Source organism: Melopsittacus undulatus, chromosome 12 (genome assembly GCF_012275295.1).
Source record: "Melopsittacus undulatus isolate bMelUnd1 chromosome 12, bMelUnd1.mat.Z, whole genome shotgun sequence".
In the NCBI taxonomy this organism is placed as follows: Eukaryota; Metazoa; Chordata; class Aves; order Psittaciformes; family Psittaculidae; genus Melopsittacus; species Melopsittacus undulatus.
In genome coordinates, this window is record NC_047538.1 from 19,240,655 (window position 1) to 19,352,635 (window position 111,981).

The 111,981-nt window shown below is 52.1% G+C and overlaps 6 protein-coding genes across 7 annotated transcripts; 4 read left to right on the forward strand and 2 right to left on the reverse strand.

Moving 5' to 3' along the window:
• The first annotated feature begins 10,798 nt into the window (after positions 1 to 10,798).
• CORO1C (coronin 1C) lies at positions 10,799 to 53,658 on the forward strand. The gene is made up of 11 exons (XM_034068158.1): positions 10,799 to 10,905; positions 27,377 to 27,576; positions 37,136 to 37,258; positions 44,495 to 44,624; positions 46,491 to 46,672; positions 47,271 to 47,390; positions 48,000 to 48,104; positions 49,052 to 49,197; positions 49,785 to 49,842; positions 49,933 to 50,178; positions 50,784 to 53,658. The coding sequence occupies exons 2-11, from the start codon at positions 27,382 to 27,384 to the stop codon at positions 50,901 to 50,903; spliced, it is 1,425 nt and encodes a 474-aa protein (XP_033924049.1). The 5' UTR covers positions 10,799 to 10,905; positions 27,377 to 27,381; the 3' UTR covers positions 50,904 to 53,658.
• Positions 53,659 to 55,838: 2,180 nt separating this feature from the next.
• On the forward strand, positions 55,839 to 56,990 carry SELPLG (selectin P ligand). Its single transcript, XM_034068437.1, has one exon. It carries the CDS (start codon positions 55,839 to 55,841, stop codon positions 56,988 to 56,990), a length of 1,152 nt encoding a protein of 383 aa, XP_033924328.1.
• A 3,873-nt stretch (positions 56,991 to 60,863) lies between these two features.
• TMEM119 (transmembrane protein 119) lies at positions 60,864 to 63,895 on the forward strand. The gene is made up of 2 exons (XM_034068662.1): positions 60,864 to 60,988; positions 62,551 to 63,895. The coding sequence occupies exon 2, from the start codon at positions 62,574 to 62,576 to the stop codon at positions 63,291 to 63,293; it is 720 nt and encodes a 239-aa protein (XP_033924553.1). The 5' UTR covers positions 60,864 to 60,988; positions 62,551 to 62,573; the 3' UTR covers positions 63,294 to 63,895.
• A 1,200-nt stretch (positions 63,896 to 65,095) lies between these two features.
• Positions 65,096 to 67,559, reverse strand: ISCU (iron-sulfur cluster assembly enzyme). Its single transcript, XM_005145216.4, has 5 exons — positions 67,087 to 67,559; positions 66,882 to 66,995; positions 66,552 to 66,662; positions 65,907 to 65,985; positions 65,096 to 65,618 (listed from the first exon to the last, which is right to left on the reverse strand). Exons 1-5 carry the CDS (start codon positions 67,171 to 67,173, stop codon positions 65,521 to 65,523), a joined length of 489 nt encoding a protein of 162 aa, XP_005145273.2. The 5' UTR covers positions 67,174 to 67,559; the 3' UTR covers positions 65,096 to 65,520.
• Positions 67,560 to 67,743: 184 nt separating this feature from the next.
• Positions 67,744 to 82,167, forward strand: SART3 (spliceosome associated factor 3, U4/U6 recycling protein). 2 transcript variants are annotated; one of them, XM_034068660.1, is made up of 19 exons: positions 67,744 to 67,938; positions 68,735 to 68,861; positions 69,663 to 69,767; positions 70,987 to 71,171; positions 71,850 to 71,955; positions 72,662 to 72,786; positions 73,091 to 73,246; positions 74,263 to 74,401; positions 74,810 to 74,917; positions 75,297 to 75,374; positions 75,584 to 75,642; positions 76,348 to 76,457; positions 76,714 to 76,826; positions 77,219 to 77,295; positions 77,669 to 77,837; positions 78,538 to 78,980; positions 79,214 to 79,366; positions 80,070 to 80,257; positions 80,783 to 82,167. In XM_034068660.1, the coding sequence occupies exons 1-19, from the start codon at positions 67,759 to 67,761 to the stop codon at positions 80,961 to 80,963; spliced, it is 2,802 nt and encodes a 933-aa protein (XP_033924551.1). In that variant the 5' UTR covers positions 67,744 to 67,758; the 3' UTR covers positions 80,964 to 82,167. The 2 variants fall into 2 exon arrangements, with proteins under 2 accessions (XP_033924551.1, XP_033924552.1); XM_034068661.1 differs by having other exon boundaries at positions 78,541 to 78,980.
• A 411-nt stretch (positions 82,168 to 82,578) lies between these two features.
• Positions 82,579 to 86,437, reverse strand: FICD (FIC domain protein adenylyltransferase). Its single transcript, XM_031045490.2, has 3 exons — positions 86,410 to 86,437; positions 85,707 to 86,042; positions 82,579 to 84,907 (listed from the first exon to the last, which is right to left on the reverse strand). The coding sequence occupies exons 2-3, from the start codon at positions 85,990 to 85,992 to the stop codon at positions 83,832 to 83,834; spliced, it is 1,362 nt and encodes a 453-aa protein (XP_030901350.2). The 5' UTR covers positions 85,993 to 86,042; positions 86,410 to 86,437; the 3' UTR covers positions 82,579 to 83,831.
• Positions 86,438 to 111,981: the final 25,544 nt, after the last annotated feature.

Consider the following 111,981-nt stretch of genomic DNA (forward strand, 5'->3'; position numbering starts at 1 on the left):
GGCACCGTCACTTGAGCTGTCACCCTCACTGGGGCAGGAGCTGGTGCTTGCCACCAACGTCCTGATGCTTCTTTGCCAGCTCCTTCACTGGGGTGAATGAGGTGATGTTTAAGTGGGAGCAGGGACTGGGTTTGCTGCTGGATGCACTATGTGAGAGCGGGGGCCTGGGGACCCCCCTGTGCTGCACAGCTGCAGGTCCCCCTGCACCATAGGTGCCTGATGGTGCCTCCTGTCCCCAGCACCTCTCTGGCTGCACCCAGGGACCCAGCTGGGAAAACAGCCTGGAGAGGATGGGGATGGAGCCCTGGGCTGGTCTGTGAAGGGTTTGGTGGTTTTACACCCAACAGCATCCCTGGTGTGACTGCGGCTCTGCCCCCAATGTGGGAGCAGGGTCTGGAGCCGCAGGGGCAGGCACCTGCTGCGGGAGCTGGAGCTGGTGTCTGATGCTCCCCTGGGCAAGGATGGAGACCCCGGGTTGAGCTGGAGCTCTCAGCTCCATGTCAGGGCCTTCCAGAGCTGCCCGGACATGCATCGAGGCTGGGATGTGAAGGGGAGCAGCAGGAGGGGTGCGAGCTCCCAGCCTTACACCGTGGGGGTTCACTGCAGCTCAGGCAGATGGCACCATCCCGGCTGCAGCGTGGTCCCGAGGCCCTTGGATCAGTCCAGGAGCCAGCATCACTTCGGGCTCAGCCCCTTGCTGAGCTCCTTCCATTCCCACTTCTCCCATGTGATGCTCAGGCCGATGCTCTCTCTGTGTGCCCAGAGCTGCAGGAGGTCACACACTGAGGATCACCAGGACCACGCGATGGCCGGAGGGTGCTGGTGGCTGCTGGTGAGTTCACGTCCTCTCTCCTTGTTATGGCTGAGGCTGGTTCTTGGTGGAGCAGTTCTTGGGTGTCACATCCTCTTGCCTGGCTTTGCCATAGCAACATCACAACAGCAGGAGCAACACGAGGTCTCTCCAGTGATGCTCCGAGGGGTTATTTATAGCCTCGGGGGTGGAGGGAGATGCTGGAGCCTGACGCTTCCATGGGCATCTGGTGCTGGGGCAGCCGGCACTGGGGGCTCTCCCACTGGGCCATGGGGTGATGGGAAGATGTGAGATCCAGCCCAGCCCCTTGCCTTGCCTGCCCCACAGAGGAGCTGCAAGGGGTGATCCCCTCAGTGAGCCTCCAAGTGTGTTCTGTGTCCCCGATGGGAGCAGGATGGTTTCCTGGCTTCACATTGGGATCGGATGAGTGCAGGGATGGGCAGGGGTTGTGATGGTGTCACTGGGGGGAACAGATGGGGTTTGGCTGGTTTGGGTGAACAAAGTGATGTGCCCAGAGCAGCTGTGGCTGCCCCATCCCTGGCAGTGCTCAAGGCCAGGTTGGACACAGGGGCTTGGAGCAGCTGCTCCAGTGGAAGGGGTCCCTGCCCATGGCAGGGGATGGGGCTGGAGGAGCTTTAAGGTCCCTTCTGTGGCTCTATGAAGGGTGCAAAGGGCGGGTGCTGCACTTCAGTGCCTGCAGCGGCACCGGGAGCATCCGGATGTGTGCCAGCCTCAGCCCTTGCCCTCCTATTCCCTAAAAGTCTCTTCCTGTCTGCTGTGAGGGATGTGGCACCAGTGACTGCAGCAGCTGCCATTGCCTTTTATGCCGCGGGCGCCGGAGCTGCTGGGCCCTGTTGGGCTGTCCTGAGGGTTAAATAAGCAGCTCCCAGGGAAGCAGAGCTCGGCAGGGCCAAACCGCAGCTCCATGCAGCGCTGGGACCCTCAAGGGCAAGCCACGAGGCACGAGGTGATGTCCCCAAACCACGAACCCCAGACTGGATTTGGTGCTGGCTCAATGGGAAGGGTCTGGAATCCTTGGTCAGATCCTGGAGCCAGGCAGGTTCACCCCATGGGGTCTGTGTTAGCTGGGGGCAGCTCTGCAGGGGTAACAAAAGGTGTTTTGTCGCCCTGGAGCAGCTCTGCAATGTGCATCCATGAACCGCATCCCAGCCAGGGTCTTGCCTGGCTCTCGAGCTGGGATAACCATCACCCCTTGCTCCTTCCCATTGGCCCAGCTCTTGGAGCAGGGATGAGGTGATGGTGTCATGAGACACCATGATCCAGGATCAACCCCTGCAGCCATGTGAGTGTTGGCTGTGATCCGTGTGATGCTGCATCCCTGGGGGCTCCAGATGAGGGTTTTCCAGCCCCAAGTGTCAGCGGGATGCTTGGAACCATGGGCAGCTCCTGGGGCTGTTTGGGCTGACACTGGGGTGAAGCAGCCTCCGGCCTCTCCATAGGGCCCGTGTAGGTGCTTCCCTGTATTCCCGGCCTGGGATGCTGCCCCGGATCGGGCTCGGCACCTCGTGCACCATAAAAGGCAAAGCACTGGGAAGAGCTGCCGGGTGGGAGCCGCTCGGCTCGTGCAATTCCAGGCATCCCGCTGTGTATAAACGGATTAGAGCCCTCGGCTCCCCCCCCCCCCCCTCCCCCCCCCCCCCCCCCCCGCCGCCTCCTGCCGGTTTTCCAGGAGCGGAACACCCCGAGCACCCACTGGGATGCGGGAGAAGTTCCGGAGCCTCCGCAGGGAACTTTGCGGGCTCGGCTGCTCCCGTTGGTCTCCTTTGTGCCCGTGCAATTCCCTAAGCAGGGCTACATCCCCAGGGCCCATCCCGGCCCATCCCCGCAGCCTCGCTCCACGCTCTCCCCGTCTCTTCCCCCAAAGCCCTGGGACGCAGCCCAAGGCTGCGGCTGCTTCCAAAGGCAGGAGCGGCCGCGGCCGCCGGGCAGGGAGGGGTGCGAGGGGCACGGGTGCGGGTTCCAGGCTCCGCTCCCAGGAGCTGACGGACGTGATCCTGGCACGGAACCGCTCGGAGCGCAGGGAAGCCGGGGCAGGAGCGTGGGGAGTCATTGCTGGAGCAGGTTGGGGACCAGAGGAGCGTCCCTGCGGAGGCAGAGCCAGATCCTGCCTGTGAAGTGCCCGGAGCAGCAGGTTAGGAGCTGGAAGGGGCTTTTCAAGGTGGGATCTATTGGATAGGGACCAGCGCAGCATCAGCTCCGGAAGCCTCCCCCAGGGGATGGGCTCCATGGCCCCAATGTGCGCATCCATCCCTGCTGGGCATGAGGCTGAGAGGCGCCGCTTCCCATGACCCAGGCACGGAGGCTTCCAAGCTGCCTCCGTCTCTCCCAGTAGTGGAGCACAGAGGAGAAGGAAGGCGGTGCTGAGAGCCAAGGTGGGAAGGGATCCGGGCTGGAAGGCTCCAGTGCGCTGGGAGCAGGGATTGAGGGCACTGAGCTCCCGGCCATGGAAGCCTCCACCTGGCAGCACTATGGATGCTTGCGGGATGACACACGTCAGGAGAGGGGCAGATCCCGGGAAGCCTCCGCAGGGACACGTGAGGGCTGTAACCTGCAGCAGGGCCTGGGGCACAGGGACCTTCCCGACCCCCGGAGCCAGGCACCAGCCGAGATGAGCAGGAGAGAACAGTGGGAACCGAGCTTGGATAACCCCGTGTCGGGAGGGCGCTGGAGAGGAGAGGAAGGAGAAGCCCCTCCGAAGGTTTATGAGCTGGAGGTCGGGCACAGGCACATGGGCAGGACGGTGAAGCCGGTGGTGTACAGGCTGGAGGAGAGCGAATACAGGCGCCTGATGGAGGAGGCAGAAGCAGAACCTGAGGAGGAATGGGAAGCGATGGAGCACTGGGGACCCGTGATGCAGGAGGGGTACCCGGAGGATGGGAACGTGGTGAGCCCGAACCTAAGCAGGCTCCAAGCTTCCCAAGTTGCCCCGAGGAGGGAGAGGAGCCGCTCGGACTCGGAGAGCAGCGCGGAGAGCAGGCAAGTGAACCAAGTGGGCCTGAACTGTCCCTCGGGGGGGCACAAGCCGAGTGTCCCCATCAGGTCAGACAGCTTCGAGCGGAACGCCTTGCTCATGGATTACATCCTGCAGAGCAAGCAGGAGGCAACCGCCTCTCTTCCCTACATCCCCAGAGAGAGCAGCAAAGCGGCTGAAAGCCTGAGGCAGGTGATGAGCTTCGGTGCTCCCGACCCTTTCCAGAACGGGGAGGATGATCCAGCCTGGAAGCAGGTGGAGAGGAGCCTGGAGGGGATGCTCCCGACTGCTGCAGACTGTGCACCAGTGGCTGTCGACAGCGCGAGGCTCTCGAGGCAGAGCAGCCTCCAGCTCCTGGAGCAGCTCACAGGGGAAGCCGATGCTGTGGTACCCGATGCTCACAGCCCCAGGAAGACCCCCCCGGCCCCTCCTGTGCGGTCACACAGCAGGGACAGCCTGGCCCTGAGCATGAGCAGGGCCCTGGCGATGACGGAGGCGCTGCTGGAGCCCCATAGTGCTGCTGTGGGGCCGGAGCCTGCCCAGGGGCAGGGGGCAGCAGGGGGCCTGGAGCAGCCGCAGCCGGGCAGGAGGGGGCAGGAGGATGAGAACGTGCTGAAAGTTGCTGATGCCAAGAAGGCCTTTGAGAAGCCCAAGGGGAAGGCACCGGCACCTGGAGTGGCCAGGAAAGGTGAGGGGTGAGGGCTCGGCTCTCATTGGGGACCATGGGGACTGGGGCAGGGCTGCGGGCAAGGGGTGCATGGTGGTTGGAGGGTTCTCAGAACGGAGCTGCCTTGTGGAACTGATGGGATGTGCATGTTCAGCAATGTGTGATTGGGATGAGGCCGGAGGAGAATCAGGAGTTAATTCACATTTACTGCTGCTTGGTGAAGGTGTTTTGTGCAGGGGCACTGTGCTATGAGAAAGATTTGCTTTTTAAGCCTCTTCTGTATCTATCAGTTCAGTATTCACAACACCTGCACCGCTTGTCATCAATAGGTGCAGTGCCAAAGTGCCCTTATGATGCTTTCTCCCAGTGTCCTGCTGTTTGCCTCTCCAGGCATTGGGGGGGCCAATAGGACTGCCTGCAGCTCTGGCATGAGCAGGAGGCATCATTTCCTTTATGTTCCCCTTCCCTGAGCTGACCAAACCCTCCAGGAGAACAACACCGGCTCTAAAGCCCTTTCAGTGCCTGACCCTTGCTGATGTTCCCTGGTCAGACAGGGGTTATGCGGAAACAGGGAGCGATGGGAAGCAGTCGGTTGGAGTTTGGCCCCTTCCGGCACAGCTCAGCCCCACGTTGGTCAATGCTCATCTTCAGCTCATTGGCAATCTGCAACTGTGCTTTTCCTTATAAGGGAAAATAGATGTTTTAAGGCACAGGAAATCAGTGCTGGTTTGGGGCTCAATAGTGTGTTCAGTTCAGCGCTGGGTGCGATCATGCCCCAGTGCTCGGTCCCTGATGCTCTCGATTGCTCTCATTCACAGCAGGCACGAAACCGGGTCGGAAAATGAGCATTGCCACAGAGTTTGTGTGATAACAGAAAGCCCACAGCGATGCAAAGCAGACCCCATCCGCTCAGGAAGCACCTGAAGAGGCGTTGCCATTCTGGTGCTGCAGAGATAAGGCTGTGCATGGTGTCAGGGCAGGCTGTGCCACAAGGCAGGCTCAGGGGGCTGGAAGGGAAGCTTGCACTGGTGCTCTCAGGGTGTCTGCGTGCAGGCAGCCTCTCTGCTCCTCCTCCAGTAGAGATGGCATTAAGTGGTGCAGCTGATGTGGCTTCAGCAGCAGCAGCAGGCAGGGATGCCCTCATCAGCATCCAGCAGGTGGATGCAGGAGGTGGTCTTAGCCAAGAAGAGAAGGCACTAAGGCAATAGCAGTTATAGTTACATCACTCCTGAGTGATGTTCACCTCCTTGGCCTTCAGCAGAAACAGGGAGGGAGGGTCAAGACAATCGGTTGCAATACTGAACTGTGAGGACATTGCTGTAAGGAGCAGGAACAGCTCCTCATCTGTGGCATAGCCTGTTCTTTTCACCCTATTCCTAACCCACCTTCCCAGTCCTCGTCCTGCCTAAGTGAACACTAACACCTCGCAGTCATTTACCAATATGTGATTCCTTTCTTATACCTCTGATTTTTCCAGCACCTTTGGTCCAACTTGATCAGGGAGAGAAGCAGAACAAGATGGCAAAAGGCTTCAAAACGGGTTGAATAATGAGGACGAGACTAGGATAATGGGATAAGTGTAACATGGACTGCCACAGGGATCACAGCGCCAAGCCTCACGCTGCTGCTCGCTGCTCAAAGCTCCCACTCACTGTGTGGGGCCTGGCTGGGTGTTTCTGCTATGCAGAGGGATAGGAAGCATCCATCCAGGATGCTCATGGTGGAAATAAAATTCAGCTTGCTTTCGTCATTCTTTATCTTCTTGTGTTTGCTTTCTTGTCTCTCTCTTCCTCCTTAATCATTGGGTGTAGTGGAGATAGCAACAAAGAGGATCCCATCTGTTGCGATGAAGTGCTTGGGGTTTATTTGGGGCCTCAGTGTTTTAATGATGCATTGGGACCACCTCCCCTTCACTGCAAGGGAATGAATTTATATTTCATGGTCCTGCATGATGATGGGGAAGAAAAATACATGAGGGAATCAACTTCCATTTCCTTTTGCTGTGCATTTCTATGTCTTTCCTAGAGCAGGGTGGTAGGGATGTGTGTGACTTCTATTACTGCATGTGACACGCATAAGAGTGTGTGCGTGCAGTAATAAATGTGCTTTATAAGCTCTGTTGTGAATCATTAATAACAATGGCATAAATTATTGATACTCACCATGACCTAATGTTCACTTACTGTTATCTACCAATCCCCAGCATCCTCCACCCATTCCAAGCAGTGCACAGACTGTGTCATCATCTGTGCCTGCCCACTGCAGCACATCCCCATCACCCTTTGGGGTGAGGGCTGTTGCTCTGACCCCCGTTTACCAGGTCTGGAAGTAGCCCAGGGCTTTGTTCTATGCCATGCAGAAAGGATGGGCACACCTGGGGATAAAACCATGGGATGCTGTGTCCTAACCTGCTGCTTTAATTCACATTTCCCACATGCTGATGCACCCTCACACACGTCCCCTTCCTGCCTCTTGTGTTAAAACCTGATTGAACACATTGCTCCCCTTATCTTCATTCCATAATTCTACAGCTCCCCTTTCTGGCCAAGGGCTGAATGAGGCCAAAGCAAATGGGTTTTGTTCTCCCTCCCTCTCCATAGGAGCACTGTGCTGGAGCTGGGAACAGAGCAGACAGCGCAATCCTGCCTAAGAGACAGAGCTGATTCACCACAGTCAGGAGCTGTTAGGTGGTGGCTGTTGATACAGTTTTGTCTTGGCATTTGATCACTGAAATGTCCCTTAAATCCCAGGCTTGTCAGCAGTTTAATAAAGCTGCCCTTGCTGGTCCATGGGTGCCCAATGGAGATGAAGGAGACAAGGCAGAAAGAGTAACCCCAATGCTGTTCCACACAGAGAATGGTTTGGGTTTGTTTCCTTTCTTGGCATTGCAATCAGTTCAGGTTTCCCTGCATAACAAAAGCACCATTGCAGTAATGTAAAGTGAAATGTAAGGACACATTCCTAATTGTGATGGGAGCAGCTCTTCATCATTGCAGGGTCTGGCCTTGTGCATCCAAATCACAAGAGCCATAAGAAGGTAGATACATAGTGGGCATAAATGTCCTTTAAAAGCTGTATAATTTGAGGTCTGCAAACCCAATGTCCAAAACAGAACCTGTCACATCTGGCATATTTGGCATGCCTTACATGTTAAGCTGCAAAAGAACAGGACTTTAAACTGCTGATCTCTCTAAACCCTCCGTAAGCCTTTTCCCTTCATTCAGAATATATTTAGCAATGAGGATTTAAAGCAAAGTGAAATGTTGGAGGTGAATTCATCCCTCAAGTGACTTGACTGGTTTTGAGTGAGTGGCTTTGCCGTCTGGCTAAGACGGCTCGGGGACCACAAGCCAAATTGCATCATCTCAGCTGAAGGCCAGGGAAACCATCACCATTCCATGTAGAAAGAGGTGCCTCAGGTGTCTGCAGCCTTTCTAACCAATAACTCCATGCTGGCAAGGAAGGCTTGGGGCCCTATCGAGTGTATTACTCATAAGGTATGTCATGATCATCGCAGGAGCAAACCAGAGCTCTTCATTGCAGCAATGGAAGCGATGCAAGGCAGCTAAATTTAGCTGCTGACATAAGTTTCAGAGGTGGAGCCTGCAGGCACGGTGCTGTTTCCGTATAAAGGCTGGGAGATGGATGCTTCACAGCAGTCGTGCGTCGATGGAGCGGAGGGGAAAATATGTGGGATGGCTGAAAGCAGCAAAACGTGCTCTTGAATTGGTGTTTTCCTCTAAGTGGCACAATGGGGCTGAGCAAAGAGAAGGCCAAACTTTGCCATGTGGCTCTTGTGGCTGCAAGGATTCAGGAGCAGGGTGTTTTCCTTCACCAGGATTAGAGTTTGTGATGGGTTTTGACAAGCTGCTAAGCTTGCCTCCCGCTGGCTGTCATTGAAGTCCTGTTTGGTAGGATCTGATTTGGCTGAAGCGAGGAAGATTAGTGTTGGGACCAAAGAGCAGGTGGAAAACAGTGCCCATTCCTTCTGCTGCTCAAGATTGCAGCCTGAAACTCATGCCTTTTGGTCCTCACCTTGCATGGTGAGCTGTTGTGATCTAAATGGCTCATTGATCCAGGTCATGAGCTGTTGTGACTTGATGACTCATTGATCCAGGTCGGGATCTGAGGGATCTTTGGAGCATTTCCATCCATATGTTGAAGGAAGCGATAGTGAATACTCTAAAGATACCATTTCCTTCTGAGCCCATCCTTGCTGGTTCTTCCGGTGCCATATGGAGCAAGCTGTGCCGCAGGAGCATCATCCCTGCAGTGATGATGTGAAGCAGGGACCAGCCTCTCCGGTGGCCGTTGTTGAATGAGGCTTCAATCAGATTGCTGAGGACAAATTTCGTGTCCTACGTGCATCACCCTATTTAGAGGGATGCCAAAATCCTCCTCTAGTTTCTCTTCCAAGCTGTTGGGTAGCACCAGATACTGCTGCTTTCACTGCTGTTTTTCAGTCCATGGTAAAACATCACTTCATGCCCGCCCGCTGCTTTGAGCTAGAAGGAGCTACACATACACATATTTTTAGGTACCATTTGCTATGCTCACGTTAATAGCCTTTCACAAAGTTTGCAGCCACATGCACAGGATCTCCTCTAAATCAGCGGCTGTGGGGTTGGCAATCGAGCCAGCTCAGCTCTGTCACTGACTCATTGTGTGACCTTCAGCAAGCCATGTACCTACATGGAAAGTCTGAATCACAATCTAACCCCCCTACACTGCAGGCTGCCTGCTCCAGGCAGCCCCTCTGCTGCTGGCTTTCTGCTTCCTTAGCCTTAAGGAGATGGTTTGAGGGAGGAAGGTGGGGAGGAAGTCGCTGGCTGGTGGAAGGAAGGTGTTAATGTCACAGTCATTGGCGGTGCCGGGCAGGGATGCAGATTGCAGCTCTAATCTTTGGGTGTAGAATACTCCTTTATCAAGGTGTTGTTCAGCACATAAGAGACTTTCCTGCTTGTTGAATGGGGGGTTAAAGTGGTGCCAAAGTTTAAGCAGCCTGGATGACATTGGTTTGTTTAATTGGTGCCCGCCTGATGTTCCCATCAGCTGGAATGTGGGATCAGGACAAGGGTATCTCCAGGAGGGTTTAACACCCAGCTCTCACTTAACAGGGGGCAGGTCACACTCCCTGGGGGAAGAGGAGGGGTTTGCAGCTCCACGCATCACAACAGCCCTGTATCCCCCAGCCCTGAGCACTGTAAGGGGGGTTCCGGCTGTGTGGCTGCCCTGAAGAACCAGACACCCCCCACCCCACCCAAGCACCCAACCGCATGCAAACGAGCTCCCAAACGTTGGCCTAAACGTATGAGGAAGCCGCAGCAGCGTTTGGTTTTGGCCATGTATGGTAAACACTGAGCGAGCACCGCTCCGCTCCTTGAGGAACTGAAACACACAGCCTGCGGGGGGCATTGCCCCGACACTGCCATTGCCTTGTTACTGCCATTACCTTGCCACTGCCATTGCCCTGCCACTGCCACTGCCCTATCACTGCCATTGCCTTGTCTCTGCCATTACCCTGCAGGTGCCATTGCCTTGCCACTGCCATTGCCTTGTCTCTGCCATTGCCCTGCAAATGGCATCGCCCTGTGACACTGTCCTGTATGCCTCAAGGCACCCAATGCAGAGGTGCTCATCTTACTGCATCTCTAACCGTTACCCTCTTCAATCGAACAGCAGAGGCAAACCCCCTCCCTACAACCACATTATCCGGCATCCCCAAAGCGGTTTTGCTGCTGCTGCTGTTGCAATGGGGGGATCTTTGGTTTCAAGCTCGTGTCCCGCGGGTTAAACCTTAAGCCACGACATCCATTGCAGTGTGGTTTAGCAGGGGCTCGTCCTCCCCTCCTGTCACCATCTCGCTGCCAAGCGGCACCGACCGGCACAGCCCGAGCCGTGCGCTCTGCGGTGCTCGGCTCCCGGTGAGGCTGTGCCTCCATCGGCGCCCGCAGGTGTCAGGACCCCCCCCACCATCACCCGGGTGTGCACAGCGGGACTGCACCATCCCTGCTGGGAGGGAGGAGGCTGAGCCAGGCTGGGGGCACCGCGGGCGGCCCCCACGGCAAGGAGCTGAGCGCAGGAGGGGAACCGGATAACGGGAACCGGGGAACAGGAGCCGGGAACCGGCTGCGGAGGGGACGGGGACCGGTTCCGGTACCCCGGGCTGAGAGACGGGGAACGGTGGTGTAACCGGGTGAGAGCGGCGAACCACGCATGTGCGATTGCCGCGCCGCCATTGGCTGGACGAGCAGCCACTCACCGGGCGGCCCCGCCTCCAAAGCGGGAGGCGTGGCCAACGAGAGGCGTGGTCAACGGGAGGCGTGGCTTTGCGTCAGCCCCGCCCCGCGGCGCTCAGTCGGGCGGCGGCGGCTGGCGGCGGAGGCGGCTCCGCCGGGCTGAGGAGCGGACGCGGGGACGCGGCTCGGGATCGCGGTGCGCGGTGGGGCAGCGGTGGGGCAGCGGTGGGGCAGCGGTGGGGCATGGGAGGGCAGCGGGAGGGCAGCGGGAGGCGGCGGTGCCCGTCGGAGGGCTCCGGGCCGGGCCGAACCGAGCGTTACTGTGGGCGCTTCCTGCGCGGCTGTGCCCGCCGAGCGCTCTCTGAGGCGGCGGCCGCTGTCAGCGCCCGGGCCTGCGGGAGGAACCGCGCTCCCCGCCGCGGTTGGGCACCGAGCTCCTCCCGGGGCTCCTTCCGCCCGCTCCGCTCCGGGGCCGGCATCCGGGCGGGGGGCGGCGGTGGGGCACGGCCGGGGCGCGGCTCCCCGGCGGCGGGGCCGCCCCTGCGCGCCCGCACCTGATGCCCGCCGCAGCCCCGCGCCCGCCTTTGTTCCGCTTGGGGCTCGCTGGGCTCTTCCCCCTGTCGTTCCTCGCAGCGGCGGCTCCGTGGCCCCGGTGTGTGTGTGTGCCCCGGAGCCTGCTGCCACCGTGGGGAGCGCTGCGGAGGACAAAAGATGACCGGAGGGTTGAGCTTTGGGGTTTGTCTTCAGGCTGCCATTGACCGTGTGCGTGTCACACCGTTACCGGTGCCTGCTCGGGAGGTGTGTGGGAAGTCCTGGGCTCTCTGACGTGTGCCCAGGCTTTGTTTTTCCCCGCAGAAAGACACGTTGTTTTAATAGCGATGTGTCAAAGGCCGGGATGGGAAGGTTTGTACTTGTCTGAGCGCTGTGAAATGAGCCGCTTCCTCGCTCGGGGTATGTGGAGAAGCATCTGATGTGCAGCGTTCAGCTGTAGTACCCGGTACTAGACAATGTGATAGTGTGACTGCACAGGAGATGGGTCTAAAAAAGCCCCAAAAGGGCTAGAAAGCGGCTGAGACAAAAGTAAAACTGATGGGTGCAGTTTTATTGTCCAAGTGATAGCGTTAGTGCTGTGGGGGTTTTGCTAGCTGTAGTTTGAGGCACGTATGTGTGTGTTTGAGCGTATCTGTTCGTGCAGGTGTGGAGTGGTCCAGGCAAGACCAAAGGATGCTGGCAAAATGGAAGCAGGATGTGTTGAACATTCCAGGTTGTGGCTGGGTTTTCAGTTTGCTGATACAGATTCGGGTCTAATTTTAGGCTAGGCTGTATCCTGATTACCTGACTCTTGCCTCTGTAAGCATGTGCGGGAGGGGAGCTCAGTGCCTGCTGTGAGTGTGGGAAAATGGTGTGAACTGGCACAGTGAGAAGCGTGTTCCTATGTGTGATGGTTACAGAAAGCAGCAGGTACCTCATGTGTGAGGCAGGCGGAGTTATATTTGATTTTCATTTGAATACCAAGCCTTGCATCCTCCTTTCTGCTCAAGGAGGGGGAGAAACCAGATGGCTGTGAGCTCCCCGAGATGTGGTATTGCAGCTAATACTCCTGTTTGCTAAAACTGTGTACACAAAGGTAGAAGATCAAACACTGTTGCGATAAAGTCGACCTGTGTTTATTTTGCATATATGTTTGGAGTGTTTTCAGTAGCCAGAGGAAGACCGGACGCACCGGGGTGCCTGTCAGGGAGCATTTACTTGGTGTTTGTTTTAATATAGCACTTCATAACAGTGACTTTTCAATGGTCACTTGTATACAGATTGCTTTAATCAGCGTTTGTGTGGCTCTGCTCTCTGTTGGCATGGCTCTGCCTTGGAGTGAGCTGCCTTTTCAAACATCATTGGCTTTTTTCAAGTGAAATCTTCGTGCTTATTGCATCTGTCACTTCTGGGATGCACTCCAAGCACAAGGCAGAGATTCAGTGTAATGGCAATGAGGAGGAATGCACAGAAGGGTAAAATAGCAGCTTTCTGGAGCGATGCAGTGAAGGCCGCTGAGAGCTCTGCCCTCAGTAACCACTCCCTGCATCATGTTCAACTTTACTATTGGGCTTTAATGGTGGCTTCATAAAATGGCTCATTAAAGCACCACGTTGCGTTTTGATTAGAAGAGAATTGGTGTTCTTAGTCTGAGTTTGGTTACTGATGCTGAGGACTATGGCTTGGATGCCAGCTTCCTATTTTGAAGACATGAGCAAAACACTTCCTGGCCTGAGTCTGCAGCTGGGTGAGGTCATCAGTGCACCACTCCCAGGGCCAGGAATGTCCTTTCAGGCAAACACAGGCACATTTTCACTTGACTTTTCAAGGATGGGTTTGTTTGTTTTGATTTTTTTTGTCTGGCTTGAGGCTTTGGTGATCACCTCAGTCTTTCCCTAAGGATGTGTTGGGACACAAACTCGCTGAGGATTTGAAGTGCCCCAGTTTCAGCATTCACAGGGCGTATGAACAAGAATTAAGTGTCTGCTCTTCTAGCTCTTTCCCTTCTGTCTCCCCTACCTAATATATTTGGTCTGCTTCTGTCCTGGTGGTTCATTCTGAAATGAATCTGACTGGAAGCTTGGTTATTCCGGATGTGTTGAGTGTACTGCTATGGTTGGGGATCAGTTACTGGGCCCTTTCATTCTGTTTGTTAATCGGATTGCTTTGTTCTGTTCTTCCTCAAGGGAGTAACTCCACTAAAAATGGATGATTTGTTTCATTTTGAGGTTATAATTGCTCAGCACATGACTTTTAGATTATGATATTTTAGGTTATAGCGTTAGGCATGTAAAATACCAGGGTGACACCAGAATTACTCAGCTTCTCAATGCAGTAGTGATGGGTTTTAGGGGCCCCACCAGCAGGTCTGGATTTGCACTGTAGGCCTCTCCAACGCAGAGTCTGGCACTGATGGTCCTCAGAGGAGCAAACTGACTGGAGAGGTTCCTAATGGACTACACCATTAGTTGCATTACAACCATTAGTTGTGTATGTGCTTGTATGGGTTTGTTTAGTGAACACAGGTCTGATCAGAATTAATGGCTGGATGTGGATGTAATGATGGAGCTTCAAAGTAGGTGACTGTTGCGCAAATAAGTTTAGTTCACACCTCTCCCATGTGATTCTTCCTGACAGTAAGAGAGGTCATCTCTTTACAGCAGATATCTTGGTAACAAGTCACTGTGCAGCTCTGGGATGGAAGAGGCTTTTGTGGTGGAATACCATAAAAGCCGTAAAATCCTGCTCTCTAGGTCATGAACTTGTCAGAAATGATGACAATGGTGTCTGCTGCTGCCTCCTGTGGGGGACAAAACACTGTGTTCAAGGGCTGCCTGCCTGCTGATGTCCACAGGGTGCCCATCAATAGGTTTCCTTGGGTTAGAGGAAAACATGGGCTCTTTGGCCATGTCTCCTCTTCACCTTTCTTTGTTAGTGAGTCCGATACCAAGGCAGAACCACCTGCACTGTTGAAAGGACAATAGTATTTCTTCAGCATTACCACTGTGATATGTCAGCATTATTTGTTTCGTCTTGATCCAAATTTTGTTGATGAAAACAACAGGTTTTTGTATCATATGCTTTTTGCTACGAGCATATAATGACTCTTGAGGTCTGGCTCTCAGCGGGAGAAGCTGGATGAGGTTGGATCAGCCATAGTGACTCTGACATTGAGCTGGGCCTCTCAAGCCATCCTAATTAGGTTTTTCTTGTTTACTCTTTTAATAATTGAATTTGAAAAATGGCTGGAAATGAAATTAAAGCAGTGGTGGGGCCTGATTTAAAGCCATTAAGGTTCAGGCTGATGTGGTCAGTGTGCTGAGATGAGCTGGCAGCGCTGGGCTGGAGCATGGCTGAGCTATGCCTAAGGCCATGTGCTGTTCAGGAGGGATTGTGGTGTCTCTGGGGCTCTCCATCCAAATCTTGACTGGCCAGAGCACCTTTGTGTGTCATCTCTGTCTGTACAAGCATACATGTAATCTATGTACAGTTCTTCTTAGCTCAGTAGTAAGGCAACCATTTCTGCAGCCTTACCAAATATACCTGGAGCAGGATTTCATACAACTGGATGGGGATGCTGTGCTTAAAACTACACTTTGTTTGCATCCATGTGTGAACATAGGCAGAACATTTCACCTGCAGTCCCTGCTATAGGTAGTCCCTGGAAAATTGACTTCAAATCACTCTGGTTGGGGTATTTAGAAATGTAGGAGCTTCCCCTCCCTTCCTTCTCCATCCCCTTAGTTCTGCATATAGTTGCCATAGAGACTGTGTCCTGGAGTCCTTGAAAATCCATTGTTTATCTCACATAAATGTATAAACCTGCTGTATTAAAGCATCACGCTTTGAAGCATCCTATTCCCGTGCAGATCTGATAGGGGCTTGACATCCTATGGTGCTGCAGGTTTGGGTACTGGACATGTGTCAGGCACAGTCGGACAAGCTGATAATGGGTGTAATTAGCACCACCAGGGATTAGCAGGCAGCAGCAAATTCAAGCTGGAGTAAGCACTGCATCCCTTGGGAGCCAGGCAGACTGGCAGTGCTGGGCAGATGATCACTTGATAAGGAAGATAGTCATCAGGAGAGGCTCAACAGGGAGGGACTGGGCTTGGTGCTGATGTTACCTCTTAGAGTTGCCTTTTCTTGATCCTCTTTCACTTTAAATCCTTAAAACCCTCACAGTTTGTTAGTTCATGCTGGAATCTTGAACACCTGAATGACTGGGGGTAAAAGCCTGGCATTTATTTGATGTTTTTCATTATAGAATGGCCACCAGTGTTACAGTTGTTTCTTGCAGTTTCCTGTGTGATGAGGATCACTACCCTTGTTTCCATGTTGGAAATGTGAGGTTCAGTGTATTCTTCAGGGTCCTGCAGGTATCAGGCTGGGAATACTAGTAGTATGTAATACTAGGTGTACTTGTTGTTTTACAGGTGGTTCATCTGTTTGCACCAGCATACATGGTGGGATGTGTGTGTGGATAAATGGCCATTCTTACACTTAGTTTTTCAACTGCTCCTTTTTACTCAGTACTTAAATGAATTACACCGTATCTTGGAGGTTGGAGTAAATAGACTCAAAACTGTCTTGTTCAGAACAGGAGGTGGATTAAAGTGATTTTAAGGTTTATTTCCATTTTTGGACCTGCAAAGATCTGTTTATAAGGCAGGAAGAAAATCCAGAGCCTGCTTAGGCAAACAGGGGTAGCCAGATGTACTTCAGCACTGTGTACCTCTACTTTAGCACAGTGTCAAGTGCAGCACAAAACACTTCTAGCTAATTGTCATTGTGCCTTCCAGCATCTTTTTCCTGCTTTCTGGAGCAATTGAAAGCTTTTCATGGTCTTGTTTAGATGTGGGCTACTGTGGCTTGGCCTCCCATTCTGCCATGCTTTGGATGACTGGGTTATCTATCCTCTTCACTTTGCTCCCTGGTGTCTCTTTGGGGGTAAAGGTTATCTTTTTCTTCTTTATATGCGGTGTTTGCCACATTGATCTTCTGGTCTGCTAAGGGAATTCTTAAGCACTATGAAAGATCACATAAAAACCAGCTGGGGCTTATCTCGGTGTAATACTGCCTGTTGTTTTGGCTGCTCTCCTCCAGAACTGCTGTAAATGGCACAGGGACTCTCAAAGGGCTGGAAGTGTGGCTTGCACGTGCAGTAATGTGATTGTCAAGCCAACAGGTAAGTAAAGCTTAGAGGTCACCAAGCACAGGCTGTAATTCGTCATGCCTCTTGGTGAAAACAAGTTCCCCAGCTGAAGAGCAGCCAACTGCAGGTGCCTTCCCCAGGGAATCAGCCTTCATGCAGTGCTATCAGGGGTGATTCTCCCTGTCAGGTAGGCAGAGAGCTGCTGTGGGAGTGCTGGGGACAGCGGGTACATCCCTTGTCCTTGGCACAGGGAACCTGTGGGTGTAGGAAGATGTTTTTCCTTCTTGCATCTGAAATCTTCCTCTGCAGTGTAGCAGGAGTGTTTATTAAAGCTGCTGCTGAACTAAAGATGCTTTTCCTAAGCGAATGTGTCTGTTCTTACCTGTTTAGAGAGGTGAGAAAGATGCTCTATGTTGCATTCACGGTGTGACACCAGCTCTGCCCTCTTAGCACAGCATGTGATGGCCTCTGCTGCAGTGTAGAACAGCAGCCTGAAGCGGATCAGCGACAAAGAGCATCTGTAGGACAGAAGAAATGTGTTTGAACTTGGAACCCTTTGCTCAGACAGATGTTTGAGGAGCTGTAATTGGTACCACAAGATAGGGATTTAAAATCAAGTTAGCAGATTGAGCTATCTGGGTTTGAGTTTTAGCCTCCTCCAGTCTCTTCCTCCCTCCCCCAGCCCTGATTTCAAATTGCATGTTACAGAAACAGGACAGAATGACAATGGTGCTCTTTGAATTATAGGCTACTTGGCCAGAGGAGCTGGCAGGACAGCAAATGGAAATCTGGAGCAATGCACACCACTTCCAACTGGGAGAACTGAGATGCGTTTTGCAGCTTATTTGTACAGCATGAAAATCTCAGATGTTTGTATTGTCCAGTCTGAACCTTCTGCATTGAGGATATTGCTTTCTCTCTGAGAAGTAATCATTATTGGGTTTATTTTGAGACATCAAAAGCAGTTCAGTGTGACTGTCTCACCTTCTGAGTGGGTGTTATTGTGTAGCTTGAGACGTGAAAGTCTCTAACTTGGGCTCCAATTTGGATGAAGGTGTTTCTCAGGGTGTGCTGACCAAGCCCGTTCCTACTTTCTGGAGTAGAGCATCTCCATTCAGAATTGCAGTGTGATGGACCATGCTGCTCCGAGCTCTGACTCCAGCCGAACCATGATGTTGTCCAGGTCTCTGGTCCATCGCAGGGCTGGAATCAAACTTGAAACACCACAACAGAGGTGTGGTCCAAGAGGTGCCACCATTACACTTGGCCATCCTTCTCCTCTCTGATGGCATCCCCCAAGGCAGCACTGTCCTCTCAATGGGCTCCCAGCAGGTCTGGGTGCTGTGTTCCATCCAGCAGGCCAGTGGAGCATTTGTGGTCAGGCAGGGCCATCTGGAGAATGCTGCATCCTTGCTTGGTCAGTCTGACTCACACTTGGCTGCCCTGTTTGTGAGCCTCGGTTGTGCTGATGTGTTGTTTCTGCTTTATTTCTGAGTTGGGAGGAATTTGTGTCCCAGCTCACTGTGTGTCGAGAGCAGAGGCCTTTCTGCAGGCCTTGGTCTCCTCATGGGGGCTCTTGGTGCTCCTGAAGAACTGGGACCTGAGACTTTATCTCCTTAAAACATCTTTAATGTTAGTAGTTTGTTCCTGTGGATAATACATGTTGTAATGGAGGAATGAAAACCAGTTTAAGTCCTTTGAAGATTTCTCCTTTCAATAAACCTGTCCTTTCTTTTTCTTAAGGAAAGATCCCATTAGCTGTAAGCAAGGAGAATCTGTGAAATATTTCTAGCAATACCTTAAAACCACTGGAGTTTGAAGAGGAAATGTGCTTACCTTAGAAAATACCATGTAATCAGGTTACCTTCACTCCTGCACCCCTTCTAGACTTGTGCAGAATGCAAAATCCTGCATGTGTTGGTGGTATTCCCTTCTTTAGGCTCCCAGCTCCTGGGTGCTGCTGTCTGCTTGGCATCTAGCCTAAGTTCACCATCAAAGAGGGCAGGCTGCATCCTCTATACAGCATTGAATTGAAGGTTTAGCGGCACCAGTGAGCTCCTCTGTCACACACATAGAAGGACTTGGTGTTTGCTGTTTATTTCCTTTGGGCATGTTTGATCAATTCATGTTTCAGGAGGTAATGCAGTTGGTTTCTGCTGTTGGCACTCTGTCATGTTAGGAGTAAGGTGTTTGCTCGTTAGGCCTTAGCTCGTTAGTTGGGAAAGATGGGACCTGGTGGTGATTTGGTGAGGAGTTAATGAAGCTCCGGTGGGGAAGAGCTCTTTCTCCATTTGGAGCCACCATCCTTAGCTGGGACTCGGCTTTCACCCAAAACCACGTTAGAAGAAAAGCTTGTGATGTCTCAGGAATATGGTCTGGAAGAAGCTTGCATATAACCTTCAAGAGAGCAGAAGAATGCAGTAAATTGGGGTAGCAGCTCTGAACAGATTGATGCTTCCTTGTTAGCTCTGTTGCACTGATAAGAGAACTAGGTCAGCTCTATGGAGAAGGCATTTTATCTGCATACTTCTCACTGGAATCCTGGTGCTTGGCTGTGGTAACAGCCCTGCTGACTTGCAGCTCTGCTCAGGGGGCTGTGCTCTCCCTCTCATGTCTTTCACGGGGTTAGAGTGTGGTTTGAAGCCCTGTTGCTTCTGTCTCTGTGGCATGTGCTGCTCTTACTGGGGGGTGATGCAGTCAGTCCCCAGGGGTGTAAGTAGCATCTTCCACCCTGCTGGTGTAATGTCTCTGGCTGAAGTTCATAGGGCTGTTGTTCAGCTCTGGAAGCATGTTGCTCTGTGTCTTGGCAGTGGATGAGGATTCAGTGTGTGAAGAAGCATCTCTGGTGTTTATTCCAGTGGAGAAAGTGGAGAATGAAGGCTCTTGGAGCCATCATCCAGATATTCCCCAATACATCACCCATCACCGTGATGAACTCCTTGGTGTGATGATTCTTGTGTGCATTCATTGCTCTCTCTTTACGGTGGATGACACAAATTAAATGAAGCCAGACAATACTCTCTGTTCTGGGTGATGACTTTCACCTGCAGTGTCCTTTTGCCACTGTAAATGAGGTAATGTTGGACTGTAAAGATACAAGCTACAGAAGGGTATGAGTAGTAAGATCCCCAAGAAGGTGAATTGCATGCCTGAAAACCTTTAAGATACCCATTGAGTCCATGTGTGCATGTGAAAGGAGTGTCAGCCACCGCGTGAGAGACATGCACAGGGTAAACACTTAGGAAATAGCACATACCTCTTGATGCCTGCAAGATTTAACCTTAGTAGGCACGTCTGACTTAGAGTTTTTTATGTTACAACAGTCTTAGTGCGATTGTTTCAGGCTAGAGCTGTGAAAACCCAATCGTATCAAGTATTTCACAGGTTAGAACCAACACCTTGCACTTTGTCCAGAACAGCAATTTCAGCTTAGTTTAAGTTTGGGTTGTGTTACATTTTTGAACGTGGTGGGCTCCCCAGTTGAGATGTAATCAAATTCCCTGGTAGTTTGTGGTTTAGGTTCCCATCCCAGAATAGAATCTCGCCAGTGGTAGAACAGCTGGAAATTTCAGTGTTACGTTCATATTCCAGCTTTTTGTCTTTCAAATGAAGTGAAATCAGATGGCAGGCTCTTGCTCAACCTAGCCTAAAGTAACCAGAGACTGAAAATCATCTGTGCACAAGTCTGTGTTTTGGAATTGTGACCATCTGTAAGTGGTGTTCACCTTTGGTTTAAATAACTCTGAACATCTGATAACAAAAGTGCTGTCAGCAATAGACTTTCATATGAATTGATTTGAAAGGGTATACCAGAGAGGGGATAGCATTAGGTTTGAAAGCAGAGGACTGCATCAAGGTCTTTGTGGCTGTTCCTTTTAGCTGCCAGAGGTTTCATGTGAAGTTTTAGGGCAAGCTGAAATTCTTGTGGCCATGTGATTTATTTTCCTCCCCGTTCCATCCTTGCCCAAATATTGCAAGACTTAATATCATGAGACTGAGTTCACTGGCTCCTTTGATGCTTGGAGAGGGAGATGAAGCCCTTCTCTAGCCTTGCTGGTGGTACGATGCTCATGCTCAGTGGGTTCAAGGAAGGATGGTCTCCACTGTCCTTGCTCTCTGTGGCTCCACTGATGGAGCTGGCAGCAAACACTTGCCTCTTGCTTCCCCCATGGATGTGTCTCACTTCCCTTCCTCTGCCAGAGGTGTGCTCAGAAGTGCTGTCCTTGAAATGATCTGGCAGGCTTCTCTTCTGGATGAGTGAGTCTTCTGAGGTGTCCTTAACACACTGCAGCATGGTGAGGCTGTGAAGTGTTTATGTGCAGTACGCATGCAGCTGGACTAAGCAGGAGGCAGCCCGTGTCCACAGGCACACACACACGTGTGTGTATGCTGGTGTACAACATGCCATGCACATGCAGGGGTTACAGAACCCACAGAGGTTGCACAACCAAGTGCTGTGAAGTTAAGAAATGCCACAAGTGAGTGATTAGGAAATAACCTGGGTGATACTTGTTCCCTTTTTCACATGCCGTGGGGTAGGGCTGTCAGCTCAGGCCTTGCTCTGCTGGGCAGGCAGTGATGCTTGCAGTGGTGGGATGGAGCAGGAAGTGCAATGGGGTGGTGGTCTCTTTGTGGTTTAAAACCTGAATGCTTATATCCCCCGTTCCATATGTGCCTGTACCTTATCTACCAGATGATGTTCAAAGTGCTCTGAAGAGTGAATTACTAGATTCCTTGTAGTGCTTATCTCCATGATGGCCAACTGCTCTGCAGATGTGGCTCATGCCTGCTGTGAGGGAGGGTGTTTTTGCCATGATGGGGGGGCCTTTAGGCCTCAGGTTGATACATCCCTGGCCTTATTATTGGCTCAGGATTATAACATTCTTCAAGGTTTCGTCTCTGAGCACTCACTGCTCTTACAGATGAGGCTCAAGCGTCTCAGCCCAGGTGTTCAGAAAGACCTTGGGCTGTCCGCATTGCTTTGTCCCTAGCACCCTGTCCAACTTATAGCAAACGAGGCAGGTGCCCCCTGGTATTAACCATCATTGCTACTTGGTGCTGGTGGCACTGCCTGTTTTGTACCTTGGTTTATTTTATTTCCCTCCTTACCTGCTTCTCATTTGTTCAGTTATCTGAGACTACATTTATTCCAAAGCTGCCACTAAAGTGGGTGCAACCTCTTTGATAAGGCTCTGAGTTTGGGGGTTCACCATCAACAGCTTATCTTGACATGTTCCATTTGGAAAAGAACCTTTCCAGTCCCAAGTACCCACTGCTTATAAGGGATGTTCTCCCTATCCAGTGGATCTCTATCTCTTCACCTCCCTCAGCAGTAGCCTCCGGCTGCCAGTTACTTAAACCAGCCTTTCATTCCCCATGCCTCCCTTTCCAGAAGCGATCACAATCACATGGGCTGAGCAGGATTTTGCCATTAGTGGGGGGTTTTCCTGTAAGTGTTCCCTAGCAGGATGCATTTCCTCTTGCATAAGCAGGCTGAAAACCCTCCGAAGCCACAGAAATACATCTGTTGGCTTCTTGAGACAGATAAATCCTTTATAAACAGGAAAATGGGCAAACTCATGGTAACTCTTGTGACACATCATGATGGGAGATCAGAAAGGAACGGAATGAAAAGTATCACTGTGCGAGCGTGGCTGATGGCATCCTGCCTTTCTAAGGTCCTTTTAAACACTGACACAAAGGCCAGTGGCTGAGCTGTGCAGTGGGAGACCAAGTGAAAAGGTTGGTAAGATTCAGCTGGAAGGCACTTGACATTTGGGGCAAGGGGGGGAGAGAGGAGTTCTGAAGGCTCTTTGCTGTGTCCCCAGCAGGACGTGTAAGATGCTGTGTGTCCCGGAGTGGGATCCAGGAGATCAGTGTGGTCGTAGATCTGTCAGCACTTCTATTGTAGTGGTCTTTGCAGGGTGTCTAGCGCTTCTGTTTGGATTTGCTGAGGGCTGTAACTCTGGCAGTATCAAAACTCCTTTCAGCTCCCAGTTGGGAGGGTTTAAATCCTCCAAATTTGTACTTTACCCAAAAAAGAGAAAATATTTCCTGTCTAGCAAGTGTATGGAGACGGTTCCAGCTCCTTAGTGAAGATTCAGCAGCACAGACAATGATCTAATTAACTTCCTTGTTAAAGCTCCAGCTCCAAGTCCATTTCCTAAGAGTGAATGCTTGGCACAGCCCCATTAGCCAGGGATACACTTTCTTGCCCACTCAGGTATTTCCATAGTCACTTCCCAAGGGTTGCTCAGCCAGCCAGGTTATACTCTTTGTGTCATAGGGGCTGAATCAGTCTTTCCTTATGGTGAATCATCTCAGATATTGGGGTCTCATCTGATCATCCTACCAGGGGCCAAACAGGATGCTCCTGCCCACATTGAGCCTGCACAGGCTCTGCTATAGGAACCTGTGGCAACAAAACTGAGCTGGTTTGCTTGCAGATGATGAAAGGGGGAATGCTCTGCAGTATTGAGAAACAAATGAGATTCTAAATGCTCCTCACGTATTCACAAGAGGCTGGGGTAGGGAGAAGATGACTTTTGGTGCTGGGCACTGAGCTAACCCCGCTTTGTTTTTCACCTGCTCACTGTCTGCACTGAGATCTGCAGCCCCTACTCTTTTCTAAGTGCAGCCTGCACATCTCCCCCCTTCCTTCCCTCTGGAGAGCAGCCAGATCAAAATGGCTGTGATCCAACGCCAAGAATCACTCCCTTTGCTATGGAAATGAGGACTCGGAGGCTGCTCACCATGTGTTCATCAGAGAGATCCTGCTGAGAATGATGAGCCGTAGGTGGGAAGAGGGCAGCGAAGGTGCGCTTGAACAAATCCGTTCGGAACAAATAAGGGTATTTTTGGGTACATTTGATTCTTTGCATTTTTTAAAGTCATTATAGAAAACAAACAAAAAACTCCTTTCCATCAAATGGTAAAACTGAGGGGAATAAAGCAGTAGAATTTCACCATAGGATAGAGTGTTTCTCTTCTATTAGTGGAAGGGGTGGCAGATCACTTGGTATCTGGTATTTGAGATAGGTGTATTTTTTTTGGGTGATGTTCTGGTATTGATCAAATGAAGGAAAGGTGTCATTATCCAAACTATCCAAATAATCCTTCTTAACTACCATATCCACATTCCCTGCATTAAAGCAGCCAAATCACAAACCCCTGGGTGCACGGTGCATTGACACTGGGCAATTTACCGTGTTCTAGCTCAGCATGGCAAGTTTAAGCCTTCACTTTACCTTCCTAAACCATCAGATTCTAATCTTGATGCACAGTGGGATAGGAACATTGCCATGAAAACTGACTGTGCACAAAGCAGGGCTTTTTCCCTGCCCCTGTTTGAGCTGCACACCCTGAATGAGCAGGGTTTTGCTGCAAGGTGTGTTCTCGAGGAGGAAAGGGCAGAGTTGGCCGCAAGCTTCCTGCAGTGTTGCAGCACATTGAGGCCCTGTGAGAACATCCCTGTGTGTTCAGGGTGCCCTGGTGTCACCGTGAGCGCTGGCGGGTGGAAGGGGTGATGCTGCTCTTGCTGGAAGCAATGGATGCAGAGGCGCCACAGCAGCACCCTTCCTGCACCCAGCACCCAAACAGCTCACAGCAGGGAGGAGCCCTCTTGGGATGAGGTCCCTGAATGAGTCTGCACAATCCATTAATAACTGGGTGTGGAACTGCGTGTTTTTATGGTGTCTCTTAACTGGGCCTCGGGCAGCTTGATAGTAAAGTGCATTTCTTGTCTTGCAGGGGGGTTTGAGTTGAATTTCACCTTTTCTTTGTGAGTGATTCAGTGAGGAATCAGCAGGGCTTGGCTGGGATCATGAGTTCCTTTCCCTCTGGGAATATGGCCCTACCTCATCTTCCATCCCTGCATCCCTCCCTGCTGGGATGGCCACGCGTGCATCCTTGGGGAGCCCACCAGCCCCTGTGCTGGCAGCGCTCCACCTCCAGGCACGATGCACCATCTGCTTCGGCAGCTTCTCCCATCCATTTTGGCTGTCCTGGTCTCTTCCTTTGCCTGGAAACAAAACAAAACCCCACATCACTCATGAGCACTTGTATTTATATCCCCAAAATGCGTGTGCTTCACTGCCAGGTGCTTGACTATAGCCCATCTGTAGAATGGTTTGCTCCTGGTATTTCACCATCCCACTGGTTCTGCCTGTCCTAACGCTCCATCCAGCTGGAGGGCTGAACAGGAACACTCCTGGGGAGCTGTGCATTACCAGCATAGAAAGAGACTGGTGTCTGGATTCCATGTTCCTGCCTGGAGCTGGGGCTGGGAGCAGCTCCTGGTTTATGACTTCCCGTGGCACTTTGGTGTCACTGGGTGTGCCCTGCATGGAGCAGGCCTTTTATTTGTGAAATAGTTGGCAGAAAGCACATTATGCAATTCTGTAAGTGCAGAGGAAGCCTCAGATCATCTATAATGTGATAGCAATCATTAATATTTTATACATAGCTTCTTTTTAACGTGGATGTCTTGAATACCCCGATCATTCACAAAATTGTGCATTTAAAGATTACATTTGTGGGGTTTTTCTTCTTAAAACTGTGTGAGTTTGCAATACAGGGATGTGCATTTCACTTCTGTAGCTTTAAAATGGGGAGATTTAAGAGGACACTGGTGTAGAAATGGTACCATGAGAAATGCTGCAGGGAGGAACCCATCTATTCCCAGTGGCTGGAAATAAAGGCAGAGCCCTTCATGCTGTGTCACCAGCCCTTGGTGGCTGAAGGCCATCACTAGTGGTGTGGCTTTCACCCCATGCCTGGGGACAGCTGTCCCCACCATAAAACCAGCCCCATAGTGGTTGTATGTATTTACGAAGCTGGTGTTTCCCCCAGCGGGTCACTCACTGCCTGGGCTGTGATCCTCTGTGCACTGGTGGCTGTGATGGCTCTGGCATCTGGGTAGCAGGTCCCCAGAGTGGAGATGGAGCCTCTGTGGAGGTGGCCAGCGCCATTCCCAAATGCTTCAGCTGGATGTGGTCAGGGTGAGCTACTGGGAAACAAATACTCTGCTTATTTTCCCCTCTCTGTGCAGACACTGGAGTGTTTGGCTCCATAGCTGTCTGTTATGTTAATTGTAACGTTTTTCTCCCCTTCAAACGTATTATGTGACTGCTTGTTTCCCTGCTCTGATGAGTGTTTTTCCTCTTGTGCAGCTCCTTGTTGTTGTTAGTTTATTTTGTTGAACAGGGATCATTCTGAAGTCTCTTTCTCAAGGCTTTTCATGCAAAGCCTTTGCAGTCAGCGACAGCCCCACAACCTTTTATCACTCGTGCTGCAGACGGGCTGTGTGTGCACAGGGAGCCGTGCTGGAGCTGTCGTGTTCCCAGTCTCTCACTTGAGAGCTTCAGGCTGGTGGGTCTGGAGCGAGAGGCTCCATGAATCCAAGTTTTTCCCAGCCTCCGCGTGTGCTTGGGGACCGGCTGGGAGGAGAGATAGGAGGTGGCTCTGCTTATTTTTATGGTTTAAGTTCTCTTTTGCCTTCCCTAGAGAATAGGGCAGAAATACTTTTCTCATATGTAAAAGCAAGACTCTATATGGAGGCTCTGCTTTCTCCTGCGAGCGCTGATGGAGGGAGGAAACCTTGTATGATGGGAAAAGCCTGTCCCAGATGTGAGGGGTCTGTAGGTCACATACATGGAGGGCAGGACACTCACTTTCCTCCAGGGTTGGTGTTCCCATGTGGTGTTGTGTCCATGTCTTCTTCCAGAGTTCAGGTGCTGGCGTTTTACATGCAGGAAGGTTGTAGTGAGGTGGGGTTGGGTCTCTTCTCCCAAGGAACAAGGGATGGGACAAAAGGAAACAGCCTCAAACTGCACCAGGGAGGTTTAGATGGAGATGAGGAACAATTCCTTCCCCAAAGGATGCTCGGGCATTGGAACAGGCTGCCCAGGGCAGGGCTGCAGTCACCGGCCCTGCAAGTGCTCAAAAAACCCATACAGACAAGGCCCTCGATGGCACAGTTTAATGGTGGCCTTGATGATTTTAAAGGTCTTTTCCAACCTGGTTGATTACATGATTTTCCACCGGTCCCCTTCCCTCTATTCTAGCTTAATCCTTCGTGAAGATGGTTTTTCTCAGGAGCAGGAGTGCTGCAGCCACACGAGGTTCATTTGAGTCATTAGCTTGTTTCCATTACTCCTTTCCTTAGGAAACCTAATTTGATGATTTTCTTAGTGAGATTTTGGAGTCAGAAAAAAGAACTGGGAGCTGGTGAGCATGTGGAACCACTTCACAGGAACACCGGATTTGGAGAGCTTGCCTTTTTATTTACATGTTCTGGACCCTGTCTGACTTGAAAGTAAACAAGTTCCAATCCGAGACCAGATTTAGCCCTGAAAATATGTGGAGACTTGTGTAAAAACTCCTTTTAGGATTAGGAGCTTCCTTTGCTGCAGCAAGAGAATACATTTACAATGGGAAAAGTGATGCTACCCCAGCAAATTCTTTCTGTAAAAGGACTTGGAAGTGCAGTTCAGTTGTGTTTTGGTACAAAACAACCTGAATATTTAAGAATAACTAAAGAAAAAGGCAAAACTGGCTGAGAACTTTGCAGATCTAAAGCAAGGTGCTGGGACAGCAAGTGAAATAGGGATTGTAGTGATAGGACAAGGGGCAATGGGATGGATATAAGAAGTTCTTTATTGTGAGGGTGGTGAGATGCTGGAATAGGTTGCCCAAATAAGTGGTAAATGCTCCATCCGTGGCAATGTTCAAGGCCAGCTTGGACAGAGCCTTTGGCAACATGGTCTAGTGTGCGGTGTCCCTGCCCATGGCAGCAGGTTAGACCCGGATGATCTTAAGCTCCTTTCCAACCCAACCCATTCCATGATTCCATGAAGCGGTGTTTCTGTGTTACTGTCTCGGGGTGATGGCACAGACCAGAGGCTCCCTTTGCCACCTCTGGGCAAGCAGGAGGCCCCTGCACGTGTAACTGATCTCCTTTTGCCGTTCCTCTTCTCCGCAGACACAATGAGGCGAGTGGTACGACAGAGCAAATTCCGGCACGTGTTTGGCCAGGCGGTGAAAAACGACCAGTGTTACGACGACATCCGCGTGTCCCGTGTCACTTGGGATAGCTCCTTTTGTGCAGTAAACCCCCGATTTGTTGCAATAATAGTAGATGCTAGCGGTGGCGGAGCCTTCCTCGTGCTGCCTTTGCACAAGGTAAGTGCTATTTGCAAGTTTCTCGCTAGCACTTGCACAGTGTTGTTGTTGTTTCGGTGCTCGTTTGTGGATGACATTCAGGCTGTGAAGTCTCTGCTGTGTGGTGACAAATGTTGCTCCATAGTGCTGGGTAAGGATCCGTTTAATGTCTGTAATCAGTCTGATGCTTCCTGTACATTAAACACAGCAAATAAGCAGTTTGCTTGACTAATATGAGCCAGTTCTTCATGGCAGAAGCTTCTGTGTAGAATCACGCTCCTAAAGGAAGCCTCTTTATGATAGCTGTGGCCAGGTATTTCCACTGTCAGGGGCTCAGCTTTTTGAGCTCTGTCACTTAGTTCAGGAATGTACCTGAGCCTAAATATGCCCTGCAGCCCTGTATTGGAACCAGCTTGTTCCTTTGCATCTGTCCAAGATGGGCATTTCATCATGGCCCTGGCCTCGGAGCTGCCCTAGACTGCTGTCAGCCCTGTCAGTTATTCTTTGTCCACACAGTGTAAGAATAATCTTAGTATAAAAATAATCTCAGTGAGAAAACAGCCAAACACCATGGGATTTGTACTGCAGTTCTCCCAGATCACAGGGCTGCATCCAGGCTTTATTATACTTCAGTTAGATCAAGTACCTGATAAGAGTGAGGAGTTTCATCTTATCTTGAGCAGGGAAACACCTCTTATGTTTGCTACTGTTCAGAATGCTGCTAAGTCTCCAATAAATAACCTTCCAGTGAGCCCCTATGCGCACTCTGCTTTCCCTTCTGCTCTGAATTTATTTGTAGAGCTCCAGGGGTGTGCTTTATAAACCACCCAGGGAGGTCAGGCTCCTGTCCATCAGCTCTGAGAACTGGGGAGGCTGAAAAGATGGGCACAAGGCAGCCTCTTACAGTTGTGTGTTATAGAAGTGGTACACCAATGAGCAGGAGCAGTGCCCGAGATAAATTCCTATTGCCCCCGATACTGCATACAGAGCATCTTACGAGTGGTGTTCTCATCTCCCTTTCTGATGCTTAACCAGGAAATTCTTGTGCTGAAAGTCTTTTTCTGTCTCATTTTCTTTGTGACTTAACTATACACTTAAGATGTCCTCAGTCTGTCATCAGCCCTGTCCTTTTTTCAGAGCTCCATCTGCAGATCTGCCCTGTTTATATATAGAAATAGTGACCAGAATTGAATATAGCATCCCACATGGCGAGCGTGCTGCAGGAACAGAGGCAGCGCGTTCTCACTTGTGCTAAGCGAACCCATCCAAACCCCTCAGCCTCCTCAAATAGCTCCATTTTGCTCATGAACATCCCCTTCCTTGCATCCTTCTTCTGCTCTGGACTCACCTTTGGGCCGTGTGTTCTGCTCTGGGCCAAGATGGGATAGATCTCCATTAAGGCTTTACTCACCACCACAAGCAGTTGCACCACGGTGCAGTCAGATGCTGGGGGCAGAGGATGTGCATCCCTCTTTTTCTCTTCCCGATGTTTTATTAGTCCCTAGCACAAATTCCTGCTTGTTTTGACTTCTTTCCCCCCCTCACATTTCTAAACACCATCTCTTAGTTTGCTGTGGGTTGATGCTGATTTCGTTATTCCTCCCCTGTATTTGTGCCCTCAGTGTTCCTGTCCCCGTACACCTATTTAATGCTCACATATGAGCAGGTTTCATGCCAAGCCGGAGGAGCTCCCTCCCTAATCCCCATCCTGACACGTTCTTTTGCAATGCTTTGCTCTAACCAGTTCCTGCGTTCCTCATTTACAGCCTTGGCTGATGAAATCCTTTAGTTCCTTCAACACCCTGACAGTGATTCCTGTTCAGCAGAGGTATTCACTGAATCCCCACTGCGAGATCCTTGCTGTTGGACTCGGCTGGCAGGGAAAGGGTCCATTTTAAACCTTGGGTTTGGGGTTGATTTCAAAGCAGAGCCATAAAACTGCACTTGCTGCATTGCCCAGGCTTTGGGCTGCCAATGAGCCCTTCTAGAACCTAATTGCACTGTGTCCACTCCAATCCAGTCCCCCCGAGTCCCTTCCGATGTGGCTGACCCTCCGCAGAGGGCTCTGCAATCCCAGCGGAGGGAGTTCTTACCCACTTTAAATGGGTTTTTCCTTTCCCAGTCCCACCGACCTTCTGCTTTTCGGGGGTTTTATTTACAGCGGTGGCTTTTTGCTGCCTGGCGGGTCGGTCCCTGCGCCCGCCGGGTCATGGGGAGGGGATCAGGGGCTGATTTTGGGGTCTATCTGGCTGATTTTGGGTCTATCTGGATGATTTTGGGGCTGTGTTGATTCCGGGTGTCTGTGGTGAACCGGCCGCTTCCGCCATTCCCACCTCCGCCTCTTTACCCCCCCTCCCCACCCTGCGCATGCGCGCACCCGCTCCCTCCGCAGCGGCACTGCGGCGGCCGCGGCTTTTTACCTTACATGGTCATGGCAGCGCTCGGGGCCGCGCGCTGATTGGCGGGGGCGGAGGCGCGGCGCGCGCGCTCCCGTTAACCCCTGCGTGCCCGCGCAGCCGCCGTGAGGGGAGGCTCCGCCGTGCCCCGGTGCGGAGCGGCCGGGGCCGCCGGTGCAGCCTGGGCCGGGTTTGGAGCCGGTGGAAGGGCTTTGTGCGAGCTCCCTGTTGTCGTCCGTGCCCGTGTGCAGGGGCTCTGCCCGGAGCTCGGCGTTCCCAGGCTCCGGGGCCACCGGCGCTGTCCCGGCGGCTGAGAATGGCGGTGCCCGCAGGGTGCTGGGGCTGCGGAGTGGCCGCTGTCGGAGTGAAACGTGCTGTAATTTGTATCAGTTGATGGTGTGTGGATGATCGTAACCGGCAGTAGCTGAACACACCGGGGGGAAACAGGGAAGACTTTGCTTATTCTGGAGTACAGGAAAGCTGGAGAGGGGCTTGGGACAAGGGCCTGTAGGGAAGGCCAAGAGGAATGGCTTTAACCTGCCCGAGGGGAGACTGAGCTGAGCTCTTAGGCAGAAGCCGTTCCCTGTGAGGGTGCTGAGGCGCTGGCACAGGGTACCCAGAGAAGCTGTGGCTGCCCCATCCCTGGCAGTGCTCAAGGCCAGGTTGGACACAGGGGCTTGGAGCAGCTGCTCCAGTGGAAGGGGTTGGGGCTAGAGGAGCTTGGACCAGGTTGCTCCAAGCCCCTGTCCAGCGTGGCCTTGAACACTGCCAAGGATGGGGCAGCCACAAAGCAGAGGTGATGTTGGGGATATACTCACCCAACTCCAAATGTGATCCCTGTTCTGCAGCCCAAATGAGTACTTTGTGGATTTCTTGATGCGCTGGGGAAAGTGACTTGACATACCTGGGTTTAGCCCATGATTCTGGGTCTGTTTTACAGCAGAACTGGAGGCAGGGTTTTTTCTCCTCAAAAAAAACCTGCAGTTTGTGTCTGCAAAGAAAAACTGCTGCAGAAGGGGTTTGTTTCAGTTCCTGTAGGAAGATGCCTTCAGCTGCAAGGATGTTATATAAAGCCTTCAGAGGAGCTCATTCAGTCCCTTTGGATATACCTTTTATTAGCTCTTCCATTTGTGTGCCTGCCTTTTTTCTGCACCCAGGCGGCAGGATGCTGAGGCTGTGATCAGATGGGTGCCCTGAGAGGCAATTAGCATGTGTGTGGGTGAGAGCACACCTCAGGAATGACCTTCTCCAAGGAATATGTTGTTCTGCAAGGGACATGCCTTAATGTTCAACCATGGCATATGTAACTTGTTAATCAGCTCTTCCACACTCTCATCCCTCCAGGAAGGAGTGGGAAAATACCATCCTTTTCCGGATTGTGTATAAAACAGAGGAGGAACTGCTGTGAAGGGCTCATTGAGTCCTTCCAGCAATTTTAGGTGGAGTGTGGATGGAAGGATATGAAGTAAAATGACTTACTGGCATCTTGGCTTTGGCTGCCATGGGGCCCATCAGCTCCTTGCAGGTTTTTCCTACATCCACTCAGCATCAAGTGAATGTGCCCAATTCCATTCCAGGTCCTTTCTCTCTTCGCCCCCTCCCAGCAGTGGTTCTGGTGTACTTGAGTGCAGGCAGTGTGGCTGATACATCTCCTTTCTCCAGGAAAGCAAGCAGCACATACTGTCCCCTGGTTTACAGTCAGCCAAGGGTTTGTACAGTTTTAAGGCCTTGTCCTACAATGAAAATGGTTCTTGTGCTTGACAGTGCTGTCTGCAAGCAGGTTTGAGGGAGTGCTGCATGGGGAGAGGACTGCATGAGCCACATCTGCCTTCGTGCCTGTGTGCAGAGGTTAAAACTGAACTCTTGGAAGCCCAGAGACAAAATGAGTTCAACAGAAACAGCTTCTTTCCTGGGATCTGTCCAGACTTTCTTTTCTCTCTTCCTTCTCCATATATATATGCATTTGTACTGGTCCCAGTTTGTTTCACCATGGCTGATGCTGGAGTCCTGGATCATCTGTTCCATCTTGAGGATGGGTGTGTCGGGGTGATGTGAAGCTGGTTTTCCCCGTGGATCCTTTCTGGGCACTGCTGCTTAGCAGCTCTGCTTTCTCTGGATGGGTCCTTGTCTTCCACCACTCCCTGAGCTGCAGCCAGGTTTTACCAGAACCCTAAACCTGAGGTCACTGCTTGTATGTCCTCCAATTGGGAAAGTGATGCTCCTGGTTTATTAATGGGAATTAACAGCTTTTGGAATCATATTTTAGGGGTGGGACAAAAGAGTAACTCTATATCAATTGTAATGTAATTTCTGGGCAACAGGTCTCTGTTTTGAATCTCTGCATCTTCTGCCCAGAGGGCTTCCTCAGCTAGAAGGTACCTGAGGCTGAAGTGTAATTCTGAAGCACATTTAGAGCTTCCCTCTAGAAACTGGGACAGGCAGGAGCTGAACTGCTGGAGCCATGCTGTGTACCCAGCTCTGAGTGATGGGAGTTAGCAGCTTGGGTGGGTTTGGAGGCTTGTTTGTGTTCTTTTCCCTGTTTAAAAGCCAGCATGTGAGTAGCTGATTGCCACGACGAACCCTCTGTGAAGGATTCTGCAGCATACATAGCCTTCTGCAGCATGAAGCACCCTGCAGTTGAAAACAGCTCCTGCCTCCTCAATTCTCCATTCAGCTGCAAGCACCATGGAGTCCCCCAGCTGCTGCAGCTCCTCTCCCAGCAGGGCAAGATGAACTTCACCATCTCTGCCTGCTCCCCAGCGCTGCCCTCATGCCTGGAACCCTCCACACTTTGCTTTGTGATGCCCGATCGACCGGAGCCATACAGTGCCATGGTTTTTATAGCTCCCTGCTTGGGCAGGGTTGGCTTTGGGCAGGATTCCTGACACCACGTTGTTCTTTGCCCCCCGCCCCCCTCCCAGCTTTGTGTATCCAGTTAGATCTGAGCACTCCAGAACAAGGACCTTTGTTTCCATCTGTAGCCTGTAATGGCACAGCCCTGCAGCTGTCAAGGTGCTAAAACCAGAACATGAGCACTGCCGAGGAATTCTTGAAGGGCACAGTCTGATTTGGAAGAGATGTGTAGTTATGAATGCCTCAAAGTCTCTCATTGCATGACATTACAGTAGACCTTTTGGCAGCAACACTTTTCCTAATCTTCCCAATTAGTTTTGGATGCTTTGATTGGTTTGCTGGTGACTAATATCTGTTTGCCATGGTCATGAGAGAATCACTGCATCCCAACTGCGTCCTGTGTGAGCAGCTGCTACAGCCAGAGGTGGAGGCTCAGTGGCCAGAGCACATTAAACTCCACTCAGCTGCACTTGGTGAAGTAGGAGGTTGTTGTAAAGACACAATTTAGCTAAGTTAAAGGGGTATTTTCTCCAACAGAGACAAGGCAGCAGCCACTTTGTATTTCAGACTTGCAGTTGTGACCTGATTTCCTTCCTCAAACTTCTGTACTGTCCGGGGTGTGTGTGAGGGAATTGCTTTTGCTTGTGCAACTCGATGCCACTTCCCTATTTTAAATGGAGATCTTCATGAGCACAACCAGGGGTTGGGGAAGCAGCTGTGCTCTGGGATATTTTTACTATAATCCGTGAGCTGCTTCCTGCAACCAGTTGCCCTTTTGTGGCAGAGAAGCCATGCTAAAATAGATTAAAACCACCACTTTTAGGAGCAGTTTTCCAGTGCCCTTTTGTATTTAATAACAGATTATTTCCTTTTCATCTGTAATTGTCTTCTGCTCTGGGATGCAGGAAGGTGCTAAATGGATTCACTTGGCTTATCTGCTGAAGGACCTCAGTATTGTGTGCTTCTAGACACAGCATACTCCTACTAATCCTCATAGTCACCTTTTTGGCTAACTTCTAACATCCACCTCTGAGGTTGAGGAGCTGTTCTGTGATGTGTTGCCCAGCCGCAGTCGCAATGGATTATGAGCAGGAGTTAATTTCTTCGAGTCGTACCGAGTTAATTTTAAGCTGTGTATCAGCACTTGAGATTTATTGTAAATCCTGAACTCATTAAGAGATTACATTGTAAAAATAAATAAATAAAGCCCCAAACCTGGGGCTATTAAGGTAGGGTGAAAACACATCTCTTTGGCAGCCAAGCTGCAAACCTGGTGGTGTTCTTGTGGCAAAGGTGTCTCTTTTAAATGGAATTGCGTTTAAAACCGTGGCATTTGGTAACTTTATGGGCTGCCATGTTTTTATAATACCCAATTAAAGGCTTCCCGGTCTTTCCCTTTTGGCAAAGCCCCCCAAATACTGTTTTTAAAGCTCCTCTGTGAACAGCTTAATCCCACACAGTGCCAGGAATAGGGATCCCTGCTCCAGAGAGGGGAGCGCTGCTGGGAGGAGGAAGCCTGCGTGGACCCTATGTGCAAAGCTCACTTAGGGAGGTGGTGATTTAACACATGTGAGTTAAAACCTGCTCCTTTCCCACCCGCTGGGGGGAAGGTGTGTGCGGGACCAGGCCCAGGGGGATCGATGCTGTGGGTTGTGCTTTGCCAGCCGTGGGCCCTGTGTGAGGGTCATGCTTTCTAATGTAAGTGTTTTTGGGTTTGGTTTGTTCAAGTGAAGCAGCTGAAGCACATTTGTAAGTGTTGCTGAGGAGAGCTCTTGTTCTTTGTTATGTCTTCAGGAAAGCACGGTGGTTTCCTCTCCCCTGTGAAAACAGTTTTGTCTCTGACCACAAGTCAGTAGTTCTCTGAAAGCGGTTAGACTCCTGCCAAGCTGCAGCTTCCAGCAGCACAGCAGCGTTTGGGCCCTTCTGTCATTCACATCCTTCATTTATTCTCATGTTACTGTTCCAACACTGTTATTTGTGCACCCTGGAGAGCAGCCGAGTTGGTCCTTTGGTGCTGTAGTGCCATGCTCAAGTGTAGGGGTTGATCCAATACCTGAACATGGAAGAAACATGGAGAGGGGCTTTGGTCAAGGGCCTGTAGGGACAGGCCAAGGGGAATGGCTTGAACCTGCCCGAGGGGAGACTGAGCTGAGCTCTTAGGCAGAAGCTGTTCCCTGTGAGGGTGCTGAGGTGCTGGCACAGGGTGCCCAGAGAAGCTGTGGCTGCCCCATCCCTGGCAGTGCTCAAGGCCAGGTTGGACACAGGGGCTTGGAGCAGCTGCTCCAGTGGAAGGTGTCCCTGCCCGTGGCAGGGGTCGGAGCTGGAGGAGCTTTAAGGTCCCTTCCAAACCCAAACCAGGCTGGGATTCTATGCTGCTGTGCTGCACATGTCCCCTTGTGTAGTCTTCCTCAGCCAGACCCTGAAGAGCTGTTGTGTTTGCAGGCACCGTGACCTTCTGCTTTCAAGCATCAGGAGCTCCCTCTTGCTATGGGCTCACACGGAGCCTGCATCCTTGTTTCCCTCGCTGCCCTGGGAGCACTGCAGTTCAATGAGCTAATGGAAGTACAAGATAGCTGCTGGCAGAGTGAGCTGTGGGTGATCAAAAGCAGGCGGTGGGTTGCCTGGTCCCTGCGGTCAGCTGCCTGTCACAGCCAGTTGGCTGCTGCTGCTGCTGCTCAGGTTCATCCTGATCAGAACTGAAAGGTGAAGTTTGCGCTTTAATTTGTTCAAATTGATCGGGTTTTTTTTCCCCTTTCATCCCTGCAGTAATAAATTCCTGTAAAAACTCTAAACTAAACTGACAAGCACTCGTGCTGCCTGCAAATAATTACCATAGGCTCCTCATAGAGGATTACTGAGCCCTGCCTGAAACCAGGAGCAGGTAGTCACTGACATCATGTAGCATTAGTTGTATTTTTACTCTTGCTTTAGGTCTGTATTTGTGTTTGTCCTGTGAAGTGATTGCTGAAATGCATCCATTAGCATATGCTCTGCATGGTTTCCTCTTCATTCAATCAATGAAGATGGAAGGACTCTACATGGCAGTTGGAGGTGTTAATTTTCAAATCCTATTTCACGTTATGACATCCAACAGGGATTACACAGGCTTTAATTTTGGTATGTCTGGCTCATGGGTTTTCATCTGCACCACTCGCTTCGAATGATTCCAGAAGCATTAAATCACTGAGGCAATCTCGTCTTGAAACCTAAATTTGGCCATTTAGGAAGCATGGATCGTTTGGTTGCTGTAACTTCGGCTCTGTGTTTTGTTTTGTTGCTAGTAGAGGTCTTCAGGTCAGTGGTCTTCAACAGCCAATAGCCAGCATTATTCTGGTCCTTTGTACATGAGGCAGTGTTGAATAGGAGCAGCCTTCCTCATGGAGATGGGGAGGAGGCATGTATTAAGAGATGTCACCTCAAAGGTTGGGGAATGTTGACAAGGAATGGCACAAGTGAAATGCCAGCTATTTCTTCTGCATGTTTACACATGAAAGAAGATGACCCCAGCCCAGACCTCTCCCTCCTGTCTCTCCTCTCCCATCGCTCATGAAAAGGCCATCACAGCATTCCCTGGAAATAAACCCCCCTGGAATAGGACCCATATTCTGGAACTGCTTCTCACGTGCACACAAGTTGACCAAGAGAAATAGCAATGGTTAGCTGCAGTGACTTATTCCCAGAGGAAGCTGGGGTATTCTGTGCATCAGCAGTTTGGGGGGGACATGCTTCAGGATATCAAGGGGTTCCGTCAGTAAAACACAGACTCAGTTGGCAGAGTTGGTGTCTTTGCAACAACTGTGTTGGCATCATCAGACCTGTCTCAGCCCAGATGGGAGCACCTCACTGGCTTGTGCTCTTGCAAAGCTCATCTGTGTAATGAGCTTGGTGCTGGCAGCATGCTGGTCACCTTGGTCCTCTGGCCATAGAGGGGCAGGTAGGGATGAGGGCTGGGGGGCTGTGGCAGTCTGTGAGCAGTATTGATTCCTGAAAACAGTGGGTTTACTCTGCAAAACTGTCCTAAAACCTTCCCAAGACACTGGACATGGACAGAGGGGATGGAGTCAGCTCAAATGCTGTGATATGGGCAGCAAAGCCCTCCTGTGCTGACCCCTGAACCCTTTTCTTGCACCATCAGGAGTCTCCAGCTGGCTGGTGCTGCAGAAGAGCATTGATGGTTTGTTTCCTCTATCGATCCATGAGATGATTAAATCTTCATGAAGTTCTGAACACTGAAAGAGTTAATGGACAATTCAGAAGCATCTCCCTCCACTCTGGGATGTGGTTTGTGCTGTCTGTATATTACAGCTCTTTTTCTTGTTTCCCCCTTCCAGACAGGCAGAATTGACAAGTCCTACCCCACAGTGTGTGGCCACACAGGACCGGTGCTGGACATCGACTGGTGTCCTCATAATGACCAGGTCATCGCCAGCGGCTCTGAGGACTGCACTGTCATGGTAAGAGTATTGAATTGGTCTTGTGAGGTTTGTTTTGTGCTAAAACTGCTGCTGCAAAGGACACTTGTGTTTCTGAAGACATCTCCTGTTCTGCTGCTGAGGGCAGAGTCCTTGCTGATGTGAGAGTGGTCATGGGCATTGTGCATGTTTTATCTTGGCTTAAGAAATGATGCTGTCTTGGCTGCAGGACATAGCTAAAGGTGGAGTAAAGAAGCAGAGTGAGCTTTATTACCTGTGTAACAGCAGAGTTTGGACTCACAAGTGATGTTTTCTTCTCACTTACTGTTTGAGAAGGTGCGACCTCACTTAGGAGATGAATCTCTTTAGCACTGAGATAGCTGGGGATTTGTCTGGTGTTTAGGAATAGAAAGCAGAAGAAAGAATGCCCATCAGTGGTGGGGTGTCTTGATCTGTAGTGCTTTGCAGAATACAGAGGTGGTTCCTTACCTCAAATATCCTAATGGATGCTGTGTTGGGTGTTGGGAAGAGGTGGGGATCAAAGAGGAGCAAGGCCGTTGGGTTTCAGAATCGCTTCAGCTCTTGATTTAAGGGTGATGCTCTAAGTTTTTCCTGCATCTATAGGTTGTAAATAGATATGAAAAGAGCTTTTTTAATAAATAAGCAATGAAACTCCTGCACCTGCCAGCCTTGGGCCTGAGACCTGTTGTACCTCAGGGCCCACTGGAAAATAAGACGACCTTGCTCCAGGATGGATGTGGAATCCTGTGCACGCAAACACAACAGAATAAGTGAAAGAAAATCCTTGTGAGATGAAATAATGCCAAATAACTTCAGTGATCTTTGGCCATATTTAGAAATGCTGTAGGCTGAACGTTATATTGGAATCTTATTATAGATCATGTCAGATAAATTCCTTTGCTTCTGTTCGTCGTTAGAATGTTTGGGAGGGGATTCATCCCAAGAGGCTTATCCTGGGACAGCTCTTGCCTGTGATCTCTTAGTCTTGGAAGCTGAAGCATGTTAACAAAATGTACTATATTTAATATTAAACAAAACAACAAACTTCTATGATTGTAATGGTCACTACTGGGCTAGAACTCGGCTTTGAAGGATGCAGGAATATTCCTCCAGAAACCAGGATCCAGAAGGAATGGTTTCTGAAACATGAGCATCAACAGGAGCTCAGGCAAAGCTGAGTTCCATGGCTGCCGCCTCGGAGGCAAAATAAGTCTCTAATCCAAGTGCAATGAGAAGTATGTTGTGAGGCTCCAGAGGGACTGAATTGTGTAGAAGAACCAACAGCGTTGAGTTACAAACTGCTCCTAATGTAGACACAAACTGTCTGCAAGAATGGGAGCCTGCACTGCTCAGACAAGCTCTGTGGGGTCATGGGGGGTTGTCTGCTCTATGGCTGCTGCTTATCTCCACACACTGAGGCAGGGGGTGAGCTTCCCTCCATCGCTGGAGGCAACAGGCATGTGGACAGACACTGTGGTATAGCTGACTGCGAGTCTGCACACTGGTGTTAGTGTGGGGTACCTGGTGGTGTGGCTCTCATGAGTGGTGGAAGGGAGCAAGCAGCTGGGAAGGTGAAATGAGTGAATCCTCGCAGTGTTAGAAAGAACAAGCATGTGCAGCTTAGGATTTGGATGATCTTAGGTGCATGTTAGCTGGAGGTTTAAAGTGCAGTGAAGGTGAGTGCCAGCAGTAGTGATGGAAGCAGAGAGGTCTGAAGACTGAAGCTGAGTCTCCCCTTAAGTATTGCATAACTTCTGATGGGAAATGATGTATCCCAAATCATTTGGGACAGTTGTTAACTAGGCTGTACACAGCTAGAGTGTGCAAAGACCAGCCCTGGCCTGGACTATTTGGAAGCAAAACTGGATGAGCTAATGAGCCTTCCCATTCTTAATTGCTTTTCTGTCCTGGCACGGGTAATTCAGCATCCTGTTTTCTTTGTTAGTCTTCAATAAAGGTTTTGGAGTCCTGCTTCCTGGACAGCTTGTCACTGAATAAACTCATCTTACTCTAAAGGATATGTGGTTGTTCGTCAGCTCTGAACTCTTCATCAGCCAATGTGAAATGAGAAAACGCAGTGTGGTAGAGGAGATCATGGGGCTTTCTGCAGAGGTGGCAGCTGCCTTAAAGAGAGAAAAAACCTTATGTTTTTAAAGACCATCTGTGCCTTGGTTACTTGAGGATTTAGGATCTTACCCTCTGCCACAATAGATCTCGGCAGCATCAGCTAGACATGTACTGAGGGAGAGGTTGGCCTTGAGATGCTATCTAACCAGTGTCTCTGAGGTCAAGAGGGCTGATTCCCTGCAGCCATAAGTTTGAACTATCTGTTGCACAAGGAAGCTTAACCTGGCCCTTTCAAAAGCTGGAAGCATTTTCATGTTGATAAAACCTCAGATTCGTGGAAGGTGGAAATACCCTCTGAGCTGCAGATAAACCTTGAACAGGTATCTGAGATCATGAGACTGGGGGTTGCAGTAAAGAAGGCATCAAGGCATCTTTTTTTTTGCTGCTGCTTAGCTTTGTAGCTTGGACAGCTTCAGAGGTTTAACTGTTTGCAGCTGCATCAAGATGAATCTAATGAAAGGCTCTTGATCAGTGTGATCTGATGGTTTCAGGTGGTGCTTCCGCTGTCACATCTGATGCATTCATGAATCTTTTGGAGGCAGAGAAGAAAAAGATGGTGGGGTCAGTGCTTAGGACAGCCCAGCCTTGCAGGACCACCTATGTGGAAGTCGTGGTGCTGGTGGGTGTAAGAACATCACTGTCAGATCCCAGCAGAGGAACAAGTAGAATGGAGCTCTTCAAATCACCACCTGCTTTCTCTGCTGGAGCGTAGGCTCGTGGAGGGACAAATGCTCTTCCTTTATCCTGGGTGTTCCTCGGGACACACTTTGGCCTCTCCTGCCCTTGCCAGTTGGAATGTGAAGCCAACAGATTCCTTTTGAGTTGGCAAATACAACTCACCTGAAGTGGTTTGAGAGATAATGAAATCCTCGTAGTCTCCAAGTGTTCAGGTATTTCCTCTTCATGCCTTGTTCTCAGACCAGACCATTGCCCATGTCATGTCCAGTGTAACACAAGAGCCCTCATCAGACAAGTGATGTGATGGTGGGAGCAGCAGCAGCCTCTGTCCCATTCACTGGTTTCTTGTTGAATTTCTCTCATCTGCATAAGAGCAGGATGGAGAGTCCCCATCTCCCCTGCCTGAATTGCTCTCAGACAGACTTCCTTTAAGACACTGTGGCATGCAGATACCTTCTGCGGCCTCTTCTGGTGTTCTCTTTGAAGGCTTGTTTTCTTGTGCCAGCAAATAAGGAATTACTTAAATAGTAATGCTTGATATTCTGCTGAATGCCTGTAATGTACTGCAGGTTTCTTAATTCAGCTGGAAAATGTCTGATTCCATAAAGGCTTCTAGATAGTATCAGAAGGGCTGTTCCCAGATATGGAAAATTGGCTTCATCACAAGGTGGATACTCAGAGTTTGCATGTACTGGCCAGAGAAGAGCTCATTTGGTTGAGCAAGTTGTTTTAAAGCTTAACCCAGAGCCCTTGTTCTTGTCCTTAACCTGGGACACTGACCTGGCAGCAGAGTTCAGAGGTGGTACCAGGACCAGCTCGAAGGTCTTACAGCTACAGAAAGTGGATGCACAAAGTGCCTTTCCTGCAGCTATACAAGAGCAGGGATAGAGATAAACCCCAGGGCAAAGCCTCCTTTGTTTCCTTAGATAATGTGAATATAGGATTGATATTGTTTCTGGAGACTGACTTAATGTGCTGTGCAGGCTGATGTAGAGCCAGAAGGGACAGGTTTTGGTTCTCTTTAAAGGCTACAAAATAGTGCAGCAAAACTTGGCTGTGTTTTCTCTCTCACATGCTGTTTGTGCTAGACCTTTCCCTGCAGCTCTTCCTCTGAGCCCCAGCCTCTGCAAGCACCATGGCGTGACTTCACTTCCTCCATCACAAACAGACCAACCACGTTAACAAAACAACAACCTCCCCAAACCCCACTGCTGCTGATGTCCCATTCATCTTGCAGTGTTTTAAGGTTTCCTTTGTGTATTCATCCTGTGTTCTCACCTTCACAGGCCAGGTTCTGCATCCAAAGGGAACGCTCCTCCATTTGCCCTCTGAACCCAGTTTCATCCCACACTGAAGCCAGGCTCCCACCCTGTACAGGAATGAGTGGGCCAGGCCACTTGGGAGCCTTCCCTGACCTTTCACACTCCTGGCTTTTGGGGTTTTCTTGCAATACCAGGCAGGATTATTAGGTCAATAGTTGGTGTAATCTGCAGAGGATTACACTGGCCTGCAGCTGCTGTGAACTACAGGGGCTTTCCCTTAGAAAAACTATCTGTGTGTCCTCCAGGGGCTTTTAAAACATCCTTTTCTTTGTTAATTTGCCTCCTATCCAAGCCCTGCACTCGCTGGCTCACCTTTAAACTTGGCCCTGGAGTTTTCTGGCACACAAGTTGCTTTGCTATGAAGCTCCACTTGCACAGAAGGATCCCAGCATCATTCCCAGCTGTGACAGTGCAAAACAGAAATGGGAATCTCTGGTCCCTTTGCTCTGGCTGCCTCTTGTCTGGGAGGAAGGTTGGCTGCAGCTGCAGGTATAGAAGCTGCTCTGACCCTGTGTGACTTGTGTGCAAGACACATGTGGCCCAAGTGTGCTCCTGGGTCTTTTTGTGGGTAAATCCAGTTTACAAAGCACCCCCCAGAAAGAGAGCAAGGCTGAGTTGGGGCAGGCCACTTGATCACACCATTTCTCCTGGGGGAAGAGAAAGCTGTGTTCATCAAGGCATGCTATTTTTAAGAGCTCCTCAAGACCCTGGAGTAACCAGATGTCTGGCTCCTTGCTTAATCTTCAGTGTAACATCAGCCTGCGTGGGTCAGTCTCAGCTGTTGTGGCCTTTTCACCTGATGAAGAAGTGGGTTTAGTGGTTTTTTTCTGTATCCTATCCCCATGTCAGCTCTGCCCCAGCATCTGCTGCCAGGTAAAGGGATCAGACCAGAACTGTTCATATGGAACATCTTCTGCCCCTGCTCTCTTGTCACCTAATGCTGTGCTGGGCACCTCCTGTACCTCAGATTGGAGCCCTGCCTCTCCTGTGTTGCCTTTTTTGCAGGCAACTCCCAGCTCTCCTGTTCTCTTTCCAGCTTTCTTACTAGTTTAGGTAATACCTGGAGAGGGGCTTTGGACAAGGGCCTGTAGGGACAGGCCAAGGGGAATGGCTTGAACCTGCCCGAGGGGAGACTGAGCTGAGCTCTCAGGCAGAAGCTCTTCCCTGTGAGGGTGCTGAGGCGCTGGCACAGGGTGCCCAGAGAAGCTGTGGCTGCCCCATCCCTGGCAGTGCTCAAGGCCAGGTTGGACACAGGGGCTTGGAGCAGCTGCTCCAGTGGAAGGGGTCCCTGCCTGTGGCAGGGGTTGGGGCTGGAGGAGCTTTAAGGTCCCTTCCAACCCAAACCAGTCTCTGATTCTGTGATATCTGTGTTCTGCAGCATTGCATCAGTGCTTACAATACTGAGCCTTGGAGGTGGTTTATCTGAGAGATCTGCATACAGTTACAGCATCAAGTGTGGGTACCAGTTTTAGCAGACTGACATTAAAGTTCTGTCAGCAGACACGTTTTAAACTGTTGCTGCTGTCAGGTTGTTATTTCCTGACTGGCAAGAAGAAAGCTGCCTCTGGAAGAACTGACAGCTTTGCAGCCCCGTTTTGTCGTGTAACAGGCAGGTGAAATGATTTGTTGCAGTTCCCAAGGCAGGTTGTGTTTCAGCCCAGTCCTCAGCCTGCTGTGCCTGCAGTCACTGGTAAGGCTGGTGTTGAATTCCAAGCGAGCAGGATGACATCCTGCTTCTCCAGGCTGAACAGCTCCAGTCTGCAACCCAGTTGTTGTTAAAACCTGATTGCTGGTTAAAAGCTTTGGTTTGTGTCATCTTTTTGCTAGCACTGTTCATCAGGCAGGAAGAGAAAGAGGGAATTGTACCCTTGCAGAGGAATTCTCTGCTGAGGCTGTGTGCCTGTCGTTGTCATTCCTCCTGGGATGCTGAGGGTGCTGAGGGCTGCACTGGTGAGAAATGGAATCGGTTTAGGGTTATTTAGAGGGGAGCTGGTATGTGCTGGGAATTTTTGCATCCTGGTGGGTTTTATTTAAGCAGCAGCCACTCCTGTGAGAAGGGAGGAACCGGGATTAGCACAGAAATCCATGTCACCCTCATGCATGTCTGTCTGCCTCACTTCCGAAATCCTCCTGCTCACATCTGCCGGCTCTGACAGCTTGGCTGGGCATCGTGGGCAGGGTCTGGCAGCCCTGCTCTCTAGCTGCAGATAAAGCAAACAATGGAAGGCGAAGCAAATGTGCTCTGATGCTGCCACCTACCTATAGGTAGCTATAACTGCTCACTAGTGGGGTTTCAGTTTTTTAATGCACTACACGCAGGTCAAATTCAGTTCAAAGATGATTGTCCAGTGCTGAATTGCAGGAATAGTTCTGGTCGGACTGATCCTGCCCTGGGGCAAGGGGTGATGGGTTTTGTCTCTCCCATCCCTGGTGCTGGCCGGTTGCAGAAGCCGCCTCCCTCAGTGCATGAACCTGCTCTGACTCCACAGCTGGAATTCCAGTGGCCTGCAATCCTTGGAGGTCTGTTCCTCCTCCTGACGGCACTTTCCTGGAGAGGTTTGCAACACAAGGGTTGTGTAACCGAGGAGGCAGGAAGTGAACAGGCACTTTGCTACAGTCAAAGGTGGTTTTTTCAGTGCTAACTTGGGCTGCTTTAACCTTTGCCAGAACCAACGTCCTCTTCTCCAGTTAAAGGAGGCTCTAGACAGAAGGAAACTAATAAACAAGAAGGCACCAGTGTAGCTGCACTATTATGCCCTGAGGGACAAGCATGATTTGATCAGACAGCAGCTTGTTCAGATGGAGTTTGAGCTGCTGCAAGGCAAATTAGTTTGAATCCCTGTCAGGTGGAATCTGAGATGGATGGATCTCTGGACACAGGGATAAGGGTGTTTGCAGGGTAAGTAGCCAGTGGTTATGTGCTGGCATAAGAAGGACGTTGCACACAGATGAGCTGAAGCTTCACTGGTGGCTGGGAACAATTCCCTCCCCAATTCTCTCTTCCTGTTAGTATGGAGAAGTGACAACTCAGACTCCTGCCATGGCCTGGTGCAGGGCACAGGAAGCAAATGAGTACAGCACCCTTCAGAGGGCTTGGCCCTCGGCTAACCAGCTTTCCTTTCCTTTCCAGGTGTGGCAGATTCCCGAGAACGGGCTCACCCTGTCCCTGACAGAGCCAGTGGTGGTGTTAGAAGGTCATTCCAAGAGAGTCGGCATTGTGGCTTGGCACCCGACAGCGCGCAATGTGCTGCTCAGTGCAGGTACGGCGTGTGATGCACTCCATGAGCAGCTCATCCCATCCATCCCTCACGGTTTTCTTGCACACGGGGTATTTTGGGGAAGAGCTTCTTGACTCCTTTTGCTTCTTTCCAAGTTGCTTAGGGATGGTGAATCACAAGACTCTTAATGGCAGTGCCTGGAATACTGGGACACGTGGCTCACAGCCCCCTCCTTATCTTGGCTTCAGTTATATTAGCTTCAGTTCACAGGGATAAGAACCAGGAAATTGGCTGGAGGCATGAATTACAGTATTAAAATTGTTCCAGACTTCACTTGATCTGCAAGTTTCATCCACTGATAAATGTTCACATCTGCACTCTTCTCACCCTGTTTCCACATACTTCTATAAAAGGCCCAACTGTGCCTCCTTTTCCACTGATCCCTGCAAGGTATCCCAGAATTCCTTCCACAAGGTTTCCTTTGCAGCATTTCCCAACTTGTCTCCTTGATGGATATGGTCTGTGCAAGGACCACTGAGAAACAGTCACATCATTATGGAAATAAAATAGAGAAGTCATTAACCATTAGCATGATCCGAGGCTCTCATAGTGTAACCTTTAGGTTGGCACCCCGTAAAGGAAGCCAGTCCTTTCAGCTGGGCTGTCAGATGAGCTGTGTGATTCCTGTTGATAGAAATGCTTTTTGAGGCACCAGGTTGGTTTTGATCTGCTTTCCCCAAAAACAGTTGGAGTTGCAGACCTTGTAGCAGTTAATGCGGTGAAATTCAGTGTGAGAACATACAAAAGGAGGTGATTTTTCTTAAGTAGCTTGCTCAGACTCACAGGCAGCAAGGTGTTTGTGTCCAGGTTTGCTCCCAAGGAACAGAGAAGGGAGCCTGTCTGGTCTTTGTAGTCTCCAGGATTCTGGTGACAACAGACAGGTTCTGGATGTCTTTCATGCCCTTTGGGAGTTCAGGAGGCTTGTTACCTTTTGCCCTGTTATATGTTTTCACCCCTCTGGAGCGTTAGGAGGAATTGTTCAGTCCACACATTGAGCTTCCCTTACCTGGTCCTCCAGACCTGCTCTTTATTTTGCTGTCATCTCAGTCTTAGGCTTTATTCTTTGTGTTCTTGAACAAAACCACCCTCCTGATGGCTGCAGTCCTTGTGAAGCTGCTGACCTTGGCTTTGCTGCCTGACTTTGGTTTTCCTCTTTGTTCTGCTCTTTCTCCTGCTGTCACTTGCCTGGTTTACATCTGTGCCACTTTGACTCTTTGTACCACAAATCTCTCTGCCCTGAGAAGGCAGTGATTGGCTGCCAGCCAGTATCCTCACCTACAGAGAGCAGTGACTGGCTCCCAGCCAGTATCCTCACCTACACACTTGTAAGAACATTGCCTCTTTGCTCTGGGCATCTCTTGCTCTGTCATCCTGCAATGGAGCTAAGACCTAAGAGCTCTTGCACACAACTCCTGCAGTAGTGGTGGCCAGGACAGGCTTTCGCAGACCTCCCTCAGCTCCACCAGCATCTCCTGCTGTCGCCTCCAGCTTCTTCTCTGCCAGGGACCTCTCCTGCCTTCCCCATGCAGGCAGGCAGCACGTTGATGGAGGAGGTGGCCATCTGTGGGAGCAGTGCCCAAACCCTCCTGCATAAACTGCCTTCGTCTGAAAAGGTGATGGACACTTTCAGAGGAGTTTGATGCCTGCTCTGGCTTCTTGGTCCATTCTCTGAGCCTGTATTTGAGTGAGGATGTGCTGCCTGGAGTTCGATGCACATGAAAGTGGATGGAGTGTGTTTAAGAGACCACCTGAGGCTTGGGAGCTGCAGCAGGTTTATTCCTTGTTCCCTGCTGCTGGCTTATCTGTATACACCAGTATTGTGACTTTAGCTGTTGCTTTCTGGTTTAGGCTGTGATAATGCAATCATCATCTGGAATGTGGGAACAGGTGAAGCTCTCATAAACTTGGATGACATGCATGTGGATATGATTTACAATGTGAGCTGGAATCGCAATGGCAGCCTCATCTGTACAGCTTCCAAAGACAAGAAAGTTCGAGTTATTGACCCCAGGAAACAAGAAATCGTTGCTGTAAGTTTGCATGGGGATTGGTAAGGTGCAGCTTGGGTTTCCCTCCAGCAGAGAGTTAGCAGAAGCATGTAGAGAAAGAACCTTCTTGCTTGGTATCTCTCCACCATGTTTAGTCAAAGTGAGGACAAAACTACGGAAGGGCTAGCAATGGTCAAAGGATTTGTCTGGGTTTACTGGGATTAGTGTTTGAACAAGGATTTTAGGGCTCAGTTTTAAAACCTGCAGCAGTGTAATTCCACTTCTAATCCTTTTGTATAATTACAGTTCCAAAGTTACATACGCAAAGCAGTGATTCAGCAGCCTGCATGTGTGTTGTAGCTTGCAAAGAAGTCTGCCTTCCGCCTTGCAAGAGCCTGACAGGCAAAGCTGAAACAAGCCAGGAATGACCACTTCTTGCATAGCTTAGTAACTGGTTTCTTCTCTCCAGCATCAGGCAAAGACAGGTGGATGTTGCTCCATGTGGCTAGCATCCTGTGTGGAGGAGCAGTGTGTCCTGCCAGTGAATCCATGCAGCTAGGAGAAAAGCCACCACTGGATGGGCTTTCCTGTTCATTGCTGTAAATGAACATGATGTTGATAACCTGTCAATCTCTTCCAGGAGAAGGAGAAAACCCATGAGGGAGCCCGGCCCATGCGAGCCATTTTCCTTGCTGATGGAAACATCTTCACAACTGGCTTCAGCCGCATGAGCGAACGGCAGCTTGCCCTTTGGAATCCAGTAGGTTCCTGTCCTGTTACCCTTTGCTGTTGGAATGTCTGTTGAGCTTCTAGCCCACGCCTGCAGTCACTCACTATATTCACACTTCATATACTTGAGCATATTCCCTCTTCCATCCATTGCCTGCTCCTTCTTCCCATGCCAGAAGGCATTAGGCTGGATGTTCACTCAGTAAAGGAAATGAGTTCTCATGTACCAGTTGCTGCCTCACCAAGAGCAGCACTGAAGCTGCGTGTTTGAGGTGCCTGAGGAGGTGTGGGAGCAGAGTGTGAATGCTGCTTCATTCTGTGTGTTACATGTGCAGAGCAAGGCAGCACCAATCCTGTCTGGCACAAGGCGCTGGCTGACATGACTATGTCACATCTTCTCCTTCACTGTGAATTTCCTTGGGGCCTGTTTTTATTGCATTGTATGATTAAAATGTCCTTTGGGATTGTGTGAGCTTTTACAGCACGTGTAACACACAGATCCTTCAGCGTGGAGAAGACACCGCTGCGTGTTCACAAGCTCCAAAGAGCTGTTACCATTCTGTGATGCTGTGATTCTATGTTCCTGTGTTAACATCAGCTTTTTCATTCTTCATTAACATCTGGCATTTTTTATTTCCAGAAAAACATGGAGGAGCCAATAGCCCTTCATGAGATGGACACCAGCAATGGGGTCCTGCTGCCGTTCTACGATCCAGATACCAACATCATTTACTTGTGTGGCAAGGTAAAAAGAAGCTTTTGGCATCACTTGGTGTCTTTAGAGGGAAACTCCTGTTAATGATTGATGCCTATGAGTTGTTCCTCAAACTAGAACCAAAAAATGGGTACTGCAGCAACGGTCAGGGCTGTAGATGTATTGGGCTGCTCTGAAATCACTGTGATCCTCACTGTGCAGAACCATCAGAGAGCCTGTGGAGGGCTGGTCTGTAACTGGATGTTTCTTTGAGATGGATTTACTTAGGTAGAGCTGCTTTTAATGCAACAAGTCAGATACTGTCAGCAAAACACCTCTTGTTGGTGTGGACCCACCTTTATGGTAGTTCTGATGCCCATGGCTGGCAGAACACAGCAGTGCACTGCCTGGTGGGAGTTGCTCTGAGTAGCCTGAGAAGAGATGTATTTTGGGTTTGTTCAGCCTGGAGAGTGAAAGGCTCAGGGGAGACCTTACAGTGATATTCCACTGTGTAAAAGGGGCTGACAGGAAAGCTGGAGAGGGGCTCTGGACAAGGGCCTGTAGGGACAGGCCAAGGGGAATGGCTTGAACCTGCCAGAGGGGAGACTGAGATGAACTCTCAGGCAGAAGCTCTTCCCTGTGAGGGTGCTGAGGCGCTGGCACAGGGTGCCCAGAGAAGCTGTGGCTGCCCCATCCCTGGCAGTGCTCAAGGGCAGGTTGGACACAGGGGCTTGGAGCAGCTGCTCCAGTGGAAGGGGTCCCTGCCCGTGGCAGAATCCCATAGCCTGTGATTCTGTGATATTCTCCTGGTAAACAATGGAAGTTTTAGCCTGAATAAATAGAGATGGAAACTATGCCTTGGTGTGTGTTAGTGTTCCTGGAAGGAAGGGCTGTCGGAGGACAGTGATGGGTGCCTGCCCTGGCAGGGAGAGGGCTGTGGGCATGGGGAGCACTGGCCCCTCTGCCCTCTGCAATGATCCCTCTTCTGTTTCCTGCAGGGTGACAGCAGCATTCGCTACTTTGAGATCACGGATGAATCCCCCTATGTTCACTACCTCAACACCTTCAGCAGCAAAGAGCCGCAGAGGGGCATGGGGTTCATGCCAAAGAGGGGCCTTGATGTGAACAAGTGTGAGATTGCCAGGTAAGGAGAGAGCCTGTCGGGATGAGGGGTGATATCTCAGCAAGCCACTCCATCACAAGTTCAGCCATTCAGAAATGGGAATTCCTGCTTCTGCATCCAGATAGCACAAGCCAGGGAACATACTGGATGTTGCCCCCGGAGCCTTTTGATGCTCCTTTGGTTATTAATGCGAGCAGGAACCCCTGAGAAGGGAGCAGAGTCTGTGCTTATCTGAAATAGGTGAATATTGCAGCAGCAGTGCCTGGTGGCCAGGCTGAGGATGCTGGAGTTTGTGGCACTGGCCCCAAAGCAGGGCTCCAGCAGTGAGCAGAAGGCTGACTGGTGCATATGTGTAAATCACTGGTGCTGCCATCCCTCCTGGCCAGGGTTGGGACCCTCTGAAGTCACTGGTGCCAGTCCTGGGTGGTTTTCTCCAACCATTGCAGGACCCTGCAGGTCCTAGCACTGTGACTCCTTAGGGTTGCTCGTTTCTGGTCTCCTCTGTCTTCCCTTTACATTGTTGCATGTGAGTGGCACAACCGAGGCTGCCTTTGCACAGCACTGGCTGTCCTCATGTCTGAGTCCCACCTTCTCTTCTGATCTGAAAGGTTCTTCAAGCTTCACGAGAGGAAATGTGAGCCCATCATCATGACGGTTCCTCGAAAGGTGAGCACTGCCTCCTGGTTATGTGTTTGAAGCCAGCTCGTGCCCTCCAGCCCCAAAGCACTTGACCAATTCATCTCTTCTGGCTTGCAGTCGGACCTCTTCCAGGATGACCTGTACCCTGATACAGCCGGGCCAGAGGCAGCTCTGGAAGCTGAGGAGTGGTTTGAGGGCAAGAATGCCGATCCCCTCCTCATCTCCTTGAAGCATGGGTACATTCCAGGCAAGAACAGGGATCTAAAGGTGGTCAAGAAGAACATACTGGACAACAAGCCTGCCGCAAACAAGAAAAGTGATCTCATAAATGCCCCAAAGAAGGCAGCTGATGCCTCAAACACTGTGAGTAAAGTCCACAACCTTTTCAGGACATGAGATGTGAATACCAGGGTGCTGCATCCTCAGAAACAGTCATAAGAAAGCTCAGGCATCAAGTACCTTGGGATTTGGGTGCCAGAGGGTAACCTGGAGTTGAGGTGGTGCTTGAGTTGTGGTGCTCCAGGCAGGGTGTAGCAGTGGAAGATGACTGGGGACTGTGGCACAAGGGAAGGCTTAGCTTCTTGTTCCAGCCACCCACCTGCCTGGGAGAGCTTCTGTGCACCTCTTCTTGTGTGTAAGACCCCACTGTGGGACCAGTGAACCTCAGACCAGGCAGGCCCAGAAGGAGTTGTACAAGTCTGTAGGTAGCACAGGTATCATAATACACAGAGATGTAGAAGTGACCTCCGTCAGTCCCTAAAGGTTGTTAAAGAGCAGGTCTGGGCACAGTATGTCCTTGAAGGTTGCTCTGCTGGCACTGGGACTGCTGGTCCATGCCCTGAGCATTGCAGCTGTGGCAGTGAAAGGACCCAGTTCAGAGAAGCCCCTTGCTTTGGGACTCCCCTCTGCAGAGCACATCCCAGCCGCTCTCCTCCCAAGCACACATCTTATCTTGTCTTCTCTTCCAGCAAAACGAAGCCAAATTGGATGAGATTTTGAAAGAGCTGAAATCCATCAAAGACACCATCACCAACCAGGACGAGCGCATTTCCAAGCTGGAGCAGCAGATGGCAAAGATCGCGGACTGAGCGGGGCGCCAGCCCAGGCACATTCCAGTTCCCAGTTGAGCAAGCAGCAGCCTGCAGCATTCCAGTACGAGCTTTCCTGTTCTCCTCAATTCACGTCAACGAGAGCGATGATTTCAAGCCAAGCTTTTTAGTGAAAGATCTTTTTCTTTTTTCCTGATGTTTTAATGAATTTTGTGACTGTGTCAACCGAGTCCACCACAAAAAGTGCTACTTTGACAGGGTTTTATTTCCTTCCCACCCAGATGTTCTGAGTTCTTGACGACAAATCCATCCTTGACTCTCGATGTTGTGCCCAGAGATCTTTTTCTAGCTGTAGGGACCAATGCCACATTGTTCTTACCCATTTTTTAAAGTTGCCAAAAAAAAAGAGGAAAAAAAAAATAACTTGCTTTTTATTTTTCTGATTTGCCACTTTTGCAGTATTTGTGTTTTCAATTCCCAGGGACAGCACGGCCTCCGTGTGTGTGTGTGTGTGTATGTGTGTGTGTGTGTGTATGTGTGTGTGTGTGCTGAGTGTTTCTACTGCTCAGAGAACAAAACTGAAGCTATTTTGTATAAACCTTAGGTTTTGAGCTATCAGATGGGTTTCTGTTGCAGTGTGGCCAAGGCTGCTGCTGAGGCCCCCCAGGAGCTGCCTCTCCTGCCTCCCTGCCGTGTCCCCATCACCACTGCCTGACTGCTCACATTGGAAGTGGGTGCCATGGTTTAGTGGGAGGTGTCCCTGCCCATGGCAGTTGGAACTGGATGGTCTTAAGGTCCTTTCCAACCCTAACAATTCTATGATTCTAAGTCAGTCTGAATGAGGTGTTTCTCCCTAAAACACCTCTTCTTTTACTCAACTTACAAACTAACATCACTTTGCCCTTTGAAAGCATCCCCTTGTTTGGGATTCCTCCAGCCATGTGCAGAAGGGGCAGGTTTTTACTTTGAGGCAGAAGTTCCTTTCGTGCAGGAGATGTTTTTACCTTCATCCATGGAGTAGAGCTTCAGGTGAGCCACGGGGGTCTCCAGGTTCTCCGTGGTGTCTGTTCCAGCCACGTGTTGCTGTAAATACTTGTTTCTGCACCACCAACGCTCGGCTTTAAGAAGCTTTTGAATGCCACGAGCTTGCAATTCCCTGGCCCTTTGCTCAGTGCTGATGTTAGAAACTGAGGCTCTGCTTCCGAAGCAGCGTTAGCAGCAGCCAAGTGGCTTTATCACAATGGGTCTCCAGAAACAAAATGCATCTCTTAGTTTAAGAATCTTATCCTTCCTCTCCATCATTCCTGCCTCAGCACCCCACTGTGCTGGAGATCCATCCCTGGAAGTGCTCAGGGCCAGGCTGGATGGGGCTTGGAGCATCCTGTTCTAGTGGAAGGTGTCCCTGCCCATGGCAGGGGGTTGGCATTGGAGGAGCTTTAAGGTCCCTTCCAACCCATCTGTGATTCTCTGAAACCATTTGCTCCCAGATCAGATGAGCATCCTCGAGCTCCAGGCGCTTCACTCCCAGGTCAGTGGAGCAGTAGGGACTGGGAAAGGTGCTTTTGATCCCAGCTGGAGAGCTGCTTTCTCACATGGTCCTTTGGGATCCTTGCTGGAGCCACCCCATGAGCACACCAGGCTCATATGCTCCTCATGGGATTCCTTGGAGGCCTCAAGCTCTGCTTAAGAGGAATTGTGGCTGCAAGGGGACAGGTCCCTGTGGTGTGAGTGGGATCCATGTGCTCTGGAAGCCCCACTGGGCTGGATGGGTGCTGCCCTCCCCGCAGTGCTGGGGCGGTGTTGGCAACCCAAAGTGGACAAAGACCGTGGGGTGCCCAAGAACTGTTGGCTGAGGAGCCTCAGTGCCTGTCCTGGCCAGGGGCTGATCCCTGAAACAGCTCCCTGCATCCCTGAGCTGCATGCAGGGAGTGTGCTTGGAACCACAGCAGAGCAGCATCCCTGGTGGCTGCCGCTGGGCAGGAGGAACATGTCCCTTCCTCCAGGCTGAAGTGATGGCTTGGATTCTCGTTTTCCATTAGGATAGCTAGAAATCTTCACATTCCCTGTTTTCCCCAGTGTTTGCATGTTCAGAACTGGCAGGTTGAGGATTCTGTGTGCTGGAGAGATGTCTGTGTGTGTGTGTGTGTGAGGTGAAACCACACCGTGGGGATGGCCAAGTGACGGAGCTGCAGGGGGATGTGAGGATGTGTTCTGCTTGCATGGAAGCTTCATCCACGTGGGTTTTGTGTTGGAAGTGGTGAGCACAGGAGAGGAGTATCCATGACCACTGATGCTGGATTCCCAATCCAGTTTCTCCGGGTTACTTGCCTGTTTGGTGCTGGTTTTGTATTGCAGTAAATGGCTGAGATTTAAGGTGTATGTTTTAGTTTTATTTCAATTCTTCCTTTGGAAACCAAACCCATGATGCTCCCCCGATGCTGAGCTCTGTGTCCATGTGTTCCTGTTGCTCCAGGCCCGTGTGCCTGGGGATGCTCTGTGGTTTTCAGTTGGAGGCAAATGAGTGTTTGGAGCCTGGAAGTGCCCCAGGAGGCCAATGTGAGGGAGATGGTCCGAGGAGGGCAGAGGATTTAGTTGCTAAGCTTGTGTTTTATTTCATGGACCTGATGCCTACCCAGGCTCAACCGGAGTCAGTGCCTGAAGCTTTTTGTAGCCGTGATATCCCAGAAGAGAACCAGCGAAGTACCCGAACGATGCGCTCTTATAGAGCGGCCATAGTATCTGTCCAAATCTTTGCTTCCATTTTCAAAAGATAAAGGTCATTGATTATAAACTGCCTCTGCTTTGCTGTTTCTTTGCCTCCCTGCGTCCTGCACCCACCACACTGAAGGTTTAACCATACCCATGATGGTGCTACCCTTAACTGCAGTGATAGAAACCTGCCTGTGTGGGGTTGTGGCTGAGCAGGGACTGTCCTCTGGGACCCCACTGCTCATCTGCTGTGTCCCAGAGGATCCAGGGCCCATCCTTGTGGTCACACCAGCATTTGCTGGTGCTTTCCCTGGGAGTGAACCCGAGAGGTTGCCTGGATGTGGATGTGCTTGGGGGGGGTCTTGGCCAAGCCTGGGGTGATGTGAGCCCTGCAAGGACCAGCGTGGCCTGGGGTGGTTCTGCTCTTCCCCAGCTGGAACCTGCTTCCAGGGCCCAGAAGTGCTGCAGCAGCAGAGACAGCCCCAGCTGGGATGGAATCATTCGGTCCCCATCCCGGTTGGAGCACTGCAGTGTTTCACAGCTGCCCGGGGATGGGACAGCAATGCTGGAGATGGGATGCTCCCTGGCCATCCATGCGCACCCTGCACCCATCCCAGGGCTGCTGCTCCCACAGACCTGATCCCTGTTTTCCATGTGTGTTCCATCCTCTTCCCCCCCCTTGGCCATCCACAGGGATGGGGTGAGCCCAGCCCACAGTGCTGTGGGGGAGGCGGAGGCCATGTGTTGTTTATGGCCCCACAGCAGCGGATGTGCTCTTGCAGCATCCTTCCTGCAGCCGCAGCCCCGGTGCCTGCGGTCAGGGCGCCTGTTCCACCCGGTGCAGCACAACGTGCCCATGGCACAGCCACAGCCGGGTCCCTGCCGCCCCTGAGAGCTCCTCAGCATCCCTGGTGCTTGGAGGAGGACCCCGGCACAAAGGTGTTGAGCCAGGTCCTCATCCTCCTCTTCCTCTTAATGTGGAGGCCGTTTCCTAGGGTTGGGGTCCCTCTCTCACCTCTGGGTGCACCACGACCTCTCCACCACCATGGCCATGCCCACACCATGCCCGGGGTGGCCGCCAGCCCTTGGCACCACCTTCACATCACTTCTGCTTTCAGCACCCAGCTCAACCAAAGCCACCAGTGGGGCTGAGCCGTCCGGGGAGCTCCCATTGGGCACCGGGACCCGAGGGAGGGGTGAAGCCCCCTTTTGGGGTGCACCCCATCCCCACCGCCCCCCCCAGCCCCTGGGGGCTGAGAGGGCACCTTGGACCCTGCCCATGGCCTGGTCCTTGTGGCCCCGCTCCCGAGTGACGTCCTCCCCACGCAGGGCTCTCAAACCGCAGCAGCTCTTCCGTGCTGCCTCCCCCTTCCCTCCCCTTCCCTCCCTCACAGGCAGAGGTGCCCGCGGTGCCCCTCGGCTCTCGGCATCCCCCGGCCTGGGGCTGGACCCGCTCCGGTGCTCGTGATTCCCACTGGAGCCGCAGCTCCGGGTCCCACCGCGGCCCCCGGCAGAGGTGAGCGCCAATGGGGAAGGTGCTGGGTTGGGGATGCTGTGGGTGCAGAGGAGCTCAGGGTGCCCCTTGGGGTACGTGTGGGTCCCAAGGGTGCTGTGCTCTGTGCGGTGCTGGTCAGTGGGGTTTGTGGGGTTGGGGTGTTTTGGGATGCAGGAGTCTCACAGGGATGCTCGGTGCCAGGGGAATGTTGATCTGTGTTTGGATGCGGTTGGTGCAGGACCACAGGGATGCTGCTGTCAGGGGGGTATTGGTGATTGATGGATGTAACATTGGGGTTTGGGGTTAGGGTGGGTTTGCTGCTCCTCCAACCCCGGTGCAGATGCACAGGTTCATGGTGGCCTCATCCTCGGAACCCAGCACCAGCCCAGCCGGTGGAAGGGGACAATGGAGCACCCCAAAACCTGCGTGACCCCCCCCGTGGTTTCATTTCTGCACGGGCGTCATCCTGCAACTGCCCATCCCGCAGCAGGCGCCTCCATCGCGCCTCGTTTCCCATTTCCAGACACTCAACTTCCCTCTCAAGGCTTTCTTACCAGGCACGGGGCCGGGGCTGAGCCCTGCAGGAGGAGCAGGAAGGGGCTGGGGTTCATCCGGCCCCCCCAGACCCACGATCCCCTCTCCGGGAGGGAGGAGGATGCTTTGCTCAAGGGCAATCCCTCCTTGAGGCCATTTCCAGCCTGAATCCTGCTCAGCATCCTCCCACCGGAGCAGGACCCGGTTTCACCTCCCATCTCTTCCCCACAGGTCCCATGGCTCCGGGCTGGGCCGTGCTGGTGCTGCTGGTGCTGAGCACCCTGCGGGCGGGCGGGGCCGCACCGCAGCACCAGGGTGTGCAATGGGTCTGGGGGGTGCAGGATGAGGCCCCGCTGCTCTCCCGTGGGAAGAGGGACGATGTCGGGAAGCAGCTCAGTGCCCCCACACCGGGACATGGCCGCGGTGCCACCGCGGTGCCCCTCAGCAATGAGACCGATCCCCTTGAGCCCAGCCCACTTGTGGGCTCTGCACCATCACCAGCAGCACCCAGCACCAACGCCAGCCTGTACTGGGCACTGGTGATGCCAACCACAGCCAATGCCCTGGATGAAACCGATTCCCCTGAGCCTGACCCATTGCCGAGCTCCGCAGCACCACCAGCAGCACCCAGCACCAGTGACAGCCTGCACCAGGCACCAGCAGTGCCAACCACAGCCGATCCCCTGGATGAGACCGATACCCCCAGACCCGACCCATTGCTGAGCTCTGCACCACCACCAGCACCCAGCACCACCACCACCAGGCTGCACCGGGCACTGGTGGTGCCAACCACAGCCGATCCCTTGGATGAGACCGAATCCCCTGAGCCCGACACGCTGCTGCCAGCAGAGCCGGGCACACAGGCAGCACCCGACCAGGGCATCACCACCATCCCCATCCGGTTCGTGTCACCCAGCGAGGAGGGGACAGCGCCCATTGGCACAAACAGCTCCTCCACGGGGCCACACTCAGCGACAGCCCCAGCCCCCGGTGCCACCACCACCGGGTACAAGGGAGCCGGAGCTCGCCCCGTGCCGACCCATTGGGACTCGCAGCCGTGGGGGACGACGGAGCCGGTGCCCTGGGACCCCAGCGGGATGCTGGGCGGGTGCCTGCTGAGCATCCTGCTGCTGGCGCTGGTGGCCGCCACCTTCATGGTGTGCACGGCGGTGCTGGGCGCGCTCCTGTGGCGCCGGCGGCGCACGGCTCAGCGCCGGCTCAGCCGCACCGAGATGCTCTGCATCCCCTCGCTGATGCCCGACGGCGACGGAGCCACCCACGGCCCCCGACCCGCACTGGTCCGGCCCCCGAGGATGCTGCTCGACGGAGGCCCCGAGGCCGATGGGGACAACCTGACTCTGAGCAGCTTCCTGCCCGAGCACGCCTGAGCCGAGGGACTGGGTCCTGCATCCCAGAGCATCCTGAGCTGTGGGACCGGGTCCTGCATCCCAGAGCATCCTGAGCTGTGGGACAGGGTCCTGCATCCCAGAGCATCCTGAGCTGTGGGACCGGGTCCTGCATCCCAGAGCATCCTGAGCTGTGGGACCGGGTCCTGCATCCCGGAGCATCCTGAGCTGTGGAACCGGGTCCTGCATCCCGGAGCATCCTGAGCTGTGGGACCGGGTCCTGCATCCCAGAGCATCCTGAGCTGTGGGACCGGGTCCTGCATCCCAGAGCATCCTGAGCTGTGGGACCGGGTCCTGCATCCCAGAGCATCCTGAGCTGTGGGACACGGTCCTGCATCCCAGCGCATCCTCAGTTGTGTCTACACTGTGGTACCCATCCTGGTGTTGCCACACATGTGGAGCCATGGACAGGCGATCCCCATCCCCTTGGGTTTGTGTTTTAACATGGACCAGCATGGCAGGGAGCCGCTGTCCCCAGGATGAGCCCAGCCCTGGAGGCTGACCCCATTAAAGCGTTACCTGGACTTGATGATCTATTCCTGATGGGAGCAGCCCCCAGCCTGCCCACATCCCTGCTGGGATCCCACTTCTCCATCCTCCTCCCGCAGCAGCAGCCCCAAGGAGCAGAAGTGAAACCCACATCACCCCATGCAGGGACCAGACCCAGGGCTTGGGGACCACTGCCCTGGGGACCCAGCGTGGGGCTCGGCCTCGTGCCGCGGTGTGGGAGCGGAAAGGGTGGAGGTGCAGGGCGGAAATGCGGGGGGGGAGGCCGGGATGGGGTTCGCGGTGTAACGGGTTCCTGCACTGCGGTCGCCTCCGGTGCTGTCACTGCTCATCTGCAGTGCACTGCTCCGTGCACTGCTCGGCCCCATGAGCAAGCGGTGGTCGCAGGCTCTCAGCCTCACAGGGAGGTGCTGGCCAGGCCTGTCCCTGCCTGGCTGCGGATGTGGCTGGGAGGGATGGGGAGAGTGAAGTGGTAGGGGATGCACCCCCATCCTGACTCAGCATCCCCATCCCTGCATCCCCATCCTGGCTCAGCATCGCCATCCCTGCATCTCCAACCCTGCATCCCTATCCTGGCTCAGCATCCCCTCCCCGCATCCCATCCCCGCTGTGGCCAGGCTCAGCATCCCCATCCCCACATCCCCATGGCCACCCCGAGCACTTCCCTCCACCCTCCATGCTCACAGCTCACACAGCACCAGCGAGGCGCCTCCGCACGCTCTCAAGGTCCCGCTGTGTCCCCGGGCTGAGCCCTGGGTGCGCAGCCGCCCCTAGAGCCGTGTTCAGTGGTGGCCATCCCATCCCCGCGGCCCCATTCCCTGTTTACATTCCTGTTGTCCCGGGATTTGATCCACCCGGGGCTGAGCGGCCCCGCACCCTGCTGCAGATGTGAATGTTTATGGTGAGTCACTGCGGGTGGGGGGATCCGCAGCCGGTGGCCGGTTCCGGATGGGACCCTCCAAGTGCCAGAAGCTGCTGTAGGAGCTCACGGATCACCTCGAACGGGCACAAGGGTTTATGTCGGTTAAACCTCCAATGCACATAGGGCAGGCTGGGGAGTGGGAGCCCACAGGGACCGCTGTCATACAGAGGTAAAGGGATGCTCCCATCATCCAGCTTCACCCCACAGGGGCTCATCCAGCCCCGGTCCAAGGTGAGGATGAGGCTGCTGGATCCCGATGATGCGGACGGGTGCGTGTCAGAGGGATTGCTCCACACTCACCCAGAGCCGTTCCTGCTGCTCTGCAGCAGGAGCCCAGCCAGGATAAACTCCCCTCCAGCACCGGAGCCGCTGCCTGGAGCCGGGATGGCCCCATTGGGCACAGTCCTCAGGTCCCATCAGTGCCAGCGCCGCTGGGCATGGAGCAGGATCAGTCCCTGTCGGTGTCCCCCTGGCACAGCGCTTCCCGGCCAAGCAAATTAGAAGCAGAGCAGGGCTGGAACGTCCCAAATTGCAGGTTTAGGGCCGGGCCCTGCGGGAGCCACGTTCCAGCGGCCCCAAATTACAGAGCGGGGCCGAGCCCTGCCCAGCGCCACGGGCAGAGCCCGCACCCGCCGCAGGCTAAAACGGCAGCGTTAATGGTCGGGGTGCGCTGGCACCGGCGGCCCCGAGGCCCCGGCACAGCCCCGGGACAGCGCGGCAGGGACCGGGAGCGGGGATGGGGATGGTGGGGACCATGGAGGAGGAGGGATGGGGACCCTGGGCAGGGTGGGATGGAAACCGTGGGTAAAGAGGGATGGGGACCCTGGACACAGAGGGATGGGGATCTGGGACACAGAGGAATGGGGACCCTGGACACAGAGGGATGGGGGCACTCAGTGTGGGAAGATGAGGTGGGATGGGGATCCAGAACACAGAGGGATGGGGACCCTGGACATAGTGGGATGGGGACCTTGGACATGGAGGAATAGGGACGCTGGGCACAGAGGAACAGGGACCTTAAGTAAGGAGGGATGGGAAATCTGGGCATAAATGAATAGTAATCCTGAAGGAAGAAAGAAGGGGAACCTGGATGTGGTGGGATGGGGACGCTGGACATGAAGGGTTCTAACCTAACCCTGTGGATGAGGTGGGATGGGGACCCTAGATGTGGAGGACTGAGGATCATGGACACGGAGGAATAGGGACCTTGAGCAAGGAGTGATGGGGACCCTGGGCACGGTGACCCTGGATGAGGAGGGAGGGGGACCCTGGCTGGGGTGGGATGTTAACATGGAGGAATAGGGACCCTGGGCAAGGCGGCTCAGCCCAGCACCAGCACCAGCACCGCTGGACACAGAGGGGGAATCACGGCCCCATTCCCATCCCGGCTGCAGGAGCGCATCCGGCTGCCGCTGGCGCCGCTCCCGTCGCCTCTCCTCGGCCGCCCCTCTCCTTTCCCCCTTCCCGGCGAGATTCCAGCTCCGGCGGTTGGAGGCCGCGCACAGCTGCGGACGGGGCCGTTATTCCTGGAGCTGCCATTCCCTTCGGCGCCGGTTCCCGTCCGGCTCCGCGGTGCCCGAGGCCGTGGGGAGCTGGGGGGGATCCGGTCCCCAAGGACGCACAGAGGCGAATAGCGAGAGGATGAGGTCACGCCGCGGCTGCAGCCGCTTGAGCAACTGCAGCCCTGAGGGCACGGTGAGGGGCGCAGAGAGGGGACAGCGCCGGACCCCGGCATGGAACCGTCCCATGGGGGGGGTTTCTGCACCCCCCCTACACCCGAGGGGTTGTTCCGGAGCATTTCGAGGCTGGGATGTTTAGGAAAGGGTCTGGAATCAAGGAGGGGGCTCCAAGCCCTGTTTGCCCTCACATCACACTGACAGCCTTCAGTAACAGCAGGGCACCAAGCCTGAAACCCCAACACAGACCTCGGGTGCTGCGTGCCCAGGCAGGGTTTGGGGGTGCAGGGATGGATCCAGCACAGAGCTGGGGTGATGAGGGGCCGAAGAGCACAGCAGAAGGCAGTGAGGTAGGGGCCATGCTTGCTCCCAGCATGGCATCACTGGGAGCAATGGCATTTTGGGGGTGCCAGCACCACTGGGTCTATGGCCTGCCATAGAGGCTCAGCCACATGGCCAGGGAATGGGGCTTTATCTTGACCCCCATGGACAAAAACACCTTTGAAACCCTCCCCCCATGGCTGTGACCCCCATCCCCACTTGCACCCTAAAAGTGGCCCCTTCCAGCAGTGCTGTGGGGATGATGGGGGGCACTGGAGCTCCCCCTTTACTTGCAAGGCAAGAGCCCATGAAGCCCCCCCAGCCCCAGCTGGGTTTCATCTGGGAAGGGGCCGGGGGCCGCTGCCCCTCCCCGGCCTCCCGCATTCCCTCCCCAAACCAGCCCTAATGAGAACAAGCTGGGCCCGGGCAGCACAGGAAGGGGAGGAGGAGGAGGAGAAGGAGGCGGCTCCATCCCGGAGGCAGCCGGAGGGGTGCGGGACAGACCCGGTCCTCTCGGCTCCCTCCCTCCCACCAGCGCGGAGCCTGCGGACGAGGTGAGCTCCCACCGGCAGCGCCAGCCCCGTCCCGAGCCCTGGGCTGGCTCCGGAGCAGGGTGCGGGATGCTCCATGGGCTGGGAGCTGGGGACAGGGCTGGGCATGATCCCTGCACTGGGATGTGGGATGCAGGATGGAGCTGTGCGTGCCCAGGCGCCGTTCAGGGGGTTCTGTGTCCAGGCAACATGAGAACTGTGGATTTCCTGTGTGTTTTGGGAGCAGAGGGAAGAGGGAATTGCCTGTCCCGGCCAAGCTGAATGCAGGGATGTGCTGGGGGTGCATGAGGATAGGATGGGGATGGAGAGGCAGCAACAGGCCCTGTGCTTGGCACTGATTTGGGCTTTAGGCAGCCTCTCTGTGGCTGTTAACATCTTACTAACGGCAAGTTACTGCCTTCACCTTCCTGGGACCCCATCACAGCTGAGGGGCCCCTCTCTGCAATGGGGGAGGATGAAGGGGCTCATCCTGGCCCCCCCAAACCCCTTGGTGCTGGTGCTGCTGCTGTAACTGCAGTGAACCCAGAGCCTGCAGTGGGCTGGGGGGGTCCGGGGGCTCCTCCTGCCGCTGCTGCTGCTTGTTTGCTCTGGTTTAATGCAAACCAGATCCTGCAGCTGGGAAGGAGCCTGGGAGCTGAGTGTCGGTGCTGGGATCCCTCCTGGTGGGGTCGGTCTGGGGGGAAATGGAAGGTGGTTGGGATTTAGGGGGCCTGAGGTTGAGGGCATTGTCTGGGGGGTCCCTGCTGATGGTCTCGGGGAGCTGGATTGTGGGGCTGAGCAGGGGGGGAGCTTTGGGAATGGCTCGATGGCAATACGTGGCGCGGCACAGCTGGAATACGCTGCCATCCCTTGGGAATGTGCCATGGTGGCTGTGGGATGGTTGTACCCCACTTTCAAACCCCTATGGGGTGCAGAGGCCAGCTCTTCATTCTGGTCTGTGTGTGGGGATGGGGAACGCTTATCCCATGTCCTGCAATGTGCACAGAGCAGCTCCAGCCCCATCCAGCAGGGTGAGGGGAAGGAGCTGTCCTTCACCCCGATGCTCGGGCCAGGGACCCCCTCTGCTCACTGCACCGCAGCTCCAGATCTGCCCCTTTGCAACGGCTCTGCAGGATCCCAAGTCCCATCCCTGGGATCAAACTGCCACCAGCCTATTTTTAGCCACACTCAAGCTGGGAATCGTTTGTAACGGTCTGTGTTGGGATGAGCCCTTGGGAAATGCCTCTTGCTCCGCGGCCGCCCCTGTGCAGCGCCGCCTGTGTCAGAGTTTCCACTGAAAACCTCCATGTGTCAGGAATTCTCTCCCCGGCCGCTGTCTGCAGCCGGCTCTTGGCAGCGTCCCCCAGGCTGGAGCAATGCAACTCAGCTGCTCTCCGTCTATTTTTGTAGTGCTCTGTTGCAAAACAAAGGCAGCCCCTTGCTCGGCTGCTTTCCTGAAGGGAATCTGGAGGGATGAACAAGGGAGCTGGGGCTCAGACGCTTGTGCTTGTCCCTTGCGATGGGTGCTCCATGGGTGCTGCTCCAGCAGGGTGTTAACGTGTCACCCTCCCCTCTGCATCCCGCAGGACACTGCAGGAGCACCAGGAACATGGCGATGGGTGCGTGGCTGCTGCTGCTGCTGGTGGTGGTGGTGACCCCGGCACACTCGGCAGCACCCCGGCACATTGCGGTGCTGCCCGATGCCGGGGGCAGTGGGGACAGTGAGGAGGTCTCGGCCGCACCACCCATCCTCTATGTGACACCGGGGACCGGCCCGACAGCGGGGGACGTGGTGGGGACCACGGTGACCAACAGCTCAGCACCGCGTGGTGTGCTGGACGGGCTGGTGGCCTTCTTCAAGGAGTACCTGCTGCTGGTGGTGGTGGTGGGCTCGCTGGCCTTCGTCCTCCTCTTCATCATCTGCGCCGCCGTCATCGTCCGGCAGAAGCACAAGGCGTCCGCGTACTACCCCTCCTCCTTCCCCAAGAAGAAGTACGTGGATGAGCGGGACAAGGTGGGGGGACCCCGCGCCTTCAATGAGGTGCCTGATAAAGACCCCGGTGCTGAGGAGCAGCTCGACTGTGGGCAGCAGCTGCAGGCAGACATCCTCGCTGCAGCCCAGAGCCTCAAATCCCCCCCCAAGGCACCGCTGGCCAATGGGGGGCAGGGGGAGAAGAGCCCACCCCATAAGGAGGAAGAGGAAGGAGGCAAGAAGATGAGCGATGAGCAGCCCCCTCCCCAAAGCCCATGTGCTGAGGATGCAGCGGGTGCCATGGATGGAGCCCCTGATGCACCCCAGGGTGGTCCCACAGCCCCTACTGGTAACTAGGGCAGGGACCTGGTCCTGGGTGATCCTGAGGAGCTGCTGGCTCGTGGGATCCCTGTGGACATGCAATGGACACGGTGATGCTGTGCTGCTCTGTGTGTACGTGGTGGCTCAAGGAAGCCCCAATGAACCCCCCCCTCCCTGTCTGACCCCTCAGCAAAGCCCTGGGGATCTCTGGGGCTTCTCCATCAGCCCCATTGCCCTGGCTGCCCAGGGGGCTTCTCCCCCCCCCCCCCAAATCCAGCTTATTCCCTCCTTGAGCTCTCTCCTAAGTGTTATTTTACTAAGAAGCATCCTGATCTGATCCAGGAGCTGATCCCTCTGGATAGAGGTGCCGGGACCATGGCTGGGGGGGTTTGTGCAGCTCCCTCTGTATCCCCAGGGATCAGGGCAGGGACTCACCATAACCTTGAGCACCACGGGCTGGCTTTGCTGGTGGCTGTGGCCACCTTGGCCATCCTTGCCCACCTAAAGGGAGAGGATTTAGCGGTAAGGACCCATCCTTTGCTTTCAGTGCCCCAGCACTGTGCCAGCCCAGAGCCCAGCTGGATCTTTGCCTCACCTCCTTAACCCCTTCAGCTAATAATAAAGACATTTCCTATGCAGCTCCTCCTCTCCTGCGTGTTTGTGCAGCACGGCCAAGGCACAGTCCCTGCCTCTGCTCCAGCAGGGCTCTCCCTGGATCGTGATGCTGTTGGGGTGCAGCCGGTTGTGGCCCACGTGTGCCCCCCAGAGCCCGGGAGGCACTGCCAGGGCTGTGGGGTGAAGCCCTGGGAGCCAGGGATGAGCTCTTATCACCCATGGGATCTGCACCCTGACGTGCTGATTCCAGGAAACTCTTATCTCCTGCCCCACAGCCAGGGGTGGGGGAGCTGCTGTGCTTGGCACCGGGACAGGGCTGCAGCAGGGAGGGCAATGTGGGGTGAAGGAGGGGTTTCTGCCTCCAAAGCAGCACATCCCTGTGTCCCACAGGGTGGTTTGGGATGTCCCCGATGTCCCAGCATCAGGAAAACCCCTTTGGAAGTGTGTGTTTTGTCACAGGGCTCTCGCAGGCACAATGAGCTGATTCTGCCCCAAAGTGGACGTGGGTGGCTGAAGTTTCCCTGAGGTTTTTGAACTGGAAAACCACAGGACCGTTCCCAGGGAACGAGGCACATTCCTGCTGCAGGAGACAAGGCCAGTGGATGGGGTGGTGCTGAACTGAGGTAAGAACAGGCTTGGGAGAGACAAAGCACAGCAGCAAGAGCCCTTGGCCTGTGCTGCGTTGAAACAAAGCTGTGGACAGAGCAAAATGAGCTGCTCGTCATGAAATGTGGTTTTCCATGTTTTAAACTAAGATTTCATCGAATTCCAGCCTGGTTTGGGTTGCAGGGACCTTGAAGCTCATCCAGTTCCAACCCCTGCCATGAGCAGGGACACCTTCCACTAGCCCAGGTTGCTTCAAGCCCCATCCAACCTGGCCTTAAGCCGGTGGGGTTTGGGTGTTTTAATATCTCCATAGCAAGTGAAGCTTTTACATGTGTTTTCTGTTTGTTTTGGGAATCTCTGGGAATGCTCCTCTGGAACACGAGCAGCCACCACCAGAAGGCAGAGCTGAGCACAGGGAGCTGCTGAGCAGAGTTTAACCCATAAAACCTTTAGCTTTGAAACGCTGTGTGCTCGCAGGGAGACAGCTCAGACACTGGGAATAGCCTGGGAAAGCTCAGCAGGGATTGTAAAGGCATTCCCAGAGGGCACAAACAGACCCTGCCAGCCCAGAGAGGAGGAACTTGCACTCAGATTGTGAAATGAAACTCAGACACGGCTGTAGTCTGTGGCAGATGAACCACCCCGTGTTTGTACACACAGACCTCCAGTTCTTACAGAAAGAATAAGACCAAGGCAACGTTTCCCACTCATTCCAGTGAAATATTAGGCAAAACTCTAACATCTTCCAAAGGGAAAGTGCAGCCCTTCGAGTACCAGACCAGGAGGAATTCCCCTCCAGGGTGAAGCCACCGGTGAGCAGCCTTCTTCACTCCACCAAAGGGAGTTGTGACAGGGCAGAGGCTGCTGAGCCACCCACCTCCATCGCGTGAGCACAAGAGGGGCCGTGCACACACCTCCAGCGACACGTTGTGCGTAAGTTGTGCGTATCTTACAGCTTGCTTTAGTAGTGAGCAGGATCCTACTAATCTAAAGTAATTGCACTGCAAAAGGAAGTGGAATGAGAGCAAGCTTTACAGTCAGTTTAGGCATTGTTTGCTTTCTTCTCTGACACTTCTTTGTTCGAATCCTGCTTCAACTTGTAGTCAGCCAAGGCAGCCTTGATGGCGTCTTCAGCCAGCACTGAAACCAAAACAAGTATTTCAAGGACAAGAGAAAGGCATTTTAAACAAAATGAGCTCTAAGAACAGCACTGCAGGCAGCAGCAGTCAGAATGTGAACATTCACTATCAGTCTGCTGAGCTACAGAGTCCACAAGACGAGAGAGATCTGAAAGCTCATAAAATGACCCTGAAATCACAACACAAGTTTCTCTCATGGCCACATTCAGAAGCCTTTGTTCTATTCCCACAGTCTCCCTCTCAAACACAAGCTGGTGTTTGAACCCTCACCAGTTGGTCCTTTACTTACTGGAGCAGTGCAGTTTGACAGGAGGAAGGCAGAGCTCTTTAGCAATATCCGTGTTCTTGATTTTCAATGCTTCATCAACCTGAAATGCAATTAGTGAGTGTTCAGTGGCCACGTGAGCTACACCATCAGCTACAAAGGCATTTGCTCAGAGTGCTTTAATGCTTTAACGCCTCAAAGCCAATAGAATCCACAGGGAAGAAGATCTCAAGTAGCAGTAAGTATGCTGGAATAAAGGAATATCCCAGTGGAGGGAATGAACCAAAGTACACCAGTATCAGACTGGTGCCAGATGAGCAGCTCTAAGTCCCTTGATCTTCTATCATAACAGGGAACTGAATTTCTTGTCTGACAGAAAGGGAGATCTACAGATGATCCGTAATTACTTTCTCCCGGAGCCTGCAATCAGCGTGTTTCTCTTGTTGCACAAGACACAAATGACTGCCCTGCAGATTAATGGAGATTCTTGGAAAAGGCAACTATTGCCCTACAAGTCAGGCCACTGACAGGGTCACCAGTCCCTGCTTCCTAACCTACTGCACACAGCCAGTACTGGGATTCCCAGCTGCTGTTGCCTACAGCCCCAACACAGGCAGCTCCAAAGGCTCTCCCTGCTGTCATCCCTGACTCCAGCAAGCACTTCCTCACCGTTTTCCCTTTGACCCACTCCGTTGCCAGTGAACTCGATGCAATCGCTGACCCACAACCGAAGGTTTTGAACCGGGCATCCACGATCTTCCCGTTCTCATCCACTTCCACCTGGGAGACAGTTGAAGGTACCTCAGCATTTAGCTCAGTGCTACTGGGCACCCCAGAGCCCCCCGCACTGACCCAGCGCCCTCGGGAGCCGGACGGGGCCTGCAGGGCCCCAGGGGCCGTTTGAGGGCAGGGAAGGGAGGAAAAGGCCTCGCTGCGCCCCTGAGGGGACAGGGCATGGATCTGGAGCTCACACCAGTCCTTCGTACCCCCGGTACCAACCTGCAGCTTCATGACATCTCCACACGCCGGGGCGCCCACCAGGCCGGTGCCCACGTTCTTGGCGTTGCGGTCGAGGGAGCCGACATTGCGCGGGTTCTCATAGTGATCCACCACCTGCGGGGACACCGCGTCAGCCACCGGCCTGTCCCTGTGTCCCCATGCACCTCCCGACCCCCCGGGGCTCTCCTGGCCCCTCGGCCCTCACCTTCTTGTGGTAACCCAGCCTGGTCGCCGCCTCCGCCCCGCGGCCCGGCCGCAGCAGCGCCGCCCCCGCCGCCCTCAGCGCCGCCATCTTGCATCTGAAAGGGGCGGGACCCCGCCGCGCCTTTATATAGCCTCGCACGCGGTGGCCACGCCCCCCGCTCCCCGCTGCAGGCTGAGGCCTGGCGCTGCCGCAGCTTCGCCCCTAGCGCGGTGGAAAGGAGGCGAATGCTAAAAGCCTCCTGACAACGGACACAGCTTCGCGCTGCCGCTAAAGCGAGCGATAAACGCAGTTTGCGGTCGCGACACCGTTATCGCGACACTGTTCCTACCGCAACATCCGGTGCATGTGCGGAGCACCGGCGGCCACGCTCAATATGGCGGAAGAGCGGCGCCTCGCACGCTTCAGACCTTCTCGGAGGCCCCCTGACGGCCAGGCCCTGAGATGCCCGCGGCGCTGCCTGCGCCTCAGCCTGGAAGATGAGGATTCCGGCCCTCTCCGTGCTCGCTGCAGCACTGCCCCGGTGCGCAGCTGAGCGCAGGATGGTGCGGGAGGAGGTTCGGTTCTCTTTGCACAGCGCTTGCCGGGTGGCGGTGCGCGGCGGCGGAGCAGGCGCGGCGCGGACAGCCCCGTCGCACGGCGGAGCGCGGCTGGCTGCGAAGCGAGCTGCATAAGATGGCGGCGGCGGGAGCTGAGGCGGCGGCGGTGGTGGCGGAGGAGGACGAGAAGCGGCTCCCGGAGGGTGACCCCGAGTCGGGCGGGGACTCGGAGGACGAGGGAGACTCGGACTCGTCCGGTGATGGCGAAGACGAGGAGAAGGAGAACGAGGCCGAGATCCAGCGGCTGGAGGAGCAGGTGGGGCCGGCGGCGGCTTGAGGAGGGGGCGGCGGCGGCAGCAGCAGCGCGGCCTCCGCCCGGGCCCAGCCCTCACCCCGGGGGAAGCGGCACTGGGCCGGGCCCGGCGCTCCTCACCCGGCCGCGTTGCTACGAGAGACGCGTCCGTGGGGAGGGCTCGGTTCTCGGTTCTCTTTGTGGCTGCCCGCTGGGGCAGCGCGGCCGCAACGGGGGAGAATCCGCGGCGGCTCCTGGGGATTGGTGCTGGGGATTCGCAGGGAGTGAATGTTTGGGGTTGGAAGTGGAACTGAGCGCTTTGGGGTTGGCTTTAGAGGGAAGCCGGAGAGGAGAGCCCCGTGGGTAGCTTGTACTCATTGAAAAGCCCTTAGCTGGCTGTTCCTTTGTTTGTTCTATCATCTTTAAATAAATTAACACACATTTAGCACTGGTGGAAGATGCTTTTTAAGTTTTCCATTCATAGGTTTGTTTCTGCAGCTGGAAGCTGCTCCAGGTGCTGGCATTTGCACTGCTGAGCGCTAACCTTTAGAGCTTAGAGCCTTAAGCTGAGCTCAAGGTTAACTTTAAAGCGCTGTTAAAGTGGGAGGGGGTTGTTATAAACGCCTGCTTGTGACCTGAAAGTATCCTGCAAACAACAGTGGAGTTTGGTGCAACTCTATGTAAGGAGGTGTTACACAGCCATGGTGAGGTCTGTGCTCCCCAGGAGAGTATGAGGTTCTGTTCCGAGTGTTTTCAGGTTTATTTGCCGTGGCCATCACCGAGCAGTACTTTTAACGTGGTATTTCCTCTTGTTCCAAAGCTCTCCATCAATGCTTTTGACTATAACTGTCACTTGGACCTGATAAAGCTGCTCCGCCAGGAGGGAGAGCTGGTGAAGCTCAGAAGAGCTCGGCAGAAGATGAGTGAACTCTTCCCACTTACCGAAGGTACAGAGTGCTTTCTGCTCCTGTTGCCCCTGATGCAGCTCTAGCATTGCCTGCGTACAATGAGTTTCAGTAGTGAGATCATGTACGTTTGTGTCAGGCTTCACCAGCCTTGTTCCAGCCGGGAGAAACCTAAAAGAGCAGATTTAGGACTCTTTGAATGGTGTCAATGGTCAGCATTGAGCTTGGCCTCTTGCAGATGAAGGGTAATGGGTCTGCTGCAGGGATCTGAGCTTTTGCCCCCTGCACCTGCCCTGTCCCCTGCCGGAGGCTGCTGCAGTGGTGTGGGACTGGAAGGAGGGTGTTTGTGCCCATCTCCTCCAGCCTCTGGTCTGCCTGTTTGCTGGCTGCTCCTGCCAGGATGTGACCTGGTGTGAGACAGGGTAAATATTGCAGAGGCTGCTCTGCCCTGCTGCTTTTAGCCTTGGCAAGGGAAGTTTTCCTTCTTTTCAGGGGGAAACTCGCAGGCTCTGAAGCCATTGACTGCTTCTTGTCAAAGCTGTGTCTCTGGCTGCCTCTTGGGTTGCTGCTACACACTGACCTGCCCAAACGGCTGATAAGTTGCTGCTTGCAACTTCTGCTCTCTTTAAATAGGAGGTTTAGTGCCAAGTTGGAAAGGTCTTTACCAAACTCCTCTTTCAGGTTGATTGTGAGGAGCTGTGAAGGCTGCAGTTGTGCTCTGCCTTGGCTCCCTCTTCATTTTTAACTCTGTTACTCTAAACCCTCATAAGAAAAACCTCCACAAAGGGACTGAAGTTGTTCTTTCTGACCGCTGGTGATGGAACCTGAACTTCTTCCTTTCAGAGATCTGGCTGGACTGGTTGAAGGATGAGATAAAAATGGCTTCTGAAAGCTCGGAGCGAGAGAAGGTTTATGAGCTCTTTGAGAGAGCTGTGAAAGACTACATCTGTAAGTTGTTGAGACACTGTCAAATGTATCGTGTTGCCTTCACATTGGGGCTTCCTTTCCCTAGGAAAGCTTTTTCCTTCTGTTATAATGCAGAAATTGGATCAAAACCTCTGTGACGTGATGCTCAGCTTTTATGAAGTGTCGGAGTTAAGGCCAGTTAAGGGCAATGCTTTAAGTGCCACTGCAGTCCTTAAAGTCTTCTGAGCCATTGTTGTAGAAGGCTTTAAATGCATATTTTGCCCTCCTCTCATCTCCCAAAGCTGCAGGTGTTACTCTCACTCAAGCAATGCTTTCTCTGCTACCCATTAGGAATTCTTTAGCTCTTTCTTTGAGGAGAATGAATGCTTTCAAAAGGTTCATTTCTACTCCTGTCTCTGTGTTGCTTGGCACTGTCTTTACTGCCACTTCCACTACGTGATGGCTCTTTCAGAACAGCTCATAAGTACTGTCTCTGAGCCAGTGTTCTTGAAGCCATGCTGTGGGACCAGCTCTGATCATCCCTGGCAAAAGCCAAGGGAGTTCATGGTGTCTCATCCTCTGTCAGGAGCTTAACACTTGGACCTTGAAGCACTGAGTAACTGCGTGCTCTTTGGGGATTGTGGTGAAAACACAAAGCCTGAAGAGACAGAGAGGGCTTGGTACCATCCAGCTAAATCCATTGCAGGTGAAATGTCACATCAGAGCACTGACAGAGCTGGCCTCACAGTGTTGGTGATCCTTCAGGGAGAAGAAATGAACAGCTGAGAGGTGATACCCTCTGGCTCTGCTCTATGGGGGTTGGAAGGTCTTCTTCTGGAGCCTGAGATGTGCAATCCTAATGTCTCTTGGTTGGATGGTCTCTAATGGGAGTCCCTGAACGTGGTTTACTCAAGGACTGCCATAGGCAGGAGAGGTGCCAGACAGCTCATGCTGTTGTAGCACATCCCTCTCACCTTTGTGCTTATGCTGCTAAAGCAGTTGCTGAACAAGTGAGCGCTGGAGTCTGGAAAGAGAATAAGGGCTTGCTTTAAGCTGAGTTGTCAGGCCCAGCTCTGCACAATGTGCTCAAGAAGAGTGAAGCTGCTGTTGGGGGGGTGTGTGTGTGTGTCTCGATTCATCTCTCTCTGATGCAGCTTGGGTACCAGACGTGGCATATGGGAGTCAGTAGGTGTTGGTAGCAACTGCAAGAATGACTTTATTCAGAAGAAAACTCTATTTTGTTTCTCCTGCCTTTGTTTAGGTCCTGAAATTTGGTTGGAATATGCCCAGTATTCAATTGGGGGCATTGGCCAGGAAGGAGGAATCGAGAGAGTTCGCTCCATCTTTGAGAGGGCACTGACTGCAGTGGGGCTGCATGTGACGAAGGGCACCGCGCTGTGGGAAGCGTACCGGGAGTTTGAGAATGCCATCCTGGAAACAGCACAGGTAAGGCTGTTCTCCTGCAAGAAACAAACTGTGCTGTGGTGTCTCAAGTCAGCTTGAGCCCCCTCATCAGTCTCCCCTGAGAGAAGAGGCTGTCGTGTCACACAGCTGGTTTCTCTGCAGCTGCAGAAACGCACCCTTTGGTCTGGGAAGAGTGTTGTGTGTGTTTAGTTGAGTAATGGAGTGTGTTTAAATGAGATCATAAAATCTCATAACCAGAAGCAAGGTGCCACTCTATTGCTTTAGCTTGAACTGACAAGAATAGCTCTGAACTGAGCAGCTTCATTATTAAACAGTGTTGCTGCCAGTCAGTATTTCTGCACATGGTCATGTTTATACTTCCAGACTGTTTTCTACTGCAGCTTTTAACTCATTCCTTATTTCACACTCTTTGGGACTTTTGGCTGATAGTGTGTTATCCCTGGAACGTTCGGTTCTGTTCTCTTGGCAAGAGATGCCTTTACAAGATGGCCAGAATGTGAAATACATGGGTTTGTACTTTACCATGTAAGAGAGGGAAGTCAAAATGTGTCCTTGCCCATAATAGGGTGTCGGTGTGTGTTCTTCAGGATTCAAGTAGTCATTTGGAGCCCTGATCCCCCAACCTGTAACCAATACCCTATAATATTCACCTGCTCCGGCTTGAGAGAACTGATTAAACTTGAGTCCTTTTGTTTGTAGCCAGCTCCTGGCAGTGTTCCATCTCCAGAGCAGCAGCAGATGCTCTGCAACCAGCTTGAGAAGATCCACACGCTGTTCAGGCGCCAGCTGGGGATCCCACTGTTGGGTAAGAGCTGCTGAGGTGGGGTGGAGAAGCTGTTGCACTCATCCAGCATTTAGTCCTGGTTATTCTTTTGGTAGAGCCACACAGACTCCAGCTGTAAGACTGCTATATTCTTTAATCAATGGCATTGGCCTCTGTTTAGGGCCTCTTGAATGATGCACGGATCCCTTTTGTTCAGAAATATTGTTACTCATTGAAACAGCTTCTCTGTTTCTTCAGTATGTAATTTGGGGCTGTTTAAAGTATGAGCAATGAGTATAAAACATAGGAATGAGGAATTCAGCTGTGGTGATCACTACACAAGAACCTAACTTGGGAGCAGTACATGCTGACAGCTGGATTGTTGATATCATGTCCTTTCTAATTCATACTTTAAACTCCTTAAATCTCTTGCTGATTTGTTTATAGGAGGAAGTTAAGTACTTCTGCATTTGCACATTGAAAGAAGTTGGGTTCCTTTTGTTACAGCCTTGGGAGAATCTTGCCACTTTGGGTTTCTAAATCCAGATCTGTAGCTTTAATGTATCTTGAGTTTCTGTTGTGGTGCACTGTGTAAGATGAGCTACCTGACCCCTGTAAGTGTTCAGTAGTGTGACAGTCAAGATTAAAAGCATAAATAAAAGTACAAATATGTGTCAAACATAGGTTGAAATCTGATTATTTAATCCGATAAGTGCATTACTGACAGGTTTTCATGTCTGTTCTATAGATATGGAGACTTCTTATGCTGAATATGAGGAGTGGTCAGAAGATCCAATCCCAGAAACAACAATAAAGAATTACAAGAAAGCTCTCCAGCAATTGGAAAAGTGCAAACCCTATGAAGAGGCACTGGTAATGTTTTATTTGCACTTCTCTTTAAAAGCAAACACTTAATTGCATGGGGATGATTCCCTTTATTCCCTAAGTTGTATTGTTCTAGTCACAGAGCAGCTGCATATTGCCAGGGGGCTTTCAGCTGTGAGCAGTGTGAGACATGAAGCCTCACAACTGGGTAGAGTAGAAACTGTTGAATCTGTTGCTTGTGTCAGGCCACCCTGAGGTGCCCAGGAGCACCCTACTCTCAGTAACAATTGAGTTGCTTAAATTGGGCTTTGGTTTAGAGTTTAATTTTTTTGTATCCCTCTTTGTTTTCCAGCTGGGGGCTGAAACACCAAAGCTGGCAGAATATCAAGCTTACATTGATTTTGAAATGAAAGCAGGTGATCCGGCTCGCATTCAGTTGATCTACGAGAGGGCTTTGGCTGAGAACTGCCTTGTGCCAGATCTCTGGGCACGTTACAATCAGTATTTGGTAAGGAACAAAACCCCAGATGTTTCCAGTTTCATTTCCCTGGTGGAGGGGGTTTGGTTTTATTTTAATCTTGGTGGCTGATAAACAAAAGACCAAGTTTCACCTCAGTCCTGCCCCTTACTCTCTGAGCTATTTAAAGACTGATTTTTCACCTTGCCTTTGGTTTCTTCCTGTTTCCAGTGATGCATTTATTGATTGAATGAGCATCTGCTCTTCCTCCTTGAGCTGCACAGAATTAAACTGGTTGTTTGCATTGAGGTTTGTGCTATATGGCAGAGTTGACTGAGTGCAGCCAACTTTACTGGGAGCCCTGGTGTTGCCTTTGTAGCTCCTCATCCAGAGGCATTGCTTCTGAGGGTGTCCCTCCTTCTAGCTCGTGTAGGCAAAGCAGTTCAGTGCTGTCTGGATCACTGGGGAGTGATCCAGACAAACCCAGATGTTCAGTCTGTTTACATGTGGACTGGCTAATGCAGTTTGAGAATCATGCTGAACTTGAGAGGCAGGGCTTTACATATGGACAGAAGGTTGGGCTGTTAGGAGATCAGTGTAACTTGCTACAGGAGGCTTATGTAGGCTGAGTTGCTCTGTTGTCTGGATCTTACCAGCTTGAGACAGCAGGTTGTGGGTGGCTGAAGTAGGCTATGTGTACACCCTCCTTGCTTTGTATCCTTTTCTCTCTTCTTAATGTATGAAGAGCAGTGGAAAATTTACTCAGTGCCTTTGTTATATTTATCTCATTGGCAGAAAATACCTAACTGGCTTGGTTAAAGCAGATGGTTAGGTATTGCAGACTGACGTTGCATGGAATTGTTGGTTGTGTTGTTCCTGACTGTATCCTTTCTGATGTGGTGTTCACTGAGATTGTAAGAGTATAGACTTCAAAATACCCATCCTGTCTTAGCTTTTCACATGTAAAAGTACTTTTTTAAGGTGTTGCTCTTCATAAGCTGGTATTTTGTCTCGGATGCTCTCTCTGGCTAACAGGAACATAAAACTTTGTTGTATTGTTATTCCAGGACCGGCAGCTGAAGGTGAAGGAATTGGTCTTGTCCGCTCATGACCGCGCTGTTAGGAACTGTCCCTGGACGGTGGGGCTGTGGATTAGGTATCTTCTGGCGATGGAGAGGCACAGAGTTGACCACAGCATTATTTCTGGTAAAGAAAGGCCATCTCAGCAAACCTTCTCTCTAGTACAGAACTGCTTTCTGCACCCTGAATAACATCTGACAGATGGTGGCTTGCAGAACACTGTAGGATTTGTTTTCATCCTGCTGCAGCAGTCTTAAAGCTGATGAAATGTGCAGCATCGTGTTCCTAGGGCAGCACTGCTGCTGTTGAGCAGCTTCACTTCTGAGCAAGCAGTGAACAACTTCACTAATGTTCATGTAAACTGGCTTGTAAATCCCTTTCCTAAACCCGTTTAGCATGTGCAGGAGTTACTGTGTTTTCCTGTCTCCAGATAGATGAGGTGTATGGACTTCTTTCTATACATTGTAGCTTGCTAGTTTTGTCAATATCTGGAAAATAAATGTTTGTATGTTTTTTTCCCCTATTTTCTTTCAGAAATGTTTGAAAAAGCTCTGAATGCAGGTTTTATTCAGGCAACGGACTATGTAGAAATCTGGCAGGCGTATCTTGATTACCTGAGAAGAAGGGTGGATTTTACACAAGGTACCTATGATATAGGTGTGAATAAATGTTTGATCTCTTTCCTAGGTGTCTCTCTGGTATTGTTACAAGATGTAACAGCATTTTAGTAGTTTCATATCTTTTACAAAACCTGTTTTCTGGCCAGTCAGTGTCTCTAAAATATATGAACTCAGTGGGTTTAAAGCAGCTCTTGCTGACAGAATAGATTGTGCTGTTGCAAAAATACCCTCCTTTATGTTTTAGGTGCTTGGTGTATTTTTATTATGCTTGTAGTGAGTTTTACTGAGGTAATAACATTTAGGTTCCCCTTTAAAATCATTGTGGGTGATAAGGAAGAGGTTTTAGTGATGGGAGATGAAAGAATTGCCTGGAAATCATTGGATTTTCTTTCTTTCTAAAGACTCGAGTAAGGAGCTGGAAGAGCTGCGGTCTGCATTTGCCCGTGCTGTGGAGTATTTGAAACAAGAAGTAGAAGAGAGTAAGTAAAATCATCTAATATATTGTTTTCTCTTGTTCAAGAATGATTTTAATAAGACCAGTTCTTCCCATGATGTTTAACATGTCCTCAAGTGTCTCAAACGCTTTAAGAAGGCTACAGATACACATCTCGTGTACAATGTAGAAGCTGTTTAATAAACACTCTGTTTCCAAGAGCCCTTCAGAAACAGTTGTTGGTTTTATTCCCAGGATTCAGTGAAAGTGGTGATCCGTCCTGCACCATCATGCAGAACTGGGCAAGAATAGAGGTAAGGTTTCCATCTGCTGTGGTTAAATTGGTAGGCTAGAGGAAATGGGTCCTTTTAAGGTTCCAGCCACAGAATGCAATCCTTTTGTACTTGGGTGTTTTGTCTGGGTGACTTCAGTGAGTAAATCTCTCTTCTTCCACTCCTGTGTCTGGACTGATCAAGCACATAGTGTAGCTTCACGCTTGAAGAACAACATCCCAGGAAGGAAACGGCATTCTCTTTGGGAAGGTTATCAGGACTGTTAGTGTGTTAATGCAGTTGTGACTGCAGTGTGGTACAGAAGTGTGTGAGTTACCTTGGTTAGCGGGCTGGCCACACTGGCTTGGAACTGAGCACTGAGGCTGTAAGCTGCCTCAAATCCTGCCTAATTTACTGCTGCCTACACCAACTAGATTCAGACTAATACAGATATCAATGTACTGGTGCAGCCACTGCCTGTGAGTGGATGTTTTATTTCCTTCCTTTGCCACAGACCCATACAGATCAGGATAAGTCCTGTTACCTTTGTGCTGTAACTTCTTGGGACGTAACGCGTGGGGTGGATTGTAAAGTCTCAGGCATTGCAGTCCTGCTGGACAGTGTGTGCCTGGATCTGAATGAATCTGTAGTGTTTTCTTGTTCTGGGGGTAGAGGGAAGGCAGGGGGGAAATGGTGCTGAATAAATAATCTGCAGTCATACTGAGTGCTTTGGATGTTGTGTTTCAGGCTCGCTTGTGTAACAACATGCAGAAAGCCAGAGAACTTTGGGACAACATTATGACTAAAGGAAATGCCAAATATGCTAACATGTGGCTGGAGTATTATAACCTAGAAAGGTAAGAGCTTGGCTGGCTGGGAGAGTTCGTTAGCATTTTAGTTCGCTTATCTGTGTAAGACAAGACTTGGATACTTCACATGGGTTTATATGTGCTTTAATGGTTCTTGCAGTAGCTCTGCAGTATATTTTATGCCTATTACAGCAATAATGCGTAGAAGGAGGGAAGACACTTGTGCACAGTGTAGTTAACTGTCCTGTCTTGTGATCTGCATGCGGAGGATTGGCTCCTTACTGCTGTGGTTTTCCTCCTGCAGAGCTCATGGCGATACTCAGCACTGCAGGAAGGCCTTGCATCGAGCTGTGCAGTGCACCAGTGACTATCCAGAGCACGTCTGTGAGGTGCTGCTCACGCTGGAGAGAATAGAAGGTAACTGTAACTGTGCATCATCTGGTTCGTGTACAATGAGAGAGAGTGAATTTTGATCCAGTGCTTTGTGTTCTGCTGAAGGCTTCCTTTCTTTTCACTACTGTAGTATACACAAGCAGCTCTCCTCTTTCTTTTTCTTCCTTTCTGGCCTGACTTGCAGCCTGCTGGGTTTTTCCATGCCTTTTTAGAGTGTCATATTATAAATGAGAGATTTCTGCTCTGCTTGGGTTTTCTTCTCTTTGAAGGCACCTCGTTATAGTTCGAATTTTCATGTGTAATGGTTAATATTAAGAACAAATTCCATGAACTCACTGACTCCTATTTTTCCAGAACTGTATTTTCAAATTAAGGGAAAGCTAAATACAAGGCCTTTTATTTTTTCTCTCCATTAGGAACTCTGGAAGACTGGGATGCAGCTGTTCAGAAAACAGAGAACAGACTAGCTCGAGTCAATGAACAAAGAGCAAAGGTCAGAACTTTCTGAACTACCTGAGCAATTTATAGGCAATACCTATATTAAGATCATGCGTGTCTGCATGTCAGATCTCTAATGCTGGTTCCCATGGATAGACCTGAACTGTCTTAAAGCCTCAGAGCTGTTGGTTTTAGTTTAAAAACTATGGTTCACCTCTTCTGATGGTTTTTATCTTTCACCTTTTGACCCTTGGATAGATACAAGAGTAATGTGCACTCCAGGGAAGCTCTAAGAGCAAAGAGTTGATGTGCTTTAAATGTTGATCCTGTTAGTGCTGTGTTTAATGGAGCTGAGGAGAAACCCTCCAGGTTGAGTACTCTAGAAAATGCTTTGCAGTCACTGGAGAAACAATGTCTTGTGTTTGTAGGCTGCTGAGAAAGAAGCTGCTCTGGCAAAGCTGGAGGAGGAGAAAGCTGAACAGCGAAAGCAGGCTCGGGCAGAAAAGAAAGCTTCCAAGAAGGCTAAAAAAGCCAGGGCTGGGGACAAACGCAAAGCAGATGATGACGATGAGGGTGAATGGGGACAAGAGGAAGAAGGTAACAAAGATAAATTCAAACTTCAGACCTTTGGCAACAGGGTTATTGGTTGTCTCCTTTCTGTTAGAGGCAGCGGAGGAAGTGGCATCGCTGGTGCCTTCACAGAGCTGCTGTCTGTTCAGGGTCTCTTTCCCCTGGGAGATCTTTGTTGTGGGAATGAAATGACAGCAAGGTTAAATGGTTTCCGAGCAACAGAAGTACATGTTTATAAGGACTTACAGAGGTTTAGGGTTTTATTATTTCAGAGAAATACTGTACCTTAAAGTCATTTTCCTGACTCATACGCTGCCGAGGTGTGTGTCTAAATTGGATTATTGAGCATTGGAGCAGCCTCATGGAAGGTGGTAACAGAAGATTTTAAGAGGTTACTGCCCCTGGGAGTTTGGGATTTTCTTCTTCCATACTAGTAACCCCATTAGGTGAAGGGAGAATGATACGAATCAGTAGTTGCAACTGACAGAGAAAAGGAAAGTGTTCGTTTTGCTTTCATCTAAATCCTTGCTGTACTGGGCAAATAACCTCTTGTTACTCATTACTAAGCACCTGAGGGAGGTTTCTCTTTGTGTCTGTGAGACCTGTGACTGGATTTTGTGCCGTTTCCGTTTGGAAATGCACAGTGGTAACAGAGGACAGTGTAATTGCAATGGTGAATGAAATGGTGCAACTCTTACTTAGTAAGGCTTTCAATGTCATTCGTCAGCAGAGCAGCCCAGCAAGAGACACAAGGGTGATGGTTTACTTGAAGAAGACATGGAGGTAGAAATGGGACTCTTTGGGAGAAGTGGACCCGAAAAGCCAGATTGCCCAGCAAACCAGAAGGAAAAGGCAACCACCAGTCGAAAGGACATCCCCAAGGTCTTACATGACAGCAGCAAGGATAACGTAACTGTGTTCGTCAGCAACCTCTCCTACAACATGGCAGAGCCAGAGGTGAAACTGAAAGAGCTCTTTGAGAGCTGTGGGGAGGTGGCAGAAATCCGTCCAGTGTTCAGCAACAAGGGGACGTTCCGAGGCTATTGCTACGTGGAATTCAAGGAGGAGAAGTCTGCTCGCCAGGCCCTTGGCTTGGATCGTCAGGCTGTGGAGGGGAGACCCATGTTTGTGTCTCCGTGTGTTGACAAGAACAAGCATCCAGACTTCAAGGTAGGCTTTTATTCTTTCAAGTAACAGGTTGAACTTTGGGGCTGTTGCATGTAATGAACTCGTGTTGGTTTGGAATGGTAATGTGATAATGTAGCAGTAAAACTGTTTCCTGGGAATTCTTGGTTCTTATGTTACTTTGCCATAAATCAGGATTGGCACCTTTTTGGGGGTGTGATAGATTGAAATAACTGGAGTCTTTGGTCTGCAAACTAACAGCCTCCTCCTTTCCTCAGGTGTTCAGGTACAGCACTACGCTGGAGAAACACAAACTGTTTATATCTGGTTTGCCATTTTCCTGCACTAAGGAAGAGCTGGAAGATGTGTGTAAAGCCCATGGGAATGTTAAAGACATTCGGCTGGTCACCAACCGAGCAGGCAAACCCAAGGTAGGCTTCCATAATGCTCTCCTAATGTAAGGAATCCTTCAGAAAGGACCTTGTCATGAAGTCTTTAGTCATTAGTAAGTTATTAGTAAGTCTGCAGAGAACTTGTTTTTAAGTAACTGGCTAGATTCACCTGGTGTAACTGATTCCCCTCCTCCCTCCTTCAGTGTCTTGAGGCTATTGTTCGTACCATCTGCTACAACAATAGATGTGCCAGTGAGAAATGAGCCACCTCTGACAGGGATGAATGAGTCCTTGTGAAATAAGAGACTCTAAACCAGTGGCTGCTCTGCCAAAACTCCACCTTGGCCATATCTGTGTTGGGCACTTCCAGTGGGTGCTGTGCTGGTGATGGTGTGCATGTGTTCTTTCATGTATTTTCTAGTTCCTGACAGTATCTCAAGTGTAGTTCCTGTTGTGTGCACACCTTGTCACAAAGTGCTTCTGTGTCTACCCTGCACATTGCAGGCCACATTCTGAGCTTAGTTTGAGTTGGGATTGTGACTAAATCACAAATAAATGTGCTTCGGATGGTATAATCCAGTTTATTTCCTGTGAAACTCATGAATGAGAGTCAGTAAGTGTAGGTTGTAGGTAAGAATTCTTTTAGCTGAAGAACACTGGCCTTTCAGCCACATGTAGGTCTACTTGACCAAATGCAGAGAAAGCAGCACTAAACCTAATGTAAGGCACCTCTTTTATTTAGGGCCTGGCCTATGTGGAATATGAAAACGAAGCTCAGGCCTCACAGGCTGTGCTGAAAATGGATGGCCTGACGGTCAAGGAGCACGTCATCAAGGTGATGATCAGTAACCCCCCCCTCCGAAAGCTGCCGGACAAGGCTGAGGCAGGCAGAGCCTCCCAGTTTGCGGTGCCGCGCCAGGTCTATGGAGCGTAAGTGCTGGGAAAGGGAACACTGGGTGTCTTTACATGCTAGAATATAGGCATTTAATCTGGAATAGGGAAGAACATTGAAAAGGTGCTGGATTGAGGGGGGAAAATGGATTTTTCTTCCTTATCAATAGAAACAGGTCTGTAGTGCCCGAGAGTATCAGGCATTGGACACATTTGTGCCTTAGTACTAATAACTTCCATGTGCTCTTGTTCTGGAGAGCCAGGCATTGCTCACAGTGAGCATTCCGGTTGCTCTTCCATCTTTCAGGGCACTCCCACTGCTTAGTGTTGTGTTGGATTCAGTTTCTGGGGACTGCTGGGCTGTTGGTTTCTGCCAGGACGTGGGTGTCCTGTTTCAAAGTGCACCCATTGAAAGCTTTGCACTACTTATTACTGAAACCATAGACGGGAGTAATATAGAAGAGTGCTCCTCATAGTGAACAAAGTCCTTTTTGTTTCCCCAAGTTAAACCAGTACCTTCCAAGAGCTCGGGGATTCTTTTAAATGTCCCTTTTTGCTGTCCAGGCGAGGGAAGGGAAGGACACAGCTTTCCATGGTGCCTCGTGCGTTGCAGCGCCAGAGCAATCCTGTGGCTAAGGCTGAGAACGGGATGGTCCAGAACTCACCAGCAGCTTCCTCCGCCCCCCCCGAGGAGCCGAAGAAGATGTCCAATGCTGACTTTGCCAAGATGCTACTGAAAAAGTGAGCAAAAAGTCTGCAATCAGCGGGTCTGGTAAAATGTGAAATGCCTTTATGGAAGCCATGTTGTGTCCTTACGCTAGCGAGGAGAGAACGCCAGTCACAATCACTTGTAAATACTGTTCTGGACTCCTGCATTCATCGAGACCAGTGTAGGATGGTACAAATCCAGGTTTTCTTTTCCTCTGTTTGTAAGAGCAAAGAGTTTATGCTATGTTCTGGTAAAATGGCATTATATGATTCCTCATATTGAGGGTAACGAGGGGGGAAGTGTTTCCTGTACAGGTCGGATGCCACATCGAGTTTCGGGAATGCTTTACAGATGTCTCTTTCGTTAAGGAACGAGATGCAATGTGAAAGCTTAGTGCTACCCTTGTCAGGCTCCGCTGGTCAGCTCCGATCGTGATTGCAGTCCTTCTCTCTGCCAACAAACCCATTTGCCACCCAACCACACACTCGCAGGGACATTCATCTCCTTCCATTAAGCATGAGATGCAGACGCTCGTAACTTCACCACAATGGCCTATTTTAGTATTGGGAGAGTTTCTATACATGTGTGTATATGTATATACACCAACATACATCTCTGTCTTCAGTTAATGTTCTGTTCCAGTTGCCCTGTTTTTTATATTGTGTATTTGTAAGAGACATTCAGATTCATGATTTGAAGTGTCAGGAGGTAATCCTTAGAGCTGGCAACTTTTGTTTCCCATAAGCTGTCTGTGCTGTTGCTGAGGACCATTTTCTTTTTTTGGGGTTGTTTTTGCTAGCTAGTTCATAAAGTCTTTTGCAGGTGGTTTCTGTATGGTTTTGTACAAATGTGAAGTGCAAGCTGACCTTTCCTGGTTTATTAAACTCAAGTTCTCAAAGGTTTTCTATAAATACTGTTGCTTTTGTTTAAATGTGGGTGTTGGAATTGCACTTATCCTCTGGCAGCTGGGTAATGCTGATGTACCTCGCCTCAGGTGCACTGAGAGACACAGTGTCACTTACTTTACCCTAAATAGCTCGCTCCATCTCATATGAATATCCTGAAACCACTTTAGTCTGGTACGTGAGCTTGGGTAGAAATATTGCTGCTTGTCAACTGAACCTGGTGCCGGCTCTGGAAGTCAGCACAGGCAGGGGTTGAATGTGAGGGGGGCCTCAGTGCCAAGTTCACTTGTACAACACGAGCACTGCTGCAAATAAACACTTATTTTCAGTGCTTATGTTCTGTGATGCTTTAACTTGGCTTTACTTTGGATTAAGAAGTCTGCTTTGTAGCTTTGAGCCATGGAAGGATGGCAGTGGCGGTGATAGAGCAGCTTGGGCCTGCCAGCCAGCTCTGGACTGCTGATATAGTTTAGAAAGGCTTAGTAACACTTTGGTATGAAGCTTTGGGTGGGGATGCTAAGGCTGGCCTTGCCCTCAGGGTAGGCAAGTACACAACCTTAGTGAGGAATTCCAGTTTCCTTTAGCTGCTGGGGCTGGACTTGCTGCTTCAGAGCCCTCTGCTACACCCCAGGCCACAGCTGTATGTGGCTGTGGAGCCAGGATGTATGCACCCTGTCCTTGCTACTCCCCAGGCTGAGCTGTGACCTTTTCTTAGTTCAGAGCAGCAGGAAAGCACCTTGAGCCTGTTCCAAACAAAAGACTTTAATATTAAAATAGTTTAATAATCTGTTACTAAAATAACATTGCATTTCCTCCCCCCAACACACCCCCCAAGCTCTAAAGTGCAGATTCTGTTTGTACTCAAAAATAAGCATACTTACACTACAAAAATAAGCATACTTTGTAAGGACAGAGCAACCTTCCTCATCCATTTATTGTCTGCTTTCCCTGGCAGCAGTAGCATAGTGTGGTGCTGGAGAAGACAGGTAACTCCCAGTCTCTTGTCTGCTTGTAGAAGATGCATCCTGGCTACCTTGCAGGGAAGGAAGTAGGAAGGGAAAAGCCTAACTCTGGCCAGGGACACTCTTATGCTGTTTGGCAAAGGGGTTGAGCTTTGCAGCTGTCTAAACTGGATTGAATCCCAAGGTTTCTGAATTGAAGGGTGTTGGGATCAGTTAGCAGGTAGGGGTGGAGGGAGCTGTTCTGGGTCAAGCTCTGGGTGCTTTTACCTTAAAAACAAAGTGCACTTCTTGGTACTGCACAGCAGCTTCCAGGAACTGCATGAACTGCCCCTGCAGCACAGGGAGGCCTCGTGTGTTCCTGATGCATTTGTCAGAGGACATGTTATTACTAGTAACTAATTGTGCAGATTGAAAGAACTTCAGGTTTTTGGCAACTTTTCCATGCCCATTCTCACCAGATTAGCACCACTGACAGAGGTTGTATAGAACAACCTTTTCTGCCTGCAGCTTTGTAGAAGCCCTTTCCAAGCCCTGAACTGTGTAAGGATACAGATCCCTGCAGTGCCCAGGGATCCTGCTGGGTGACGTGGGGCTGAGGCCAGGCCTTGGAGCACCTTGCAGCTCAGTGATGTAAGTCAGCATTTCTTCTCTTTGTTCCAGCCACGTCATCTGTAATCCTAAACCAAATGCTTCCCACTTGTACAAAGGCAACTGCAAGTAACCCAGGTGAAGGGCTGTGATTGGAGCAGCTGCTCAAAGCTTAAACTTAAGGAGAAAGTAAATTCCACTTGAGCCTGTGGAGCCCCTCAAATCCCTCTCCCCACTCCTTCCAGTAGCACAAGCAAGTTCTAGTACACAGTCACCATCAACAGTTCATATTTCAGCTTGACATAATGTATATAAATAAATTATATTAATTTAACCCAATGTAAGACACTTTAAATAAAATGCTAAAGAGTGGCACCTCCTGTCCAGTTATTTCCCAGCAGGAATACCATGTGCCTTGGTGTTCAGTGGCTCTGCCATGTCCACAACCATCAAGTCTTGACGGGGATGGTTTGTTTGCATCCAGCAGTGCTGCCATCTGCCTCAGGTAAGCCCACGGAGTACTCTGTGGTGGCAATGAGCAGCATGTCCAGAGTTGTCTCCGTACACTTTGCAATGAAGCGTATGAAAGGCCTCACATCACCCTCGTTGGCCACTTCCAGGACATGATAATACTCAGCCCGTTGCTCCTTGCGGATGGTGATGGGGGGGTAACCTGCCTGCATTAGGATGAGGTTCATCAGCAGGCGTGAGGTCCTCCCATTGCCATCTGTAAATGGATGGATATAAACCAACTTGTAGTGGGCTAAAGCAGCGAATTCCACAGGGTGCAAGCTCATGGCATCTTCTGAGTTCAGCCACTGCACAAACTCCTCCATCTGCTTCTCAACATCCCGGGGATGTGGTGGGATGTGATGTCCTACAAACACATGAGTAGTCCTGAAGCGCCCTGCTTCCAGCGGGTCAGCATAGCCCAGCACCCTCCGGTGGATCTCCAGGATGTCACTGGTGGTCACTGAGCCGATCCGGGATACCAGGGTGGTGTTGACATACTTGAGAGCTGCGTGCATCCCGATCACCTCGTTCTGCTCCACTAAGCTCTTCCCTGGAACGGCGTATCTGGTCTCAATGATGTGCCGTATTTCGGACAGCGTCAGAGTGTTGCCTTCAATAGCAACCGTATGGTAGATGTGGTGGTAGTAGGACTCCTCCATCACCCTGCGCAGGGCAGAATTGCCTTTGGGAATTGCCATCACCTTCTTCACCTTGCTGTCGATAATGCTGAAATACCTCTGGTCAATCTCTTCCACCAAAGGAAGTGTCCGGTCCCGATTGATCAAAGCCTTCTCGTTGAAGGGGGAAATGGTGAGTGCTTTGGAATACAGGTAATCGGCTTGAATAATGTCTTTTTCCTCTTCAGAAAAGATCCCAAACTCAGTCAGGGCATCCACATAATCAGGGTCCATTTTGAGGGCATACACAAAGAGTTTGTGGGCTTTCTCCCGCTTGCCTTGGCGCTTCATTTCCAGGGCTTGGTTCAGAGCTGCTCTAGCTTCCAACTTCACCTCTGCAATGCAATAAGGGCAGTCAGGTAACAGGTAGTGAGTTTACTGGAAACTTCAGGACCATCACTGCTAAATAACCAGTCCAAAGGGGAACTTGCATTGCAGCCTTTGCTAGGTTACAAGCACAGAGGCTTATTTACGCCACAGCGTGGCAGCCGAGCTGTTCCCAGCAGGAAGCAGGGCAGGATCTGTCGGCACCACGACTCCAGCTGGCCACAGGCCTGTTGCATCCCAGCAGAACTCACTTTGGCCACCAGGCTGCTGGGTGTGGGAGGACACAGAGCCCCAAATACACTCCTGATGATGGTTAGTGCCTGTTCTCCTGCTAGAAGCATAGCCCACAGCTGCTGACAGCGCTGCTGCTTCTTCACTATCAGTCATCTTCCCAGCTTTCATGGGAGCAGAGATACAGTGCTGGAATCGCTATCATTCCTCTAAATGTTCCCCAAATTAATATCCCGGCCACTAAAGGCAATGACCGCAGCCTGTCATTGCTAGAAAGGCTGTTCCATGACTACCAGGATGTCAGGATTTAGGCTGTATATCCCAGGTAACTGTGTATTAAACCAATAACCAGGTTTCCAAATTACCTTCATAGAACTTAGCAGTACTAAAAGCATGAGGAAAACCTTCAGAGAGGCAACGCAGCACCAAGAGAAGGCTGGTGCTGGCCTCTGGGCTGCTCACAGCCAATGTTCCTCTGCATCTGGGCACTAAGCATTCGTTCCCATCGTGGGGTGGGGGGTGGATCTATAGTGGTTGTCACTCTACAGCAGCTCTGTGCCCCCGGTATGCTCTTACCTGGGGAGGCTTTGCCTTTCAGCACCAGCAGCTCCAGCCCGTTGGAGGCCACGCTGAGCTCTGTGCTGTGCCCCGTGTACCTGGTGAGGCCGGAGGAGCCAGAGCCCAGTTTACCCTTCAGGAAGGAGAGCCCCTGGAGCACCGCCTGGCACTGGTCCTCCACAGCCGGCAGCAGCAGCACCATGAGCAGGCCCAGGAGCAGCCCGAGCGCTGCTGCCCACCTGATGCGGGCCCACAGCGTTACCCATTGCAGCTTGGGATCCGTTGCCATAGACACCAGGTTCATCCTGCTTCCAGCACAGACCTGAGGAGCATCTCCTTCCCCTCCGCTCCCACCTGGGGACAGAAACAGCTTTAACCTGAGCTCTGTGTCATGGGGCAGGACATGTCGGACTTGACCATCTATCCCCTGGGGCTGAGCCGCAGCTATCGGGGTTATTCCCCTCTCCCTGCACCTCCAAGCAGGGCAGGGCAGTACCCACCATAACGCAGATCCTTATGGGATCGACACGTTACCGCAGCAGCATGAGGAGATGCTGACACCCACACGCAGGGAGGGCACCGGGCTCTGAAGAAAGGGGCTCTATCCTGCACAGCGACCCCTTGTCCTCCTCCTCCGGGGGACCGGACCCCCTCCCGGTGCGGAGGTCTCCCCCCATGCCCCCATCTTCCCGTCCCCCTCCGCCCCCAGTCCTCGGCTCACCTCAGGCCGGGTCCCTCATCACCCCCACAGCCGGTTAAAGTAGCCCCACCCTTCAAGCCCCGCCCTCCGCGCCCTACCATTGGCTGCACAGCCCCTCTGCTCCTCTTCTATTGGTCCTCGCAGCTGACACTCTTCTGCGTTCCTCCCCTCTTCCTGCCCTCCGCTTCCTGCAGCGTCTTCCGCGTAACGCCACGCCCCCAGCGTGGGAGAGGCTCGTGGAGGGCGACAATTGGTTAGTGGACGCGTCAATCACATGAGAGAAACCAATCATAAGGCGAGATAGGGAGAGGGCGGGCACACGCGCTATATTAGGGCTGGGCGTCCGGGTGACGGTTGCTAGGTGACGGTTGCGGTGCAGCGGGGCGCACCGCTGGGCTCCCCTCAGGCCGGGGGTGAGGGGGCCCAGGCCGGTGGGGCCGGGAGGTCTCAGCTCCTCGGTTGTTGCAGCTTCCCCTATGGAGAGGTTGGGGATGGCCGGGATCAGGCACCGGTGCGGCTGTTATGGGGGGGTAGCACAGCAACCCTGTCTCGGTGCTCGCAGCTTGTTTGCTTGTGTGGTAAAAACACCTTTTCTGTGTGGGAACAGTGTTCTTATTGCGTGTATCCGTGCCCTTTCTGTTAAAATACTCTCTTTTCTTGGTGTAAGAGAGCAGAGTGTGTCAGTAAGTAACGGGTGCTGGTGCTCAGCAGCCTGGAGCTGCACTGGGGACCAGGAATGGAATGGGGAGAGAAAAAAGCTTAAGGAAAGGAGAAGATTTAGGGAACTGAAGGCAGCTTCCCCAGCGAGAGGATACAACAGTTTTCTACCGGATGCTTGCACAGCAGATCACCACTGCAGGTAAAACCACCTGGTTTGTTAGGAATAGAGCCTGGCAACTCAAACTATCCTTTGTAGCTACTGATAATGGAGAAGGGGGTACGGAGCGGTGGTGGGACAGGCTGCCTTTGTGCCCAGTAATCAAAGGACACGCTATCAGTAATGCCCCACAGGATTGATGCTGTCTGTGCACAGCATCCTGATCGAGATCAGCTTTGTGCTGCTGCTGCACTGAACTGCTTCCTTCACAGGCTTGCATTACAAGGAGGTTTCCAGAGTCGGACTTGCTTGTTCCCAATGGCAAAGGCAGCTCTCAGATGTTCATTGATTTGACCAGGGTTGACACAAGCAGCTTGGTGAGCTCAGCTCAACCAGCGCCCCCAAAATGAGACTGACAGCACCTCAGCCAATGGAGCCCAGGGCAATCCCTGCAGCACAACATTGCCACGTCCTTCAGCCATGTGGATCCTGCCAGAGCCCGGGAATGCCGAGAGGTGAGTCTGGGGGATAATCAGCATTGAAGGATGAGCAGATGTACCTGCCCTCCAGGAGGAAGTGTCCAAAAGTGCCTCTTTTCCTCAGTGATCTGGCGTCTCAGCCCAATTATGGGAGAATTATAGAGCAATGATGTATTTGCCTTTTATTAATGGTGACAAGCACATCAAGAGTCTGCTCCCCAATTAACTATGATCCAGCAGAGGGAAACAACAGGGATAGCCAGGAATACCTGGCATCTCCTCCTGGCTTTGATGCCTCGTGGTAGCCTTGGAGCAGTTCTCTGTGACTGCTGTCCTGGAAGCTGAGGATGCCACGCCATCCCTTGGGAATGCTGGCAGTGCTGCTGCTGTTTGGCACTGCCACAGCTCTTCCTCAGCACAGATCTGGGCCAGCTCAAGGGTTGCCATTGCCAGTGCATCATACATCACAGTTATTATTTTGTCAGGGATAGCAAAGGGAGATCCTGATAAGAGATGGTAGGAAAGAGTAAGGCTGGAAAGGCTGAAGCTGTAGCCCCAGGTTGGGGCTCCCTTGGCATGGTTGGACATGGCTTGGTCCATGGTTGTGCCAATGGGCTCCTATCTGGACCCTTAACCTCTAGGGGGAATTTGAATGGTGCTGTTGGCTATGGAATGGCAGAGGGATGCTGGAAGCGTTACAGCTGTGCTATAGGAAACAATGTGGAAGAGGCTGGGTTTTATCCCTTCAGCTGTGAGGCCGAATCCAGAGGAATGGGAAGCGAGGTCCCTGCAGCCGGTAGATGGCACTGATTCATTTCACTGCTCCATGGAGGTCTCCAGCGCCCTGCAGCCTCCCCCCTGCACCTCTTACACCTCCTGCCTTTAGAGGCAGCCGGCACGAAAACCATATTCCGAGGTTGAGTAAGGCTCTGGCTTCCTTTTGGAACTGTTTGTACCGGGATACAAATCGCCTGTCAGTGCGCTGCGGAGGGGCTGGGGATGTGACACTGATGAGGTGTAGCTGTGGCTGCGGCGCAGCCCTCGCGTCTCCCTGGAGCCTGCGTCTGTTGGGCTGGTGCTGGGATGATCTTACCTGAGGAGATGTGATAAGGCAGGAATATTATGGTCCATCCTTTTTGGCTTTCTGAGCCATGTGTTAAAAGGAAGAAGCTAATCTTTGCCAAAGGGAGGACTTGTCTGCCTTCCCCTTCCAGCCTCTGTGCTGCAGAGATGGAGCACTTTGTCCCCATGAACCTTGCTGTGCTGGGGGTCTTTTCTGTGTTCCCCCCCCGACCTGGATATCATCTATTTCCCATGCTCTTGGGCAGTGCCATCAGGGCTTGCCCTTGAGCAGCTGGGTTAAACTGAGGCAATGGGGTGGCACTGATCTGCTTGAGGACATGGGAAAGGCTCACTGTCTGTATGAGGGTCTGGTTGTCAGGAGAAGCCACTGGATGCAGAGGCAGAATTGCCCGTTGAAGTGTGGGGATTTTAACGGATGAACAGATGGGCAAGGAAGAGCTCAAACGCCTGCTGGTAAAGCTGCTACCCAGGTCAAAGCAAGGTGGTTGTGACAAATGGTTTTGACATTCTTGGCTGGGCTCTTTGCAAGGCAAATGGAAACCGCATCCCGGATCCAAGTGCAAGACCAAAGGGATTTTTAATTAAAGAGCAAACAGAAGGGTAAGCAAAAAGCAAGAGCTGGATTGCACCGTGGTGATTTCTCCTGCTCGCTGCAGAGGCTCTGAGCAGGGGTTCAAGGCTAAGGGAACGATTTAAAGCTCTTGTACAGACATTGAGAAGCGCAAACAGGAGACTGAATAGAAAGCTGAAAACAAAGCACCAAGATGGTGCAGAACAGAGGGCTCTGTTGGCCCTCTTAACAAACAATGAGGGATGAGCGTCTCAGACAGATTGGTTTGTGGCACTGGGAATAAATGGACAAAAGAAGGACTTTGAAAGCAAGGCTGCAGCTGAGCAGGACAGAGCTTGTAACATCACACCAGTGAGCTTGTTTCAGCCAGCAGGTCCCAAGCAAAGCCACTCTGCCGTGTCTGGGTATAATGAAGAATGCAATTTAGAGGGAAGAAGGGAATAAGGAGCTCCATCTGTGTGGAAGAAAAGCTCTTTCATGGTTGCACTTGTGGTCAGCGTGGGTTTTCCAATCAGCTGTGTGAAGGTCTGGGAGGCGGGGGGGGGGCACAGAAATACCCATCCAAAGGAAGCAGGGAATGCTGCAGGGCTGGTTCTGTCCCTAGGCAGGGCAGAGGTGGAAATAGCAGCACTTGGAACACCTCCTTCTATGCCAGTATTCTAGTATTCATGCTGAGTTTTCAGCCATGGTAGCTATGGAGAATGGGGAGCAAACCTGAGTAATCTTGGGAACATATTTTGTGGGAGATGGCATTGTTTCCTATGGCAGCTCCTGTTCCTGCTGGATGTTGGAGTAAGAAACATGAGCTCTATGGAAGCTGAGGGGTGTAGCTGTATATGTTCCCAAAGGACACTTCTTGGGTGCCTCGGTCTGTTTCTAACACCAAACCTCACTTAGGGACATCTACTTGCAGTCCCCAAGCTCCGTGCCTCAGAGAGGACCTGAGACAGAGGTGAGGAGTAGCTGCAGGCTCCTCTCCAGCCGTCCTTGAAGCAGAGGTGCAAATGCTGACTCTTAGTACCGAGTCATTCTGGACTAACTGCCACATATACTTGACTAATGTGACTCCACTGACAGGCAATCTGGAGATATATTAAAGCCGGGAGCTGCCGCGGCGATGATTTGCATGTCAATAAGAGAAGGGAAATTGCCTGCCACAGTCTCCTCTCTGCGTTGTGATCCTGTGGAGTGCCAGGTATCCCCAACCGCAGCCCATTTAATTGATTCCAGGAGGCACTGGAGACCTCCTGGGATAATGAGAGCTTCTGGGGCAAGATGCTCACTTAATCTCTTGCTGTTATCTCCCTGTGCCTCTGGCTGAGTGAAGGGGGAAGCCAGCTAAAAATGCATCAAAAGTGATGCTTGGTAAGAGGGATTTAGTGTCGAAGCCTCTGTAGGTGCATGCTCCTGCTGCCCATCTTCATGGCACACTGCACACAGCCTCACTGCTTGCTGACCAAACCCTGGGGAGCACAGAAACCTGCTTAGGAGGTGGCCCAGGGATGAGCAGCTTCCCAATAGCCCCACAGGGATGCAAACAGCCTCCCGGTGCTCTCCAGGTAGCAGGGGAGCCATGGGATGAGTGCAGGATGGAGAGCTGGCTGTGCTGCAGCAGAGCCCTCTCCTCCTGCAGGCATGTTCCTGGGGGCACGTTTGGGAGATGCAGCATTTAATAGCTCAAGCTCTGCACGCCTGCTGTCTCCAGGGCTTGTAATGTGGGATGAGGAGGGCTAAAACAGGCAAGAGGGGTAGGTGTGTTGTAGGAGCAGATTACAAAAGGAGCTATTTTACCCTGGAAGAGTCTCGGCTCACCCCTGCTAACGTCCTGACAGCTATCAGGTGTGCCACAGAGATCTGGGAGGGTGAAGCAGCAGCTTGGCACATCTTGCCAATGCAGTGGTGGGACAGGCTGGGCTGGAGGGGGTGCATCCCGCAGGAATGTGAGGCTCCCAGAGTCGGGGTATTCAAATGCACTCTGTTTGTGCTGACTGTTACAGGCACAAACCAAAGCAGGTGGAGGATCCTTTATAAATGATAAAGCAGCTCTGTGCTGGGTACCAGTGATGTGGAGATCTGACCTCGGGAGCCCTGTGCGATCTCAGCACCTACACTCGGAACTAAGGCAAGAGCTGGGAGAAATGGATCTGGAAATCACCCTGTGCTGCTCTAAGCAGAGTTCAAACCCTGGCTTGAGGGGCCTTCTGGAAACAGGGAGAAAGAGCATGTGTAGTTCCCACCTTCCCATGGATGTGTTTTCTAGCATGTTGCTAAGTAAAATGTGTCCTCTGAAGCTCCTCCATATCAAAACCCAGGCTCCCCTTTCCCCTCTGCCATTAATAGTGCAGGGCACAGCCCCTATTTACTACCAGCAGCGTAACTCTGTCTCTATCAGGCTCCTCCAGCGCTCTGCGAGGCTCAGAGTTGTTAAACATTTCATTTTATACGCCTGGATTTAATTACTTTGGAGATGGAATGTTAAATCCCCTTCACTGGGCTTTATGGATTTCAACAGGAAGAGGCAGGGCTGGAACAGGAGCTCTCTGTAAATCTCTCTGTGCTCTATGTAGGGCAGCAGCTTTCGCAAGCGCTCGGCATCGCATGGAAGCTCCTTGCTGTGCCCTGCTCACACAGCTCTTCCCTGCAGACACCGGGCACCGCTCTGGGATTGCCCTGAGCCCTGGCTGCTGGCTGCCTGCTCCCAGAAGGGGTGATGCTGGGCCTGGGAAAGCTAAAGGACCCCTTGCACTGGAGCAGCTGCTCCAAGCCCTTGTGTCCTTGAACACTGCCAGGGATGGGGCAGCCACAGCTTCTCTGGGCACCCTGTGCCAGCGCCTCAGCACCCTCACAGGGAAGAGCTTCTGCCTAAGAGCTCAGCTCAGTCTCCCCTCGGGCAGGTTAAAGCCATTCCCCTTGTCCCTATCCCCAGCAATCCAACGCAAGTAGGGGATGCACATGTGCCTCCCTTCTCTCAGAGTTCTGTCCATTCTGGAAGCAATTATAAGACTGACATTTCTCCCAGACATGGCAAATTGCTTCAGGCAAGAGCTAAGAGCCCTGTGGAGCTCCTGCAGTGGGGCTGCTGCTCACTGAATGTCTCGGTAAATGGCCAGTGCTAGGGCATTATCCAGTGCAGCTCCTCTGGGGATGGAGCCATAGCTCTGGCTGTGGTGCTGCTCAGTGCCTGCAGCACAAGCCCGGATGGTGGACATCAGCATTCAAGGACTTTTTTACTCTAGAGGGAAGCAGGAACGTTTCTCCTTGATCTATGTCCTATATCCAGGGTGACCATGGCAGAGAAGAGCGTAAAGGTGGAGGTGGCCCTTTGCTGTGGGATGGCTGCATCACTCCTCAGTCCAGCTACCAAATTAGAGACCGTACAGACAGCAGAAGCTCCCTGGAGGTCAGTAGCCTCATGGTAAAGTAGCCTCTTTTATAGTGACTTTATCTGCAGACGTTTAATTGATGCTTCTGGTGACACTTGGGGTTTGTGCCCCCAGCATCTCAGAGCACAACCCTGGTAACAACCAGGCTCCTGCAGAACCCAGTCCTCGCTGTGATTTTGTTCTTGTTTAGTTATTGCATTTAGTCTTTAGTGACTACAGAGCTGACAGCTGGTAAAGATTTGCATAGGGCATGAAATTGAGTTAATTTTAATGTCTAATCTGTGCAAAGCTGAAATTTGGTTTCTAAAAGCCTTGCTTTGCCTTATCACTGCTGCACATCTGCTTCATGCATTAGCCTTTGATTCCTAGAAGTTTCTTTTCCCTGTAGTTCACCAGGATAAACAATTAGAGCAGAGCTTTGCAATCTTTATGAGTGCTTTAACACCAGAGCTCAGGGTCCTCTGGGGTGTGCAGGATGTGTTCTGCAGTGCCAGTGTGGAGCATCCCTTGTTTGCAGCCTGTTCCTACATGATCTGCGGCAGTGTGCTCTGGGATTACACACCACCAGCTCCAAAGGGGCTCCTTCCAGCCAGCACCTCTTTGATTTGCTTCCCTCCAGTGTGCAGAAGTCACTTCTAAGCCTTTGCTTGTCCTCAAAGCATGAAGCTGGCTTCAGAACTGGGCTGTGCTATTCATCTCAGCTTCTCTTACGTCTTTTCTTGTTCACCTCTTGTGTGAAGAAGAGTTGAGAGGGAAACCAGCGGTGCCCAGTGTGTGGTGTGCTCAGGGAATACAGACACAGCTCCTCATGTAGCAGGTCCTGCAGCTCATAGAATTCCCATCTCCCAGTTGCTTAGATCAGACTGTGCCCTCTTAGGGCTGTTTTGGGGCTCAGGGAGGAGGCAGAAGGTAAGTAATGTACAGGAGGTCAAAATAACACAGTGGCTGCTAAAGCTGAACCAGTGACTTGTCTCATATCTAACAGGGATGTTGTATGAGACAACAGCTCCTTGTAGGAGCTGTTTCCTGCAATGTACACGAGCTGTGGCCTGGCCTTCCAGTACACTGTGCTCGTGGCATCCAGCTATGGGAGATGATGACAAAAGAGTGTTTGGTGCTTGTGAGATGTCATTTCTGATTGGGTTTCCCCGCCAGAAGTGCTTGGAGGATCCAGGGATGCAGATGGAGCACCTGAAATTGAGTATTTCCAGTTGGGAGAGATGTGAAGGATGCTCTGAATCTCACAAAGGGAGTGTGAGAAGGCATCCATCCATCCATCCATCCATCCATCCATCCATCCATCCATCCATCCAGCTGTGTCCAGAGCGGTTGCTCTCACACAGACCAGGATGGCTCAGGTTTGTTCATGTGCCAAAGGGGACTTCAGATCCAGACAGCAGACAAGGGGGATGCTGGGGCAGAGATGCTGGAAGCAGACGGGTGGGACTGGGCTGGGCTGGCCAAGATATGTCCCAAGGGGCTCCGTCCGCCACAAGCATGATTCAGTAACTGAAGTTCAAGAGAGTACATGACTTGTTGCACACCAGAGATCTTGGCATCACTTAGACATCAGCTATGCAGCTCCTTGAGATGTGTCTGCTTCTTCAGATGGGGCAGGGGGAGCCTGGGGCAGTGGAAGGACAGGCTCTGATGGGGCTGAACCCAGCTATAGTGGAGTGCCCTGTGCAGCCCCAGCCTCCCCACCTGCCCTGCCTGTGTGTTGTCTGCTTGAGAAGTGGCAGCAAGCAGGAGCAGGGGTGGATGTGATGAGAGCACAGCAGCCTTGGGTTTCTGTAATGAGCTGGAATTACAAACCCTGTGAATCCAGCGATGAGAAACCAGTGTGCTGCAGTTGTCTCCATGGGAGGTCTGACCTTTCTAAGCTTGAAATTCAGGACTGAGAAAGCAAAATCCTGGCTTTTTTGGTAAATGATGTGAGTTTTCCTCCGGACCATCTGGAATGGAATTTGGGGTTGGATTTTTTCGTGCTTTAATGTGTCTTTTATTTCGCAGACAAGACATTTAGAGCCTGGATAAGGAATGAGGTGGGGGCAGGAAAAGCAGCAGGCCTGCAGCTTGTGCACAGAAGCCATTCGCAAAGGCTGTGATGCTGCTGAGCAGCCTCTGCTTTAGCCTCTGTAGCATGGGCAGGAGAGCGTCCTGCTGCTCTTCAGTGTCAGCAGGGCCCATGGGGAGCTCTGTCCCATCCCTGCCACGCTTAGCCCTTGCAGGATGCTACCAAGGACCCAGCTTGGAGCCAGAGCTGGGTCTGAAGAGCCTCCATCACTCAGTGCTCCCAAACAATGTGGAGTCTGAGCCCTGGTGTGTGCATAGCACCTGGGAAGGACCAAAGGGATGTGGTTGGGGAGCTGCATGTTGGCACCAGCGAAATCCCAGGCTGGGAAATCTTGGCTTTGGAGGAAGAGTAGGTTCTAGCAGGGATGAGCTGTGCCTTCATCTCAGCCCGGCTGCAGTGGGGTCATGCCCACCTTCTCTTTGCTAGGGTTTGTTAGTGCTGCTGCTGGGAAGATCCTGATGAGAAGCAGGCTCTTGGCTCAGCCTGTTGGAAGAAATCAGTATCATGAAATTGGGCTGGCTGAGGTGCAATAGGGGTGTTGTAGCAGGGGGTTGTAAACCCTCCTTTCTGGAGCTGCCCCCATGCTTTCTGTATTCGCTTTCTCTGAAATCCAAACCCTTTTCCAGCTCCTTCCTTTGCCCTTGCTCCTGCTCATCTTGGGGAGGAGAGGAGGTTGGCAGGGCAGGAATTCCAAGCAGGAGAACCAATAAATCGCTGCTGTATTTTGTACGGAGCCATGCGTGCTCCCACCACAGGTACTGCTGTGACCCAGGCTGCAGAAGAGACCACTTCCCTTCCACCATCTCCTTGTCTCATTCCACAGAAGCACTGATTTGCTGAAGGTAATTCATTTGCAGCAGAAGCAGACAGGTTGGTGACAGCTGTGTTTGAATGCAGCTTCCCTGCTGCCTTCTGCACAGAGCTGCTGCTGCAGCAGCATTCCCTGCTCCAGGAGGATGGAGCACGAACACGCAAACAGCTCCTGGGTTAATGGGCTTGAAAGCATCCCCTGGAACATCTCTGTTTGTCTGGAGCGTGCCTCTTGGCCAGGCACTGTTTAAATCCATGGCTGGAGTCGTGAGCCTTTGCAAAGCCACTTCTTTGTGGGCATCAGCTGAGTGCTGGTGTGAAGTGGGGCTGAAATTGTCTCCTTGGGCTCCTCAAAGCACTTGCCGGTGCTAAGCAGGCCATGGGGTGATGGATGTGATGCTGCTGGTAGCTCCCTGCACTTGTTTGGCAGCTGAATGGGAGGAGAGGGGATTTGGAATAAGCACAGCAGGGAAGCAAGCCCCATGATCTAAAGCAAGTGAGCAAAATCCCGTTTTCTCCTTGAATTTCAGAGCAGCAAACAAGCTATTTCCCTGTGACTTTGCTGCTTGATCTATAATTCCTGAGTGATGGGGGACCAGCACTCCAAAAGTGAGCTGCTGGATGATGGATACCCAGGATGGCAGCAGGGATGATGCTATAGAAACAGGAGAGACCTCCTCAGGGATGCAAAGGTGCCTCCATCCCTCATTCCTGGGACATGCCATGGCGTGCTGAGGCTCAGGGATGCAGGACTGAGTACTGGCAAGGCAGGGAATGGCAAGGCAGGGAATAGCAATGCTAGGAAGCGATGCATGGCAGGAGCAAGCGATTCCATGTTGTGTTTTCCCCCTCTTGGTGCACAGAGTTTTATGTACTGTAAAATGTGTTGTTACTGGAGATGATGTTTTGGCTGGGGCTTGTACACAGGAGCGCTGCTAAATAGAAATGAAAGGCAATTGTTATTGCTTTCAAGCATAGCTTTAATTTTTCCTCTAATCCCATAGCACAGAAATGCAAATCCTGTGCTTTTGTGGAGAAGGAAGATGCTGTTTCCCTGCCTCTCTCAGCAGCCATTCTGTACATTGGAGAGGATCCGAGTGCTTCCAGCAGTCTGTTGCAGTTCTAATTTCCAAGGAAAATCAGCTAAAGCCCTCCCAGCCCAACTGGCTCTTTTCTGGTATTCCAGTGATGTTCGAGTGAATCCTCTGCCTAATTAGCTTGTAAATATTACTGCAAGGTTGTTTGCTCTTTTGAGGCCAAGCACACCACGTTAGACAGTAAATGGAAGGAGAAATGCAGTATGCAAACCACGAGCTAAAAGCATCTGTTTCCCTCTCTCCTGCTCCCAGCACAAGCTGCTGCTTAAGTGGAACAAAGACACAGCTCTGAAAGGTACCTCTTGTTTGGGGACAGAGGGACACGCTTCAGGGTGTTGGGATTGCAGTTTCTCTGAAGGACCACACAGCTGGGGCATGAGATGTGTTGGAAAGCATGGCAGAGGGTGGGAGATGCCCCCTCCCTGTTAGCAGGGGGGATGCTCGCTGGGTATGCAGGGCAGGAGCAGGGATGGATGCGGCTTTGGGACTGGAGAAAAGCAATTCAGCTCTGTAGCTTCTGATTGAAATGACTTCAGAGAGCCGAGAGGGATTCTGATCTTCCCAACAAAGCCGTGCGTTTGGGCAGCTCTTGGCTCCTGGAGTCGCTGGAGAAGCTGTGGTATTTCTTGTTTTTAAACCCAAAATAGCCTGGAATAGGCTCTTTGTGTTTCCTGGAGTCTGCTTTGTGTTCCAGACCAAAGCGAGAGTCACCGTGATGCGAACAGGCATTAAAAGCTCTTACAAGGCCTGGGTTGAAGTCCAGGTGTGTTTTCCAGACCCATGACAGGTAACACAGGAGCTGTTCCCTGATAAACATTAGTTTGGATCCCAATAAAAGCCACATCAGCTGCAGGCTTTTGGCAAGAGCTCATTTTACAGTGGTTATTAAAGGCTGAAGTGCTTGGGGATGAGCCCCAGGGTGCATCCGTGAAGAGAGAAAGCAGAGGATCAACTCAGATGGAACACGTTTTGAGGCTCTGAAAGCCATCTTTACAAAGAGCTTGGCATTATCAGTATTTGCAGTCTAACGTTGTTTGGTGCCTAAGTAATGTCAGGGAAGTGTCCGGAACAGTTCCTCATTTTCCCAAAGGCTCAGTGTTCGGAAGGAATCGGATTTACACTTAATGGAAAACGAATTAGAAGCTGAGTGTTCATTAAATGATTTTGAATTAATTTATTGATCTGAGGTTGGAGTGTTGGAAAATAGAGGAGGAAAAATGGCTGATGGCACTTGATCCCCAAACACAGGCTGTTCTTCTGCTGAAGAAACAAGGGGATCAGCAGCAGTTTTCCAGTGACCCTTCTGGTTTGAGAAGCAAATTGAGCTCTGTGGAGGGGTAGAACCATGGACTCATGGAGCAGGTGGGAAAGCACAGGGGGCTTCCTCGGCTTTGGTAGCCTGTGGACAAGCGGGATGCTGCAGGATGCTCCATCACACAGTGATAAGTCTCCCTCCTGAAGATGCTGCTGTCCAACAGGAGTGGGGTGGGGGTGAAGATGAAGCCACCCTCTTCTTGGAGGTGTGGAGTGAAGGCAAAAGGCAGATGGCAGGAGGGGATGCTTCACTGGGTGTAAGGAAACATCCCATTGCAGTGTGGAGGGATCACCCCTGGGCTGGGGACAGGAGCGGTGGTGGGATCTCCATCCTTGGAGATGCTCAGAGCTCACCTGGAGAAGGGCCTGAGCCCTGCTCTGGGAGGCTGAGCTCAGCTTTGAGCTGATGCTCTCCAAGGTCCCTTCCAACCTCAATCTATGATTAACAGGAAGAGCTCCAATACAAGCATGCTTTTACCCAGCTTGAGCCCATCCTTACTGACCACAGCATGAAGCAGGTGCACGTGGGGGCGAACCAGAGTGCAACCCATCAGTGCCCTGGTGCAGAAGTCACCCAAACAAGCTCAGTTTGAGCAGCAATGTTTTCTTCTTGCCCAGTACTTGTGGAAACCATAACAGGCATTTGCTGTTCTGTGTAATGTTCTCTTTCCTCACTGCTCTCTCGGGCTGAGCAGGATGTTCCCTGTTTTTGAGGTGCTCTGTGCCTGCTGGGCAGTGAAATGGGTATCAGGGAAAGCTGGAAACTTGGCAGACTCGTGTGGCACAGAGCAAAGCTGCTGTTTCTTTTTAAAGGCTGAAAGCAAATACATCCCTGGAACTGCCAGTCCATTAAAGCCCGAGATAACAGAGGCTCTGGGTGCCTCTCTGCTGGCAGTCATCTGGCTTCCCATAGTTACTTGATAACGTGATGGCTGGCGCAGCAGGCACAGATGGCTAAAAATAAGTGAGGGAGCTGTTCCTTGGGGCTCTGGTTTCATCTGATTTGGGGGGAAAATGGTCCCTGGTACAGGCTCGGGAAATGATGCTGCTGCTAATGTCAAGCAGGATTTGCAGGACTGTGATGTGTAACTGGAGAGCGATTTGGCACACTGTGGGTCTCACCGTGCTGCTCTTACTGGTGTTACTGTTCCTGTTCTTGATGAGGTTCTTGTTTGGGGTTCCCTGCCCCAGGTTCAGTGCGATCCCTCTTGCTGTGGCATCACTTGGAGCAGGTCAGCAGCACCCACCCAGCCTCAGCACTATCCTATTGGTTTGCACTGGAAGCAGTGGGATGGGGTTTCTGTGCCCATCGCTGCCCTGGAGCAGGGAAAGGATGAATTGAAGAGCTTGGGTGTTCCTGGAGGGTTTCTTTGCCCTGAAGGCTCCTGTGGGAGTAACTGGGGAGCTCTGCTCCCGGCTGGCACAAGCCAAGTCCTCCCAGTGCTGGGTCTGCCAGGATGAGCACAGCATCTTCATCCCCATCACTGGTTTACATCCCACTGGCTGCAGCACAGCCCCACTGCACCATAACCCAATTATGAAAGTCAATTAATTCATTAACTCTGACCTGAGCAGCTTCCTTCCCCTCTGTGCTTTCCCCTCTTCCCTTCCTGCAGGCAGGTTTGGACTTCGGTCAGCAGCAGCAGCAGGAACCAGGCTGTGGGGATCTCACGCTCTTCCTCAGCAGTGAACATTCCCGAGGGAAGGAAGCACAAGTACACTGATGCTGAGCTGCTGCTGTAAATCCCAGGGCCGTGCCAGGAGCTATCCCCATGGTGAGTGTCACTGCTGGGGTCAGGGGGATGTGGGGGGTGCTGAAGGAGGAGCAGTACTTGCGATTAAAGGATTTGCCAATGAAGCGAGAGCCTCCAGGCTTCCATAATTAACAAATTCCCTCACCAGGAGTCTCCCTAATTTGTCTCATATAAAGCTGCCCTATAATTAAGCATGAGGACAGCTTTTAATTTCCCTGGCAGAATTGCCCATTCCATTCATACACAATTCATTGACACTGTGCTTGGTGGAAGTTTCTCCAAGTGATGGGATGGGTGAGCAGCACTAGGGCAGGAGCTGCTGGTGGTGCCTGTGCTCTGCTCCCCTGCATCACCAGGGCTCTGCCAGGGCTCGACTGACCCATCTGCTCTTCCCATAAATCCCATCAACTCACCGTTTTCCATGGCTGGAGAATTACTGAGCAGGACTTGGGGGTTTGCTGGGGTTGGGGGTGGTGAGTGCTCTGCACATGGATAAAGCACTTGGGAATTACAGCCCCATCATTCCATGAAGGCAACTTCAGTGTACCCGCACCGGTCTGTGTTCTGTGGGAGCAATAAGAGCTGCTCACCACAGTCCCTCAGCTCCCTGGCCAGGATTTCTGCCTCTCTGTGAAGGACCAGGGGATAAATCAGAGGTGAGATAAATCTGAATGTCCGACATTGACATGATCACAACTGCATGGGGTTGATTCCTCCCACAGCATCTCCCCAGCCAGATGTGCGGGGGAAGCAGCATCAAGCTGGGGACCCCAGGTTCCCATTTACCAACCTTTATTTCCACATCCCCCAAATTAAAAGGAGGGAGGGCTGTTATGTGGAGCCCTGCCTGAGTTTTCAGTTGAGCTCTATTGATTTATAAGGTCTTTTCAATTACTGAACCCTTCTCGGAGGCAGCGTGTGGAGCAGCTCTACGTGAGCTTCATACTCTATTGGGCTGGGGACCTTCTGCAGCCTCTCCAGCCCCATCACAGCACCAATAATGGGCATTTCCTCTGCAGCAGTTAGTAAATACAATTCAGGAATCCATTAGCACAAAAACTTGTCCTCGGTGAAGAAAAGACCAGAGGAAAATGGGAAGTGTGGGAGTTATGGAAGGAAGCGATGAAACAATTTGAATCTGGGAGAAGCAATCTGAAATCTTATTACATTTCCCTCTGTTCTTTTGCTCTGTGGGCATGGTTGGGTGATTGTGAGGGAGCTGGAGATTAAAACAATACATGGGTAAGAAGTGACCTTCCCTCACTGCTGGGCTCAGGCTGTCCCTGCTGCCTCCTGCCTTTTGGATGGGAGCTCTGAAATCCCCCCAAAACCAGAGCATCCTCACCTGATCATTTCACTTCCTCTTCCTAGAGAGCACTGGAGCATTAATAACCTTTTAGTGTAAAATTACTGCATTTAAGAAGTTTCATTATGTCTCTGTGTCACGGGACATAAAGCAGAGGCAAACCTAATTAAAACAGTGAGGATTATGATGCTGCTCCCTCCAGCAGAGCCTGGGGAAGGTGATTGATCCCTCCAGCTTTGCAAAGCATCCGAATCACTTGGCTCAGCCCTTCTGCCACCAAAGCTGCTTGGATCTATAGGGAAGGAGCCCGGCTCAGCTGCAGGGGAGCCAGGAGGGAGGGAAGTGATGCTCATGGTGGGTTTATTTATTAGCATCCATCCATGGCAGAGGGAAACCATCACCTCCATGAGGACAGGGCACCACAGGATGGTTTTGAGGCTATTAAAGGAGAATCTGAGAAGGCCCCAGGCTGCAAATACCAAAGTTCCTGCCTGCTCAGCAGAGCTGGTTTCCTCCCTCACTGTGGATGTGGCAGGAGGACGGTCCCCAGCCCAGCTCCTGCTCTGCAGCATCACTGCTGCTGACTCTGCTTCCCCCATCCCAGGGCTGGTTATTTCCAGATACCTTTGTGGTGCTTTGATGTGGCCTCTTTCTAAAACCCCAGCAGCCATTGGAGATCCAGAACAGACATCCCTGGGCCACCATCCCCAGGCCTGGGGTTCATTAGCACAACCACTTGCTCATCCCCACATCCCTTGTTTCTCCATAATTGCTCCAGGCACTTACACCATGTGGCTGGTAGTGATGCTGTGGGGTTGGTACCCTCACCCCTGCCCATGGTGCCAGGAGATGAGGATGAAGCCACCCCAAATTCACCTGCTCCAGCTGAAGTTTGAGGCCCTCCTTCACTTGGTGCTGCAGAGAGGGTGCTTTTGGGCTGAGAAATAACTTTTCTCCCCATCACCCATAACAAATAAAGAGCAGCTTTGCAAGGAGAACCACTGTGAGATAGTCACAGCCTGTGCTGAGGGTGTTACTGTGTGGGGTGAGCGGCTGATAAGCCCTGTGCTCCGTGGGCAGTGGTGTCTTGATGAGGTGCCCAAGGGCACTGGTGGGGCTGGCACTGGTGTGGTGATGCTGCATGGCCAGAGTCGGTCCTGAGGGCACCCAGCGCTGGATCCCAGGTGGGTGTTTGGTTTCTGAATTGCCTTTTCTCTGTGGGAGGAGCTGTGCTGTGTTCTGCATTGCCTGCAATGGCTTTTTCATTTATATGTATGTAATAGAACCACAGAATCACAGCCTGGTTTGGGTTGGAAGGGACCTTAAAGCTCCTCCAGCTCCAACCCCTGCCACAGGCAGGGACCCCTTCCACTGGAGCAGCTGCTCCAAGCCCCTGTGTCCAACCTGGCCTTGAGCACTGCCAGGGATGGGGCAGCCACAGCTTCTCTGGGCACCCTGTGCCAGCGCCTCAGCACCCTCACAGGGAAGAGCTTCTGCCTAAGAGCTCAAAAAGAGACAGGGGAGGACGGAGGGACCCCAAACCCCAGCAATTTATCCCAGTGGCCACTTTAACTTGCAGACAATAGGGAGAAGGCAGCAGCAATCCCGACATCACCCCCCCTGCACCTGCACTTCGGTGCTGCTGGGGCCCAATGCAGGAAGAGACTGGGGAGAAAAGCCTAGGAAATGGCACTTCCCCATGGCAGGGGCTGTAGGAGGTGCTGCTGGAGCTGCTCATCCTTTGGGCATCGCTGTTGGACTGCCTGTGCTGGGGGTATTCCCGCTCCGGGGGATGCTTCATGATGAATTCATCTCTGTCAAATGAAAGCGGTGACTTTGATGCCACTTTGACTGCAGGACTCCCGGCGGGTAAACATTAATTGCAGCACACTCTTAAATAGGAACAAAAAGTGACAGGGCTGAATTACTTCACTCAGGTCCCCAGATGCCAAGTCATAAATCACCAGCTGCAGTTTATAGAGACTTTATGTGTCTTGGGCCAGGCAGGATCAAATTTTTCTGAAGAATAATGACACGTTAATAATAGCCTGCCACAGATAGGAAATTAGCAGAGGGATTTTTTTGCTTCTATTAAAGTCAAAACCACATGCGTTTGCCTTCAGATCAGTCTCTTACATGGAGAGAAATCACTCGTGGGGCTGGAGGGAATGATGCTGAGTTCCTTCCAGCCAGGGACTGTGAGCCCAGAGTGTCACCAGTGTGGTTGGGAACTGGTCCATCCGTTAGCTCATTGATAAACTTGCCAATATCTGAGCAAGCTGTTCATTTATTGAGTGTTTCGTGTGACACCCCCTTGTCAGCACAGCCCATGGATGTGTGTTCAGCCTGGCAGCAGCACATGCTGTCCATGGCAGAGCATGGGCAGGGAGGTGTGCTGGTGGTGTTTCAAACCATCACCCTGAGCCATAGGGGTGTAAATGGGCATGTGGGACACGGGGAAGGTGGTTCTGGAACTGCTTGTGCTGCCCTGTGCTGCCTGCTGCAGACACATGGATTGGGTAGGTGGTGTTGGGTCAGGCTTGAAGCTGTCAGAATAGATAGATAGATAGATGATAGGTAGGTATATAGGTAGATGATAGGTAGGTAGATAGATTATAGGTAGATAGATAGATGATAGATAAATAGGTAGGTAGATAGATAGGCAGATGATAGATGATAGGTAGATAGATATATGGTATATAGGTAGGTAGATGGATGATAGGTAGATAAATATATGATAGGTAGGTAGACAGATAAATAGGTAGGTAGATAGATAAATAGGTAGATAGATAGATAGATAAATAGATAGATAGATAGATAAATAGATAGATAGATAGATAGATAGATAGATAGATAGATAGATAGATAGGCAATGCTGGGTGCATGGCCAGAAGGGTGATTCTAAGGGGGTTCAGAGTGGTCCAGAGGGACAGATGATGTTAGGGATGTCTCAACAGAGGGACAGATGGATGGGTGATGCTGAAATGCTCCAGTCAGAAGGCACTGACAGCCGGAGCCAGCACAGGTAACAGTGCCCACATTTCCTCTTCCTCACCTTAACTCCCCTTGATAATAGATGATGGATTTATTTCTAGGCTGTGATTTCACCTGGATGGAGACGACTCCGCACCAGCAAACAGCTCCCGGTGCTTTGAAGCTCCAAGCTGTGCAAGTCAGGGATTTACAGTCAAGGGGCTCTGCTCCCCCCGAGTCCCACCCGGGTTAGATTAGGCCGTCTGTGAGGAAACATAATTGATTCTTTAGGTTAAATCCTTTTCATCTGCGCAGACAAGCCGGAGCATTAATTCTGTGTAATGTGACACAGAACATTTGCGTGCAGCTCCGCGGTGCAGCTTTCCCTCCCTGGGCTCCCTCCTGGGCTCTCATTTGTTTTCTTTCCAAGGCAAATTCCGGCTCTGGCTTCCCCCAGCACCGCTAATGAATTCCTTTTGATAGCTCCTAATGTATATTTATTCCTTTAAATAATTCTCATCTATAATTCCCATCAGAATGGGTGCGTTTTGGGATCAGGGGTCTGTGCCTTGCACTGGTTCCGGTGCAGGACTGCATCCAGCACAGGGCTGATTTGGACATCAGGATGCTCAAACCACATCTGGCTGCAGTGGACCTCATCGAGGGCACAGGTACCCACAGCCTCATTGCTCCAGAAATAGCCCCATGGCTGGCATGGAATAAAGCATATTTCAATGCTATTTTTAACAGGGGGGGAGCAGAGCCCTGGGGAGCTGCACTGAGGCCACCCCCCGGCCAAAATGAGACCGAAAATGGCATTGGTTGCTTGGAGCTGGAGGGAGCTGGCAGGGATCCTGAGCCTTCCCGCATGGAAGCAGCGGCCCTGCTGCTTCCCAGCATGGTGCCCGTCACCGGCTGCTGCTGGTGGGCATTGGGAAGGTCTGTGAGCACCAGCAGGAATACTTGTCCCTGCAAAGCCTTGCTCCGTGAATCCCTTCTTGCGTTCCCAACAGGGAATGGTGAGGAAAGCTAGTTTTATTTGTTAAGATCATAAAGAGTAAAGCAGGATTTCTTAGCAGTGGTTGGGAAGTTGAAGCCCGTTGCTGTTATGAAGACAAATGCAGGTGGTTAGGTAGGGAAGTGGGTACTTCCCAAGGGGTTCATTGCCCACCCCAAGGGCTGTATTTGCTGGGAGATCACAGGAATACTCACCTCTGTCTGTATCCTATATCCTGGCCGCTGCATCCCTGCATGTGGGACACTATGTAGGTACAACCTGAGGAGTTTTTAGGGTGAGCCTTAATTAAGCTTCTGCTGTTAAAGACCTGTCAGCATCATCCATCTCCATGGTGGGATGCTCAGCATTCACACCCAGAGCCTTGGCAGCCTGCATTTAACCCCTCTCCATCCTAAACTCCCTTAGGACCAGGGGCTGGAGGCCACTGAGCCAGTACATGCAGTGATTGAGGAGCTCAGGAGCAGGCAGTGATGCTGACACCGAGCGCTTGCTGGCGTCCAGAGGAGGCAGCTGAGCTCTGCACCATCACAAGTGCCGGAGCCTTCCTGTTTTCCAGACCCAGAGCTCTGTGGTTGGGTGTTTTCCCCTTTGAGATGCAGACACAAGCAGTCCTGACCTGCAGCGGTTTCCCACAGGAGATGTCATGGTAACAAACCCCACTTTAAAGTGGGAGACAAGGAAACAGATGGCACATTTCCCACAGTGGGATGTGATCCCTGTGGAAAACGCTCACTTCTGGCCAAATGAACGATTTGGGAACAATTTGGGGGGTACATGGGGTGTATGGGGGGGAAGAACGGTGCTGACAGCAGAAGCAGCAGGGCCACAGGCCCAGTTTAAGGATGCAGAGCATCCTGTGTGTATCAGCTTGCTCTGCCCATAGCAAACCATGGAGCTTTTGCCTCCCACCTCTGCTGACAGCTGGGGGGATAAAACCCCTTCAAGTCAGCTAAACAGCATGAAATGAAGGTGCAGCCCACTTGGGGCTCTCCCATTCCCAAACCACCTTCCAGGAGGGGAGAAGCAAGGAGGAGGATGCTGCGCTGCACCGGCGTGCAAAGAGCCCTGGGGAAACCCATTCGTGAGTGCGAATCCCAAAGGATCCGTCTCCGTCTCTGGCGAAGAGCTCGTCGGTTCTTTTCCCGGATTTATGGGCATATCCCAAGGTGAAAAATGTCATTATAAATTCACCATTAATCTTGTGCAGCAGAACACATGGAGAGGATCCTGTGGGAATTCAGATGAATCAGTGGAGGCGGCAGGAACAGACGTAACTCACTCAGATGTTGCTTTAATCCCTTCCTCTGCCTCATTCCATGGTCCTCACCACATCCATACAGCTGGAGGATGGGATGAAGGGCTCACAGGACCTGCTGGCACTGCTCTTTCCTTGGTGGGAAGGGAAATAACCTCATTTTCCCCTTTATTAGTAAAATCCATCCAGAACTGGGCCTGTTCCTGGCTCAGGGATTTTCTTCTGCTGGGAGGGATTGAAATCACCGAGCTGCTTCATTTCCCACATGCCATAGAAATAAAGGAATCTGGTGAGGGAATTAAAGGAACCGCTGTGACTGCCCCATCCCTGGCAGTGCCCATTTCACATGAACCACATGGGTTTGTTCTCCACAGGCTGGGCTGGTTGAAGGCAAATCCCCCCCTGTCCCCCCAGCTCAGCTGCAGCCTGGGGAGCAATTGAGGCTCTGCTACCCTTGGGAACTGATCCCTGGAAAACCCCATCCTGTGCTGATTAACCTGCAGCACCTATAAGGGGAGGGGTTCTCTCCAGTGCTGTTTGGTCCCTGTGATTGAGTTTGGCTGGAGGTTGGTGCTCAGCTGGGACAATCAACAGGGATGCTCTGGTTGAGGGCTCACACTGGTTGTGCTGGGGCTGCGGCCACTGTTGTTCCTCCCAGGTTTGGGGGCTGGATGCAGTTTGGAGATGCTCAATTGGACTCCGGGTAGGAGAGACCCTTCCTGGATGTTCTCCATGGAGTAAAGGGGTAATGGAGCTGGATTGAAGGTTTTGGCTCTGCATAAAGCCCCTGAGCTTATGGATGGAGCTACTGTGGGGGCCCTCAGCATCCTCGAGGCTGTGACCACAGGAGCTTTGCTGGGGTAGATGCTGCTGGTGGTTCCTTATCATGGAGTGGCCATCCAGATATGTGTGATCCCTGTACTGGGAGGGGACTGCAAAGGTCTCAGGGAAACTGTTGCACATTTGAGCTGGGAATAATGGGCTGGTGCCCAGGAATCATCCTTGGGATCTGAGTTTGTTTTCCAGCTCCAATCCAAAGGGCCTTGGCACTGCTTGTGCTGGGGGCTGGTTTCTGAGTGCTGGAATAGCAATGCTGCAGGGATGGGACAAAAGCAGGTTATGGGGGATGCCATCTCCTGCTTCTCCTCTCAGCTGCAGTGTCCTTTAGCTCCCACTGAAGCTTATTGAGCGCCCCGAGCCCCCAGTGATGAAGCTCTGCATGCAGAAGCCTGGTGCTGCTCCTCCCTTTGCAGTGGGAATTGTTATTCCCCTTGTGTTTTACTGCTCCAGATGCCATCCTTTCTGGTGGAAAGCTGTAGGAAACTCTTGCTCTCACCCCTCCCATGTGGCTCTGGGCAGAGGCAGGGCCTCCCATGGGAAAGGCATGAAGGGTGTGGATGGTTCCTGCTGAGTAAGCAGCATCTGCTCATCCCAAGCTTTCCTTGCTGCCCTGGGGACCAAAACTGGTTCCTGCTGAGGGGGGGCAGGCCCTGGAGTGCTGCTGGATCCAAGCCCCAGTGGTCCCCGTGCCCCATAGGGAGACCTCAGCTGGGATTTGATGCCAAGAGCCACCCCTATCATATATCCCCAGTGGGTGACATCCCCTCTGGCACCTGCGGAAGGGCTCCAAGACAAGGAGCAAGTGACTCGATGAGGATGTCCTGGGCTGGGGTTCACATAAAACAAAGTGCTGGTGCCCAGCAATCCCTCATCCCTGCTCCTGGAGCTGTCAGGGGCTGGTGACAGCTCCTGCACTGATCGAAACCATCAGTAAATCACCTGGCTTGGGCACATCCATCACTTCCCAGGCTTGAGCTATCATCCTGCCCTGTGGATGGGCTGTTGGAAACCGGTTCCATCATCCCTGCTGTGCAAACGGTGTTTTCCAGGTGCTGCGGGGTGAGAAAGGGGATGCTGGAGCTGTATCCCAGCCCATGGGTGGGTGATGCTCTCCTCCATGTCCCACTTGTGTTTCTGAGGACCTGACAGTGCTCTGCAGAGGGAGCACAGCCTGGGTTAAAGATGCTGCAGCTGGAGTCAAATGAAGGTGGGGAATGAGCTGGGAATGCTGTGGTCAGTGGTGCCAGGAGGGATGCTCTGTGTGTGAGCCTTGCTGCCTGCCACTGACACAGGGATGCCCTGGCCCTGTCCTGCCCATCCCAGCGGTGGGATGCAGTGGGATATGGTGCCTCCATCAACCAGCAGCATCACTTGAGCCCTGGGACCACGGTGGGTGTTAGCAGCATCCTCCCAGCGCAGGCAGGGCTATGTGGAGCCCTGCTGTGTTACCGTGCCCCGCTGCTATTTATAAGCCCTGTGTTGCACAAGGCTGGGACTGTTTTCATTGTGATTGTATCAAACCAGCGAGCAGTCTATCCAACATCCTGTATGTGGGCTTCCCATTTGGGCCATGAGTTCTCATTTCCACTCGGATCATGAGGCAGAGATGGGATATGGAGCTGGTTACTGCAGTGAAGCCAAGAGCAGGAGGGATGAGCTCCCCATAGCCTGCCCGTGGGAAAGGCAGGACATGGTTATGTGGGGAGATGAAGCAGGGCAGGGTTTGGGGCTGGGATGTGCTGTGTCCTCACAGCCGAACCCAGCTCCTTTTCCAGCCATTCCATGTGGTTTTTCCCCCGCAGCCCTGCCCAAAGTGCTGCTGGATGATGGAGAGAACTCCCCTGGAGAGGGAAAAGCTTCGTGCAATTTCTTCCACATTAAGCGTGACGTCTGCTTCGGGATGACTCAGGCGGGTTCCCACTATCCCTACAGGAGAGCAGGGCGAGCACCCAGGCCTGCTGGGCTGGGTCCTTCCCTTCCAGCCTGGCTCTGCAGGGAGGTGGCTGGGGTTATAACAAGCCGAAAGCATCCAGGTTCTGTGACAGCTGAGTTTAGAGCTCTCATTGCTGTGCTCGGTGGGGCTGGCTCCGTGCCTGTCAGGGATGCGATGGATGCTGAAGCTCTGCCGGTTCTGATGCCGGGAGCTGCCAGCCCCATGCACGGAGCCGATCCCCAGGGCTGCTGCTGCTGCAGTGTTTGCTGTGCCTGGAAGGGGGTGTTTGTCCTCCCGGGGCCGCTGCTGTGTGCGGCGATGCTGAGCACCTCAGAGGGAAACCCCAAACCGCAGAGCAGGGATGTGCTGCTTCATCCTGAGTCAGGGTGGTTTTAATGGGATAACGGCTGTGAGCAGGATCCTGCATCCTGCCTGGCCTGGGAGAGCAGTGGCAGGTGCCTGGGAAAGGACTTAGTGTGGGGAAATGGGTGATGGACTGATCCTGCCCCTTGGTGCTGTCACTGCAGCACAGCATCGCTGTGATTGCACCCCAAGGCCAGCCCTTGGCAAGGAGCATCCGTGACTGAGCATCCCCACTTCCCACACACCCTGGGGTGGTTTTGGGGGCCCCTGGCCTGTGCCATCCATGGGATGCGGGCAGTGGTGCTGCCTGGGCTGTGCATCTCTTGAGGCCTCATTCAGGAGCTGGGCTGCAGTAGCACTGTTTGTGGCCCAGCACAATAAGGGATATAGAGTTAGTTCATGGTTATTCCCCTCCCCTTGCTGGCTGGGCCTGCAGGATGCTTTGTGGCTGTATTTACAGCCCCTCGAGGATAATGAATTAATCCTAATTAATTACCCTTAATGTGAGCACATCTTTCTGCAGGGCAGATGGGGTGAACTGGCTGGTGGCAAACCCAGGGCAGCACCGGTGCTGCTTGAACCAGTGCTGGGGTGTCCTGATGGGGCAAAATCCTGCTCCTTCCCCAAGCAGCATCACCTCAAAACCTCTTTCGTGCTTCCAAGGCGATGCCTTCACCCCCATCCCTGTGCTGGCTTTTATCCCAGCTGGGTTAAACATGGGCTGGGGTTGTTGTGGTTGAGGAGTGTGGAGGTTGTGCAGGGAGGGAGGGGGGTTTCTCTGTGCCACATCAAGCGTGGGGTTATCCAAACCTCCTGCTCCATGTGGGCTCCTGGTCCGGGTCTCCTCCCTGTTTGGGGCCAGGCTCCCCCTCACCCCCATCATCCTGCACGGGGGGAACCTGGTGCCTCTCTCATCCCCCCGATGCCCCCCCCTGGAGGGCTGCTGCTGGGGTCAGGGGGTGCTGGGGCTGCTGTGCGGGCTGGGGGTGCCGCTGGGGTCAGGGGGTGCTGGGGCTGCTGTGCGGGCTGGGGGTGCCGCTGGGGTCAGGGGGTGCTGGGGCTGCTGTTTGGGCTGGGGGTGCTGCTGGGGTCAGGGGGTGCTGGGGGCTGGGGGTGCCGCTGGAAGCAGCTGCCGCATCCTGGTGCTAATGAAAGCCACCGGGAAAAGCAGCCCCGAGCAGCAGCGTTTGGGAGCCAGATCTGACGAAGGGAAGTGACTCAACGGCTTGGAAGGAGTTGGGGGCGGTGGGGGGGGAGCAGCGGAGGACAAGGCTTGACCCGGGGTGGGGACAGCCCCACGGGGTGGTGGCAGCCACCTGCCCCCATTGGGGCTCCCCGGCTGGGACCGGCACCACTCCCGAGCCCTCGGTGCTCCCGTATCCCTCGCTCGGGTGCTGAATTCCCGGCTCGGGGGGGGGAACGGGACAGGAAAGGAGGCCCCTTGGGAAGCAGCTTCCTCTGGCTGGGCCGTGGCCAGCGTTCCCAGCTCCCGGTGTCACACCCTCTCCCAGCTGTTGCTGCCTGAGCATCCTGCTGCCAAGACAGCGATGGATGCTCCGTGACTCCTTCCCCTCCCCGAGCCCTTAAAGCCGGCGGAGAGCGAGCGGTGCTGGTCCTGCAGCAGGGGCCAGACGGAGCCTTCAGCCTTCAGCTTCTCTTCCTCGCCAGCTGCAGGGTGACCCTGGCACCATCCACACCAGCACGGAGCGTGGCAGTGCATGAGGTACTGGGAAAGGTCACTGGGATGCTCAAGGTACTGGGGGGATTGGGGGGTGTTGGTGTGGGAGAGGATGGGATGCGTCCCAGCCCACCAGGACCACGTTTCTCATGGGTTTTGCTGCCTTGGGGAGTGAGCTGCATTTATGACCAATGAGGGGATGCTTTGCCCAGCACATTGGGGTGCAAAGGTTTTGCATCCCACTGGGGACCCGCTGTGTGCTACACGCATGGCACACTGAATCACTGGTTCCTGCTCCATCCCGGGCTTCTGGGAGCAGGATGTCACCATGCCGGTCACAAGCCTCTCACATTGGCACATCCCAGAGCAGTGCAGACGTCTGTGCTTTTGGTGTCTGTTCTCCTTTCCCTGCACTGGACCCGTCGAACATCAGCACATTTCCTCCTGATTCAGCCATGGGGGATGTTGCAACCGGAGTTGTGCAAAGAGCAGCAATTCCTCTTTCAGCTCCTGTGGGAGCTTGGCAGCATGCAACTGGGGTCGGTGTCCCCACCTGCACCTTGGGTACAGTGGTGGCTGCAGATGGCATCGCTCCTCAGTGGGCATCGCTCCTCAGTGGGCATCACTCCTCAGTGGGCATCGCTCCTCAATGGGTATGGCCACGGTCCCCACAGGGGTGAGAGCCTCCTGGTTGCAGCCACCAGCTCGGATGGGATCGGGATTTCTCCCCTGTGGATGAAGCTGGGAGGCAGAGAACACACTGATGTTGGTGATGTGGCTCTGATTGAATGGGATGCTCCGGGTGCAGGTGCATGGTGATGGATTTGGGTCTGATTACTGCA

What these genes read in the sequence shown, in the direction of transcription:
- CORO1C (XM_034068158.1), top strand. Translation starts at nt 27,382, where the DNA reads ATGAGGCGAGTGGTACGACAGAGCAAATTCCGGCACGTGTTTGGCCAG. An exon ending in AGCTTGCCCTTTGGAATCCA is followed by an intron (nt 47,391 to 47,999) that starts GTAGGTTCCTGT and finishes TTTTATTTCCAG; the next exon opens with AAAAACATGGAGGAGCCAAT. An exon ending in CAGCTGATGCCTCAAACACT is followed by an intron (nt 50,179 to 50,783) that starts GTGAGTAAAGTC and finishes CTTCTCTTCCAG; the next exon opens with CAAAACGAAGCCAAATTGGA.
- SELPLG (XM_034068437.1), top strand. Translation starts at nt 55,839, where the DNA reads ATGGCTCCGGGCTGGGCCGTGCTGGTGCTGCTGGTGCTGAGCACCCTG.
- FICD (XM_031045490.2), bottom strand. Translation starts at nt 85,992, where the DNA reads ATGAACCTGGTGTCTATGGCAACGGATCCCAAGCTGCAATGGGTAACG. An exon ending in GAAAGGCAAAGCCTCCCCAG is followed by an intron (nt 84,908 to 85,706) that starts GTAAGAGCATAC and finishes ATTGCATTGCAG; the next exon opens with AGGTGAAGTTGGAAGCTAGA.
- SART3 (XM_034068660.1), top strand. Translation starts at nt 67,759, where the DNA reads ATGGCGGCGGCGGGAGCTGAGGCGGCGGCGGTGGTGGCGGAGGAGGAC. An exon ending in GAGTATTATAACCTAGAAAG is followed by an intron (nt 76,458 to 76,713) that starts GTAAGAGCTTGG and finishes TTCCTCCTGCAG; the next exon opens with AGCTCATGGCGATACTCAGC. An exon ending in ACCGAGCAGGCAAACCCAAG is followed by an intron (nt 79,367 to 80,069) that starts GTAGGCTTCCAT and finishes TCTTTTATTTAG; the next exon opens with GGCCTGGCCTATGTGGAATA.
- ISCU (XM_005145216.4), bottom strand. Translation starts at nt 67,173, where the DNA reads ATGGCGGCGCTGAGGGCGGCGGGGGCGGCGCTGCTGCGGCCGGGCCGC. An exon ending in GAGATGTCATGAAGCTGCAG is followed by an intron (nt 66,663 to 66,881) that starts GTTGGTACCGGG and finishes ACTGTCTCCCAG; the next exon opens with GTGGAAGTGGATGAGAACGG. An exon ending in TGTCAAACTGCACTGCTCCA is followed by an intron (nt 65,619 to 65,906) that starts GTAAGTAAAGGA and finishes TTTTGGTTTCAG; the next exon opens with TGCTGGCTGAAGACGCCATC.
- TMEM119 (XM_034068662.1), top strand. Translation starts at nt 62,574, where the DNA reads ATGGCGATGGGTGCGTGGCTGCTGCTGCTGCTGGTGGTGGTGGTGACC.